General features: G+C 37.4%; 19 protein-coding genes, 1 long non-coding RNA gene and 2 pseudogenes across 25 annotated transcripts; 10 read left to right on the top strand and 12 right to left on the bottom strand.

The window, feature by feature from the left end:
* Positions 1-388: 388 nt before the first annotated feature.
* LOC103332759 (auxin transporter-like protein 2) lies at positions 389-4,400 on the top strand. Its single transcript, XM_008235511.2, has 9 exons — positions 389-963; positions 1,169-1,365; positions 1,484-1,669; positions 1,772-1,884; positions 1,997-2,180; positions 2,292-2,389; positions 2,915-3,122; positions 3,337-3,594; positions 4,038-4,400. Exons 2-9 carry the CDS (start codon positions 1,189-1,191, stop codon positions 4,251-4,253), a joined length of 1,440 nt encoding a protein of 479 aa, XP_008233733.1. The 5' UTR covers positions 389-963; positions 1,169-1,188; the 3' UTR covers positions 4,254-4,400.
* Positions 4,401-6,436: 2,036 nt separating this feature from the next.
* Positions 6,437-9,201, top strand: LOC103332760 (uncharacterized). Its single transcript, XM_089052441.1, has 5 exons — positions 6,437-6,640; positions 6,913-7,008; positions 7,080-7,193; positions 8,334-8,571; positions 8,695-9,201. Exons 1-5 carry the CDS (start codon positions 6,617-6,619, stop codon positions 8,916-8,918), a joined length of 696 nt encoding a protein of 231 aa, XP_088908567.1. The 5' UTR covers positions 6,437-6,616; the 3' UTR covers positions 8,919-9,201.
* Positions 9,202-9,588: 387 nt separating this feature from the next.
* On the top strand, positions 9,589-13,670 carry EGY2 (ethylene-dependent gravitropism-deficient and yellow-green-like 2). 2 transcript variants are annotated; one of them, XM_089053422.1, is made up of 12 exons: positions 9,589-9,958; positions 10,030-10,114; positions 10,191-10,310; positions 10,640-10,693; positions 10,789-10,896; positions 11,149-11,223; positions 11,304-11,409; positions 11,535-11,628; positions 12,075-12,228; positions 12,539-12,746; positions 12,986-13,146; positions 13,252-13,670. In XM_089053422.1, the coding sequence occupies exons 1-12, from the start codon at positions 9,801-9,803 to the stop codon at positions 13,498-13,500; spliced, it is 1,572 nt and encodes a 523-aa protein (XP_088909548.1). In that variant the 5' UTR covers positions 9,589-9,800; the 3' UTR covers positions 13,501-13,670. The 2 variants fall into 2 exon arrangements, with proteins under 2 accessions (XP_088909548.1, XP_088909549.1); XM_089053423.1 differs by having other exon boundaries at positions 9,592-9,958; positions 10,042-10,114.
* Positions 13,671-15,011: 1,341 nt separating this feature from the next.
* ASA1 (anthranilate synthase alpha subunit 1) lies at positions 15,012-19,768 on the top strand. Its single transcript, XM_089052719.1, has 11 exons — positions 15,012-15,317; positions 15,757-15,929; positions 16,030-16,219; positions 16,969-17,120; positions 17,472-17,587; positions 17,678-17,924; positions 18,023-18,079; positions 18,175-18,327; positions 18,545-18,625; positions 19,009-19,095; positions 19,192-19,768. The coding sequence occupies exons 1-11, from the start codon at positions 15,170-15,172 to the stop codon at positions 19,513-19,515; spliced, it is 1,728 nt and encodes a 575-aa protein (XP_088908845.1). The 5' UTR covers positions 15,012-15,169; the 3' UTR covers positions 19,516-19,768.
* A 1,639-nt stretch (positions 19,769-21,407) lies between these two features.
* On the bottom strand, positions 21,408-22,193 carry LOC103332764 (Pleckstrin homology (PH) domain superfamily protein). Its single transcript, XM_008235516.2, has one exon. The coding sequence runs from the start codon at positions 22,061-22,063 to the stop codon at positions 21,632-21,634; it is 432 nt and encodes a 143-aa protein (XP_008233738.1). The 5' UTR covers positions 22,064-22,193; the 3' UTR covers positions 21,408-21,631.
* Positions 22,194-22,622: 429 nt separating this feature from the next.
* Positions 22,623-25,841, bottom strand: LOC103333037 (LRR receptor-like serine/threonine-protein kinase EFR; annotated as a pseudogene). Its single transcript, XR_016127009.1, has 3 exons — positions 25,834-25,841; positions 23,345-25,512; positions 22,623-23,248 (listed from the first exon to the last, which is right to left on the bottom strand). The product of XR_016127009.1 is annotated as an LRR receptor-like serine/threonine-protein kinase EFR (transcript).
* Positions 25,842-25,973: 132 nt separating this feature from the next.
* LOC103333038 (putative receptor-like protein kinase At3g47110) lies at positions 25,974-28,515 on the bottom strand. Its single transcript, XM_008235836.3, has 2 exons — positions 26,742-28,515; positions 25,974-26,626 (listed from the first exon to the last, which is right to left on the bottom strand). The coding sequence occupies exons 1-2, from the start codon at positions 28,513-28,515 to the stop codon at positions 26,205-26,207; spliced, it is 2,196 nt and encodes a 731-aa protein (XP_008234058.2). The 3' UTR covers positions 25,974-26,204.
* A 2-nt stretch (positions 28,516-28,517) lies between these two features.
* LOC148917440 (uncharacterized) lies at positions 28,518-29,480 on the bottom strand. Its single transcript, XM_089052720.1, has one exon. The coding sequence runs from the start codon at positions 29,478-29,480 to the stop codon at positions 28,518-28,520; it is 963 nt and encodes a 320-aa protein (XP_088908846.1).
* A 3,391-nt stretch (positions 29,481-32,871) lies between these two features.
* Positions 32,872-36,423, top strand: CLC2 (Clathrin light chain protein). Its single transcript, XM_008235517.2, has 3 exons — positions 32,872-33,319; positions 34,558-34,711; positions 35,879-36,423. The coding sequence occupies exons 1-3, from the start codon at positions 32,946-32,948 to the stop codon at positions 36,230-36,232; spliced, it is 882 nt and encodes a 293-aa protein (XP_008233739.2). The 5' UTR covers positions 32,872-32,945; the 3' UTR covers positions 36,233-36,423.
* Positions 36,424-37,271: 848 nt separating this feature from the next.
* Positions 37,272-41,371, bottom strand: LOC103332766 (flocculation FLO11-like protein). The gene is given in 6 exon segments (XM_008235518.2): positions 37,272-37,797; positions 38,025-38,886; positions 38,888-39,057; positions 39,646-39,760; positions 40,312-40,429; positions 40,629-41,371. Coding segments are annotated over 6 exon segments (1,707 nt in total). The 5' UTR covers positions 40,816-41,371; the 3' UTR covers positions 37,272-37,542.
* Positions 41,372-43,069: 1,698 nt separating this feature from the next.
* On the top strand, positions 43,070-46,935 carry LOC103332767 (arginine-tRNA protein transferase 1). Of its 2 annotated transcripts, none has more exons than XM_008235519.2 (6): positions 43,070-43,601; positions 43,954-43,992; positions 44,155-44,305; positions 44,422-45,564; positions 46,147-46,453; positions 46,593-46,935. In XM_008235519.2, exons 1-6 carry the CDS (start codon positions 43,442-43,444, stop codon positions 46,707-46,709), a joined length of 1,917 nt encoding a protein of 638 aa, XP_008233741.2. In that variant the 5' UTR covers positions 43,070-43,441; the 3' UTR covers positions 46,710-46,935. The 2 variants fall into 2 exon arrangements, with proteins under 2 accessions (XP_008233741.2, XP_016650248.2); XM_016794762.2 differs by having other exon boundaries at positions 43,114-43,601; positions 46,602-46,935.
* Positions 46,936-48,322: 1,387 nt separating this feature from the next.
* Positions 48,323-51,337, bottom strand: LOC103332768 (Yippee family putative zinc-binding protein). 2 transcript variants are annotated; one of them, XM_089053210.1, is made up of 6 exons: positions 51,198-51,337; positions 50,864-50,987; positions 49,481-49,524; positions 48,821-48,929; positions 48,681-48,736; positions 48,323-48,588 (listed from the first exon to the last, which is right to left on the bottom strand). In XM_089053210.1, exons 2-6 carry the CDS (start codon positions 50,957-50,959, stop codon positions 48,504-48,506), a joined length of 390 nt encoding a protein of 129 aa, XP_088909336.1. In that variant the 5' UTR covers positions 50,960-50,987; positions 51,198-51,337; the 3' UTR covers positions 48,323-48,503. The 2 variants fall into 2 exon arrangements, with proteins under 2 accessions (XP_088909336.1, XP_008233742.1); XM_008235520.3 differs by lacking the exon at positions 51,198-51,337 and having other exon boundaries at positions 50,864-51,094.
* Positions 51,338-53,681: 2,344 nt separating this feature from the next.
* On the bottom strand, positions 53,682-54,027 carry LOC148917441 (uncharacterized). The gene is made up of 2 exons (XR_016127061.1): positions 53,930-54,027; positions 53,682-53,845 (listed from the first exon to the last, which is right to left on the bottom strand). It is a non-coding gene; the product is annotated as an uncharacterized LOC148917441 (long non-coding RNA).
* A 1,084-nt stretch (positions 54,028-55,111) lies between these two features.
* Positions 55,112-56,852, bottom strand: LHCB4.3 (light harvesting complex photosystem II). Its single transcript, XM_008235522.3, is given in 4 exon segments — positions 55,112-55,345; positions 55,348-55,473; positions 56,179-56,528; positions 56,531-56,852. Coding segments are annotated over 4 exon segments (684 nt in total). The 5' UTR covers positions 56,706-56,852; the 3' UTR covers positions 55,112-55,312.
* A 454-nt stretch (positions 56,853-57,306) lies between these two features.
* LOC103332772 (high mobility group B protein 3-like) lies at positions 57,307-60,339 on the top strand. Its single transcript, XM_008235523.2, has 8 exons — positions 57,307-57,446; positions 58,000-58,090; positions 58,204-58,332; positions 58,436-58,493; positions 58,609-58,653; positions 59,099-59,179; positions 59,261-59,344; positions 60,039-60,339. The coding sequence occupies exons 2-8, from the start codon at positions 58,017-58,019 to the stop codon at positions 60,078-60,080; spliced, it is 513 nt and encodes a 170-aa protein (XP_008233745.1). The 5' UTR covers positions 57,307-57,446; positions 58,000-58,016; the 3' UTR covers positions 60,081-60,339.
* Positions 60,340-61,845: 1,506 nt separating this feature from the next.
* LOC148917442 (U6 spliceosomal RNA) lies at positions 61,846-61,943 on the bottom strand (annotated as a pseudogene).
* A 7,354-nt stretch (positions 61,944-69,297) lies between these two features.
* CPD (Cytochrome P450 superfamily protein) lies at positions 69,298-73,216 on the top strand. Its single transcript, XM_008235525.2, has 8 exons — positions 69,298-69,899; positions 70,578-70,727; positions 70,819-71,064; positions 72,073-72,159; positions 72,365-72,443; positions 72,602-72,708; positions 72,808-72,941; positions 73,023-73,216. Exons 1-8 carry the CDS (start codon positions 69,459-69,461, stop codon positions 73,138-73,140), a joined length of 1,362 nt encoding a protein of 453 aa, XP_008233747.2. The 5' UTR covers positions 69,298-69,458; the 3' UTR covers positions 73,141-73,216.
* A 571-nt stretch (positions 73,217-73,787) lies between these two features.
* On the bottom strand, positions 73,788-81,471 carry MOS7 (nuclear pore complex protein-like protein). The gene is given in 10 exon segments (XM_089051612.1): positions 73,788-74,460; positions 74,713-74,962; positions 75,537-75,571; positions 75,574-76,459; positions 77,250-77,469; positions 78,063-78,124; positions 78,481-78,625; positions 79,685-79,807; positions 80,347-80,501; positions 80,904-81,471. Coding segments are annotated over 10 exon segments (2,430 nt in total). The 5' UTR covers positions 81,192-81,471; the 3' UTR covers positions 73,788-74,194.
* A 2,739-nt stretch (positions 81,472-84,210) lies between these two features.
* LOC103332775 (uncharacterized) lies at positions 84,211-86,458 on the bottom strand. The gene is made up of 4 exons (XM_008235527.3): positions 86,039-86,458; positions 85,612-85,886; positions 84,604-84,737; positions 84,211-84,504 (listed from the first exon to the last, which is right to left on the bottom strand). The coding sequence occupies exons 1-3, from the start codon at positions 86,316-86,318 to the stop codon at positions 84,672-84,674; spliced, it is 621 nt and encodes a 206-aa protein (XP_008233749.2). The 5' UTR covers positions 86,319-86,458; the 3' UTR covers positions 84,211-84,504; positions 84,604-84,671.
* Positions 86,459-91,140: 4,682 nt separating this feature from the next.
* ATH9 (ABC2 homolog 9) lies at positions 91,141-96,119 on the top strand. Of its 2 annotated transcripts, none has more exons than XR_016127036.1 (12): positions 91,141-91,390; positions 91,658-91,812; positions 92,022-92,147; positions 92,340-92,435; positions 92,580-92,680; positions 92,851-92,887; positions 93,163-93,381; positions 93,814-93,925; positions 94,509-94,600; positions 94,689-94,967; positions 95,080-95,193; positions 95,572-95,588. XR_016127036.1 is itself a non-coding variant. In XM_008235528.2 (12 exons), the coding sequence occupies exons 1-12, from the start codon at positions 91,207-91,209 to the stop codon at positions 95,776-95,778; spliced, it is 1,623 nt and encodes a 540-aa protein (XP_008233750.2). In that variant the 5' UTR covers positions 91,145-91,206; the 3' UTR covers positions 95,779-96,119. The 2 variants fall into 2 exon arrangements, 1 of the variants encoding a protein (XP_008233750.2); XM_008235528.2 differs by having other exon boundaries at positions 91,145-91,390; positions 94,689-94,868; positions 95,572-96,119.
* A 1,312-nt stretch (positions 96,120-97,431) lies between these two features.
* LOC103332777 (SGNH hydrolase-type esterase superfamily protein) lies at positions 97,432-100,174 on the top strand. Its single transcript, XM_008235529.2, has 6 exons — positions 97,432-97,690; positions 97,909-97,986; positions 98,471-98,611; positions 98,867-98,943; positions 99,039-99,188; positions 99,853-100,174. Exons 1-6 carry the CDS (start codon positions 97,580-97,582, stop codon positions 100,064-100,066), a joined length of 771 nt encoding a protein of 256 aa, XP_008233751.2. The 5' UTR covers positions 97,432-97,579; the 3' UTR covers positions 100,067-100,174.
* Positions 100,175-109,981: 9,807 nt separating this feature from the next.
* Positions 109,982-111,043, bottom strand: LOC103333040 (F-box/kelch-repeat protein At3g06240-like). The gene has a single exon (XM_089052442.1). The coding sequence runs from the start codon at positions 111,041-111,043 to the stop codon at positions 109,982-109,984; it is 1,062 nt and encodes a 353-aa protein (XP_088908568.1).
* Positions 111,044-122,191: the final 11,148 nt, after the last annotated feature.

Consider the following 122,191-nt stretch of genomic DNA (forward strand, 5'->3'; position numbering starts at 1 on the left):
AACTTGGGTTTTGTTTTCTCTTTTTATGGAAAAGTTTGGGAAAATGAGTCAATATTAAATAAACATTTTTCATGACCATTTTGTCATTTTTAACAATTTAGAATTACAATATATCATTAAATACATTCTTTTTAAAAAAAAGTTTAATATGGGTATAATTGAAAATTTATACAAACTTTATTTTCAATTCCTATTTAAAATAAATATGGGAAATGAAATGAAATAAAGTGATATCTTCCGGTTACTTTCTCATGAGAAATAATTTTCACTCAAATTCATTATGTAAACCAAACGAGACCTTAATATGTATACATTGAACACACTAAATATATTAAGTTGTGTGCGAGTAAAATACATGTGGTATAAAGTGAATGAGAAAAGTACTAAAGGAAAAATAAGAGGGTAGGTAAGTAGCATTGCTCCTTAAATAACATTAAGCAGTGCACTTTTCTGCCACTCTTCTTCCCCTAGCCTCAGGTGCTCCTTTTTGTCAGATCTCCTACTCTCAAAGCCCAGAAATCAATCCCCAAGAAACAACAGCAACTCAAAGTTTTCTTGTTCTTTTCTTTAAAAGAGGCAGACACCCCCTTTTACTTGTTGTGCTTCTCTTTGACTCTGCCACACAAACTGTGCCCATTGACAGAGGAGAGGCATTTACCTATCGAATTTGGCTGCGTCTGAGTTAAGTCTTCTTCAAGTTTCAGTATTTAAGGCAACTGCCAAACTGACAATCTTTGTGAAACGCTAATACAAGTGGCAGTGGCACTGCTTCTGCATGCTTCTCTGGTTTCTTTCGTTGAAAGGGAAAACGAGATAAAGCACTCTCTCTCCCGACTGAGGAGTTGAAGAAAGTAAACGATTTGCGAAGAGCCTGACATTTGTCCAATTTCCATAAAAAGCTTCTCAGCCTTTCCTCCTGCTTCCTCATTATAAATCTCAAACAAACTCTCTTTTCCCAACAAGGTAACTGAAACCTCTCAGACTTGGGTACCTTTCTCTCTACTTGGTTTACAGGAAAATGACTTTTCTTTTTGTTTGCTTTTCCTTTATTTCTTTTCACAAATTTTCATCCACATAAATTTTTATTTTGTTTTGAGTTGAGCCCTCTGTTTTTGCCTTTTTTGGTTTAACTTGTTGGAGTGATTAATCTGTCTGCTACATGTTGCAGATCTATTTCACCTGTCAACAATGCAACCTCAGAAACAAGCAGAGGAGGCCATAGTCTCAAGCTTCAACCAGACTGATCATCATGATGACAGAGAGGAAGAAGAAGGACCAGATCATCCGTCTGCTTTTAGCCTCACAAGCTTTCTCTGGCATGGTGGCTCCGTCTATGATGCCTGGTTCAGCTGTGCATCAAATCAGGTAAATTTAACAAAAACCCAAGTCACAATTCGAATATTGAAGTACTATCTTTGAGTTATCTCTCTGATAATTGAACATTCTTCTGTTCTGATGGGTTTTGATGAAAAACAAAAAACAGGTTGCTCAGGTTCTGCTCACTCTGCCATACTCTTTCTCTCAACTGGGCATGCTTTCAGGCATCATATTCCAAATTTTTTATGGTATTTTGGGAAGCTGGACTGCTTATCTGATCAGTATTCTCTACGTTGAGTACCGAAGTCGAAAAGAAAAAGAAAATGTCAGCTTCAAGAACCATGTCATCCAGGTAAAGTAAACTAATTAGCTTCCAACATTTTTCACAATGCAAAACCATTTCCACTTGAGAAAGTTAAAAATGTAACCTCTTTCTTTAAAAAAATTTGAGCAGTGGTTTGAAGTGTTAGATGGTTTACTGGGTCCATACTGGAAAGCCGTTGGATTGGCCTTCAACTGCACTTTCCTTCTCTTTGGATCTGTTATCCAACTCATAGGTTGTGCAAGGTCTGTCGTTTAAATACAACTTCTCTTTTCTATTTTATCTCAATCATGGGTTTTGTTCTGTTTAATGCATAATTAATCACTGATTTGGGTTTTTTAATGGGTGATTATGCAGCAACATATATTATATAAATGACAATCTGGACAAGAGGACATGGACGTACATATTCGGAGCTTGCTGTGCCACCACTGTGTTCATACCCTCTTTCCACAACTACAGAATCTGGTCTTTTCTTGGGCTTGGCATGACCACCTACACTGCTTGGTATATGACCATTGCAGCCATAGTTCATGGCCAGGTAATTAGTTTCATCAACGGTCCTGATTGTTCCAGAGTCATATCCTGTTCTTTATCCTCTGTTGGTTTCGACTCTGTTTCTTCTTCATAATATTTAAAACATGCTTTACAGGTTGAGGGTGTAATACACTCGGGACCAAAGAAAATGGTCTTGTATTTCACTGGCGCCACCAACATACTCTACACTTTCGGCGGCCACGCCGTCACTGTGTGAGTATTTAGTTTCATTCTATTTTTATTGTTTAATTTGAAATAAGATAATCATGATGTTCCCTCTTTTTTTCAATTTTTTTTTTCCAGAATGGTTTTCTTTTTTACACAGTGGCCGTATTCATTATGCAGCTTTTGCTTGCCATTAATGGGTTGGTGAGAGAAGAGAATATCATGACAAGAAAATGAAAATGACAGAATAAAACTCGAATAAGATGGTGATTGTGCACCTTGTGGTGTATATTAAAAAATATATTCTCATTTACGTTATAGATAATCTTGACTTTGTGTCACTGACAAATCTATTTAGTACACCTTACCATTGAATTAAGAAAAATAATCTTTCTGCTATATATTCTTAATCATAAAGTCTAATTTCTTTATTATAAAGCTTTTAGGTAGATAGGGAAAAACAAAAAACAAAAAACAGAACTCTCTGTTCTAAAAGCACTTTAGTGCAATTGTGGTGGGTAAGCTCTGTATCCAGATTAGATTTTTACTGCAGGATCATGTTATTGTTTGCAGTGAAATTATGCATGCAATGTGGAAGCCTCAGAAGTTTAAGTATGTCTATCTCTTTGCTACCCTCTATGTATTCACTCTCACCCTTCCATCTGCAACTGCTGTGTACTGGGCCTTTGGGGACCAACTCCTCACTCACTCAAACGCCTTCGCCCTCCTTCCCCGGAATAAATGGCGCGATGCCGGGGTCACCTTGATGCTCATTCACCAGGTGATGATCCTTCTCAAGACTCTAATTGTTTGTACATGTTGTTTCCTAGCCATTTTGCCACTTCGCTAATAGAACATGTAGAAAGTTGTTATTGCCTAAGCTTATAATGGTTTGCTGCTTTCAATTCATAGGCATAATTGTCAAGCAGGGGATTGATTGAGAACATTTTGAAGGTGCTGATGTAATTTTTTCTCATGTGGTTGGCATGTTACAGTTTATCACATTTGGGTTTGCTTGTACGCCTTTGTATTTTGTGTGGGAGAAAGTCATAGGAATGCATGACACCAAGAGCATATGCTTGAGGGCTCTTGCCAGGTTGCCTGTGGTGATACCAATTTGGTTCTTGGCCATCATATTCCCCTTCTTTGGTCCCATTAACTCAGCTGTTGGGTCTCTTTTGGTCAGCTTCACTGTCTACATCATCCCCGCCTTAGCCCATATGCTCACTTTCAGATCTGCAACTGCTCGTCAGGTAATGCTCCAATCTAGCCTCATTAGAGAACAGGGCACTCTGAGCCTTGTTTCATGGAATATACAGTTTTACTTCTATGGTAATCCTTGGAAGTTGAAAGTGACTTCCAATGCAACAGGCTGGTTTTTTCCCCCACAAGTTTTATTAATGGTTGGGATTTAAATGTTTGTGTGACCTGGATAAGGTTGGTGAAATTTCCTTTTCTTGCAGTGTGTGGTGCCTTTCACACTTATTCTGATCTTGTAATAAATTAGGCCATACTCACCTCTTTGATTAAGTTGGCCCTACGTACCCACATTATTGGTCATAGTCTTTAGTCCTAACTAGCTCACAATGAGGCATGTGATCTGATCCAACACATTATGTCTGCAACTCATTTAATCATACAGCTTTGCAGAAAATTACATTACTAAACTGCAATCGGGTAATTTTAATGTGTGCAGAATGCGGCAGAGAAGCTTCCATTCTTCCTCCCGAGCTGGACGGGGATGTATGTGGTGAACGCATTTATAGTGGTGTGGGTGTTCATAGTCGGCTTCGGATTTGGAGGGTGGGCTAGCATGACCAACTTCATCAAGCAAGTTGACACTTTTGGGTTGTTCGCCAAGTGCTACCAGTGCCCTCCCAAAGTCTCAGCCTCCCCACCAGTACATCACTAAGTTCTCTTTTGTATCACTCTCAGGGAGGCATCAGCATCTCTCCCCCACAATGGTTGTGCTGTATCAGCCTTGTCATTCTGTGTAGCCTCTATAAATATCAGTACATTATTGTGAATGGTGAATTCGAGTCGGAGATGTTTTCTTTTCTGTTTCCTTGTTTGTTTTTATATGTGTTTCTATCTAATCAACTATGCTAGTGCAATCAATTATCAAAGGCCATTGCTGATTTTAATATAAACATGGTGCCTACAAATTTTCAAAAGACTACCCCTTGATTATAAGAGAGAACCCAATCCGGGCATCTGATGATGTGACTCACATGGCTACCACATTCACTTCTGTTTATCATCAAACACCTTTCCATGCGAGCCCACATGAACCCAAAACGTATTATGTATTGTGATGATGAAGAATCTGAAATTAATCTCCTTTCACTTCCTCTATTTTTTTTTCTTTTTTTCCTCGATCACATGAACCCAATTCACGCTTGTCATTTTGCCGCCTAATTTTGTTGCGTATGATATAGGTTTGACTGGTCAAACTTCAATGGTGGGGGCTACTTTGATGATGTGGAATGGGAGTGCAACTCAGCAGTGACATGGACATGTTTGAGGGTCAACTCAAAATCTGTTACGCATGTCCAAAGTCTTGAGTAGGACTGTCTCATACAGCGTTTCATCACTCACAAAGAAGTGAGTTTGGATGTGAGACGCAGGGTTGCCGCATGAGTTAGCTCTACTTTACTCGAGATTTTCTCTATTCTCATCCTTACTCGAGATTTTCTCTCTTCTCATCCTCCAAAATGTCACATACTTGATGGGGTTGCGCATCTATAATTTAATTCTTGTTGAACCATTTTTGGGTAACAACAAAATCAAAGTTCATAATCCAACTATGAAACCAAAACCCAAATCTCCTCTAAGCTCGGACTCTAATCTTGAGATGAAGCCGACCTCCAACTTGATGGGTTGTTCATAAGGTGCAGAACATGTTTTAGAAAGACTATAGCTTAGATGAAGTTTGGTTTTGATGTGATTTTGTGATTGGAACCAGTTCCTAACTTGCCTGTCTTTTATGTTTCACTCATTTTTACTTTCTTCCCACAGCTGTATCGTTTCCACGCACCATTGGATTATAAAATCATCATTGCATTTTGTTGTTGGCAATTAGTAATTAGCACATCGCAGTCGATCTCTTGTTTATTATGAATTGGTGCAATTTGCAAATGCATTTAATTGTGACATTAATATTTGCATTGCCGATTGCGCAGAGTTGGAAAAAAGGAGACTTTGAAAAAACACAAAGGAGAGAGAAATTTTGTAAAATAAGCAAAAATAGACAAATTTACCCTTATTTATTTTTGGATTTCCTAAAGAATCATTTACATTTGCATGCCTTTGATTTGAAAGTTGAGAGATTTTTCTGTCTTTTTCTAATAAACTTTGGCTTTTTTTAAAAGTGAAAATTTTCTTTTGGCTAAAACCTAAATTTACTTCATTGAGTCAGTGTCTTCAAAACTGAGTTATTATATTTGACACTAATTGTTCATGCTTATTATTCCATTGGCGGGTCATGTCTTGTCAAGTATTGGTCAATCCTATCACACAATTTAAGACATAATCAGAAGGTGAAAAATGACATGACTAATTTCATAGAGTGGTCAAACGAGCACCAAAAACCCAAAATTACGTTTTCCTTTTTTATAAACAGTAAAGAGTAGAAAGTCACATATGGCATATAAGTTGGAATGAAATGAACAATCATTTTTTTTACTGTTGAAAGTTTATATAGCATTTTTAACATATCGGTCGGAAGATGTTCTGTTATGCAATTCATTATAAAACATTGAATGTGGTGAATTGTGGAATTGAAGCCAACTTAAAGAAGTAAAGAACCAAGGTGCAGAGTGTGTTAATAATGGGGACTTTGCTTTTTCTTTCTTTTTAGGTGAAGATTTAACTCTAGACATCTATGAAGTTTTATGTTAAGCAATTATTATATCCTCATTGCTAGATAACCGAGCTTAAAGCCCAAACATATAAGAAGTTGGGGCTAGCCCAGCATAGGAACAAACACAACCGGAAGCCCAATACAATTGAGCAGTTGAGCTTGGATTTAGCTTTAGTTTATATGTTTAAATATGCATTTTTGTTTTAGTACTCCCAAAATTTATTTCAAATGGGTTTCTAAAACACTTGATAAGCAATGATCAGATTCTCCCCTGGATTGAAGTGTATTTGGAGGAATTTTCAGGGTACTCAGTTCGCAGCTTACCTATCTCTCCAAGTTCCTTTGCTGGTTTCCATTTCGAGTAAAAGCAAATAGTAGCTGATTTGGGCCACTCTGTTCGACTGAGCGTGACAATGGCTAGAGGACGACCCAGAAAGGTTTGGCCTTTTTTAATTTTCTCACACTTTCTCGCTAGTCAAGCGGGCACCCTCTTCGTCCTACTACCCCATCATCCTTTTCTTTCCCAAGTTTATGTTTGTCTTTCCTAATTCCTTTTCGGATGGTTCAGTCCGACCATGCATTTGTTTGGCCATGCTTCTCACATTTTCTTTTATGTTTTTTATAACCTTTTTTAGAAAAGTCAAGTTTTTGTTCAGCTGATTTCTCACACGTTTTTTGTTTTATTTTATACTCCACTTCATATTTGCAGAGGGATTCCCGCATGGATGCAGCCATTGATGCTATGACCCGTGAAATGGGTTTTGACGAGAGACTAGTTCGTGCCACAGTAAAAGAGCTACTGAAGGTGGTTTCATTGTTTTCTGAGAGTTTTGGGTTCTGGGTTTTGTTTGACGTATCAAAAGGTTTTGCTTTCAGGTTTATGGAGTGCGAGGATCTCCAGAGCAAGGATGGCCCTTTATCGAAGAGTTTTCTTATAAACTCCTAATTGAGCAGCTTCTTGAAAAACAACAAGATGGTGCTGAAAATAGGGTAAGTTGATTGCTTGTTATTGTTGTGTGCTAAAGTTGCTTCGTTTGTTGTACAATGTGCTGGGGGAAAATTGGGGCTTCTTGCTGCTTTGAGATTTATTCTTCCTACTCTCTTCGATTTGGCGTTCTTATTGGGTTTGTGGCTTCAGACAAAGACGTTATCTTAATCACATTAATTTGGTTGCCTGGTGAATATAACAATTTTAAATCTCACATTCGAGCAAGACCTGTACCTCTTACTATTTCTGAGCTTCGTACTCTACTTCTTGCTGAAGGAAGTGATCTGAATAGAGCTGCATCTGTCATGAACACACCACTCCTTACTGCTATGATGGCAAAGACCTAAGTTAACCCCTGTTCATCAAACCCAAGGTTCTCCATATTCTCAGGATCAGAGTTATCAGCATCCGACTCCAGATCACAGTTAGTCTAATAGTACTTCAGGTTATAATGGTTCGTCTTCTAATAGACAATGGAATTCCAGAGGTGGTTCTCAGGAAACAGGTATTACAGAGGCTGGAATAACTTCAGAAACAGATATAATAAGAGTAGACATGGTAGCAGTTCATATGGTAATTCCACTTACGGTTCAGGCCAATTTTTCTATCAACCTGGTTACCTGGTGGTCATTATGGTAATTCATGTGGTTCTGGTTTTCAACACCCTGGTTCTTTTTTGGCCCATCACAGTGTACCTCATAGTCAATATTATGTCCCTCCACATTCTGGCCCTAGAATTCTTGGTTCATCTACTATATGCCCTACTGCATCACCATGGCAGTCTCCTACTCAGTCCTTTCAATCTACTATAAGATTCATTTCACAGAAAAATCAAAAGCCTGAGTTTTCTATCCTGTTTTCTCTCTTCGTTTCTACTTGATGTTTTAGTGAGATTGCACTATTTTTATGCCTTGAACAGCATTCCCGGTGTTATTTTGGTTTTCACCTTGACTTGTGTTGCTCTTAATTGTATAAAATTAGTCATAATACTGGTTTGAACTCTTTGAAGGATGCCTGCTCCACAAGCCGATGCAGCTCCACCAGACAATGCTGTTCCACCAGACGATGCTGCTCCACTAGATGATGCAGCTCCATGATGATGCTGCTCCGTATGATGATGCTGCTCAGCATGTTGATGCTGCTTCGATGTTGATGCTGCTTCGCATGTTGATGCTGCTCCGCATGATGATGCTGCTTCGCATGTTGATGCTGCTCCGCATGATGAGCATGATGATGCATCAGCAGCAGTAGGGCCCTCAAGCATTGTTATTCTACCTACCTTCTCAGGGGCTGTGGACAGCAAATTGCAGACTCAGGATGCTTGTGACTGTACATCACAGACTAATGGACTTATTCATGCATCACTGATTAAGATTACAGGTAAATGATTGTCTAATTATTCCTAAATATTTATGGATGTTACAGCTTCAGCCATGGGCAGTTTTCATTCATACTCTTATCATTTCAGTTCCACTCCTTTATGAATGTGCACTTGTTTTGCAGGTGCCAAGGAGTGTCTCCCAGTAGATACTCTTGCACTGCGGAGGTGTAAACCTTGCTATGGCTGGGCTTTTAGCAATGATGGGGAAGGTCCTGTGGAACTACAATCGGATCCATTGGCAGAGTCAGGTAAATTACTTATCAGGCCAGCTGAGAAGAGGAAGCGCAAGTCAGGGTGGGATGTGAGACCTGAAGATGTGCAAAGCTCTTTCGCTTTGATGTCGTAGTTATAATATGTATAAATAGGTGTCTCGTCTAGAAATCACATATTTTGGTGACACTGATACTAGATTATTCAAATATGGTGTTGTGGCAGTCATAGATATCATGCCGATATTCGATGCTAACCAGTGCAACTCTAGAGAAGAGAATGCACATTTTGGAAAGCCATTGGAACCCAAATTACATTCACAAGAAGATAGTGAAAGATTGTGGGTGCTTTTGTCAATCAGTGCTTATGTAAATGATCTGATTGGTGTTTTTATGTTCTATATTTTGTCGTTGCACTTATTTTTCCATCTTAAAATTCAGACTTTCGTTTAATTTTGATTTACAAGAAGATCAAGGAAAAGAAGAGAAAAATTGTCACACTGCTTAAGAAGACAACTATTGAAACACTTCTGTGCTATGTTTCCTTCAAGTTTGATTAAAAACCTCACGACACTTTGACAGTGTGTGTGAGCAAACCCCCTTCCCCAATGTCGAGTATTAAAAAAAAAAATCATATAATAAAGATAAAATTGATAAGGAGAAAAGGATTTTCCTTTGAAACTTCCTTTTTTGGCGAAATCAAATAATTTATTTAGGGACTTTATTTATTATGCTCGAATGATCCTGATTCGTAATCCGAGTTTCAAATTTCAATAAATAAACAAAAAGAAATAAAAGATATCATTACGCGCGTATTTATCCCAACGAAACGGAAAACAGATATTTCCTCTGCGTTTGTATGCTTCTGTGAGGATAAGACCCCTTCGCCTCATCGACACTCCGAAGCTTCAAAGTTTCAAACGAAAGATTCTCAGACTATAAACCCTCGTTATCTCAGTTTCAATGGCGCTAGGATTTCAACTGAATTAGAGCTTCTCGCTGACTATCTTTCAATTGAAATGAACTTGTCGACAACTTTTCGCGGGAATTTCGTCCCCTTATCGCAGTGCAGCTCTTGCTGCGATCTTCGTATTCAACCTTATTTGGCTGCTTCGACGGGTTCTTGGCGAAAACGGCACCGTCGTAGAAGCAGTTTGAAGCTCTACCAGGTTTCGAGGTAAGGTTCTTTGTATGAGCTCATCAAATAATTATTTTGTTTTCTTCTTCTTATTTGGAATCTGATTATAGTGCGAAATTTAGAAATTTGAGGAAGCAAGAGGTTGTTTGTAGATTGAGTGAGACGCAGACCGAACCAGATAGCAATAATGATGAGGTGCAATTTCAATTTTATTATTGTAAGTGTTGATTTCTCAGCATTAGTATGTTTCTCATTCATCTTGATATTGTAGGAAAAAGAAGTAAATGAAAATGAAGGTGGAGATTCTGAGGAACCCCATCTTGATTCTCAGCCAATAGTTGTAGACCAAATAAACAATGATGCTGAAACTAAGGCTGAATTTGGTGTGCAGGTACTGTCAGTCATTGAAAAACTCATCTTCCCTTTACATCTTGGAGTTTCTAGATTCACTTCTTAATCATAATTACTTATTGACTCCCATTCACTGGTAATACATGAAAATATTGACCTTTGGTGGTCCTGCATGAAATCCTGTCATAAAATTGTCCTTCAGATATCGGTCTCCCAACAGAAGAGGCCACCGGCCTGAGAGTTGTTCTCTCATAAATTATTCAATCTTTCTCTACTACAGACAGTGACGATAAATAATTTATTTTGATGAGCAGGGTATTCAAATTAGCTCTGTTGATACTTAATGCGCTATGGTTGTGTTTGAAACAGGATGTTGATAATAATGTAGAAGTTTCTAGTGGATCACCTCTGCCAGGTGTGAAGGTGATTATGAAGTTCTTTAATTTTCCTATATGAGAACATACATCTTCCTTTCATCTCTTCTTTTAACATCTTCTTTTTAATAATTTCTTAAACAGCCACAGCAGGGTGAATCAATCCGGATTCCAAAGGAAACACTTGATATTCTTAAGAACCAAGTTTTTGGCTTTGATACTTTTTTTGTGACAGCCCAGGATCCATATGAGGTAAGTTGACTGGTTAAATTTCATTTTACCTTTTTATGTCTATATCATTACTGGAAAGAAGTGAAAAAGAAAACTTGGATAATGACAATATGGATGGGTGGTAGGAACTTTTACATGCTTATCTGTGGACTTAAACTATCCTACAGAAAGGATTGAAAAAACGCTGATAATATAGCAAGCGTTTGAAATCTTATGATATGCTTTCTAGCCCGTGTGGTTGTACATCTCCGATTGTTGTGTTACTTCTGCCAGGCTGGAGTACTATTTAAAGGAAACCTGCGAGGAGTGGCTGCCAAAAGTTACGAAAAGATATCAAAGAGAATGCAGGTATATTTCTGTACTTCTTTAGTTTCACTGTTCAAATTTATGATCGATTCCTTGTTAACATCTGCACAATCTGTTTTCAGGATAAGTTTGGGGATGAATATAAGCTTTTCCTTCTAGTCAATCCTGAGGATGATCAACCAGTGGCAGTTGTAGTTCCACAAAGGACATTACAGCCAGAGTCAACTGGTGATTATTTAGCTACTGCCCTGTTACGGGATTTCCATACGGGATTTCCATGGAAATTGTAGGCAGAAATCATTTTCTAAAGCTCACAATTTGTTACAATGATGGATTTGGTGTCAATCTTGCAGCGGTCCCAGAATGGTTTGCAGCTGGTGCTTTTGGATTGGTCACATTGTTCACTCTACTTCTTCGAAATGTTCCTGAATTGCAATCCAATTTACTGTATGCAATTTTTTTTTCCTCGTATCCTCATTATGCTAAGTAAATATAAATTATTATTTTTCTATGATCTTTTATCCTCACATTGTTATCTTCTTATTTATCTATACCCTTAGATATATATACTTTTGAATATAGAGCACGCTCATGATCTGAAATACTTTAGGAGATTTTTCTCTCTGCTAATTTGTTTGAAACAGACGTCTGCATGATGTCATGCCCCCCTTTTCCCTTGTCCTCTTCCACAAGCCTCCTCCATCTCACTTTTGTCCTTGTTGATAAAGTTTACTTAAGAAAATTGCTAATTTAGTTTTCTTTCCCTAAATTTTAAGTTATGGTTTCTAATATGTTGGTTTTTTAAGCGTTTATTTTAAATTTTGAGAAGACTACCTGGGACAACATTAATTGTTTCTTTTTGCTATTTGACGTCGTTTTTTTTAATGTCCCAGGTCAGCTTATGATAATCTTGAACTGTTAAAGAATGGTCTACCGGGAGCCCTTGTAACTGCATCTGTTTTGGGGATACATGAGCTCGGCCATGTTTTAGTTGCAAAAAACACTGGAGTCGTGCTTGGAGTGCCATACTTTGTCCCTAGTTGGCAGGTGAATTTCATAAGAAGATGTGCCCCCCCACCCTTTTTATGAGACAAGTTGCATAGATGTAAATATCTGTTTGTATTGTATGTGTGCATGTAAGGCGGATTACATCTGGAATCATCTACCTGTTTTTGGAGAATGATGTTGCTTTTGGAATGCTAGTCTTGTCATAAGTTGAAAGAGCTGCTAGGAGAAGTATAGAAATGATAATTTAATGTACAAAATGTATGGTGTATCACGAGGCAGACATTCTTGCTTTTAGGTGTGCGTACTGATCCATTTCAATTTTCTTTTCTAATGAGCTTTTTGCTGGCAGATAGGCTCTTTTGGTACAATTACAAGAATTATAAATATTGTACCCAAGCGTGAAGATCTTCTGAAAGTTGCAGCAGCAGGACCATTGGCTGGATTTTCCTTGGGTTTTGTTCTTTTGCTTTTAGGGTTCTTCTTACCACCTAGCGATGGTATCGGTGTTGTTGTCGATGCTTCTGTTTTTCACGAGTGCTTTCTTGTGGGGGGTATTGGTAAGCACTTTATTTTAGAGATAAATGGCATGTAGATGCTTTATGTGATAAATAATGTGCTTGCATGTTCAAGTGTGGCTGAATCTTCCACAGCTCTTAGAATAGTGGATTATTTTAACTTTTCATTTCAATCACCAAATCTGATTATGTGGGGAGTTGACTTTATTTCAGCAATCAAAATCAGGGCTTTGTTTCCTTAAGAGAAGATATTGACTCTGACATTTTATTTTCTTTTATAGCAAAGCTTCTTCTTGGTGATGCGCTCAAGGAAGGCACTCCCATATCTCTTAACCCTCTGCTGCTATGGGCATGGGCCGGACTCGTTATCAATGCCATTAACAGCATTCCTGCAGGAGAGCTTGATGGGGGGAGAATTTCTTTTGCCATATGGGGCAGAAAGGTATGCAGCCATTTCAAGTTCATTCAATTTACAACTTAAACTGGAAGCTTGAAGTTGGAAATCTGATGTAAAATAATACTGATGATGGGTCTTTTCATATGACAGGCTGCAACTCGCATCACAGGTGCCTCAATTGCGCTGCTAGGATTATCATCACTAGTTAGTGATGTGGCATTTTATTGGGTAGCTCTGATATTCTTCTTACAGAGGGGTCCGATTGCTCCCCTCTATGAGGAGATCACAGATCCTGACGATAAGTATGTTGGCCTTGGCGTATTAGTTTTGTTATTGGGGTTGCTGGTATGCTTGCCTTACCCCTTTCCCTTCACAGAGGAAGTGATTACAAGTTTCTAAGGGAAAACTGACTCGTGCATACATTTGGCTCAGATTCTAGTTGACACATACAACATCCTTATATAGCATGTAGTTGTTCTTCAAATGATTCACTTGAATTATTATTATTTATTAATAAAAGTGATTTTAAATATATATATAAAAAAATATAAAAAAAACCTTGTGTAGCACATTTTGGTGTATACAATGAATCTATCATAAGAGAGTTGTATAGAGACCTACCTACGCCTAACAAAATTTCAGGTAAAATAATAGAAAATATGGACACCATTTTTTTTTCTTCTGCTTTTGTTTTTAGTTTTCGCCAAAAAAGAAAAAGAACATGCCTTCAAAAATTAAAAACGCTTTTCAGATGTTGGCAGTGGAACTGGCAAAGTGAATAAACTCTAAAGGGGATCCCAAGGGACAATTTGTCATTGGTTGTGCTCGATTCCCTCATTAGGGGACCACAGACAGACATATATGATATATATAGCAAAACCATGGCAACTCTGAAATTTGAGAGCGACATTGTTTTTAATGATTGCAACTCCAAAAAATAATAATTCGAAAATCATCAAACCCAGTTCGTCTGACTGCGTTATAACTAAAAACTGTTTCTCAAAATCAATACTAATTTATTTTTGCAAGCGACAATTACTCGATAATTACGAAAAATGATATATTCTAGCTAATGTTTAATTTATACCACCCTTAAAAATGTAGGATGCATTCTATAAGGGTAGGGTAGGGTAGGGGTAGGTAGGTGACTATTTGCTTTGATATTGGATAAGTATTTTCCTGTTTTGTTGGATAAGATTAGTCCCTCCTATACACTGTGCTTTGCCTTCTCCATGTACGTTCAATTGCCATAACAATATTTGGCATGTGACTCGTATATCCAAAAATATGATTCTTAATTGGCATTGAAATGTACCATTTATTTCTTCCCTCATTAAGGAAATATGTAACCATCTATTTGCCAAAAAAAATGTTGCCTATTCAGATTTCAGATTCAGAAACTTGGCACCATGCACTAGGAAGAGAGGAGATGCATGGCCCCAAGGCCTTGGCTCCACAAAGCTTCCAAAGGGTATACTTCAAAATTTCAACAATTTGATTTAATTCATTCACGTACATGAATTGACAACTTTAAAATTCTAAATTCATTTCCCAATATTATTGAAAAAGATTCCGAGTTTGAATTCCCTTTCTGAATAATGAAAGAAAACGACCAACTCATAGTGCAGGACCATGATGTAAATTGAAAATGCCAAATCTGGGCAACAAAATCTGGTGACATTGATTGACGGAATCCCAACGCTCTGAAGCCTGATCTCACCTGTTTGCAAATTTTGCATGAAGTGGTTGGTGACAAACCAAATGGAGTAACTCAGTATCAAAAGGGAAAAAAAAATTCCCAAAGAGAAAATTTTGAGCATTCCCAAATGTAAATGAAAATTAAGGGAAAAAAAATCATTTAAAAGGCAACGAAAAAGACAAGGATAAATAAGAACAAACAGACTGTTACATGCACACACTTTTCTTGGTACTTGTCCAGTTTCAATAGTTGGACCCCATTTTTCGGAGAGAGCACGCCCCAGAGCACCACCACAAACACCGAAGAGAGAGAGAGAGAGAGAGAGAGAGAGAGAGAGAGAGAGAGAGACCCCATTTTTCCCTTGTAAGAATGCAAGCCCCGTGCATCTCTTGGCGTTTGGTTCCGGCAAGCCATCGGCTGTCTCCGGTTCCGGTCATCGGCATTTCGAGCAGAAGCTCGACTTCGCTTGCATGTGTCCCTAGAACGAAATGCTGCTCTCTCTCGAACCAGTCCTTAGGTTATTTGACCTTTCTCTGCTTTATTTCCACTGTTTGGTTGCTTAGAAAATGCGGGAAGTAGAGAACAAAAGCAAAAACAGACTTCCTCTTTTTTGTTTGTTTTAATTTACTTACGTTTTTTTGGTGCAGAAGAGAAGGGAAAGAAACGAAATTTATACTACTTAAGTTAATGTTACCAATTTCAAATGTCTTTCTTTTATGTGTATATTTGATTTGAAACAAAAGAAGAAAAGAATTAACATCAAGAACAAATTATTTTCTAATTGCTCCACTGTTTTGAGGGAGGCTTGATGGAATTGCAAAGGAAGAGTTTAGAAAATGGAAAGAAAGCAACCTCTTGTTATATATGTTTTGAGTCTAATTACGTAGAGCTTTGGTTCTAAGGGAATTTAATTTTTGTTTTATTCTGGTTGTTTAATGTTGATTTTCATTTGTCAGCTAATGATGTAAAGAAGTTTGAGGAAGCTTCAAAGAATGGAAATTTGGTTCCCCTTTCCAAATGTATTTTTTCTGACCAGCTCACTCCAGTTCTGGCGTACCGATGCTTGGTTAAGGAAGACGATCGAGAGGCTCCAAGCTTTCTCTTTGAGTCAGTGGAGCAAAACAATCAGGTTTCAATTCTGCTAAACATGCTCTGATATACTTATTTTTTTGAATTCATAGGTCTATTTGATTGTAAATCATAATTCAGTGTGGCATTGGATATACCAGGGGCGTTACAGTGTTGTTGGAGCTCAACCAACAATGGAAATCGTGGCGAAAGAAAATAAGGTGACGATAATGGATCATGAAGAAAGATGTTTGACTGAGGAGGTTGTAGAGGATCCAATGGCTATTCCAAGAAGAATCTCAGAGACTTGGAGTCCCCAGCTTATTGATGACCTTCCAGATGCATTTTGTGGTAAGAGAATTTTATAGGTTTTTATGATAATACCTTGCTAGGTATCATAGTTGTGATTAAGAGATTTTCTGCTAGATTGTATGCTACTGGAATTTCCAAATTCGTTTGTCAGATTCACTATGCTCAACCTAATATGGTTGTCTACAAGTATATGGAAAGTATAAAGCATTAAATTGTTGTATTGTCCCGTGAACAACGTACGTATATTTGACATCAGATGCATAGGAGAAAGTACATTGGTTGTCAATTTGGACTGACACCTGAGCCTTTGAAGCTACTTCACAATTTCAACTCTTATGTTATGAATGCAAGGATAACCACTCTATTGTGTGTGCCTAGAGAAGCTTTGGCAGTTGGCACTTACGCTACAGAGTGAAGTTACTTTGTGACATTGAAAAGTAGAGATATATCTCTACCCATATATGTACATATTTTTGTCAAAACTCTCTACCGCCTTCAATGGCTCTGCGCTATTTCTGAGTAATTTTAAATTTTGAATCCAATTGTTTCTTGCTCTCTGAAAGAATCTTACTAATTGCAGGCTTTCAGTTGATGAAAGCCAGCATTAACTAGATGCTGGACTGATACACTTCTTTATTTCTCATCTTTATCTAGAATCTACTACTAGGATCCATTTGGTTGGTCATATTTTGCATGCTGTAATTGGTGTTTCCTTTGTTATTCTAACAATAGTAGTTTCTCTTTACAGTTCCTAGAACCACACTTAATGAGAAACTGTTTATGAATAGGTGGCTGGGTCGGTTACTTTTCGTATGATACAGTTCGGTATGCGGAAAGAAGAAGACTGCCATTCTCAAAGGCCCCCAAGGATGACAGAAATCTTCCAGACATGCATTTAGGGCTGTATGATGATGTAATAGTATTTGATCACGTGGAGAAGGTACTATTCCGATGACAGAAATCTTCTTACACGAAGTTTGATATGCATACCTTTTCCTTATCTTTTTGCCATACATGCATTCTCTTCAAATATGACCGTAGACAGGTTTCATACATTCTGTTCTTAACAAGAAGGAAAGCAATTGATTCCTATCTATTCTTCAGATTCTCTTACATTCTTCCCAAGAATTTGGCTCATTAAGAGCCACATTAAAAAGGAGGCCTATGCCAAAATTTTCATTGCCAATTACCTATGAATGGTTTTCTCAAAATTGAGTGGTAATCTAATTACTATGACTCGGTTGTGGGTTGTTGAGGTTCTTATGAGCTTTAGTAACTTTCTTCACTTCAGAGAGTTTATGCAATTCATTGGGTGAGGCTAGATCGGTACTCCTCAGTTGAGAAAGCTTATACAGATGGAGTAGGACGTTTGGAGAAATTAGTGGCTAGAGTACACGACATTGACGTGTGAGTAACTGTTATACTTATTTTATCTATGAGTACATTTTCCTTTTGTAGTTTCATTTAGACCATATTGATCCGATTTCCAATTGTTAGCCCAAGGCTATCTCCAGGTTCCATGAATCTACATACTCGCCAATTTGGTCCTCCCTTAAAGAACTCGAACATGACAAGCGAGGCGTACAAGAACATAGTAAATCATGCAAAAGAACATATAGCCGCGGGGGATATTTTCCAGATTGTATTAAGTCAACGATTTGAACGCCGAACATTTGCTGACCCATTTGAAGTTTATAGAGCCTTGAGGACTGTAAATCCCAGTCCATATTTGACTTACTTGCAGGTTTGTGTCTTTTTCCTTGCGAATTTCTTTTTGGTTTGGCCAATATTTGTAAGTTTAGGATTACAATTTTTGGTGACTTTTTATCTATATCCACGTAGGCTAGAGGGTGTATCCTGGTTGCTTCAAGTCCAGAAATTCTAATGAGTGCAAAAAAGGTAAATATAACAAACAATTTTTATGCATTTGTTTAGTTTTCTAGTGTTTTTCCTTGGTGAAATGGGAATGTTCATATTTATAATGTGATAAACAGAAAAAGATAATCAATCGGCCATTAGCTGGAACTTGCAGAAGAGGGAAGACAACTGCAGAAGATCAAATGTTTGAAGAGCAGCTACTTGATGATGAAAAGCAATGTGCAGAGCACATCATGCTGGTTGATCTGGGTCGGAATGACGTTGGAAAGGTTTCTCTTAAACAATTACCTAATCTTGTGAACATTATTGTGCAATTACTCAACTTTCAGCTCTTCCTTAACTTATATATAATGTCTTGGTTGGATAAAAGTAATTGCAAGTCATCTTTCATGTTATGCATACTCCATTGTTGCTTGTTCAAGTTGATTATTGGAAACTAAAATGTCAAACTTTTTAAACTTGTATTGGTAATGTGGCTTGATATAGGTCTGCAAATTCGGCTCCGTGAAGGTAGATAGATTGATGGAAATTGAACGGTATTCCCATGTAATGCACATAAGCTCCACGGTAAGACTTTATGCCTTTAGATGATGTTAAGGGAATGACTTGTCACTGCAGTTCTCTGTACTTGTTCAAATTATGTGCGACATTAGGTTGCCAATGGAAGGAAATTGATGTATTGTTTGTGAAACCTTTTTTTTTTATTTTCCTTTTTAATAAATAAATTTCCGGCAACTTCCTCTTTCTCCGATTTGGTTGAGTTTGGGGTCGGTTAGGGCTTTTGTATTCCGACCTCTTCTCCTTCCTTTGATCACAATGTGCACTCAGATCCAAATGTGGTGGTTTCTAAATGTTCCATAGTTAAGGAAAAAATTACTTTTACAATCTGTTTTTGGTATAGAATTACTTAGAATCTGTTTCCAGTGAAAATATCACAATCTCTGGTGCAGGTTACGGGAGAGCTGCAAGATGATCTCAGTTGTTGGGATGCCCTTCGAGCTGCATTGCCTGTCGGAACTGTTAGTGGTGCACCAAAGGTTACCAGTTAACTTTTACTTCTTCCCTTTGCAATACCTTCCTAAAGTTTTAGAAATCTTCTCCTCAATCTTATCATCGTTTGTGATCTAATGTAGGTGAAGGCCATGGAGTTGATTGATGAGCTGGAGGTAGCAAGGCGTGGCCCGTACAGCGGTGGATTTGGAGCGGTTTCCTTTTCTGGTGACATGGACATTGCGCTAGCTCTAAGGACCATGGTGTTTACAACAGGATCCCGTTTCGACACATTGTACTCTTACAAAGATGCCAGCCAGCGCCGGGAATGGGTCGCCCATCTTCAAGCTGGTGCTGGTATTGTGGCTGACAGTGATCCCGATGACGAAAACCAAGAGTGCCAGAACAAAGCTGCTGGTCTTGCTCGTGCCATTGACTTGGCTGAGGCAGCATTTGTTGATCAATGATGTCTGTTTTGATGGCTCAAGTAGATGGAGCTGTGACCTTCAACAACGTGTTTATGAAGTTCTCAGGCACCCACAGTTAATGTCAACTTGTCAAGAGAAAGATAGTATACATAGTTCGTAATATGCGTTCAGTAACCAAAGGCAGAACTCTTAAAAGAGTAGGAATAATACGCATGATAGTGTATAATATTTACCTTTCAATATAATAAAAGGGTTCGGATTTAGAACTCAATTTAATGGATTGCCCCAAAAATTTTGAAATATCTGAATCTCCTTTCTAAATTCACCTCAAATCACAATTGGCTAAAAATATTTTATATTAAAAATATAAACCTGCATCTGATTTTAGCTCAAGTGGCGTGGTTTGGGTTTGCTTATGTTCAGGTCTTCAGGAAGGGGTAAAAAAAGATGAAAAGAAAAGCACCCATGTTTTTTTTCAAACATCCCTTGGCATGCATAATTTTTTGGTGAAGTGATCACCAATGGCTGTAGAAGACTCGACAACCTCAAAATCATGACTTGCAATCTAATAAAATATTGTTACGACTAAGAACAAAGAAAAAATAGGTCATTTGAATTCGACCAAGAGATGGCCAGCATTTATTTAACACCAACGCAATTCTTTGATCAGATTACTTGACTAAGATTTTCAGTATGGAATTAAGAGCAAAGACGGCTTGGTAATTAGGGTGAACTCTGAAGTCTGATCTACTAAGGCAGCTGCCGCAGGCTTGTGCTTACTGAGATTGCCAAACCGGCTTTGATTGCCTTCAAGGATGCCTGATGTTCTACTAATGGAATAACTCACTTGGCTTTGATTCATGCCGCCTCAGTTGCCAGCCAACATTGTCAGAGAGCGTCCTCAATCTAGAATTCCAGAGATGGGGGAACTGTTGACCCCTTGTGTAGGAATATGCTCACCCATGTTGCAAGAAATACACCCTTTCAGAAATAGCAATCTCTGCTTGCCGGCTGGGTTTACCTTAAAAAAAATCAAGGGGAGCTGTGTCGGGTTGGGCTATTCTCCATCAATCATATCCTACAGACAGACATCAAATCTAAATCAGAGAGCAAACATGTCATCTCTGTTGCTCACCACTTCACAAAGAGACCTCCTCATTTCACCACCTAATGCTTACAGACACTAAGCTGGCTAACTTTTGTAAAGAAATTCCACAGGAGCAATGCCACACAGCTCCAGAGAGGCTGTAAACCTCTTCGTGATTGTACTGACAAACAAGGGGAAGCCAAACCAGGCATGAAATTAGATGCTTTCCATTATCTAAATGCAGCACAAATATGACATCGATGAACAAAACCGATAACTTTCTTAAGGATTTCAACTTCCAACTCCATCCCAAAGTTAGAGTAACTAGAAACAATCAAATTCTAACCACTAGAGCAGCAGGTTTCCTCCGAACCCTTATAAGTAGAAACAATCAAATTTTGGGGAAGATTTCATCTGATGACTGCTCAGCTAAAATTCAGAAAGTCCACTATCTCTTAGAAACCTAATAATACTGAACAATTAAAGCTTCCATGGGGTGCTGAACTACAATCCTTAAGCACTGCCATAATCACAACCCACCTTGGATCACCAAAAAAATAATTGTAACATATTCAATGAGATTATGGGTCATTTATACTTCAAGCATACGAACTATCATGAAGTTTTCGAAGCACGCAATCGACTGAGTAAAGCAATTGGATCTTACTTGAAATTAATCAATCCAAACTGGATCAAATTTATCCCCAACATTAAACAACTTGTAACACTCAGTTTAATTGAATCAGAAATTGCAATAAACCCTTACAGTAAAGCAGCTCAATTTAACACCTAAAAGAAAAATCAAAAGCCAGAAATGGAAGGTAATTCAATTGACATCTGATCGTTACCAAACAAAGAGTTTAATTGCTGCAAAGACGAAGCACCATACGATCTGAAAATTCATTTACAGAAGATGAAACACAAACACATAACGAGTCCACCGAATTTTATGCACGTACAAAATTACAAGGGGTATGAACACGAGCGTCGGAGCTCTCACTCACCTATGGGCTATAGCTCTTTGGCTCACATCAGAGTAGTAATCTGACCAAATTGCCCCTTCCCCCATCACTTGTTGCTATCGTAATCGACGACCTCGGAGTCGGTGACGGACCTCGAGTGCTGCACTATGGACCGTCCGATCGAGTTGATCCAGTCCTCCTTCTCCTTCTCCGAGTCGGCGATGAAGTACATGGTGTCGGAGCGCGTGGACAGCTCGAACGCGTACTGCTTGTTGAGGACGTCCTCGGCTCCCTTGACTGTGAGGCAGGAAGCCACTGGGATCACGCCACGTGGGCTGGAGCCGCGGGTGACGGTTGAGTCCTTGAACCAGAAGAGCTTGCCTCGCTTGAGCACGAACCACCGGCGACGCCACGTCTTTATGTACTCGCCTTGCTTGGTCAACCAGCCGGTGCGTTCAGGGTTTAACCAGAACTCCACTCCGTCGTAGTCGTTGGGCTTCTCCGTCCGGCCCGTCGCGGCTCGCCATAGGCTCGCCATCGGACTTTGGGTCAGGTTCGGGTTGGCTTTCAGAAGCGCTGAATTGAATCGCTTGCGGACGGAACGGAACCGTAAAGGTAGGAGAATTATAAACAAAAATCTGTCCGTACCTGACCAAGAGAATTAAGATTTTAATCTTATATTTTTACTTAATTTTACATATTTTGGGGAACAAATGTGAATGTGGTAATGAATGATTTAGCCCATGAAGATTGTAAAATTGAAAATGGATCCAGTTGACTTTTATTTATCCCCTTAAAAAGTTCAATTTCTAGTTTAGGTCCTTTTGTGATTTATAATATAACCCATGTGGATCAAGGGCACAAAATAACCTTCACACTAGTTATTTGATGGTATTGTCATTGGACTGTTAGGTATTAGGTGCAACATTAAATTATTAATTTATGATAATTAAGATTGGGCAGCTGTACATTTCTAATGATGTTGAACAGGTTGGCCATGCTTATGATGTTGAACAGCTGTACAATTCTGAGAGCATCATGTGCACCATATGACTTGGTTTCTCCTTTGGTAACTAGTAAAAGAAATAGAATATGACTTCCTTTTTGCTATTTCTTCTGTCCTTGTATCTAATTATTTTTCTTGCACCATAAGACAAGCAGAACACCATTAAATATTACACTGGCAAATGTACATGACGTGAACGTATTCTAGTATCATATAATAATTTCTAACTTCTTATTTAGTTTCTTCTTAGTCGCTCTCAATGGATATCAACGCCAATGAAAGCATTTTGTATATGGTGCAGGTCCCTGGTGACATCCTGCATATTCATTCTATGTTTTGGTGATTCTTCTGAGCATGCAAGTCCAATCTTAAGGATTGGAACTATGCACTTGCTCACATATGGGCTCATCTTGCCTAGCTTCTCAAAGTTGATGTTTTCTTCTTCTGCCTTAATTTCAATGTTGTAGCCACTGATGTAGTTTACTTCATTTTATGTTGCTACAGCAGGAGGTGCTTTCTCTTCTACCGTGGCGAGGAGAGCCGGGTAAAAAATTTGCATAACTATTTCTGGTATTGCCATCTTAACAAAGTTATGGAGACTGAAACCATCTTTGGACATTTCTTCTGTGGGTCTTCTTCCTGTGAACATTTCCAATACAAGAATCCCATAACTATATATATCCCCTTGTCTTGATGGCTCACCACCAATTGCATACTCTGCAACTCATAAAACAATCAAAGTTTGGCAGTTTAAGATTCAGTTGATAGAAATTTAAGAAATTTAAGAAGTTCTAAAGTAGTAGGAGAGTTTACCTGGAGCAACATAGGCAATGGTTCCCTTAATTCCAACTGTGCTGCTTTGATTTTCAGAGGAATGCGTGGCGGTTGATATGAGTCTTGCTAACCCGTCACCTACATGAGCAATCACGTCATTGTCAAGAAGAACGTTGCTTGGCTTCAAGTCACAGTGAATGATTGGTGGTTCACAATGGTCATGGAGATAATACAATGCAGAAGCCACATCAACTGCAATGTTTAATCTTTGATGAAGGTTCAGACTCCTTGATTGATTTTCTCAGTGCAACCACTCCTCTAAGCTTCCATTTGACATATATTCGAAAACTAGAGCTTTGAATTCGTTACCGTTGTAATCCACGCTGGAGCAACATGTTAAGATCTTAACAAGTGCATTGCATTCAGCCATGAAACTCTTGGAAGCTCCATTCTGTTGTGGTTCAGGACCTTTATAGCAACTAACCTTTTCTTCCTTATCAAGAACCCCTTTATATACACAGCCAAAACTACCTGATCCAATTAGAGTGCTTGGAATGAATCCGCTGGTAGCTTTATAAAGTGTCTCATATGAAACCTTCGAAAGGAAGTTGATTGATGAGACTGCAGATGGTGATTTCTTTTCGGGTTTCCTCCTCCAATACAGTACATGCAAGAATGAAAACAAAAGAGAACATCCAAGCACTAAAGCAATTATGAACTCTAGGTTGAAACTATGGATCTTTCTCTGTTCTGGTCCTTTGATGGGGCATGCTGGAAGCTGCAGTTCCAAGACACCACCACAAAGTTTGGTATTTCCAACCAATGATATTGTGCTTGTGTTTCGAAAGGCTCCTTCTTTTGGTACCTCACCCTCCAGATTATTGAAGGAAAGGTTCAAATACAGCAAGAAAGGAAGTCTCTGCAGATCTTTTGGAATTTGACCTGACAAGTTGTTTTATTGAAGATCTAAACGCCGAAGACCATTCAAAGAAGCCAAAGAAGAAGGTATGATTCCTTGAAAGAGATTCCCTTGAAGGTAAAGAAATTCAAGGCTCAGACAGTCTCCCATGTTTTCTGGAATGTCTCCAGTCAGATTATTTTCAGAGACGTCCGGTGCATTGATATTCTTTAGTTTGCCCACTCCCACAGACAGGCTGCCAGTTAGTGAGTTATGTGATAAATTGAGCAAGACAGATAAGGAGGAAAGACCAATGACCTGAGGTGGTATCTCTCCACTAAGGCTATTCTGTGAGATATCCATGTACTGCAAATATTGGCAGTCTCCAATACTTGGAGGAATGCTTCCTTCTAATTTATTTCCTGATAAGTAGAGTTGAAACAGTTGAGAGAGGCTTCGTATGGAAGATGGGATCTGTCCTGATAATCGGTTTTCATCTAAAGCCAATATTTGTAGCTGTTGGAACTTCCCAAAAGAAGTAGGAATGGAACTTGTGAACAGGTTAGCCTGCATGCCCAAGACTATCAAGTTATTGAGATTTTCTAATGTTGCAGAAATCGTTCCGGATATTTGATTGACTCCAAGGTAGAGTTTAGTGAGTTGGTTGACAAATTGGCTATAGAGTTGGGTAAAACACCTCCAAAATTGTTCAAACTCATATCAAGAATTTCCAGGTTGCTGCAATTAGTCAAGGATGTTATAAAACCCAAGTCATTATCTGAATAATTTCCTAGATTATTGTTGCTCAAACCAAGCCACTGGAGATCTGCAAGATTTCCAAAACTTTCTGGACTTGCCCCAAAAAATTATTTTCTGTAATATCAAATGTTCGAAGCTGAGAAGCATTCGAAAATGAAGCTGGGATCTTCCCAGAGAATTCATTTCCACCAATTCCGATCTGTTGGAGATTAGGCATGTTGAGGCCTATGTTAGGTAGAATGCTGCCCTTGAATTCATAATCTGTAAGTGAGAAGGTGTTCATAGATGATATATTAAAAAGGAGGAAGGGATAATACCAGAGAGATTATTGGGCCCAATTGCAAAAAAAGATAAGCTTTTCAGCAGGCATAATTCCTCTGGAACATTGCCCACCAAATTGTTGTATGCCAAGGAAAGTTGTGTGATTGATGAAAGATTTCCCAAGGAAGATGGAATGCCTCCTGTCAGATTGATTGTGCCAAGGTTGAGTGTCAAAAGCTTTGTCAACGAGCCAAGCTCCGATGGTATTTTGCCTGTGAGACGGCTTGATCTGAAACTTATGATGCTCGGTCAAAGCAGAAAAATCTGGCATGAGTTCGGTGTTTGGTAAACCCAAAAAACACGCTTATTTTAAAAACACCCATCATAAAAAGCAAAAACTCAAAGTCGCCAATATGGAGCTTAGAAGAATGAACAAAATGGTTTGTTAAAGTTTCTCTCCTCTTAACTTTAACTCACATCTTTTTATATGATGTTAAATTGACGATGAAAAGGTGTGACTTACTACTTAGGCCATGATAATATATGTTCTCTAGTCATCCTGGTTACAATTAGTACATCCCTTACTAGACATAATCCCGCTACAACAAACCGTATCATCTATACATCTATACATAATAGATGATACGATTTGTTACTGTCACCTAGGATTTCAAAGCTACTCTTCAACTGGTAGTCAAAGAAAAGAGAAGGGACAAACTGATTATGTATGCTCGAAAGAAAGAATCTGAATGGAACAAAAACTGACGTTAGATTTGGAAAACTCCACTTCTTCCTTGACTCTTGACCCCATAGCCAGTGAGGCTCAGTCTGAGTAGAAAACTCTCTGTTCCAAATTCTGATTGTATCGTTTTGATGCTACATTATTCATTTCTGCTAGCTGTAAAATGTAACTGAGAGTTTGATTAATTAAAAAACATAACATCAACAAATAGGCCTAAATTCCTGATGCAGTCGTGTTGCTTAGGCGGCGATCTTATGCTTTCTAGGAATCCAGTTTCCGGTTAGTACATCCCTTGCTAGGCATAATTCGTCTACAACATTGCCAATATCCATCCGCTCTCTCAGAAAATCTGCAGAGCAAGCAACTCCTATCCTCGCAAGGATAACCAAGCACTTCCTTACTCTTTGTCCTTGATCATCTTCGATATTGTTCCTATTGTTTGTGGCATTACTACGAGTGCTGCTTTCTTTTCTTTGAAGAAGCACCGGATCACATATTTCTTCTACACGTTCAGGCAAAGCCATTCTCACAAAGTTGTGCAGGTTCAGATCATCTTTAAACATTTCATCCGTAGGCCTCTTGCCTGTAAGCATCTCCAATAGCAGGATTCCGTAGCTATACACATCTCCATATATTGACACATTGTTTCCCACACCGTACTCTGTAATTTGTTGGCACAAAAACATATGGATCATACTGTTATAAGCTAAAAAGCAAAAGAAGTTATTACTTTCTTGTATATGTTAGAAGGAGGTTGAAGCAAGAATCCAACTTACCCGGGGCAATATAGCCTATGGAACCCTTTATGACATTGGAAGTGTTTTCATGTGAAGGAAGTGAACGTGAAGCATCCGGGAGGTACTTTGCTAAACCAAAATCAGCAACACAGGCAGTCATGTCACCTTCCAGGAGAACATTGCTGGGCTTTAAATCACAATGAACTATTGGCATGTGAGAGTGGTTGTGCAAATAATTCAGAGCATTGGCTACATCAATGGCAATGCTTACCCTCTGAATAAGATTCAAATGCCCCTGCACAATGGGTGCCCCAGCTACTCTGTCAGCTGAAATGTGCAGCCACTCTTCTAGACTACCATTCATCATGAATTCATAAACCAAAGCTTTAAAATCGTTTCCTTGAAAATCGATACTTGCACACGCGGTCAATAGTTTGACAATATTTCGGTGCCTAATGTTTTTCAAGGCTTCACATTCAGCTATAAACCTTTCTCTTGAACTCTGAACATTGAGTACTTTGACTGCAACAATTCTTTCTTCCTCATTGAGAATTCCCCTGTACACAGAACCAAAACTACCAGCACCAATCAAATTCCGAGTAGAAAAACCATTAGTTGCTTGGAGGAGATCTGCATATGACACTTTCAAGACTGAAACCCCCCATGATGATCCTGAAGTTGGCTTCACTCTTGCTTTTCTTGATATATAAAGAAGCACAAAGTGCAATGCTTTTTTTGATAAATTAAGAAGCACAAAGCACAAGAGTAAGCCAAGTCCAATAACTCCCCCAATAGCAATTGATGTAAGTACTCTCCGCCATGGAAATAATTCTGTCTTAGGTTCTTGCTTAGATTCATTGGAAATAATTCGGCGTCGGGGCAATCCTAGCAGACACATACCTCCACATAGCCTTTTGTTTCCCATGATAGAAAGCGCACTTGTATTTCGGAAAACTCCTCTCGTCGGTACTGCGCCTTCTAAATCATTAAATGATAGGTTCAAATTTCGTAAAAAGTTGAAACTCCCCAAATAGTTGGGAATTCTTCCAGACAAGTTGTTACGAGAAAGGTCAAAATCTTCAATTCCTCTCAGAGAACTCCAATCTTCAGGAATGGTCCCTCGCAAAAAATTTCCTTCCAAATGCAAACTTTTCAAACTCATGCAATTCCCTATAGCGTTTGGAAGCTCACCAGATAATTTGTTTTCGGAAAGATCCAAGGAAGTAAGACTCACCAAGTAACGCACGTCAATGGGAATGGAACCAGTAAAATGGTTACTGGATAGATCCAAAACTAGTGACAAGGATGACAAACGGATGACTTCTTGTGGAATGGGACCGCTAAGATTATTTTGAGAAAGAACCAAAGCTAGCAAATTCCTGCATTCACCAAGACTTGGCGGTATGCTTCCTTGTAAGTGGTTTGACATGAGATTTAATCTGCCTAACGAAGTTAGATTGCCTAGAGAAGATGGAAGAGCACCTGACAGCTCATTGTGATTCAACAACAGATCATACAGTTTATTTAGATTACATATTGAGCTTGGTATACCGCCCCTCAATAGGTTTACCTTAAAGTCTAGAACCCCCAAGTTGATGAGATTTCCAATCCCAACAGGAATGCTACCGCGTATCTGATTCATTCCCAGTTTCAGTACCGTGAGCTTTGTTGAGAGGTTGCTGATAGAGTCAGGTAGCAGTCCTCCAAAATTATTGCCACTAATATCTAAACGCTCTAAATTGGTGCAATTAACAAGAGAAGACAGAAAATCCAAGTCACCATCCTCATTATTTCCAAGACTGTTACTCTCCATTTCTACCCGAAACAGATTGGAGATCCTTGCCAGACTAGGCACTCTTCCGGTAAAAATATTTCTTGAGATTCCAAAAATTTAAGGTTGGATGCGTTGGAGATTGTAATTGGTATTGGTCCACTGAATCGGTTCATATGGAACGAAAAGGATTCAAGGTTTGGAAATATAGTGTGGCCCAAGCCAGGAGGAAGAGTTCCATGAAGTCGGTTTGCAAGCACAGAAATGAGTTTAATTGAAGAGAGGTTGTATATGGAGGGAGGGATTGTGCCATACAAATTATTTGTACCCAATGCAAGATATTTTAAACTTTTCAACTGGCCAAGGCTACTTGGAATACCTCCATGCAGATTATTTTGTTGCACATATAGCATCTCAAGAGAAGAAAGATTTGAAAAGGCAGATGGGATTTCCCCACTTAAATTGTTTGTGCCTAAATTAAGTACCTGAAGCTTGGACAATGAGACAATTTCAATTGGAATTTTGCCACTAAGAGTGTTTCCAGATAAACTAAGGTATTGGAGGTTAGAGCAACGCGATATGCTGGATGGAATAGCACCACTGAAGGAGTTGTTATCAAAACTCAGCATCTGTAGCCGGAACAAACGACCAATTTCTTGTGGGATGATGTGGTTGAATAGATTGTTTTCGAGGCGCAATGTCCTGAGAAAGCTCAAGTTTCCAATGTGGGGAGATAGGCGGCCCTGCAGCCGGCTTGATCGTAGGTCCAGCCCTGTGACTCTCTGGTGTCTGCGGCCACAAAAAATGCCTGGCCATTCACACAAGTGCAGGGATTCGTTCCAGGAGCTGAGGATGCCCATGCTATCACTCATGATTTCAGCTTTAAAGGCAAGCAAGGACAGCCCATCCACCTCAAGTCCTACTAAACGTGAGAAGGCTGAAGTTAGGAGGAAGAGTTGTATGAAAATTAACCAAACTCTTATAACCATACTTGGAGGGAACCCCATTTACGCCGCAAAGTAAAGCTCAAGTTATGAATCTGAGGCAAGACTTATGCATGAAAATTACAACTTGCAAGTGCAACGACTCTAGCTCTTGATATTTAGGTAACTAGAAACAAAGGTTTTCATAAACAATTTGGTAAGTGATGAAAGCCATTGTTCTTGTAGTGAGAAAGAGAAAAAGAAATAAAGAAACAGATTGAATAGGGAAGAGTTTGATGGTCTCTGCTTACTAAAGACTTAAAAAATTGAGTTGACGAGAGGAAAGACTTAAAAAGTTGACGTTGACGAGAGGAAAGACTGTCAATCCAGCAATCACAGCCGCTATTATTACTCTTCAAAATAATAACAGTAAGTTGACGTAAATTTAAAGACTTAAACGTTGATGTTGACAAGAGTAATCTGTAGTGAACTTCATAAGCAGAGACAAATGGTGGCAAATGGTTGACTACAAATTGGTTGGACTAGTTTGTATGAACGTAGTTGAAGGGTTTAGGCAAATGGTGGGACTCGAACAGGTTTAAAGTGGGGGTCAAATAGGAATAACGCGAATTTGCAACTCAGGAAATGATGTTTGGAACCACTTTTTAAAAGCACTTTTATTAGAAGCATGTTGAAATTTGAAAGTTTTATATTATTAATTATTTTTGTCAAACATAATTAGAAGCAATCCCAAATAGCCCTAACTGAGGGTATAAAGACAAGAATTAAATTTAACTCCCATCTTTTTATATGACGTTAAATTGATCATGAACAGAAAAGTGTGATTGAAGAGTGGTTGTAGATGAGGGATAGTTCCAGTCAAGTTGTACCGAGCGAAGGTATTGGAGGCTAGAGCAAAGTGATAAGTTGACAAGAATATCACCACTGAAGAAGCTGTTTCCAAGGTCTAGTTTTCGTAACTGGAACAAATGACCAAGTTCTTGAGGGATGTTGCTGCTGAAGCTGTTGTTTTGGAGGTTTAGTGTCCTGAGAAAGCTCAAGTTTCCAATGTGGGGAGATAAGTGACCCTTCAGCTGTCTTGATTTGAGGTCAAGCACTGTGACTCTTGTGTTGATGGCCACAAACGATGCCTGGCCAATCACAGACAGTAGTGTAGGGACTAATTCATTCCAGGAGCTAAGAATGCCCAGGCTATCATTCATTTCAGCTTTAAAGGCAAGCAAGGAGATTATATCCACCTCATTTCCTCTTGGACTTGTGGAGGCAGAGCTAAGTAGAAAAAGTTGCATGAAAATTGACCAAATGCTAATCAAGCTACCTAGGAACTCCATTTATTTAGTTCAGTTTCTTTAATATTTGTTCCCATTTCACCTTTTTGAAGTGTTGGGTTTTTCTTCTTTGGACTTCTGAGATGAAAAAGCAAACAGTTTCTGATTTTTTTTTTAAGTAAATATTACTAGTGTTTGCATCACTGCAATTTGAACAGTGACGCAAATTGCAGAGCCTACACCGGGAAAGTTACCAAGTTGCAGCCAGCCACCACTAGGATAGTGAACCAAAATTGATGATGGGGTTGCTGACTTGCGCAATACGCAGTGTACAAGTTGTGGAAACTCAAATCACAGAGATATCAAGATCAAAATAGCACAAGTAAGAGAAGAAACCCATTACTTCATTCACTTTGTACATCCAATTCGTTGTTTATCCTGGACCATCACGCTAGTTGAACTTAACCTTTGATTTTGTTTTTCGTCAAATTTAGAATTTATGAAGAATAGACGTGGTTTGAAACCTAAACCAAACCAAACAATATCGGGCTCTCCCCTACTGGGAAAAGTCCAAAATTAGGGGTGCAAGTTGGCAAGTCCAAATCAATTCCAACATTTGAAAGTTCTGAAATCTAAAAATTCCGATAAAAATTGGATTGGAATTGGAATGTATCTAGAGATTTCGAAAATTCCAAATTCTGAAATATATTGGGCTTTCAAGCTAGAGGCTGGTCAGCCTTGTCCCCCCATGTTAATCTCCTTTTAGCTAGAGGCTGACGTGCTCCTTTGGTTACGTCCTAGTTTGTGGCCCTCTAGTTTTTCTTACTTTCTTTTTTTTTTCTTTTTTTTTAATGAAGAAAAGGAGGGGAAACCCCCAAACAACAACACAACAACTAACTAGTACTAATCATGCGAGCCTTAATAGCTCCCAAAGAATCATTAAGTAATACACAATCAAGCCAGACAGGACTCTCCTCATAATAGTAACAACCCAGGTCCAGATTGTGACTCCAAGTAGCCAACCCATCAGCTACATCATTCCTCCTCAAAATACTTTATGTTTTCTTTTCTCTAGTATGTCTATGTTTTTTTCTGCTTGCTATGGGCGGGTTTGTCCCCTAGGTCTATCTTTTTCTTTCCTTGTTTCTGTTCCTCCTTTAATTTTCTTTCGACAAAAAAAAAAAAAAAAGGGGGTTTCAAGGTTGATTACACACAATTACTAATTTCATGAATTAAATATAATTTGGCGGGTTTGTCCCCTAGGTTGCTATCTTTTTCTTTGCTCAGTTTGGTGGTGCTATGATTATCTTATTTCCATTTTCATTTAAGTAAATGTCTTTGTCCTTTTACTTTAATTTATTTTTATATTACTCCATTTACTTAAGTTTACAATGTAAATAAGGAAGTAATTTGGATTCCTAGAAAATCAAATTCCCACCAAATCGATCGATTTTAGTACAAAATAATTTAGGCTAAAAATGAAAAGTCAATATATACTTTATATTAAAATCCCAAAAAAAATTTGAAAGGGGCCAAAAATTATCTTGAAAATGATTATTTTGTTAGATTACACACAATTGGGTTTAATGGGGAAAAAAGCTTTAAAGATATTTGCATCGCTGTTGTCTATTTCTTACAATTTTTCTTGCTTAAAATGTATTTGTCTATATAATTATGATTCAACCAATATAAAATAGATATAAATTTTTCGTATGTATTGTGAGTTACTTTGATTCATAAGTGATAACAACATATACATACTATCATTATAATAGTTTTCCAAGTTTTTCGTATAAGTTTTCAATTTGGAGTCAATTTTAATTCTTCAAATGGTTGGGCATGTTTAGATTTTTGAAGTAGTTTTTGTAATTTTCCAAAAATATTCCCAATGTATAAGTTCTAAAAATTTCCAAAAATTCTGAGTTTTTCAAATTGGAATGGATATTGAAATTCTAAAACTTTTTTGTAACAAAATTAGAATCGAATTTTCATTCCGAATTTGTTTGGATTGAAATTGAAATTCCGTGATTTCCATCCATCTGAAAATCAGCGCTATCCGAAATAAAAAGGCATGTGAAATGGATTTGGGCTCAACATGTATATTGAACCCATATCTCAAATTAAAGCCCAATATTTCGGCCCAGCACAACGCAACTTACTGATACTTCTCCAGTAATTAGCTGCCTCTGCGAGCATTTCGCTTGGTCGTTAAGAGCACAGAGAGAGAGAGAGGCCTTTCATACGTGTCAGTACATTGATCATGGCTTCGTTCACTCAACCCGAAGACGACTCAGTTCCGACCACCGGGTCAACTCGCCCATTCGACGACGATGGTTACCTAGGCTACGATCCCCGTCTCCCCTCCGTGCGATTCGACTCCTTCGTCGCCACTAACTTTGCCGACTCGGAGTCGGTCAAGGATTCGGCCACTGACTCGCCGCTCTTCCACGGCTCCGCCGTAGATGACGCGTACGCCGCTCAGCAGTCGACGGAGGGCCTTTCTCCTCCGTCGATCTACCCTGAATCGAACGGCCAGGGCTTCGATGGAGGGTTTGGCGAATCCAACGATCCGATTTTGCCGCCTCCGTCGGATATGCTGCCTGAGGAAGGCTTTGCTCTCAGAGAGTGGAGGAGGTAGGGTTTCGAATTTCGCTTCTTTGCAATTGAACCAATAGTTCTGTTGAGCAATCTATCTGCCAAACTATGTATTGAATTACTAATTTATCCTAATCTAAAATGGGCCATCAAGAACCAGCTGCGGAAAAAGATTTTTCTTCTTCTTTTAATGGTTTATTGGATCTACTGGTTCCATTAGAACCCAGGTGGGGAAAAGATTTTTTTTCTTCCTTTAATCGTTTATTGGAGATTAGAAGACCTCTATTTAGTTCTTCTTAGAAGAGCAAACTATATTGATAGAAGGTTTGAAGCTTAAAAGATAGAAATAACATAATTTGCTACCATACTGGTGTGGGAGTTGCATCTTGCTGAATAAGCAGCACATAAATCAGCAAGTTTGTTAGGCACAAATTTTTATGTAAATCTGGAGATAATGGTCTTTACAAAACTCAGAAATCTACTTTTGATGGTTTTATTATCTCTTTCTTAGATCTCTCTCTCTCTCTCTCTCTCTCTCTAGTTTTTAAACACTATTCAGTAGGGGAAAAAGCCCTTTTTTCTTCATAATGAAACAAATTATGGACATCGGAGCAGTGCTTAAAATCAGAATCTGCTGTTTCTACAGACATTGGACATTGTGGCAGCGCAGATAAATTCAGAATTGTAGCGCTAGCAGCTGATTCACAAGGGTCCTGTGGACCACCAGGAATGGGAACAAAGTTTCTTATTTTTTCTTTGGTGTTGTGTGATAGGGTGTATTAGGGTGGACCAGGGTATTTTTGGTAGTTAAATAAGGTGTACTTAGTTAATTTTACCTTTTGATTTAAATATTAGGGTGTACTTAGATAATAGGGTGTACTCAGTTAATTTTAGGGTTTGTTTAACAACACCCTTAAATTATGACTCTTTGTGCAATTCAGTTAAAATTGCTTTTTAAAAGATTATTGTTGATGAGAGAAAGTTGTTCTTTTAGTAGTTCAGTAGTTTCGAAGAATTGCATGCGTAGTGGGCATTGGTTAAATTACTGAAGTGAATTTGTTAAATTCTTTATGAATTACTGTATATTTTCTAATAAATTAAACGGGACCTATCATGCCATTTGTTTGTATAAAATTTTGGAGCTCAATCCGAAGCAAAAAACAATTCGTTGCTGTCTGGTTTTTAAGTTTGCATAGAATATGGTGGAAAATATTAAATGGTTGAATCATGTGAGGTTGTAAAGGAGTTCTCATAAACCAAACTTTTGTGGCATGCAGACAGAATGCAATTGAGCTGGAGGAGAAGGAGAAGAGGGAAAAGGAGTTGTTAATCCAAATAATTGAGGAAGCAGATGAATTCAAGATTGACTTCTACCAGAAGAGGAAGATCACTTGTGAGAATAACAAAGCTGCTAACAGGGAAAGGGAGAAGGTTAGATCAAATGAACTTTCAGAAAGAGTTGATTAGCACTATTCTCTGTTTTAAATGAGCTCTTTTGAGTACTAATGTTAACTTCATACTTCACTGTCTCAAGTTTAAGTTTTTGTTGGCATGCATAATAAGATCATTTGAGCTGATGCCGGTAGTGTATTTATTTCATGTAGCATTAGTTCTTGAATTGCTGATTCTTTCAATAATTGAATATGGGTCCAAATAGGCGTTGAAGAAGAGACAGATCTTGTTGATGCATAGAAGATTATAACTTTTATTCTCTTTACTAGGACTGAAAACTTAGTTAAACTAAGTGATAATCACAATTATCAAGGATTCACTACATGAACCTCAGGTGGACTGTTTCCTTGTTATCCCTCATTGTAAACTAAGTACTAATAGTATTGTAGAAATCATCTGAAATGTGTCCTCTTTCTCATTGTAAGATTTTGATTTTGATTTTGATTTTGATTTTTTTGTTAAGATATTGGTAACAGATTTCTCAGTTTATTCAGCGTTAGCATTTAAGTGCATGTGTATTGTGAGTTTTCCACTACCAGAATGAACTGTCGATGTTTCAAGTGTCATTACCTTGTTAATTGGGGATCTAGTTTGGACTTTGTTGGGATTTAAAAATGACATTACTTTACAGTTTCTTTCTCCTTTAAATATCCTTATTGATTGATTTCTCTTCTAACTTCTAAGATTAGAAGAAGTAAAGAGTTATATATACCTTCCTGATGCGGGAGCAGGCTTTCCTAATCTAAGTGGGCATCAGCCAATAAGGCTAATTTTAGTTATTTTAAATTAATAGGTTATTTTATTACTTGTTTTCCTATTTTACTAGGATTTGGTTTAATTTCCTGTTTAGGTTTTTAATTCCTATGTCAATTAGGTTTTCTATATTCTAGTCTAAATAGGCTATTAAGAAACTCTTGTATTTAGTTTTTTTTTATGAATATAATTTCAGACTTTAGTCTATAGAGTTTCTATTGCAATTTTGCCCTAGAACTCAGTTATCTTCGTTCCAACTTCGATTCTACTGCTTTATCCTTCTATCCTCTGTATTTTGGGTATGTTTGGGTCGCTGGACAGCAGCTTATAGCCGCTGCCCTGCATCACTTCCCAACATATATTGTTTTGAACTTGTATTTTTGCGTTTCTCAGCTGTTCCTGGCCAGTCAAGAGAAGTTCCATGCTGAGGTAGACAAGAACTACTGGAAGGCAGTTGCAGATCTCATTCCCAATGAGGTGCCAGCTATAGAGAAGAAGAGAGGGAAGAAGGATCAGGAAAAGAAACCTTCCATTATCGTGGTACAAGGTCCAAAGCCTGGAAAGCCAACTGAACTTTCAAGGATGAGGCAGATACTTATAAAATTGAAGCATAATACGCCTCCCCACCTTAAGCCTACACCCCCAGCACCAGCCCCTGCTAATGATGCTAAACCCAGTAGTTCTTCTGCTCCACCCAAGGCTGCTGCTGTGGTAGCTGCCTCTGAGGCTGTAGTTACTGCTGCATAATTTTACTGGCCATCTTTGTCAGGATTATTTCGTAGTAACCAAGTACTTTCATTGCAGCATTGTGGAGTTTTTCTTGCTGAACATATTTCTGATGGATATATTCAGTTCTAAAATTTTGTGTTTTATATGTACAAAAGTGAATTGGAATCCAAATTTTATGATAATATTTCATTTTCAGTAGGTTTAGTAAATCCACCTCTCATTGCAGCTCTTGAAGAATGCTCATATACATAATAAATAATAATATTTTTAGTTAAATTTTCATCTACTGGTTGAAAGAATGACTTCATTCATATAAGTAAATGGGATGCTCGTGTTGAATGTGTAATTGAAGGCCCTGGTTCGCGAGGGTATTGATTAATCAGACTGCTAGTTGCGTCTACAATGGCAACGGCGTCCGACTTGTGGAAAGAGGAACCTTAAGAAGCAACTGTTGCAATCTTGAGAGTTTGGTGAGACAGCACTGGAATGAAATGATTAAAAAACTCTCATGCGGGATAACACTTTTTGCTATCCCGACTAATAACACAATGACGTGTGATAATTTTTCCATGTGTGTCATTGTGTTAATAGTTTGGGATAGTAAATTTTTTTTTCTCATTGATGGGCTGGGTGTCGTGATCCTGAAGATGCATGATGGAACTCAATATTAAAGTGGTCCAGCTCTGAAATTTGGGTGAGAAATTCTTCTGTCGCATATCTGGCTTTTTACTGAAATGCCAAACACCAGTGGTCCTGAAAGTTTGAGGACGCAGACGCTGTAGATGAAACTAGGACTTCAAACAAACAAAAACAGCCAATGGTTTTGATTCCTAAATTCCAGAAAGAAAGGAAAAAAATGATTGTTTTACATTGTCTCGTACAAAGCAATTTTAATTTTCAAATGAGCATAGTAAGCTTTTATAACTACTTCCGCTACACTATCAATTTCTCCATGATGCCGTTCAGAGAAAACAGGAAACATTTTTCCTTGTAAAAGTAACGCCATCAGCAAATACCAACTTTCCTTTTAATGGTAACATTCAACTCGACAAAGATCGGGATAAGAACTTTTCGATACAAGTATCCATAGAAAATGAGCCAAGAAAGGCTGTTCAGCACATTACTAGATTTCCTAATATTACAAATATCATGAATTACATCACCGCCAGCATTTGCAATAAACTTTACATTAAGCATAGAGGCACAATTCTAGTCAGGTGTCTCGGGAAAATGGTTTTCTTTTGACTATCAAGATGATTGGAACCCAAACTAAAAATACAAGGTAGATTAGAGATGCAGTTTATGTGGGATGATAGGACCCCGAACCATTACCTACCCCGCACACTAGCAGGAGATCGACCACCTCTCTCACTGCCATTATCTTCTACTTCACTCCCATCTAAACAAATGCCATTGTTGTTTACACTGACTTCGGAGCTAGCATTACTGCTAGTGGCAAGAGGAGAATCTGAAACACTAACCGTTCTGCTTCGTGCAGGCCCTGATCTCACACTGTACATAGAGGATGCAGGAATATTTGTCATTAAAGGTCGTAAATTACCTGGAATGCTTCGCCTTATGTCCTGCAGCAAACAGTTGAATCAGGAAAATGTAAAGGATACCAAACTTGTATCAAACAATTCCTTTAAAATCAAGTAAATTCTGACTGCTCAGCAACTTTGAGGGAATGAGGGAACACTATCTTCGGCCACAGAGAATATGAAATACTTCCACAGAATAACAAGCACAATTTTGTACTAAGACACCAGGGATTCTAGTCTCAACTCATAAAATGCAAAGACATGCTTACCATGTGACGTATAGCCATATCAAGGGATTTCTTTGAGAGTGTTCTACCAAAGCCTGAGCTGTCTGGGGATGAAGATGACTTCCCAGAGTGGTTACCATGAGGAGAATGTTTGTCCTCTTGCTTTGGTGGTGCCAGTTTCCTCATATTTATTACCCTCTCGACCATTTTTGTTCCAATTAAAACAGGGCTCACATTGTCATTAACTTTAGAATGCCCCCGACTGAATGCAGGAACAGAGCTCCCACTTGTATGACTAATGCCATTGGGAGCCCGTCCTCTTGAAGGAGAGCATGATTGCCGTCTTGGTCTTCCATTAGAACCAGGCTCAACAGAAGACGATCGAGAACTGGGTGCTCCAGGCCTACCTCTAGAGGCTGAAAGTGGTCTATCAGGAAGCGTTGTCCTTAAATTTGGTGGAGCATCAAGTGAGAAACCTGGCATTTCTGAGGGCTTCCATGGTCTAGATTTCACTGTAGGGGACGCACCACGTGATGGCACTGGATTTCTTGCTGTTGCAGGAACTGGCTTGGAAACTGAAGGAGAGGACCTTGATGGAGGAGCTGATATACTAGGTGTAGTGGATGGCATGGACGGTCGACGAGTTGGTGTTGATGCTCTTGAACTTGATGCAGACTTGGGTGGGGGTACAGTGGGTCTGGAAGTTGGTGTTGAAGATCTTGCCATAGACCTTGACGGTGTGGAGGATCTTGAGGGAATAGTAGATTTAGTTGCAGAAATGGTAGATTTAGGTGCAGGAATTGTGGATTTTGTTGTGGGAACTGTAGGCTTAGCTGCAGAATTTGTGGACTTGTTTAATGGCAAACTTGCTCGAGAAGTAGGTGTTGACGATCTTGAAGGTCTAGGCAGAAGTCAATGTGGGGCGTCCAGTTGGTGTTGCAGGTCTCGATCCTGGACCTCCTGATGATGAGGGCCTCCGGGTCCCTGAACTTGAAGAACTCAACCCAGGGGAAGAAGTTGGTTGTTTAGACATTAAGTTGCTCCTAGCAGCAGGTTCTGGCTGGGGGTTTGCTAACTATGACCAAAATGAAGAAATAACTTAGAAACACTACGTGCAACGCAAGCACAATTAGTACTCAAAATTCATGAACTTAAAATTACCATGAAATCCACCCTTATTTCAAAAGACTGATAAATGAGAGAAACATCATCGTTATTTCTATTATTAGAACATTCTAAGCTCAATAGTAGTCGAATCTCCTCTAACTTGCATATTACAGATAAGTAATTTTCTTTTAAATGCAGTTTCTAAGTTAAGCAACGTAAAGTTTGACAGATGTAGAATTAATTCCAAAGTTCAGATACTCATGTAACTGCCAATTAAGCTTCATATCCTAAGGATATCTTTTGCAACTTCTCTGATTCCTAATGAAACCCTTGTTCTTCGAAAGATTAACAACAGTCCAGCATAACTATTAATTGTCAGAGAAAAGAAGAAAGTCCTAAAAAATCAAATTCCATATGAACTGATGGCTTCTGCTTTTAAAAGATTAAAGATGGATGCTAATGTTCAAGTCTGTCGACTACCATGCATATAATGATAAATCCCACCCACTTATGCTTAGAATTGCAACCCAGTTGATACACTTAAGGAAATGCTTACTCTAGATTTGAGCGCAGTAGGACGAGCTTTTGGGGTTCCAAGCTGACTCATCATGGTCCTATGTGATTCCATCTCCAATGAAGGAAAAAGAGGAGTCCCAGGTGGAGTTAAAAGCCTGAAAGGAGAATAAAAAGGTTTTTTGTTAAAGCAGAATAAATTAACTAATGCCAACTTAGACAACACTAGTCATTTAGGATGCTTTTTAAGAACGAACACACGTCTGTACAGACTTCTTATTTATTAAAACACCTCCATGGTCATGCATTTCCTTCCTCAGAAGTTCCTACATTGCATAGTTATGCAAAATTTCTAATGAAGATCTATTAGAAGTAAAACAAAGGGAAGGCAACAGGGTTTGGCCACCTTGATAATCACCAACTCACCCCACATTAGGCATGTAATCAGCAGGCCACAGACTATATCGCATACTGTTGGACTTCGTTCCAAAACTTTATAATCCAAAACATTTCATATGATATAATTGGAACAAAACTCAAACTCTTCAACCATCCTAAGTTTAAAGGATATGATTAACCTAATTTAGAAGTTCCATAATATACAGAAATTTTCAGAATCATAGCCTACGATCATTATAAATGAAAAAAAAATATATGGCCTATACATAACATTTACTTTAAGAAAATGTAAAACACATTATGGCATTACCAATCATAATCATTCTTATCATTGTCTGAGTTGAGAAAATCATCTGCACCAGTTTTGCGTGGAGGTGCTGGCGTTGATGAGGAAATATTGAAAATGGGAGAAGTTCCGGGTTTCGACCCTGCAATGTCGGGGTTACCAAATTGGAAACACATCAATAATCAAGACCAAAGCCTAAATAAACAACATTCCCAACAATTCAAGCGAAGTACAGATTATCATAGCATCAGTTCAAGTAAAAACACATTAACGATCAATAACACGAAACTTGAAATCCTACATTGCAGTCCAAAACTTAAATATTTGGGCATAAAGAGTACCTAATGGTGCATCGAACTCTTCAGAGCTGTTAAGAAGAAGATCATTTCGTTCCTTTTCGCGCTTCTTCATCTCTAGGAACAAAGCGAGCTCTTCTTCCTTCTCCTTCCTCACTGAGGCTCTCAGCTGCTGCCTCTGTTTCATCATCGCTTGCATTTGCGATTCCTGAGCCCTAAAACTACGATTCATCTCGACAACGCAAAGTCCAGGCAACCCAAGACTAGGCCCAATAATCACAGATCAAAATAATAATAAACAAACTAAAACCTACTTCCAACCACCGCTCAAACAACTATTGTCGCAGAAAACGTGTTGCCGTCGTCACCAAACGAAGTTCAGCAACTGTTAGATCTGAAACCGAGGGTTAATTGATGCACAAATTCGAAGGCTACGAATTGGCATTTTGTTTCACTTTCTTCCAATCGTAAAAGCTGAATAGGAGTGTAAGAAGGGTGAGAAAGATGAAATCTTGAACTGTCCTCATCTGTAAGGAACCGCCATTGTTGAGGAACGGAGCTCAAGTGTGTGGAAGCTTAGAGGAGAAGAGAGATTGAGCTTCAAGGAACCGCCATTTTGCAAAGCTCAGCTCGAAACGCAGGTGAGTCGAGTAGAAGTTGTAGAGGGAATCCTTGGAAGATCGGAGATTTCACAGTGGAGAGAGAGTGAGGGGGAAGAGGAGTGGTATCGAATGGTAATTTAGGAAAGAGTTGGAGTCTGAAATGGGGAAAATGAACGGAAATGCACCGTGCAGCTCTCGTTGTTTCTCTCACTTAAAGCCTACGTTTTCAGGTTGTGGCTTTTGGTGGGTAAATAATCACGATAATGCCCTCTTTTCTAATTTATTTCATTTTTGTTTTGAAATTTGAAGTGGTTGTATTTGCAGTTAAGCCCATGTACTTTTATGTAATTCTGATAGATGCCGTCGAGAATTGTCTTGGTTCTGTCAAGATGAATATTGTTTTTGTTTGGATGTCCCGTAGATCATACTCCAGAGTTACATTGTCAGATTATCTAGGGGTGGGCACAGTTCATATTGGATCAATTTCACTTTAAAATTGTTACTGGATCAATTACAATACAACGATTTAATTTAGTTCGGTTTTGAAAAAAATTATAGAAGAAATCAATACTCACCTTGGATGATAAAGAGGTTTTCCTATTCTTTTTCTTTTTCCTAATGTTTTCTGAAAAAGGCAAAAGTGAAAATGATTTCCCCACTCCTATTTTATCCACTTACACTCTTTTTTTAGTTATAAAAAAGGAGTGTAAGTAGATAAAATAGGAGAAAAAGGAGTGGGGAAATCACCACTCTTCTAAAATAAGTCTTTTTTGTTGATTTTTATGAGATGTATTATAATATTTGATGGATTTTAAATTTTAGATCTCTTAATTAAACAAAATATATAAATGACTATTAACTATATTATCTCTCGATTATTTTCGAAAAAGTCTGCCTTTTTTCTTTTGATATATCTCTAATAATAGCTACTTATGGTTTTCCAAATCAATCAAATTTAAATTCGGCTTGTATTAGAGGATTAGTTCGTTCAACAATCAACTCTTGATTTAGTGATATTTTTCTTTTCAAATTGAGAGATACCTAAAGTTCAACTCTCCTTCTCTTACACTCAATGTTCACACAATTTGAAGTATTGCTAGTTGAACTTTCATGATAAGAAAACTGTTGTTATGTCTTGCCTTTTGTTTATTAGACAATAGGAAAGGGTGTTTAGAACTATTGGCATCATAATATATTACCTTCAAACAAAAAATACTGCATTGTATATTTTTAATTTGTATGAATGACATGGTTTGATTTCATATTAAATTTACTGGTGAATTAAATATTATATACTAAATTAATTTCTAAAACCACGTTTGGACCGAACCAATATGGTTTGATTCACTTCCGAAAACTTATCCACTGCAAATTTACTTACAAGTAATGGAAATCATAAGAAAGAGAAATGATTTTTATTATCGAACTTCTACTGCATTTAATATGTAGACCCCAACTTAAAATCTTTAATTAAATACTGAAAAAATGAAAGATCGAATCCACTGCAAATTTACTTACAAGTAATGGAAATCATAAGAAAGATAAATGATTTTTATTATCGAACTTCTACTGCATTTAATATGTAGACCCCAACTTAAAATCTTTAATTAAATACTGAAAAAATGAAAGATCGAATCCACTGCAAATTTACTTACAAGAATGGAAATCATAAGAAAGAGAGATGATTTTTATTATCGAACTTCTACTGCATTTAATATGTAGACCCCAACTTAAAATCTTTAATTAAATACTGAAAAAATGAAAGAACGAATCAATTAAGAGGGGTAGTTGATGCGATACCTATTTCTTGTTTATTATATTTCATTTCTTTGTATTCCCATTACATTACATGTAAGTAAATATCAAATCACGCATTACGGTTTGGATGGTTTCCCTTTTGTGTTTTGGTCGCCCGTGGATTTCTTTTTGGGAGAGGAAAGAAAATGAAAAAAAAATAAAGAGAATAACGTGCTGAAAGAAGATGAGTAATTGTACTTAAATTCACCAGCAAGTTCCCGAGTCTCTGCACCTCCATTTGTCCGCAGAAAATAAAATATTTTAAATACTATATAAAAATCAAGTCAGATATACAAATGAATTAACAATTAAGTTGAATTGAAAATCGGCCGCCGAGATCAGAAGGAGAGGGTCGCACGGTTGGTACGCGCACCACGACGTCGTTCGGAAGGCAAGACGCGGTCCAGAGTTTCCGATGCAAAAGCAGAACTGAGCTGGGCTGAGAGGATCAAATCGGAAATGGCGGGGAAGACGAAGAAAAGCGAGGCAAGCAGTAGCAGCAGCAGAAACAGCAGCCGTAGCAGTAACCACAGAGAGGAAAGCGTGGTGGTCGATTATGGTAAAAACAAAAGCTCTTGCGGCTATTGCAAATCGTCTGCTCGCTCCAGTATCTCTCATGGTCCGTCTTTCTGATTCTAATCAACCCTTTCTCTCTCTTCCGTTATGTGTTTATCTGTGCTTGATCAAGTTTTCGCTTATAACTTCATAATTTGGTTGTTCTTTCTAAAATTTGAACAGGTTTAGGAATTTAATTGTATGGTTTAATTTGAAATTTGAAATCGTCGTGCTTGTTCCTATCTGCTAACAAGTTATGAGATTTCTAAAAGCAATGCGAATTTGGCGGACTTTTTAGCACAAACATTCATATGTCTTTTATGTGATTAGTCATCGCCTGTGTTTAAGTTATTTTGCTCCTTTTTACGTGCATTTGATATTTCTGATACATTTTTAATGCGTCTTTGGTTAAACAGGATTGGGGACACAAAGCATTACGATCAATGACTACCAAGGTTGGTTTTCTCTTGGATTCTCGTTATATTTTGTGAACAATATTATTGTTATTGTATTGGTAACCATGATAAAGAACCTCTCTTGATCAAAATGTTATCATTTTAGTGACTACAGTCGTACCTTGAATTTTTTTTGTTTATATTTTATGTGTCTCTTGCTAGACCTTCTTGACCGGGGTTGGAGAAGATCTGGTTGTTTCCTTTACAAACCTGAGATGGAAAAAACATGCTGCCCTGCTTATACTATTCGTCTGAAGGCTGGTGATTTTGTTCCTTCTAAAGAGCAACTTCGGGTGTCTAGGCGAATGCAAAGGTATTGTTATGTTGCCTTTTATTACACTCCACCTTGTCATTAAACTTCTAGAAAAACGTATGTTTATTCTGGTTTATATATTTTATCCTGATTCACTGCAAATGATATATGCCTAGGTTTTTAGAAGGTACCTTGGATTGTAAAAGACCAGTGGAGTCTGTAGAGGATCCAAATGCTTCTACGGACACATGCAGCCGTACCCATCTTGGAGTTTCAAGCTTAGCTGTGAAGGAATCCTCTTCCAATAACAATGAAGAGAAGGATGGGGAAGAAAACATTATGCGATTCTTATCAGATCAAGTTGGTAACGTAGTTCATGCTTGCTCTGAAAGTGGGGAATTTCCTGACATTCAATTTCCAAAGGCTTCCGTTAAAAAGGTTTCACAAGCCAAAAGAAAGATTTTGGGCAAAGGATCAGAAGATCTCTTATACTCGACCAATATTGCTTTCCAAATAGCGGCTACTATAAAGCGGTCTTTACCAGATCAGAAGGACGGCAACCAGGGAAGATTGTTGAGGAATATTACAGATGAAAATGGGCCATCTCCAAAGCTTATTGCTGAAAAGCTAGAAAGTTTCTTGAATCAGTTGGCAAAAACTTCTGGTCTGTCAGTCAGGGCTTGCAATGGACACTTAAATTTTTATTCTGCCGCAAAACATGCTTCCGCATATGAAAGTTCTCAAACTGTTAGTGTCTCTAAAGTATCTGCTGCCAGTTCTGAAAGTAAAGGGTGCAGTTTGAAAAATAGCTCTGAAAATACTCAGGTAAAGAGGCGGAGGCTCGAGATTCATTTGAAAAGGTCCAGTTTTGATTCAGAAGAGTATGCCTTGTATAGACGGTATCAAATGATGGTTCATAATGATACCCCTGATCATGTTACGGAAAGCTCATATAAGAGGTTCTTGGTTGATACTCCCTTAATATTTGTTCCTCCAACTGGTGATGGTACAGTTCCACCTTGTGGCTTTGGCTCTTTCCATCAGCAATATGTGATTGATGGAAAGCTTGTTGCAGTTGGTGTTATAGATATCCTCCCTAGATGTTTGTCAAGTAAATATTTATTCTGGGACCCAGATTTTGCCTTCCTATCACCTGGGAAGTATTCAGCACTGCAAGAAATAAATTGGGTGAAAGAGAATCAAGCCCATTGCTCCACTCTTCAGTATTATTATCTCGGTTATTACATTCACTCTTGCAGTAAGATGAGATACAAAGCAGCATATTCCCCATCTGAGCTACTCTGCCCTCTACGTTACCAGTAAGTTCCCCTTTGCATATACCAGCTGACCATGGAAAGCTGTTAAGAGTTTCACTTTACTAATTAGGTTGAAAACAAGTAAGGTTGAAAATTTTCATTTGTACATTTGTGGTTGATATGCCTGCTTTGAACTGTACATTTTGTCTACCATGGTTAATCATTTTTGTGGAGGGCATCCAGGTTGAGATTACAAATAATCTAGTTGAGGTGGTTACACAAGCACACTGGGAAATGGGAGAATTAGGTTAAAGTAAATGGCCAGTAATCTAATCTGTTTCTGAGTGGTGATTAGGTTGACTACACCCCAGTCACTTGGGAACATGCAATATGGGAAACTTAAGAAAACAGAACCGTGAGTTACTCCTAACATGCTCTGGACTCTCAAGCTCCTGGATCTTCAGCATGTGTGGGATGCTCTCTTGATAATTAGAAACATGCAAGCTGTAGTTTTCATATGAGATCATTATCTACTTCATCTACATGTCCAATTGAAGCTATACTTTTCATATGAATCAAGAAAATTTGCTATTGGCCTGACATTCCAAGTTTTTGGTGGCTAACAAACTGAAAGTTTGACTTCAGGTGGGTTCCTTTTGCCATTGCTAAGCCTTTGCTTGATAGAAAGCCGTATGTTGTTCTATCGGATTTTTCCACGTTACAAGATAGAGAGTCCTTGCCGCCGCATGTTTCTGAAGATGTCATGGAAGTGCAACATGATGACATTGGGAAAGAAGACACTAATGATTTCCTTATGTATGACGATGAGGGGATGATGGAGCCTGAATATGGAAGCTCAGACAACGAACAACATCTGGCATCTGTTGATGTAGAAGATGGAGATGTCAGTAACATTTTAATCGGGTTGACGGGATCTCGTGTGAAATTCAAGGTATGTGTACTCAATTTTTTTATTGTGTTCATTGAGCATGTCTGAAATTTTCAGATACCTGATTTAAAACTACTTAAGCTTCCCACCCAAATCCAACCCCTTTCTTGTCTTCATGGTTATGCCACTGTGTTTCTTGAAGGATCTAAAGTTTGCTTTTCGCCCGTCGGAAAGGAGTTACTTGGAGTTCCAGCTGCGTAGATATATGAGAGTTGTAGGTGAAGGCCTGGCTGAGCGAATGGTTTATTCACTTGAGTGATTTGGCTGTTCTTACGAGCCTTCATTAGATTTCATCACATATGAAACATTATATATTGTAGTTGGAGCCGACTCTTCTGCTCGACTCAATGTCTGGTCATTTTAGCCGGGGCTAGAAGCGAGAGCCAATCTCGAGTTTCCCCATATTTTGAGTTGGACACTTGTTTGCTGTTCCGTGGCTTATGTTCTATGGTCAATACAGACTCCTGCCCCAGATTCATCTTGCAGTTTGTATGTTTTTCTTGATGTCAAGTCAATCTGTTTGCATCATTTCTCTATTGAAACGAATGGGGTTTTCAGATTCAAAATCTAGACACAGCATCACACGTGTTTTCCTGGTACATGATAGCTTTCCTCTATTAAAGACATCCATTATGCTTTGTAAATTTGTCTGAGTTGCGTAAAATACAAAGCTTGCTTGCTTTGCCTTTCAGAGCAGTCGTCGCATATTGTGATTCGTTTGTGTGATTAGTTTACCCATTTTTTACTTTCACCACATTGTATAAAACAAAAGGGGCAGTAAAAGGACAAAAAGCTTTTCACAGGCTTGCCCACTTGAATGAGATGCACGGGCAACCATAAGAGAGTCGATACAAAAAAATTTGAGAAAAATGTTGAAGTCATAAAATGATAAAGAATGACGCCCATAAAGATGGTTTTGTAGCTTTAGGCTTCGTAGACCTAATTTGGTCAGCATCTGTTACGCAGGAAGGAAAAAAAAATTGTAAGAGCATCTCCATCGCAGGGACTTTAGCCAGGGCAAGAGGCCCATTTCCTCGGTTTTGGACCTTCAGCGCAGCACCTGCAGCCCGGGCAGATCTTGCTTGGGCTTCAATCCAAGGGTGCTAACGTCAGCGAGTAAAAAAAAATTGAACAAAATCGAACAAAATCAAAATCAAAATTTTTTTAAAATAAAAAACCAAAAAATTATGAATGTTTTCCTTATAAATACATAAAAAATTTATTCACTTTCTCTATAAATACATAACAAGTTTATATTTTGTTGCATTTTTTTTTTTCTTGCCCTTACCCTAGGCTTTTGGGGTGGAACCAACCCCAAAAGGCAAGGCTGCCACTATTCATGTGAATAGTAGCAACCCTTGTCTTGCCTTTGCCTTAGCCTTGACATGCTCTAACAAGGATATCATTGTTTTGTCATCTCCGTTCAATAACATAATGACACGTGGAAAAATTATCCCACATGTCATTGTGTTATTGGCTAGGGATGGTAAAAAATGTTATTCCTGTTGCATGAGTTTCTCTCGTTACATAGGCTACCGAATTATTGGTTTGGTAGTTGCCTTCCACAAATTTTCAATATGCAAATGGAAAAATACTAAAAAGAAAAAAGAAGAAAAAGGTGGATGGTTTATAATTATTTAAGCAGCAGGAGGATTTTCAAAGCGACATCAGCCAACTTTTTTTCTTTTTTTTTCCCGCCATATTCTTGGGAATAGTTTCGAACGATGGCAATATTGCAATTTGCAACACCAGTGCTTCCATCACACAACTGTTAACCAAATATTTAATAAAAAAGAGTTCTTTTTACAACACAGACCTTTTAAGAGCAAACATAATTTGGAATCAGATGTATTATTTTGAAAAGAGGGTACATTAAGAGCAAACTGAATCGAATTTGAACACAATCAAATGTTTACATTTAGATGTTATTGAAGGTAAGTTCAGATAGTTGCCGAAATGAGGAATTAAGAGCTTAATAATTCACATGAGTAGAAGAAGAAGAAGAAGGATGAGATTCAAAGAATGTACAATTGAATGTGAAAAAGGGTAAGCATCAAACATCATCTGCATCACTGCTTCCAACTTGTGCTTCATGACTGACCCAATAATTGCTTCCGTCAGGCCCCGACATCTTAACCCTGCTCAAGAATGAAACTCACAACCTTATTTTTACCGAACTGAATTAGATTGGAATTCAAATTTTGTTTCTCCATATGACTCTACTACTGACCGCTCAAGTACGGATTTTCCTTCCTTGTACCTCTGGCTCTTTTCGTGGGCAGTCTCCTGAAAGAAAACATCAAAACCAATAACAGCAGAAAACAAGTATACGTAAATAATGACAATTCTATTCATGCCTCATAATCTTACATATTTCCACCCCACTATTGATCCACATCCAACACAAAAAATGTCAGCAACAGTGTGCAACCCTGTCATCATCATTCTCTCTTCTTTCTCTCCGGAAGTTACGTTCACTCTGTAAATGATTGGAGATGCGAATCACATATCTAAAAGCAACTCATTGCAATCATATACTGCTTAATGACAAATCTTGTTGAGTGAGCTTGCAAATGAGAACGCCCATGATGATTATCAAAGATTATCCTATTTCAGACTGCAATATCCACATCATTTCATTCGACTTTCTGCTGTGTTCAGGCATAATTTGACAGACTACAAATGAAAATTAAGAGTAAGAGACCCAGTGTTTGAAGCTATTGATGGCAGCTCTCTTGTAAAATTTAGTGAAACCAAAACTGACCAGTGCTGTGTAAGCAATAAAGCACACATGCAATCAATTAATGTTTCTAATAAATCAAATTATAGGATGAGCTTGAGACATGCTTTGTGTCTTGATCATGTGTAAAAACATAAACAGAATATTCTTTTACTATTCCAGCATCTGTAACTTCCATGTGGTATCGGCTAACTTCGGTACGGGTTGCTGGTTTACATAAAGTATTCTCCAGTGGATCTAGTCTCAGCATCAGACAAGGAAAAGATGTCCAAATATCAAGAAAAACTTACACCTTACTGAAGAGATAAGCCTTCCCATGCCTGCAGTGGAAAGACTGAATGAAACACAGGCAAAACATGTAGTCAGACAATGTGCTTCCATTCCAATAAAACTACCAATCAACATTTGTTGGACACTCCAAATGAAAAGGGAAAAAGAAGTGGCAACTACATCAAAGAAGAAAAAGAACAAGCCTTAATAATACTGAATGATTATCAAAATAAATCCTAACCGTCATCTTCTTCTACCTCCTTATCTAAAAATTAAAGATAGCACAGACTAGTACCATCTGTCATTTCACTCTACTTAGAGCCCTACCTTATTTTAAATTATATTACTTTGAGACAATACAGGTACACTCATTCATGGACAAATCTTCTAAAACTAGTTTTGTCAGCTGGACACAAAGAGTCCAAAGCTATGTGTCACGAGTCGATCAAAGCTAAAAGAAAACGTGCCAAAACTGAAGGCCGTGATCTATTTGTGCTTGGTAAGTTTGAGAAGCACCCGTGGAATTAAAGATGCACTTGAAAGCAATGAACAAGAATTTTTTTGCAGATTTCATACTACTTGAGAATTCGAGTAAGCATAGCAGCCAACCATAAACACTATCTCACATGTGCCATGACCAAACTGGGCATACTGGATAATCTCTTTCCAGTAGCATGGCCCTCAGAGAGGGCTGGGAAATACCCCAAATTCTAACCGCTATATCATAAGCCACCATGTCCTCTCTCAGTTGAAAAGAGGATAAGGCTTCAATTTAGTTCTAGCTGTCTTCTTTATTAAAAACTAGTATCAAGTCCTTTTTGCATTCCCGCAAGAGAAATAATTAATGCAGCATTATTTTTGTCCTGGATACAAATTCTACCTTACGATATAGGATCCAAATGCCTTAAAACATCCCTTTCCTCATTAATCAATAAATTTCAACTAACAGATACGCTACTGTGAATGTGGTAATTAAATATTCAACACAAATCTAACTATCAAGCTCACCCAAAAAAAATATATATATACAATTACCATTTAAGAACTATGAGAAACAATAAGGGAATCAACTGCATACTTAATGAGATCTTGTGCTAATGATTATCAAACACCAAATTAACCCTCTTTTCATCACATTAATGTTGCCTTACAGTTCAAGTTAGACAAAACCAAATTCCAAGAGTAATTAAAGGAACATAAATTCATAATCACAAAAGCAGACTAACTAATACATTTGAGTCTTCGACCCAGGATACCATCAAACAGCATACATATTATCTTCCAAGGGAAAAAAACAGAAACAGGCAACAATTCATCAATACCCCTATGAAAATTTAAGCAGAATATCACAGAAAAGAATAAACTTTGACTGATCAAAGCTGGAGAGATATCAAATTAACAACCTTGGAAACTATATCCTCACAGAGAGCTAGATGTGTTCGGCAGTGCTTGCAGCTATAGATCTTCCCCTCAAGACTCTGCACAAACAACCTTCCCATGCCTCCACTATGCACCCAAAATTTTCTTAACCAGCAAAAATTCGAAGACAAAATGAAGATTCAGATAAAGGGTCGTCGTTAAAATCAAAGAAAACCCAAAAGAAGATTGATATGGAAGAGATGAATCTACTGCGCGAGAAGAAATGGAAAACAAAGCCAACGGAGAAAGAAAAGGCAGATGCAAGAAAGGGAAAAGAGAAAGACAGGGAAAGAATTGCTTTAATATTTATTTACCTTCTGCCTGTTATTGTTTCTGGTGCAGTCTGTAGTTGCAAGAAATGTGGACCTGAGCTACCACATTTTCACAAATAATATCACTTTTATGTTAAAGTGGCAACCTGACAAGACGTGTATACTACGGTTTTTTTTTTTTTTATTTTATGGCCCTTTATGCAATAAAATAGCCTCTCTTCTGTTTTTTTTGCTTTGTTGGAAAAATAAATTCGTATTCATAGTTTTGTTGGTTTTGCAATTGTCACCTCTGTTTTCTGCATATTTAGAATTACACCAACACATTTTTTAAATTTCATGTATGTTTTGGTTATATAGGAAACTGAAATCATCTGCATTATTGTTTTGGTTAGGTAATGCTTATGCTTCACAGACAAATGAATGATACTGCTTAGAAAATGAGGTCTCCAAGAAAGCGTCAATCACGTGGACACTTGCAATTAGAAGCTGTTCTTTCCTTGTCACGATCGCCAGCACTAATTATTATAGTTTTTTTTTCTTTTCACAGAGCGAGCAACTTGTTTAAACAAGTCTGTTAACTTGTTTAATCCTCGTCTCGTCTGTGAAGAAACTTTTGACATTAATTTCTTGCAAGAAAGAGTGGTAAACAAGCTTTTCCATTTTTTCTGTTTTAGAAATGGCACATCAAGCTTTTGGAAAAGAGAAACGTGTTGCCATCTCCCAAAGGCCCTTCATAACTTGACAAAGACAAATTCAAATTGGTACCTAGCCAAGATTTGAGTCATATTTTTCAAGCTATACCTAGTTAGTTTAGTTTTATTTAAGCTTCTCCAAATAAAAATAAGTTAAAAGGAATTAGATGCGAATATGTTGAGTGAGGCTTGCAAAACTCCAAGGGTAGTGGAAACCAAATTTGGACCCCCTTTATCAAGTTATTTATATGCTATTATTGGAGAGGAGATGAGAGGGTGGGTGGGAGTGTGACACGCATTAACAAGCCGACCCCATTGGGCATTTTTATACTCTATGCTGATGAGATACTTTTAGGCATCTAGCACCCACTAAAATTGCAAAGAAATGGTTATACATAGATTGTCAAATCTTAACCAACTGCTTTATTATATTATGAACAATAAATCAATTCACTGTACATATGACTGGAGTTTAGGTGACAGCTTCATAGAAGGGAAGCTTCCTATTCTCTAGGGATGTGCAAGATTCAATTTAATTCAATTTAATTTTAATCTGTTTCGATAATTTGGTGAATTGGATTAGATCTGTAATTTTCAAAACCAACATGATTGGATCGAATGACGGATTTGTTCATGAGAATCCAATCAAATCCAATTCAATCTAAGTTAGTTTTATGCTTATTTTGCTCTTGTAGGTGTTTTGTAATTTAAAAGTTATGACTATTTTAAGTAATTTAATATATTATATAATCAAAAGAATTTTATCTATTATTTTATTCGTATTTTACGCTTACGTCTATTAATATGTTTGGTTAGATTAAACCTAAGGATAAATGTTTAATATTTCATTAGTCTTTTTCCATTATCAAAACCAATCATCCAATCCAATAACAATTAGATAATATCAAATTGGATTTAAACATCTCATATGATGAATCAGATTGAAAAAATCACAATCCAATCTATATTGAATCAAATGCGAATTGGCTACATTGTATTGGTTTCAAATTGACGTACACCCCTACTCTTCTCTGTCATTGTACAAGTCCTTGAACCTAAAATAAGCACAGAGGCCACAATGAGGGGTTAATAGTTAGGGGAAATAATGAGGGGGTCGTTAATAGTCGCCCGATTAAGTGCATACTTATTATTGGACTGCTAGATTTTACCCCCTCATTATAAGAGCACTTTCAGTGGCAAAACACATCCCACCAAGCAAATCCAGTCTGAGCAAGAGGTGGGCTCCACCAAGACTGAGCAGGTTCGCAGGCAAGATCAGCCCGAGCTACTGCATGAGGGCAATGACATCACATCAACAAAGAAAAAAATTGATCTCATTCGTATAAATAAAATTAATCCCATGTAAATAGTAATTGCCCTTGCGTTGTCATGACAATGGGTGAAAAGCAAAAAAATAAAAATAAAAATTGCTATAATAGATACTATTTACATTAGGGGTGGTTGCGGTTCGGTAACCGCGAATTTTTACTCAAACCGCAAACCGACCGACTATTTGCGGTTTGGTGATTTTTGAAACCGCAAACTGACCGTGTTTTGAGGTTTACCGCATTGAGGTAAACCGCAAAATGACGTCGGTTACCGCGAATTAGCGGTTTAAAACCGCTAAATATAAATTCACAACCTAAATAAATAAATACACATTCTCAATTTCTCAAACATATGTAAATTCACAATCTCCTCAATTTCTCAAGCATTCACAACCTAAGAAAATTAAAGTTACAATTCCAAGCATTCCAATTAAAGTTAAACTTCTCAAGCATTCCAATTCCAAATCCTTTAAAGTTATAAACCAAAAGGAAAATGCAAAGCAAAATGAATTAAAGTTACAACAAAAAAGAAAAATCCAATTCAAAGTTAATTAAAGTTACAAACTAAAAGGAAAATGCAATGCACCAATGTTACAAACTAAAGTTACAAACTCAAGTGTTGGTGGTGAGTGGATTTGAAGAACCCCGTTGTGTTGTTTGAGCACCAATGTTATCTACAAATAAAACAACATAATTTAGTACATTTTATTATAAGAAGAAGTATAAATAACATTAACATAAATAAACTAATTACTTACAAGTTGTCATATGTTCCATTTCCTTGTAAAATTCAACTTCATCATCCGTGTGACTATACTTGGCGGTTTGCGGTAACCGCAAGTTTTGAAAATCAAATACCGCAACCGCAATCGCAAATGCGGTTTGGTTCTTAATACCGCAAATGCGGTTCGGTTTATCGCGATTGCGGTTTCATTGCGGTAAATTGTCGGTTGATTTTTGCGATTTTTCGGTTTTTCGGTTTAAAATGCCACCTATAATTTACATGAACAATAACCACCTTACTTACCTTTTTTTATAAAAAAAAGGACAAATAAGCGAAATTGCGCTAACCCCTCAACATATAAAAGCCCCCCATTATAGTGCTAAAAATCGTCCTTGAACCCACTGCCCAATGATTCTGCGAGTTGTAACTGGAGGTTTTACACTTTCCTTGCTGAATTCCGGCGTTTGGAGGCGTTATTCAGAGTTTGTGATTGGAATTGGATTCGTCGTCAAGCTAACGGTGCTGCTGATGCTGCCGCCAAGCTAGCCAAGAGGAGGTTACGCTCTTGCAATTGGGTTAATATTCCCCCACCCTCCCTAGTTTCTGTACTGTTGAGTGATGGCTTGCCAGCTCCCCCTTGGTTTTTGTTGTAATTTGGATCTGGTGTTTACTGTTCTTAGTAGGCAGTATTTTGTGTTGTTTCTTATTTTCTTTTGCTTTCTTGCCTTTCTCCCTGGTGGATGGGGCTCTCTCTTCTTTCGTTTCGTTTTTTGCCTGTTTTGGCTTTTTTTGGAGGTATCTTTCGATCAAAAAAAAAAAAAACCACTGCCCAATAAATGCTCATCAACTTGTTGGGCCGTCTTTTAAATATAAGATGTAGCCTTATTTTGGACTCTGGTGTAAAGAGTGCAGTCCCGTTCATAGGCTGATAGCTTCACACATGTTACCAATTTTTATTCCTTGTTTTTTTGTTTTTTTTCTTAAATGAATTGTGAGTTACTAATAATAATGTTACAATCTGATTTTCCCTTCTTCTTTTTTTTCTCCATTATACATTTATAAACACCTTATTTAAGACATGAAAGCAACAACAAGAGTATATAGGTGCAGCAGAAACAGCACATACACATAGTACAGCAATTAATTAAACATTATATGAATATACAAAAGATAAGTGAGGAGGGCACTCCTAGTCTTTGGGTAGACAGGAAGAGAATGAATGAAAAGATTGTGATTTTTGTGGACGATTTTGAAAGTTTATTTGTTAAAGGTTGCCAGAAAACTGACAGGGCCCTTCCCTGTCACAGCAGCTTGGATGCCAAAAATGAGGAAGACCACCATGGCAAGACGGGCATGCTTGATCTCGGCCAACTGTAGCCTCTCCTTCTCTTCCGGGTCAGAGGCCAGGCCCAGTGGGTCAAAGAACTTGCCACCCGGGTACAGCCTTTTCTCTGGGTCCAGCTCAGCATTCCTCTGGAACTCAATGTACCCAATCACCAACACTTCGATCCAAATCAAAGTGGTTATGGAAAACGGAAGGGGAAGCCCAAGGTATGATGATCCTTCAATCAATTCAACCTGTTTTTAAAAAGGATAATCAAATTATAACATTTTTAACTAGTTAGCCGAGGCAGCGAGCGTGTTCCATTGCATTCAAATTCGAATCTCTATCTTTTTCATAGATATATTAATTTGTGTAATCTTCGGATCCAATGGGCAAGTAAGTAAATAAATTAAAGTGAGGTAGAGGACAAAAATGAATTTTGGCGTGATCTCCTTGGCCATCATTTTCATCATTGCTATCACCAAATTCATCGTCAATAAGGACCTTACCTTAGGAGTTAGGGCCACCATGTTTTTTCGCATGGATAATAAGAAGACACGATCACCAAACAACTGTGCCTGCTTATATTTACGTGCCTCCTTACATACATACAAAATACAAGATACGGTCTATGTGTCCTTCAAATTTAAATAAATAAATAAATATACAACTTCAACGGGTATGGATAGTGAGGCATATATTACTTCTACTTGTACGCACATCTTTATCTCTATCCACTCCATTCTCAAAGAATTTGGATACAAATCTAAGGTATATATGCCTAAATACTCTCAAGCTACAAGCACATTGCATTGCGCCCGATCTTACTAATACTAAACAACCATTAGATTAATCAAAATTTAATTTGAGGAACAAGTGCTTGAGAAAATTAAGCATAAACACATATAATGTAATTCATATTAATAATTAATCAATAATTAAAGAATTATTATTATTACCTTGCCAGCGTCCTGCCATGCAACCCCAGTGAGGCCCTCGACAGCAAGAGCGCCAAGCGCACCCAACATCGCCCACCTCCCATGAATCAGCTCGCACTCCCGGAACCTCTGCAGCCCAAACACCTCCGAGTACGGCTGAAACGGCGTCGGATTCACCTCTGCAGTCTCGATCCGGGTCCCGATCACATCACCCGCCACATTCTTCGCCAAGTTCTGGTCCAGCCCGTCGTAATCGAACTGCAAGTACTCTGCGGGCTTCCCGAGCCCGAACGGATCGAACCCCCGGTCCCCGACCAGCGACCCGTCGAGCCACTCGGGCGGTTCGGCACCCGGGAACCATACGGGTCGTTCCCGTCGTCAAATTTCTGCTTTTGTTTTGGTGGTGGAGGTGGCGGTGACTTCTTGGTGCCTAAGCTGAAGCCGCCGAAGTTTCCAAATCGGGCTTGGAATCTTCCGAAACTGGGTCCGGGGTTTGGGAGGCGGGCTCCGAAGAAGTAGGTAGTGACAGCGGCTGTGGTGGTGGCCATGCCTTAGTTGGGTGTGAAATTGGAGCAGAGTGGTGGTGGGACTGGTGAGTGGAGTTGTGTTTATATAAATGTGAAAAATAAATAATAGTGTGGGATTTGCATTTTGTGAAGGATTTGAAAGTGTGAATGATTAATTTAGGCCTTACCTTTGCCAAAGCCTTATCTCTTGGATATCATGTAGCTGTGGGATATGTTTGCTTCACCTCTCTTTTTTCTTCAATTTATTTATTTATTTTGGGTGGGGTCCTCTACTTTCTACTTTTACTGCCATGCAATGTATATTTTACCACAAAAAAAAATACTATTTTTATGATCTAAGGATGAGCTTCTACGTTCGTGACAATAGCAGTGTCTCAACACTTCTCACTGTGCATTTTTGTTTACTCTGACTTTGTCTTTGGTAGATAAAACTTTGACTCTGCTTTTGCTGCGAACCAATCCAAAACCCATCCAGTCAGCTTGCTGTATGTATGTGTATGACCGCGTCCTCTACATGTAGCGTAAATTTTTTCATATATATTCTTAAATGGTCAACTACAAATAGTTCCAAAAAGGTTTCCACGTGTCATCTACTTGACCTTCAATAAATATCTTCTTGGCATCTCTCTCTCTAATGGACATGATGACCTCCCACAATTATCTCTTTACTTTTTTTGTCTTGGGTTGCTTAACTTGCTTTACTCTGTAGTCTCTTCTGCTCTGCTTTTCCCCTGTTGCGTTTCCTTCTCTGCAAAACAGGAGGTATGTGATTCTTCCCCCTTTGTTTTTTCAGATGTTTTTATTCTTTCTCTTCATTTTTGAGTTTGTAGTCTGCATGTTTATATAATTCACTTCCTTGTTGACAATTTAACATCTGGGTGGGTATTCAATCTAGTTTTCCAGTTGTCTTATTGCTTTGATCTGGTAAGAATTCTGCTTGGCTGCTGAGAAAGTAAAGTAGAAAACTTTATCTCATGTCAATAGCATAACTTGATTAAAGTTTTGGAAGCTGAATTGTTTGACCTAACCATCACCAGTTGTTACAATATGGGGTTTATGGGTTAAGAAACCTGGATTTGGATTTTCTCAGCAACCAAACATAGCAATATGCTTGTATTAGAGGGCTATAATTTGACTTATTTCAGGATGGTTGCATGACTTTGATCACTCCTAAAAGATTCTCAAAGGGAAAAGGAAAATATCAATAATTTCATTAAAATCAATAATTTGTTTTTTTTTAACTGTGATTACATTTTTCATTCTACTTTTCTGGTTGGAGTTGGCGGTTATGTTTATTTGAATTGCGTTGTGCCAGAAATCAGTCTATTGAGAATGAAGGTTTCCAAGGGCAAAGGTCCTGTGAGGAAGGAGAAGAAAGAAGTCTTAAAGCCTGTAGTAGAGGACAGGTAATTTTCATAAATGGAATTCATGGATGACTTTCTTAAAGCCTGTAGTCGGGTTTGAGACATAAATAGCTTTATTTGAAAGGTAATGTCATGTTTATGTTTCTTCAATTCAGAAAGGTTGGAAAGCGAAAGGCAGCGATTGAGGCTGACAAGAGCCGCCGAAAACTTGCTAAGAATGCAAAATTGGGCAAGAAGGACCCTAACAAACCAAAGAGGCCTGCTAGTGCTTTCTTTGTTTTTCTGTAAGTATCTCTCCAAATAAGATGCGCAAGGGAATCATTTTAGACTATTTCAATGAATCTTTAGATGAGATATACTGACGTACTGTTTAACTAATTATCACAGAGAAGAGTTCAGAACGATTTACAAGCAAGAGCATCCGAATGTAAAAGCTGTGTCGGCTGTAAGCAGCTTTCATAGTTTATGTTCCATTTAGTAGAAAGTGTTGACATTTGGTTTGGTTAGCCATTTCATCTATAGTCGGATATTGATGTGAATCGTGGGTGCTTTAAATGAAGGTGGGGAAAGCTGGAGGAGAAAAGTGGAAATCTATGTCTCATGCGGTAAGTAGTATAGTATCCTCTGAAAGTAATCTGAAAATATTGTGATGTATTAAGGACAGTATAATGTGCTCTCAGTGGACCTGGCTATGCAGAAATTTTTTATGACTTTGGAAGTTTGATCCATGCCAAGTCATTGCCATTCGGGTGATGAGCCCTTCATAGTTGTTATTACATGGGGCCGAAAATTTTCATATTTGAATCATATAGATGATTCTGTTCATTTCATTTAAAAGGAATGAACCGTCAAATGTGAATTTTTGCATCTTGGATTGTGTGCTAAGTTGGAAATTTAGAACAATATTAATTAGTCATTGTGCAAAGGATGTATAAGTTCTTACCTTCTATAAGCTCAATTCTGTTTCTGTGGATTCAGTCCTGGCTCACAATAGATTGATCCCTTGCATTTCTTGTCTAATTGATCTTCTTATTGGGTTGGCATTGGTAGGAGAAAGCTCCATATGAAGCTAAAGCAGCGAAAAGGAAATCAGAGTATGAAAAGCTTATGAAAGCTTACAACAACAAAGAGGTACATAGACTCTACTTTAACAGAAACAAACCCTTCACCTTTCTTCATCTTTGCTTTCCTGACTCTTATGTCTTCTGTCAGGAGGACACGGATGATGAAGAAGAAGAAGTAGCTGAAAGGTCAAAACCCATTGTGAAGGATGATGAAGAAGAGGAGAGTGGAGAGGTAATCTTTGAAGCTATGAATCCTTGTGTTGTTCTACTGCCTGCTACATTGAGTCTTTATTTAATACTTTTCACATCTTGCATGCATTCTGATCTTTCATCCGATAATTAAAAAAGGCCCTTGTTATCATTATAATTTGCCTTGAAGTTGCTGTAAGTTCAACCTCCTGGTTTTGAAATAATGCATGAGCTCATTTTATTATCAAGAAAACCTGTATAATCCACTCCGTTTTATGTAGCTGTGAACGCATAATTGAAGATATTCAGCCCCAACTTTATGCTGCTGTGACATTCACAGTTTTTATCTGAAAAAAAAATTAGTTCATCCTACTAGAAACTATAAATTCATTCAGTGTATCATATGCTTTCACTAGATTCATTCTTTTCTGGCATCACAGTCTAATCACTAACAAGTCAAGAACTTGGAAAGAATTTGTGCCCTATTACCATTTCTGGTTGTTGATACCTGGCTAAAGAAGATATTTTAGGATTTCTATTGGATAATTAGCAGCCTAGCTACTGCCCCTTGGATTGCCTGAATTTTCAGCTTGCAATACTCAAATGATTAGGTGCACACAAAAATCAAAGAAATGCTCTTTTTCTGTGGAATAGGAGTGTACAAACGTCTTCTCTATACTTTACGTCTCGAAGGTTTCTCTGAGCATCCTAACATAATTGGAATTTTCAAATTGCAGGAAGACGATGAAGAAGAAGACGATGATGATGATGAAGACTGAAACTCGGTACTATTTTGGTCCATAATCTCAAGCCCGTGGAATGGGACTTTGTGTTTACACGGCCTTCACTTATGTTAAATATGGTTGTTTATTTGAGGGGGAATGCAGAGCCCTTGCAGTACGTCTATATATGTATGTACCCAATCCCTACCGTTGTTGTATATATATCCTGTTTTAAGCATGCGCATTGGCCGTGCATGAGATCTTACAATATTTTCTTCTATTTTGCTAACAATCATTGTGCAAGTTATCTATCAAATGTTTTTGCTTATAAAATCCACTGGTACGCCAAGGGGCCATTTGCCGGCACATCAGTGGTTTAGATGATGGGGAGGACCTAGGCTCCAAAAACAACCCTCACAAAGGAAAAGTTGCCATTACCACATAAGAAGTGGGCTTACCAAATTGGGCAAGTTCGAAGAAGGCAAGACTTGCTTGGGATGTTGCCTGAGCAAGTTGATGTCAGCATGATGTTAGTGTGACGTCAGTGGCCAATTTGAATACCTGAAAAATTAATAAAAGTACTAAAAAATTCAGATTTTTTTTAAAAAAAATAAATACATAATCATGTTCTTTACTTTTCACATAAAAAATCATTCAAATTCATCTCCTCATATCTCATGTAAATAATGGTTGTCCTTGGGATGCCATGGCAATAGATGGAAATGCATCAAAAAAATTACTAGGGAAATCACGATCCACCCTTACTCTTTGCCATGGCACAATGAGGTAGAAGTGCTCTTAAGTTCGAACACCCAATGGCACCAACCCCTCTTCCCAAACTGTGACCAAATAAAAATCAACCGGCATCAGATCTCTCTTCTCCAAATTGAGAGGGCCACTCTTATTCACAAATTTCAGAATGTGCTTGGCTTGGGCCAACAAATGATGAAATTTACTATAGCAACAAAGGCCCAAATTTCAGGATCTTATGAGGAGTATTTTGGGTCCAAACATAAAATAAAAATAAAAATATTATTGTTAGGAACATGGGTTTATAGAAAAGGTAATGCTTTTTTTTTTTCAGTACAAATGAAAGGGCAACCACTTTCCAAGCCATTATTATGAAAAAATATACTTGATCTTTTACATTAGTCTGATCAAACAGATAGGATATGCTAAAGAAACCAGATTAGATTAGTTACAGAAAAAGGGTTTAGGGTTTTTCTTGTGTATGAAAATGGTGATGGAGAATTTGAGAAGTCATGATTTCACACACCTGTCGATGTGGGAACATGTCGCCAGAAAGTGAGAATGTGATGGTCACATGGTCGCAAGTAACGATATGCAACATGCCCCGAGTGGACTACAAGTGCCATCATCATCAACCAAAAAGCAAAGAGGGCTAAAGAGAAGAGCCAAAAAAAGATTAAAAGAAAAGCTTCCCACAATCCCTACAAAAACCAATTTGCTTTTCCTTTTCTGTTTCTAATGTCAATCATGATATGTGTTATAATTCAATCTCTATGATTATATTCCATGCATAATCCTCAACACTAATCATTTCCAATGTCAGTTCCCACCAAAGTCTATACCCCGTGTTTACTGTGCTTTATTACTATTTACTAGGATCTAGTGCTGTCAACTATCTTTTTTATCCACTCCTCATGTCGGAATTTGTTTGTCGCAGTGATTCACGGCTGGCCGCACGTGTGCTCACCTAATAATTTTTTGCTTCAATTCTAGCAAAAGTTGTAGGATGAGACTGGCCATTTATTACACGCATCTTTATTCACTTAATAAGATGGTTGTCAAAGGAAAATGCATACATATACTTTACTAAGTTAATTTTGTGTGTTATCCTTGGGCATATGCTAATCTTCTCTGTATCGTTCCAATTTCATCGGATGTCCTTATAAAGATTGTTACATGTGTCATTCATCCTAATTTATTGTATTAAAAAGCAACTGTAACTAAATGCACAATAATTCAAAGGGTCAGTATGTAACGTCTTTCTAGTTAAGGAGTCAAGAAATGAGGTCAAGAAATGATTTCAATTTCAAATGGAGAAGGGGTTTCAAATCCGAGTTCTAGCAGGTACTATTGAATGGATGTGATTGGCATAATTTTTTTTAGAAAATTAGAGAAAAAGAAAAGCAAATGCCGACAATATATTCATCTAATGAACCCAGCTATTCCTAGACTCCTAGCAAACAAGAAAATAGTAGGCAAGCTTTGTTTTGGTCCCCATTTTTCATGCAAAAAACAAGAAGGGAAGCATCTCTAATTCAAAAGATGAACCTTAACCGTGCTTCACTTTTGCTGTTTCAACCTCTTTTTGTGCAAAGTGAAAAAAAAAGATGATGGGGTGGATTATTTATTGGAATTTAAGCTCAAGAGATTAACTTAGTCGATTATAAAATGATTGGTGGAGGTGAAGAAAGTCCTCAATGCTGCAGTAGTTAAGCACAAATGACAAAGGCATTAAAGGACAGGAAGGAAGAATTATAAGTGGGGTTTTGGATTTAATACCACTTGATTAGAGACAAAGCAACCAAACCCTAAAGATTCAAAGGGAATTTGGCAGACAATGTCAATCAAGTTTATCAATAACCACTACTTTAGAGAGAGAAAAAAAGTCACAAAAAATCATTAATATTTTAATGGGGCTTTGGGGTAGGAGTTTCTAAACATCCATCTCCAATGAGAATTGACTCCAATGCTTTTGGTACCATGAATGTGGAATATTATTTTATAAAGATTGTGCAATTGTGTAATGGTCCAATGGGTTACAAATTACAATGTATATCTATCTAAATGGTACTAATTAAGCAAATCCCCCGCCCCTCCACTTCCAAGTGTGTTTCCAGTCCCAAGATGTCTGAGAGATTGTTCTCTGGTTTGATCTTCTTGAAGTACTGGTTGTTGCAGGTTATGAGTCATCCTCATCTGTAACTTCAAGTAAATTGAGATTCAAATTGTATATTTTATTTTTCACTGTTCTGTAATGTTTGTACCTATTTGTTTATGCTTTTTTTGAATTTTTGTATTGCAAGAATCTCCATTTGAGACTATGTCCTTACTGTTTTGGAGGAAAAAAAAAAAAAAAAGAAAAAAAAGTAACCCATAAATTGTGTGGCTATCAACTTTGATTGATGCAACCCAACTTTTCTGCTTGACTTTCTCCAATCCCCTCTTTGGAAAGAATATAGAGTCACACTAGGGTACCCCACTACCCCTCAAGTTGGCCTTTTTTTTCTTTCTTTCGTTTTGTAATTTCTTCAACAAAATCCATTGTAATTCTCTTTCATTCTTAATAGGCAAATATAAAAAATACAAAGAAAAAAACATCAAAAGATTCCTAGTGTCCTCTTTGCATAATCGCATGGCCTTTTTCCACTCCCAGCTAGATAAGACATAGTAGCTAAAATACGAACACGTTCCATTGATTATATATTACATGTGCTTCTACATGTGGGAGATAGGGACACCAACCAATCACTCAAATAGGAGAGATTTGAACGGCAAATTTTTAGGATCGTTTAGACTTTTATCATCTAGTTTAATCCAAAGGTATAAACAGAGGATCAATCACTTGATTGGTTTCTATCTAAATTAGACAATTACCGAACTATTGGAAAGTTTGGCATGTGGAATATACATAAATGAATGAGCACGTGTGTTGAATGGCTCTATATATGCACACAATGGTTTTAATCGGTGATTGTCCATGCACAATTTTCCACAACACTACAGGCATGACAAGTAGATGACTTGCATGTCACGGAGATATATAGTAAATGATTCATTCAAACTAACATAAGGTATGTTTGAAATTGGAATCAACTTAACTCTAATTTTTAAACAATTAGTTGTATGAATGAAATCGAAAAGATCTCGAGTTTAAAATTTTAATACACGGAAATGAAAAATGTCTTCTTCAAAATCTATATAAATTAACTTAGACAAGGGTTGTCAAATTTGCTGATATAATTTATAAGTATTCGAGTTTTATTCCTAAACCTTATCCCGACCAGGAACCAGGTGATGCATATCTTTTCTCTTGTGTATTGTAGGAAAACAAAATGATCGGATGGAAATCCAAGGGGCCAAAGGTTGAATTAATGTGACCAAGTTTTAAGAAAAAGCAAGCCATAGGCACAAATTGGTTGTGTTGTCGCGAATGGATTGGAGGCAAAAATAACCAGTAGGAAGTAGAGAGAAGAGAAGCAAGGCACTTGGGCGGCAGACAGACAAAAGCCATAGGGAGTGCATGTGAACTTGCCCCAGAAGTACATGATGATCAAATTCAATCTCATCCATCAAATCCCAATCTATTCTTCTCTCTCTCTCTCTCTCTCTCTCACTCTCCATCTGAGTCACTGAGAGAGTCAGTGTTCCAATTTTCCAAATGCTATAAAGACTGGCACACGTGCACTTCTGACAGACAGACACACCCATTCGTGTCTGAGATTGGGCAGACGTTGAAAAGTGCACTCACAACACTCCAAACACACCAGATTGAGGAGGGAGGGTATCTTGTAATTTTATCACACCCACACGTGTATGCCTCAGACCTCGTGTCCAGTACCTTGACCACCCTATAACCCTATACCCGACCCTAGTTTGACTCTGACGTCTCTCTCTCTCTCTCTCTCTCTCTCTTCCATACTTGAGGGGGTAGCTTTGGAACCGGACTCTTCATTGTATAAATATTTACGTATGAATTGTTCTGAATTCGTCAATTTGTAGATAGATATCCTCACGTCACTTAATATGTGTTGATAAATCATACAGATAATAAACATAGACGTTTTCATCGTTTATATAAACCTAACACGAGGGCTTTCAAAGTTGTTCACTATTTCCATTTGATCTTAAATACAAAAATGGGAAAGTTAAGCACACATCTATGTAGCAAATTAATTAACATGAACAATGAAATTGAGAAATTGACGAGTGAAGAACTTCTTTTGAATATTCCTACTGATTTGTCACAATAGGACAATTATTGATGTGCTCATCGATCTTGCATTATTGGTATGCAACAAAAATTCCAATTCATCTATGTCCTTGGCTTGGCTATCTGACAGACTCAGAAATTAATGGATGAGAATTGGCCAATGATTGCATTGCACGCATGGGGATTCCACAAATACCTCTCCTCCGCATATATACAAATCCAAAATGACCATGGAAATACTAGTCCACCTTCACTGATTGATCCACATTCATCATGGAATCCTAAATATTATACATACGAATCTCACTTTCAGCATGAAAAAGATGTCTTAGGAACAGAAAACCTTTTTTTTCTTTCTTCTCAATTAGAAGAACACTTAAAATAATAATATTAATTTAATCATAATTAATAAGAGGATTTTAAATTCAAGTGTTGATCAAAGGAAAAAAAAAAGATAAAAAAAAGATATTTTATTTAAACCCCGCACTTCTTTTTTTTCACCCCTAATACTTAAATTATTAAGGTATAAGTTTTATTATTGTGTAAAAAGACAAAAAATGTTATCCAACTTAATAATTAATCATAGTACATCTATACACACACCCCATCACTCTTCATATTAAGTTTTAGAAACCTCCTTCCAACTTCCTGTTTACAAACTCTCTCTCTCTCTCTCTCTCTCTCAACAATACTAAAGTGTTAGAATTAGTTACAGTTCTTGAAAAGAGGCAAAACAGTTCTCGTTTTCTAGAAAGTATTAAATTTCGGATTTGGGTTTCATTTGTTTGTATTTTTTTGCTGGGAACAAAGAAAATTGTAGGGTTTAAATAGAAAATCTCTTTTAGTTCTTATTTTTTCAATTTGTGGTGTATTTAAAGGTATTTTGGGAAGATAGAGGGTTTTCTTAGAAATTGTAAAAATTTAAATTAAAAGTTGTGAACTTAGAACATGGGGTGGACTAAAAGAAGTGTGGGATTTAAATAGAAAATCTCGAAAAAATAAAAATACACTCATTTGAATTATGGTGTTCCTCTAATTTGAGTTAAGTGATGGAAATTAATGAATTATATGGTCCCCTTTACAGTTGAATAAATGAATCCAAGATTTGATAAGATTTCGTGGTCCTTTGTAGCTTTATAGCTGGTGCAGTACAATTACATCTATATGATCTTGATGCTTGGCCTTGCGGTGTCCCAAAGTTGATAGAAAAAGAAAACAAAAGTCGGGACCTCAAATTGAAAACTCATACTTCATCATCATGCATGTTATGCAGCAACTAAACCGGTTGGTACAATGGAATGGAAATACTTGGCCTCTTAGCCATTTATAGTTATATGAATATCTATAGTGTCGGCAAAGCAACCTAATATAAATAATATTTTCATGTTCAATAACTTCCACTCTCCCTACTAGCTTGTGTTTTTCTTTCAATATTCAAATGTTCCTATCGTTTGTCGTTTATGTTAGAAAATTCCATAATTTAATAATGATTTGTTGTTAAATTGCATCTGAGATTTTGTGTTCGAAACTCAACTTTCGAGTATCGCTTGTATAATTGATTGATGTACTTAATTATATAAGAGTGGCCAGTGGGAAGAGCACGGACCCGTACCAAGTTGGGATATTGGATCCAAAAGATTGGTTTTGATGGAGGAGCAGAGCACCATATTTGAGATCATTGATGTGGCTGAGCTTCACTCTAGTGAGTGCAAATTTGGATATTACAGCGACCAGTCGAGCCAAGTAGCTAGCACATATGTAGAGTTGATGGAGTTGCCCTCATGGGTCCTTGAAAAAGGACGCAATATGCTGCATATGTACATGGTCGCTTATTTACTAGCTTACCCTAAAATATTAAATATATATACTACTGTCACCTCACACGTGAGATGAGATGTTGTGGGGGTAACTTTCATCTACTAGAAGGCCACCCCTTGATGATGACTTGCATGAGCAATGTCTCACGATTAGGGTTGTAACTTTTCTTTTAAGGGGTGGGGTTGACTTCAAATTTTTTAATGCTTTCTTGTTCTAACCTAATCACTCAGATTTCATTCAAGAATAATTTCCACAGCATTTTGGACATTAATTTACCAATTACAACATCAAATTAATTAGCATAGTTTAGTTTAGCATTATCTCATTCAGATGATATATATTTCAAAAGAACAATGATTAACTTACTATAAATTTCTTGATTAATGGGTTTTTCTAATTCTTGATAAGTAAATGTGCTATTAGTTTAAATAGAAGTGATATTAGAGAAAGGGGGTAATCGAACTTAATACCTCGAATGCAGGGATAAATACTCTTCACTACTTGAATTACAACCTCAATACAAGAGAATCACATACTCTAAACAAAAGCAGAGAGAGAACTACAAAGAAATATTTAAGAAGTCAGAGATTGATTTAACATCAAATTAATGAATGGGGATTGAAGAAGAATGTGTGTTTTATTATAGGTTTCGTACAGTTGAAGTGAACCAAAGAAAAAAGTAGAAGGGCACAACACAAACACATGCATGATGGGGTTCTGTCATGAAAAGCTTGATATACCAATATATATATATGTATATATGAAAGGGGGGGTTGGGTTGTGAGTGGGAGATTCTTTCTCATAGGGATCATTATTTTATGGGGTTGTGACTTGTCGAGTGGGTGAAAGAAAGAGAGCCTAATGTTGTGTTATGGGGACCATGTGGATTGAGAGCAATGTGGCTATCATCACCTCATATTTAAAGTCCAAACCCTATAATTGCATCATACTTCTCATTATTTGTATACACGTGGCCGGCCGGTTGCTACTATTTTTAAATTATCTTCCTCTTTTTAGAAGCTTCATTTGTGGGGCTCACGACCCACCTCTTGGCTTCACCCTCAGCCCTGCCCTGCAGGGAGAGGGAGGCAGAATTCGGATGGACTTATAGTTTTCTATCTTTGCTAATCATAATTCGGTTTGATAACGACAATGAAAAGGAACAGGTTTTGTGATTGATTTTCAGCGTATAATAGTCCTCCTCCTGGAAAGAAAGAAAGAAAGAAAAACAATTATGAAGGGAAAGCTAGCTTTACATTAATGCATATGTATCAAACATTTGGAATTGGTTGGGACAATTAGCATTTGAGCAGAGCAGGCATGAATCATGATCATGACATTCTCTTTGCTAACATTAAACCTCAATTTAAGCAAGATATGAAATGCTTGTACGTAATTAATGATTCTTTTTATAAGTAAAGATGAAAATACATAACTTTCAATTTAGCGATTTACTATTAACACTCGTTCAAAAGTAAACTTGAACTTGTATTTGAATCGAGTATGAATAGAAATTCTGTTATCTAAAATATTTATAGAATCTGATCTTATTTGCTATATATACTTTGATCTCATTCCTTTCTTTACATACTTTCTATATAGAAATTATGTATGGAGACGAGATGCAATATGAATCGGGGTTGATGTACCGTGTACTTACAAGTTGCATTATATAATTTGTAATTTTATACTCCAACCCAACCACTAAATAAGATATCTGAACATTTGTGTGCACCACATGGACAAATTAATGACTAATTAAAAAATCATATGATGAACTCAATTAATTATATACATTCCTCGTGGTTAGGATGGTCTACCGATTCCATATCTAAAAATATATTATTAATTATTGTAGGAAGAGGAATGTCTTGCCCTTACTAATTCCAATTTGTCTATATATGTAAACTAAGAAATTATTAGAGAAGAAAAACTATATGCATGTATTGCCGTATTTAGAAATTGCGTATGTGACTAAACTCCATCTTTTTCATCCTAACCCACCATCTTTTTCACTAAACTCCATCGTGTCTCCCAATCCAACGGCCCAAAGAGGCACACTTCAACTCACTCATACGAGCCATAGCATACCACATGAAGCAAACCAAACCAGCTGCTCTCTCTCTCTCTCTCTCTCCATATTTCCCCCAACAAAGTCTCATGACGCTTATCTTAGAGAGAGACGGAAAGAGAAAAAAAGCGTCCTATGAGAAAGAAAGAAAGAAGGGTAAGAAAAAAAAAAAGAGTTGTCCGATACGAAAATATCCGACATTAATTTTCTTTCCCCGCAAACCCCTCCTCTCTCTTCCCTTCCTCCTTCCTTAGATTCTTATTTATTAGCAGCAGATCCATCCATCCATATTCGATTATCGTACCCCCCGTGTGCTTCCCCACCATCCCCCTCCATTAATATCACTATCACACTCTCTCTCTCTCTCTCTCCATAACCCCCTCCTTCCCATTTCTATATATACCCACCACACCACCAATATATATACACTCAAATACATAGATATACATATAAACAAATATTTATATAGATACTTAGATATCACTCTATCTAGCAAGTTAAAATTCACCATGGAGTTCCTTTTCTCATTTCTAGTGGGTATTTCTGTCCTTTCTAGCTTCATTTTTGTTTTCCTTAGGAACTCTCGATGCCGGAGGTTAAGGCTGCCTCCGGGAAATCTCGGCTGCCACTTATAGGGGAGACTCTGCAGCTGATCTCAGCCTACAAGACTGAGAATCCCGAGCCGTTCATCGACGAGAGGGTGAACCGGTTCGGGCCCATATTCACCACCCACGTGTTCGGCGAGCCGACGGTGTTCTCGTCCGACCCAGAGACGAACCGGTTCATCTTGCAGAACGAAGGGAAGCTGTTCGAGTGTAGCTACCCGAGCTCCATATCCAACCTTTTGGGGAAGCACTCGTTGCTGCTCATGAAGGGCAGCCTCCATAAGCGAATGCACTCTCTCACTATGAGCTTCGCCAACTCTTCGATTATAAGAGACCATCTGTTGGACGATATAGACCGGTTGATCCGGCTCAATATGGATTCCTGGACCGACCGGGTCTTTCTCATGGAGGAGGCCAAGAAGGTAGGGTACACCTTAAAACCTCTTTTCTTTTTTTTTTCTTTTTTTTGATTAAGTGGGGGGCAAAGCCCCAAGAAACAGATTACACAGACTGGTCTAAACAGACCAATCTAGAATGAACAAAACCTCTTTAGTAAAGTACCAATAGATAGTTGGTTAACCATTTTACTTTTCTTGTTTGAAATTAAAAGAAAAGAGATTTGACAAAGTCTTTTTCCCATTTTTGTTTTTAAGAATATCTTCGCTGCTTTTTTTATTAATTAGTTGGCGGAAAAGGATCTCGACTTGCTGACAGTGTGCGTGAGAAAACCTGTTTTAAATTCTAATGTTGGCAAAAAGAAAAGAAAAATATGCGGTGATATCTATCTTATAGGGTAAGTTTGTGTGTTGACGTCAAAATAGAAATGGAGGTGACTTGGATCCCATGGGCAGGGCTTAGTTAGGCTTTAGTGGGTGACATACATGCAGGGGCACGTTACCACATTTAAAAGTATATACGGGTAGAGAAACAAAATCATTCTCTTTGAATCATCATATTCATTCTAGCTGCTGCACATGTACATCTCTTCATCTATATTTATTATATAAAATATCTTATGATTCTGTCACTTTCGCCTCCTATATTCTTTTAGAAATTGGGATTAAATTTAATGAATTTTTTTATTAATAAATTATGTGCAGATAACTTTTGAGCTAGCAGTGAAGCAGCTAATGAGCTTTGATCCAGGTGAATGGACCGAGGGTTTAAGGAAAGAGTACGTCCTACTAATTGAAGGCTTCTTCAGCGTTCCTTTGCCTCTCTTTTCCACCACCTACGGCAGGGCCATTAAAGTATTTTTCCTTCTCTTTTTTTTCTTCATAATTATACTTACCCTTAATTAATCATGTAATTAATTAATTATTAATTATTATGATTTTGAAGGCTAGGACGAAGGTGGCAGAGGCGTTGAGGTTGGTAGTGAGGCAGAGGAGGGGAGAGAGTGAGGCAGGGGAGAGAAAAGAGGACATGTTGGGTGCTCTTTTGGGTGGAGACAACGCCTTCTCCGACGAGGAGATTGTGGATTTCTTGCTTGCTTTGCTGGTCGCCGGCTACGAAACCACCTCAACAATCATGACACTTGCCGTCAAGTTCTTAACTGAGACACCTCTGGCCCAGGCTCAACTCAAGGTGCCACTCTCCTCCCCACACTCCCCACCCTTTTCTTTCTCTCTCTTACCTTTTTTTTTTTTTTTTTGCCTTGGTGGGCCTATTAGTCTTACAAGCTTATCTTGGATTTCTAATGTGCGGAGAGGGAAATTCGAATTTAGGTATAAGATGGGCAGGGTCACTGTTCTCTGACGCTAACTCACATATACACCTCGTTTTTCGTTATCTAATTCTTGATGCGTTTCATAAATTTTGGATCCATGATGATTTTGATAAATTATGAAATCTCATTTTATCAACGGCTGATAATTACTTACTTACGTTACGCCTGAATATTTATCAGAAATATCTGTTTTTGTACATGTTGGTTGATTAAAAAAATGTCATTTTTATTATCATAAAATATAGCTGAACATAGTAACCCACATAATTTTCTATTAGAAAGACGAAATTGCCCCTACGGAAATCAGGAAAGGTGGTCAAAAATAGGAGAGAGGAAAGTACAGAAGATAAAGTCAGAGTAGAGAGTAGAGAGAGAGAGAGAGAGAGAGAGAGAGAGAGAGAACAACATTCGTATAAGACCAACGGACAAAATGATGGCCTGCCCTCCCTCCAAACTGCACGCTTCAACCTGTGGCGTCCTGTAAAAAATGTCAGGCTTTCATCAGATTTGGTCTTTTTGACCACATCGCCTCTCTCTCTCTCTCTCTCTGTGTTTTTATCCTTGCTTCACGTGCAAAGGGTGGGGGTATTTCGGTCATTCGAACATGCTTCCTACTTTATGGCTTTTGGACCCGAAGGTCCCAAAGCTGGGTCCTTGGGAATCGTGTGGTTCTGATTTCTAGGACCTTGAAAAAATCCGACGGTGCAAAGAGGGGTAGGTGATGTCAATGTATTCAGCACCCTCTTCGATTCCTAGGATTGTTGTTGTTGTTTGTGCTGCACACACGTGATGCTTCAAGCGTCACCGTTGGATTGTCTTTGACTCTGAATCAAACGGTAATGGTTTTTTTTAACTGTTCATTGCAGGAGGAGCATGACCAAATTAGGGCAAAAAAGAAGTCGTCAGAGACTCTGGAGTGGAGTGATTATAAGTCAATGCCATTCACTCAATGCGTAAGTGTTGTTAATTTACAAGATAGTTACGTGTGTGTGTGAATGATTGTCAACAGTTGATGCACAACTATGAAACTTACTTGAATTTATAGTTACCAATCATCTATATACACGTAGACACAGATGAATCGAATCTCATTCAATTAAGTTAAATAAATACAAATCTTATAAAGCTGATTCATTTTTATGTTTTGTTTGTGTTTAGGTTGTCAACGAGACATTGCGAGTTGCAAACATAATTAGCGGGGTGTTTAGGCGGGCAATGACAGACGTCCACATCAAAGGTAACAACAACTTCCACACCACACAGCATCAATGAATTATCGTACTAGTTTGATGAATTTGTCAAGCTAATGTTTACCAACAACCACAAAACATGTACCCTACGACAATTAAATTCAACTCACAAAGTATTAATAATTGATCGAAAATATCGAAACAGGCTATACAATTCCAAAAGGGTGGAAGGTTTTTGCATCATTTCGTGCTGTACATCTAGACCAAGATCATTTCAAGGACGCTCGCACTTTTAATCCGTGGAGGTGGCAGGTACTAGTTAATTTAATTCCCGTGTCTTCGTAATTATTATTATGTTTTCTTTAATTATTATAATTATTTTCTAATTGGTGATTAAAAATGAAAATACAGAACAATTCAGGAGCAAGCACAAGCCCAGCAAATGTGTTCACACCATTTGGAGGAGGGCCTAGGCTTTGCCCTGGTTATGAGCTTGCTAGAGTAGAACTCTCAGTTTTCCTTCACCACTTAATCACCCGTTTCAGGTTTGTATTAATCCTAATTAATATGATCTTTATGCATAAATAAATAGAGCTTATGCTAATTGTTGATGTTAATTATGGCAGTTGGGTTCCTGCCGAGGACGATAAGTTGGTGTTCTTTCCAACCACAAGGACGCAGAAGAGGTACCCTATCAATGTGCAGCGCAGGAATTATGGGTCTGGGCCACCATGTAAACAGTAACTCAGACAGTAAATCTAGTGCAAGTGCTGTAATAACCTTTGATCTCCAAAGCAATAAGATGAAATTAATTAATTAATTAATTGGTAGATTAGTTTCATTAATAAATAAATCAATTAATTTTGTTGGAAAAAGTTGAGCCGATTTTTGCAGATTTTGTAGGGTGTGCTTTTGACTATTGAAGGGGCTACTATCACTGTTTCCAAACACAGCATTTATTTATGCATGAAACTTGGCAAAAGCATTTTTGATGAATAATAAAATATCCAATTTCCAACTCCGTTTAGCCGCATTGCACGTCGGCCTTGGTACTGAAATTAGTCCTCCACCGTTCTTTTCATCCTCGAGCCCCTCAATATCCTCCACCACCAAGACAGAAAAAAGCTCCATCCTCTTCCATGTTCCTTTTGCTTGCTTCATCAGGAAGGCCCAGCTTTTGGCATTCATATTCATCCCCAAACCCCCAAGTCATAAACGGCGGGACTTACCTACCAATGCAGCGAATTTTCAGCGCAGATCAATGCATGTTGCTGCTGTCTAAAAAATTTGATCACTGCAAAACCCAAATGCCATGCCATTGAAATAAACAAGTTTGATGTTCCAAACAGATATGAAGCCATGATTATTAAAATAGAAAGAAAAAAAAAAGATACTGATAAAGCAGGTTATGAACATATTCAATAATGTTTGAAGATTGTTATCGTTTGGTATATTTAACATATACCATCAGAAAGAAGTTCAAGGAATCAGAATTCAGTAAGAAACCATTGAGCAATAAGAAAATACAGTAAAGCACATCCTAGAGCACTATAGGGCTTTTGTACACTACAATCAGAGCATCTGCCACCACTAGCATACCAGCAAACTACAGTGGTGGGTGGCCCTGGTTGAATTTCTAGAAACTTCTACTCAACCAAAACATTTGACTGGCAATACCGTTCAAAATGCCACACCCTCTAATAGAGAGGCAGATAGAATGTGCCCTGCCACAGGTTCAAAACTTGCATCCATCCGAGTTACCATAAGTTCAATAACAGATTCAAAAACAAGGTAGGTCTCAGGATCTGCTGCTTTCCCGACTTCTTAATGCAGATTCAACAAGCTTAACCTTTTTTGAATTCACACTATTGACCAGTGAAAGTTTCTCAAGTGAGGATTTCAGCTGGGAGACTTGAGATTCTTCCACAGGATCTTTCCTCCTTGATATCAACCTTTGTTGGTTTGATGTATTGCCCTTTGGCGACTCTGCGTGCCTTCTCAACCTTGCAGTTAAAGCGTTCACGGAAGAATGTAATGCGTCCAACTCAACTCCGGAAAAGAGGTCTGCTTAGCAATAAAAATGTATGTCAAAAGTGAACAGGCAGTTCTGGCCATGCGAGATATGAAACCGCCATAACAAAAAAATTAAAATAAACGTACAGACTTGTAACCTAAGCAGAAATTATTATGATGATTTCGGGGACCACTAAAATAGGAAAAAATAATTACTGCCTATGAATTAGGGCATAACTACCAAGCTCATTCATATTGAAAAAGTTTTTATTAGTGCACTTTTTGTTGAAAAGAAATCATTACCAAGCTCAGACTTGAACTCTCGCTCAGCTCTGGACAATGGTTTTTTATGAGGCCCAGGCAATTTCCGCAAACGTTTCAACCGCTCCTCCAGAACATTGTGCAGCTGGATTGCACTATCAATCCTGTTCTCCAATTTTGATTGTTTCTCCTCTACTTGCAAGAGCTTCTGTTGTGCATCACCTAAGCGAGCATGCTGGTCATTAATTATCTTCTTCAAGAGAGGTTCATGATGCTTCAGTTCAAAGTGAACCTAGAAAGAGGAAAAAGTCATAAATTCAGTAAAATATCAACTACTAAATCCAGGAAACATAAGAATATTGCCCAATCAACTTCTTTCTAAATCATTTACAAGGTAAAATAAATTTAACCTCTCAAAAAGCTTATAGATTATCTGGCCTGGTTGATAAACAATTCGTTGACATTGGTGGTGCTGGATGACCTCTTAGACACTTTAGATATGGTACCTCACATGCATCAACAACAATTAGCAATGCAGTAGCAGCTATTGTGCTCGCTTAAATTGTCACTAATTCGCTATATGTGGGTTTTAATGTAGTTTTTTTCTTCTTTGTAGAGAACTTGTGTATCATAAGTTATTTGGCAATTACAACCAGCAAATGTTTTGCATGTGAGCAAGCTATGGCTGAAAGCTTCCCTTTCCTAAAGGCAGAAAACTGTCCACGGCTCCATACACTTGTAAACAACTTGTGATGCAGAAAAACTATCTAAAAACAAAAATAGCAAAAAAACCATTTTCACAAGAAGAAAGTAGGTTTGACACAAGTAAACAAGGTTTGTATGTGAATCACTTGGCATATTCTTACCTTATGTGCATACTCCACATAATTTTCATGAAAAACTTGAAGTAATCATGAAGCATTGATCGACCTTCAATAGAATCAGCAGAAACAGAACGCACATTTGGTGAGGTCTGAGGAACAAGAACCACCTTAGGTCCAACAAGGAGCTCTTTGCTTATCATATCTGGCATATCTTTCTCTTTTGGTTCTTCCAGGTGAAGAGATTTGCCCTCCATATCAACTTGAAGAGGAAGCAACAGGTTCCAAGTCTTCATCTCCAGCATGACACATTCTCGAGAACCAGTGACTCCCACAATCCATGAGCACCCGAATGAATCTGATAGTGACACAAAACCAGAAAGTGGAGCTTGCGAGGAGATTTCTCCCTGGCATGTGCTTAGAACAGGATGAACCGAAGGAGTTCTCATGGTCTCAGTCTTGCCACTGATCTGATTTGTAAACGGGAGATAATGCAACACTATTGAATCTATCCCTCCATCATGAAGGGTGAATATTCTTTCCGGCATGAGGGGATCAATAAACATCATAATAAGAGAACCGCCTTTTGTTTTCCTAGGCAGAGCCAGATCCACAATAGCCAGTCTCAACAGAGGGGGAGGGTGCCCCAACCAAAGAGTGCTATCAAGAGGTTGATTAAGCTTCACAGGTGAAACCTTACCTGGGGTTGGCTCACAAATCATTGCCAGACCCCGTATATGATCGTTGGAATCAACACGAAGGCGAGGTGGGCTGCCGACATTCCACACCGGTTGGATTTCATCAGCCAGAGCATCTATTTGCAATTGCCCACCACTCCAGGCAGTCACCATAATTGAGTCTTTGACGACTAAATTATAAAGAAAACTGACTGCTCCACCTTCACATTCTGCACCCCGAAAGGCTGAACCTTCTTCATCCTCATCACGACACACTTTCCTCAGGGGTCCCTAGGAAATTATAATTTAGGTCATATTGTGGACTTCTACAGATTGAAATAAACACAACACAATCTTTGAGAAACAAATTGCCAACATAAAACACCCTACACTGCGATAGAATTGGCCAACAATCATTATTTCACATATACTTGAAGAGGTTTAAACAGATAAAGGGTCACAACTTGTAACGCTTGGCCGACTGAAATCTAACAAATTAATGATACTCCTCAAATTAGGAAAAATATCAAGTAAAATAAAATTCTCAAAGAATTGTAGCTAGTGCTGCCACAGAGCTATTTCAAGCTTAAACCACTAATAAACAATCCAAATAATTTTTCTACTTATCATTAAGCTTAAACCTAGGTAGTAAATGATTAAAGTTCATTTTGAATCTATATATTATGCTAAGTGGGCAAATTGATTATACTTATTTTGTAGCCAAATAGATTTATTATTCAATACAACCAAACATATATGCAGGAAAATCTTCTAACAAGAGGAAGAACATGTAAATTAGTAGCCACATTTCACTTCATTGTCTATTAAAAAAACCTTTCAAAACTATAATATGATCAAACAATAAACAATCACAGTACCTCATTTTGTAGGAGTATGAGTATAATGAAAAGTTTTACATCACTTTCCAATATTTAGATCGTGCACAATTAGTAGATGTCCAACGCATAATGCTAATTATAATGTCATGCCTTGTTTGACATTGTTGATTTAGGCACTACTCAGGAGCATCCATATAGCACAAGCAACTACCACATGCCTATAGGTAAGAGAATAAAGGTACCTGCAGTGAGAGTGATGCATCAAATAAAGCATAAGGATGAGCTCTTAACACATATAGATCTGATCCTTCTGTTTCTTGGTCTGCAATTGCTGGAAATGTTGCTTCCAACCAAGAAATAGCTAGATTTGAATTACTAACAGCCACTGAGTTGGATGACTTCAGGCCAAATGTCTGAGCATCATTATAGATCTCTACTATGGATTCCCACTTGTAAGCACTGCTACAAAATAAGAAAAACTAATTACACTCAACACCCAATACAAGGATCAGTTAGGATATAACAGGCAACCTGGTATGAAAATTTCCAAGAAAACATCAAGATGCTTATCAATGGTAAAAACAAAGGGGCAGATATGCAAGGGGAAGAGACTATCAGTCTAATGGTTTCAATCAATCTATAATACTAGACCATCTTCAATTTTAATCTGTCACAGATGTCTAATACCGGACAAAGAAATGACCAGAACTTCACAGCCTTATACGTGACAAAGAAACACATATTTAGATCGAGGAAAATTACATCACATAATTCCAAAGAAAATACAATATTAGGACAACTTAAGTCTTCGCTATAAACTAATTTTTCTAAAAATGCTCCTAACGGGACTACAATTGAGGCATATAGCTTTATAGTACATAATGGCATGTCTCCCACCAAATGATACTTGAAACCATACTGCCCTCATGGTTCTTGTGCTTTTAAACACATAATATACCTTGGTCCCTACCTGCAGTTCCCCTTATGAAGAAAACTATAAGCCTTAAACATTTCAAAATGTAATACAAAAGGGCAGGACATGAAGAATAAATTACCTTCCAAATGGTATAATAGGACACAGGATGTAAACTGAACCATCATTGAACAAAATGAAAACCTGTACAATAGCATATGAATGTGAATCAAGTAATTTACATGATTAGAGGGTGAAAATGAAAAACTCAATTTGCCTAATAAGAATGAGCATAGCAATATAATAGATGAACAGTTAAAAACAAGTGTTATTATAAAACAAAGATAAGCCAAGGGCAATCCTAATATATATGTCAAGCAAGTTATTACCATAGAGCCAGAACAATCTATCTCAAGGAAAAATCAGATTACAGATGGATGCATAAAATGACGCTTACAAGAAACACATGATCAATAGCATTGCAATCTATTGCATCAGTGATTGAACAAAACCCACATGCATACAAGATCTTATCAAGGTCATATTTTCTATGAACTTACACTAAACAAGTCCCACAGGTGATCACTCCCAAATGAGAAGTCCACCGGGCAAATTGATGTTGCATTCCTGGATCTACCTGGTTGCACAGGCTGTAGATAATATTCTTGCTCTGGTTGAATAAGATCTGAAGACAAATCAAATATTCTACAAAAAAGTGAAGGTAAATAAAAATAAACAGAAGGACACCAGTTGTTTAAAACAGAATAATTAAATTAAATTCAGAGTTACATTTGCTGAACTCGGACATGGGTTTTTTATTTGGTCTGACATGATTAAGAAGCCATATTTACAAGCTAATAGAACTTTAGGAAGTAAATATGATCAAACCATGTTTCCTACATGTATTACAAAATCACATGCTATGTAGGATGTCTCTATACGATAAACCTAACCAATTGAAACTTAATAAATTTGCCTAGAAAGAATAAAAAGAAACAAATCAGGCCTATTCTTTTCCAACCAAACCATGCCAAGCTTTTCCTGTGATCACTGCATTATATTGAAACCGGGTATACTGGTGATTTGCCCCCTGAACTTATACCTAACTTTCGATTGACCCCATATCCTTTTTTATAAAGAAAATTAAGGATCCGAACTATTTTTTTTCACCAATGTGCCCCCGACGTCAAAATCTGGCACTTCTCATCCATTCTGCCGTCAAGTTGGAGGTTACTTCTGTCATTTCGCGTCTCCACTCAACTCAACCCATGCTTCAGCTATCACTTCCTTCTTTTTGGCTCGTTGTTTTCCCAAATCAATTTCCCTCCATTTTTGTACCCTAATAAAAGGGGATCTAGGGTTTAGGAAAAATCCCAATATTATGAGATGAGGAGGTCCTTAACGGGTAGATGTCATGGAGGTCATAGGTCACAGAGGTTGAATTCACACAAAATGACAAAAGTAACCTCCATCTTGACGGCAGAATGGATGTGAAGTGCCAAATTTTGACGTCGGGGGCACATTGGGGAAAAAAAAAGTTCAGGTCCAATTTTCAAAAAAAATAGGATAAGGGGTCAATTGAAACCTAGGTACAAGTTTAGGGGGAAATCACCAGTATACCCTATGATCTACAATGTTTGAACCCATTGATCAATTTAAGAAGTTTTTATCCTTTGCTTGTATCATAATTTTCCATGTCTACTCGTTTCTATGGTTATAACACAAACTATCCTGACAATGTATGAATGGAAAAGGATTTCATACCTGAAAACTGAATCAGAGGAAAGAATTCCCAGATGGGTGTCACTGTTAGGGTGCCATGAAACTTGCAGAATACGTATGATATTGCTTCCACTTAAGTAGATTTGTGAACCAACAGTCACAGTCCTGTAAGGTTTTATTTATTTTTTTAAAAGATGCATTAAGAACTCTTATTTTGGAACATTAAATCTTTTAATTTGCGACACAACCTCCAATAAATAAATAAAGTATATTACATCCATATGTGCATTTCCAACAAGGGAATACAAGCTTACTACATGAATTTCCAGGGCAAGTATTTGAATAATAAGCACAAACTTATCATCGAAAACTAAAATAAAAAATCAGATTGAGAAGTTTGCGAGGGGAAGAACAAAATAAATCTTAGTGTTGCGAGAGAAAGTACAGAAGAGGGACCCCATACATTGCGCCTTACTATAAACCTTTTTTTTTCAAATAACATATGTCTTATGCCAGACTTTAAATGTAGGAATTACAAAAGGAGTTAATACATAAAAATAAGCCAGACGAACATGTCATAATAAGATCCAAACCACCATCATTAGGAGTCATTCCTCACTCAAGTTGCTTTCTAAGACACCCTAACACAACATGTTTAAAATGAAAGTGAAAAATCATAAGGTATTGCCATTTTCCCATCATACCTGCAAATCGTTGCATTGTCTTTGTTGGAAGTACGCCCATAATAAAGATACATAACGCATAGACCACCTGAACCAGAAAGAAGCAATGCTGATCCATTCCTATTGATCGAGATTTTTTGAACCGCAAAGTCAGGATTTACATCTGCTTGCAGCACCTATCGAATTACCGGCATTATCAACCATGCACTTAAAAACTAAATGGCACGCACGTTAATTTTAGTACCCGTTACTTCTGATATCCCAGAATCTTCAAACGAACAATGTGTAATCTTGCAAGTTACAATCCTCTTTAAACAATTATCTTTTCAACTAGATAAGTATAACTGAAAATTTTGGTCCACTTCTGAGATTTTCATATCAATTTTACACTGACTAATTTTCAACTAAAATACTAATTTCAACTTCAACAATCATTTTCCATTATCATCTATGCCAAGCCAGGTAACTAACTGTTCTAAGCTCAGTTAAGTGCAATTACTTTCGTATCCTTCAATTTCTCAGCAACCAGACTTAAACAAACAAATTTTACAAAAAGAAATGAGGAAAAGTGTGGAAACCTTAGAAGGCGAAGCAGCGAGGACGGAAGTCGGGTCGGGCTCGCCAAGGCGAATGGAGATCCGGTGAAGGCAGAGCTTATCGGAGTCCCAGAAGTAAAGCCGAGACGCTCCGTCCCAGGCCAAGAGGTTTCTGAGCGGTCGAGCTGCGGTCGGGTCGCGGACCGGGCCGGTGGCGGGAAAGAAGACCGGATGGTTCTGCAACGGGACCCACTCCACTTCGTCTCTCTTGGGCGTCGGGGACCGGCCCGGGTCCGCTTCCGCTTTCTGGAGGTCGACGCTGAACCTCATTTTATCAGTCTTTTCTCTTTCGAGCTCTGGAGTTGTGGAGGCTCTTCTTCTTTTACGCCCCTTCCCTTTGCAAGAGTGGAGGACGACGTCGTTTCGTTGCTTTTGAGCTTTATGTTTTTCTTTAATTGGCTTTTGGTTTTTGTTTGTCCCGGAGGTCTTGTTTTCCAAATCGGACCATGCGATTGATTTTGCGCGTGGAGGGAAATATAGAAGTGCTTTGCGTTTTAACAACGACCCGCCACATGAGCTGCGGGCGACACAAACGTGGTATTTAGAAATGTTTTCTATGCAGAATAAGCGACACGAACATAATACACGGCCGATTCAGCATTCGTTTTTGCTTTCTATTATTGCAAAAAACGGTTTTGGTTGATGTCATGGGCTTATCACAGACATGATGAACGGTGGTCGCTATTTTATTTATACCCGCCTATAAAATAGATATTTTGAGGTTTGTAGTTTAAATAATTAAGAGCGTTTATTTATGCATTCAAATTCTTATGTTTGATTCTTTCTCCTAATATCATTTGTATATAAATAAATATACATATTTAATGACAACTTCCTGCATTAAAGATGACTTTCCATAACAAAGTTGAAATTTCAAAGTTCAATTATGGAATCGAAATATAATCGGAATCAAAGTAAGGAGTTGGATTCCGATTATAAATTACTCATGTGTTTACTTTACATAACCCTCCGTTTGGATGAAAGAATTGAAAATTACATAGAATTATAAAATGACGAATTTAGATTAATTTCCGGCAATTGAATATCTCAGTATGTTGATTTATGTATGTCAAATTTTGTAAATGACATAATTTTGTAAATGACACTATGTATATCCCAAGCATCTAAGAGGAGGTGGCCTCCCTCCTCCTCCCCTCCCCTCCTCCTCCCTCCCCTCCTTTTCCTCCTTCCTCCTTGAATCTCACTTCTTTCCTTCTCCTCATTTTTCCAATCTGGTGGGATGAAGACCTTGGGCATGATTTCCCCTTTCACCACCATATCTACCCTGCATGTCCTGCTCCATACTGAACCAAAATCCATGGCTCACCTGGGTTCCTTCACCTACCTTTCGATCTGGCCTTATCCTTGGGTTGTAGCTGCAAATTTCAAACTCGTTTTGACGCGTATTTATTGGAAGGTGTGTAGAGCTCTAGCTCGGGTGCTTGCACCACCTACTTCCAGGTTCTTGGTTCTTTTCCTCTGGCTATGGAATGGGTTTTCTTGTTCTTTTTTTTGTTGGCTGCTATCTTGTGGATGTATGGATTGGGTTGATTCTGGATCTGTTTGTGAATCTCGGGTGGCCTATGTTCTGTGTGATTTTTGGCTTGGTTTATTGACCTACGGGTGTTTAGGTCTTCATGGTGGTGACTGGCGGTGTGTCCAACTACAATTGGGGAGTTTCTTTTTGCTGGTGGTGGCGGCTAGGTTTTATGTGTTTTATTTTATAGAAAATTCGGTATAAGTCTAATTCTTATTACATAATTTGGGTGCAATCCACACATTTGTTGTTAGTAATTCAAGTCCTCTGGCTTTTCTGCCATGTAGGATTACTTACCTTTTTTAATTTCTAAGGTTTATATTTTATTTTCTTAATTTTTTTAATTTATGTTGTGCTTCCAATTTTGCCCCTAAGATAGAAATCAAGTAACCTAAAAGACAGCAAAATATCAAAAATCGTGTTAAACAATCCTTAGACACCAAGAATAGAAAGAATCGCAAAAATCATATCTTCCACAATCAATTATGGAGAATGTTTTTGTTGGATATTTATTGGAGAATTTTTGCTCATATATAAACAGACTTAATATGTTCATTTGCACGCTGTCCAACAGTTATACTCTCACTCTTGTTCTAGGTTTACAACCTATTGTATAGGTAAGCTCCTGTCGTATAGGTAATCGCCGACACAGTACCTAGGTCACAGGTATATGCCAAACTTTGAAGAAGATTATCCCAAGCAATGTGTCAAATACCTATGTCATAGGTACACTTTCGCAAGTTACCTGTAGGCTAGGTTCTTTGTGAAGCGCCATATCAAGCCACTGTGTAAAGTACTTGCGCCATAGGTACACTGTTAGAGGTTACTTGTGCCTATAACATAGTTACAGTTTCAACTAATTACCTATACAACATGTTCTATATGATGATTAAACCCATTTATGATATTTCTCTATTACAAAATTGGGAACATCAGTCATTTTGTAACTATAACAATTGGCATACTGCAAAACATTTGAAATGACAGATCAAGGAAGCTTCGGTCAAAGAAAGAGATCATCACTGCAAGCCGACTTAAACTAGCATGGTAGTGCCTAATCAACCGACGATGGTCTTACAAGAATCTCTCTGACTTTATCTCCTCTTTATTTTATGTATTCTATGCTTAATGTGGGCTTTTTGCTAAATGTTGGTATAATACCTCTTTGTGGGCTATATGCATTTATGTGGGCTAAATGCCTTTTTGTTAGCTTTTGACGTTTTAGGTTTGGCTCAGAAACATAATCTTTATGCTATACTGTACTGGTTTTAGCTAGATTTGTTCTTATTTGTTTTCTAGTTTTCTAGCCGGTGCTTTTGCTTGGCTTTGTTTGTACTGTTCTCTACCCTTGAGGGTTTGCAATGAATTGCAATTTCGACCAAAAATAAATATAAAAAACTGCCATAAGTGTCAACTTTCAGTAATCACGTAAACTTTAATACTCATATTTGATTTACACACTTTCCTTTGTATGTTTCTTTAATACTTATATATGATAATAGGATTATAGGAATATTGAAATCTTTAGACCATCCTCCCTGTAATTTTATTTCTTGTTTACAAAAATTGAGTGTCAACCTCAACCAAGCATGAAACACATTGAAAAAAGAAAAGTAAATATGTGTCAAATTTACGGAGGTCCAACTTTGTTAGGGGAATTGAATTCGATGATTGCGAAATTCATGTGTGTGGATCCCCCGCAATTCCACCCCACATGTAATGACCCAACATGCTAATTTGATGCAATGTACAGGAGTTAACGCATCCGATTTCATTGATTTCGAGCACAAGTTCACAAAAGCTTAGGCTTCGGCTAGTTGCATAAGTATTACACCTTTTCCATACAAATTTCAACTGTACAATTGATGAACACAAAGAAGAAGAAAAAAAAGACCGTATTTGCCGCAATGGTAGCCTCTATCTATACTCTCTATAATGAATGATATACACACAACCACCAGTTTACAACATGTAGTATGTGGCATACGGCATGTCGTTTTAAGGGGCTGAAGCAATGCCTTGCACTACTGATTCGTCTTAATAAATCTGCACCCAAAAAATAAAAAACAAACCAAATTGATGAGCAATGAGCACAAATTACAGAAATGGAAAGTAATCTGTTTTAGGAGCCTTAATGAAAATTACCTGTAAGTAAATGATCCTTAAGACTGTGGCAGGCCAAAATTTGCTTCATGTCGTTTAAGTATGATTGTTCACTTCACTCTTTCTTCTTGAAGGAGCTTCTGATATCCAGGGAACCCATTTTTGCAAGCTGAAACCTGCACGCACATGACATTGTTGACATTAGCATTTGACAAATCGTCAACTGTTTGCAGTTTGATTTTGTATAAATATGGGGCTTGTCCAAAAAGCAAGGTTTGAATGCACATGAATGTGGGAAGATTCTCAATCTCATGGCAGAAAGCTGTTTATTCTGATATGACAAAATATGTGGCAGAGTTGCTGCAAATGAATGGCATGTGGTCAACAAACTCAAATATAAAAAGCAAGCTGCCCATCTCTGAAACCGGCCACCCATCACGGATTCCTCGAATATAGAACGTAGTGACATATTTTGACAAAGAGAAGTAAACAAAAAAAAAAAAGGAAAAATTGTGTTTTCACAAAAATCCATGGGGTTTCAGTTTTGATGAAGCGAAAAACATACCAACTCTAAATGTAGAGTCTCGGAATCCATATATATATAATAATAAAATCAAACATGGAAAATGCAAGGATTATAGACAAAAAGCAGCATTCTGGTAACAAAGAAGCATCCTAAACGTTTTCAATGTTACCTTAAGAAGAAGAAGAAAAAAAAAAAAAAAAAGGTTGACCTTCCAGAAGATTTTAAATTTATAATTCGTAGTCAGCAATTAAAGAATGAAACTTCTTAGTAAAATTTCTGCGGTGGTAGTGGTTGAACCTCAAACATCTTTAATTTACTAAAAAGGTATGATTTGTGATGTAATATAATTTTGCGAGTGATTCTACTAATTTATTTTTTTTCCTTCGTTGCAAGATTAAAAACAATTAGGTGGGAGCATAAATTTGCCCTTTGAGTTAAGTATTTCGATATCTTCCAATTAAAGTGAAAAAACCAAATCCCAAACTGATACGATTTCACATGAGAAAAGGAGAGCGAAGACTTACAGCTTCAATGTCAATTTTGTAGACCCAAAGCTTCCTTCTTTCTCTGCAACTTGTTCTATATGCCACAACAATATGCCCAACAGCCAAAACCAGTGAGCAGATGAACAAAGCTACTTCGGTTGCTCTTACATACTCTGCTCTTTCCACACCCGAAGCACCAAACACATAAGAAGCCTTCAATGAAACAAACACCAGAGATAGCAGAGAACACATGGTTGTGATCCCCAAATATGGTCCATGTGAAAGCCTTGGCCCGTCACAGAAGCTGTAAACGCCTGCAGACCCAATTCAATTCATTCCATTAGAATCAGATTAGTTGAACTAATTAAGACTTAGTTGGTCCAAAGACATAAACTTTACAATTAAAACAGGTTTTGTGCACAGAAATAGGAAGGAAAACAAGTGCTGCCAAGCTATGAACACTTACAGAATATGACAGCTGATCTTATAATGGAGATGAGCGGAATATCAACAAGAGAGTACCGAAAGTCGTAGTTAGTGAAATGGGAAGAGAGAGCTTCCAAAGAGATCAAAGAAGAAGAAGAAGAGGCGGATAGAATAGCGGAAGGGAGAAGAGTATCGGCAATAACAAGAAGAAGCGGAGCCGAAAACAGAAGCAGAGAAATCAACATGGTGATTAAGAAAAACAGAGTCTTTACACCCCTCAACACCCTTTTCGATTTCTCTTCTTTTGATGAAAACCCCATGTCTTGATTTTCAATTTCGCTTTCTGGGTATGACGAATTTGGAGGCTATTGGCCCTCTGTGTGCATATACAAGGTTAAAGAAGAAGGGGAAACAGGGAAGCTAATTAAAAGGGGTAGGAAGGAGAAGAAGAAAATTAAGCAATAAGAGCTTTGGATTTGGACGTTGGAAGGTGCAGGCCTGAGGTGTAAAGTTTTGACTGGACTTGGCTTCTTGAAGAAGTGATGACGAAGAGACTCTTGGAAGTTTATACGCGCAAGTTTCCGGTCAAATAGAGGAGTCGCCCCCTCTCTCCTTTTTTCATCACAAAGTTAACGGCAATACCTAAATGCTTTATAACGACAATGAACGACATATTTTTAATCCTTGTTTAGTAAGGAATGATCATATGTGCTTACGTGTGCATGTGTGCACAATAACTTTTGCCACGGTTAGTATTCCACATATGGATGAGCAAATCCTGATCGTGGATACATTGAAGATGTTCGATCTATGTTTGCGTGTGTGCACATACACAATAATTTTATCGTAATTAATCTTTGATATATTGTGAGCTTCACATATATATATCAACGATCAAGAATCGTCGATCTCGTATGGACAACTAATCCTAGCATCACTATATACTTAAATGTGTTGACAAATGTTTGTTGCTGGGTCATTGTCCATAAGGATTTAGGGTGTGGCCACTAACCCACATTGTATATTACTTTTTTTATTTTGCAAACAATTGGGTTCACTACGCTATGACCTTAAAATTTTAAAGAACTCCAAATCAATGAACCGGGTATGGTGGAACCGACCGATTCAAAGGCATGTGACCACATGCAAAAGTTTGTCTTTGCGAATCAATTTCGGGGGGAAGGGGGGTGTTTAAAATCATATTTGGTTTGTGTGTATTTGGGGGCTAAATTCTTTACAATTGTATATTTATTTTCTAACGTTGTGTTTAGAATATTTGGTAGTTGATTTGATAAACCGTTATGGGTCATGCTGATAATAAACCAATCCCATCTTTAACCCCCCAATATATATATATAAATCAATCTAATTAATCTCTCCTACAAAAGTTAGGCAAATTGAGCAATAAAATATGCAATGTCACGTTGGCATTAGGAACTTTGGTAAATAAATTCAAAAAACCCCTAATATCCATTGCCAACAATCATGCACCTAATCTAGCTATATGCAGATGCAGTCAGAACTATTTGAGTGCCTCTGCGGTGGCGTGGTTGGTGATGAGTTATGAGATTCCTCAGCCAACGGCTAGTAAAGTATATTCTGTAAATAATAACATGGCCTGCAATTTGGAGAAGCCACCGAGATGAACCGCATTTTTGTCCTCCAGCTGTTTGTAAATAAGGCCAACTTGCTTCAGCTGCCCAGCAGCTTTGCGTTATGAATGAAACACATGCCAGCTTTGAGCTTTGTTTGCTTTTTTTTTTTTAAGATTATAAAGATTTGTTTATCAACGGTGTCTTACCTAACATTTGAGAGCAACCCAACACCAATAGCAACGTGTGCTTTTTTTGAATTTGATTTTATATTGGGACTCGGGTGGTAGTGAGATGAGTGGCTATATTTAGGCAGGTCCTTTTGTTGACTGGTATTTTTACCACATGCAGAAATAGTGTTCTTTGTTCTCTGAATCTTGACATTTGTTTCGGAAATTGAAGTTGAAATTTGAAATTTCAGTCAGTTTAATCAGCATATGCCACAACAGTGTTTTGCAACTAACTATATTCTGCACCAAAAATGTAATGAAAAGCACTAAAACTAAAACAAATCTTAATTTGTAATGTAGCACAAAACACAAACAAGAACCTAGCCTTAAACTAATTCAGAGTACGAGTTCAGACATTGTTAAAATTCGCGAAAGTAAAACTTATTATATTGTCATACTGTGAATATAATCCTTAAAATAAATAAATAATATATATATATATATATATGAACGGTCACAACTGTTTAGTGTGTGTGTATATATATATATATATACTGCATAAAGGTGTCCAGTTTAAAAGTACCAGATTAAACACCTTCATCTTGGCATCATCGCACCTCTCCCTCCCTGATAGACCAAATCTTAAGTGACCTTTTGATTGCGTGGGATCGCGTTAAAATCGACTCTCATGCCGCAGTCTGCTCCTCCAACTAGTCAAAAGAAAATTAAATTAAACTACGTCACTGCTTTTCACATGGATTAGATGTGGTGGTCAAATATATATATGTATATATATATATATATATATATGAATACTGGATAAGGACCAAACCCCTTTTACGTAAGAGCAAAATTTAAAGGAAACAAATCTGGCTTTTGCTTGGTGGAAGCAGCCTTAATTTAGTTTTTTTGTCAAAAGCGTGAACTGCTGGTTCATATTTATGAATCATCCAAGTGTGTTGGTTTGGTTTGGTTGGGGTTGTCGAAGGGGAAGTGGTCAAGTATGACTAGAATATATATATATATGGGCATTTGGTATTTGGAGCCGCCTTTGGTTGGAGATATTGAGTCAAATGGCAGAAAATCAATGGCTAGATTCTAGAACGACATCATGTGAGGCCCGTGAAAACAACTTGGTAATGCGACATTTGGTACTTAATCATAAGTTTTGTAGCGTTGTGAAAATGCCATTGTTTGGCATGGCCATTTAAATAGTACATTAAAGAAAATATCATTATCATTTGTTTTTTAATCTAACTACCATTCCTTAATTCCATCAACCACTATTCTTTCACTTGTCAACCATCATTTTTAGATTTTTTTTCTTAATCCTATACTGGCTTTTAAAAAAATATTAATCTTCATCACTAATTCAATTGTACTATATATAAATTTCACATTCACCTATATTATAACACGTTACCGCATAGTTAGAGTTTCCTTCGGGCTTGAGTTATTATTTGTCGGTTGGTTGCATAACTAGTTTGTAGGTTTCTAGATGACATTTTCATGAAAATGCATGGGAAAAGACAACGTTTGGAATCCGATTCCACGAAAATCCGCGTATGTGCACTATGAAACAAAAGGGGGACCTTCCCACCCTATGAGATTGGAAATTGAATTGTACTGCCACAATTACAATGACCGAGAGAGAGAGAGACAGATCACATCAAACATTGTTCCAGAAGGAATCACAAGGCGGGCAATAATCATAGGTAGCTTACATACAAATGATACCACAAACAACACCGGTAAGATTGACTTTGCAGACATCTGAAAGATTCTCAGCCAAAAGCACAAACCAATACTTCTTTTAAGTTTTTCACATTGTGATTGTCCAATGAGGTATTTTCGTGATATGGGTTTTGTTAGCGTCCATCACTTACGTGAAATTTAACAATTATGTTTTGCGAGCGTAACGAACATAAATTTGCCCCTATACATTGTTCCAGAACATTGAGATTGACTTTTGTAGATATCTTATTCACATTGGTAATTAATTGGTGACATTGGCCAAACACGTACCAGCCTCGGAGTTGTCTACAAACACGCAAAAAAGAATGAAAAGCATGTCCCCTCTAGACAAGAATGGGTTTATATTTATGCACGTACGCGTACAGCACGCGGAACATTTTGATTTGGATGGGATGTTAAGTTAAATTAGTTTATAATAATAATAATAAATATTATAGAAATTTTCTAGAAAAAGCAAAGGTGGGATGTGGCATGTCGCGCAATTTACCATTTTCTTGATTATTTGCTGTTAATTTAGCGTGGAAAGGTGTACGCATGGAGTGATGGACACGAATTTTGAGTGTGGATATGAACATGTTGCATAAAATATTATAATGGACACATAGAGTAGGGGAGGGATTAGGTCACGCATGAGTCATGAAATATGTGGCCCGTTATTATTATTTTTTTTTGGGGTTATATAATCCTTCCTTTTGTTTTAAAGATTTTAAAATACGATGACAAAGATAAGATAAGAATGGAAAAAAGACAAACCTGGCTGGCTCTGTCATGCCCTTTTGTCATTCATAAAGGGGTATGCAATAATTTTGGAGGGAAGGTGTTTTCAAATTATTTAGCAAATAATGGGGTATGCAATGTTTTTTTTAAGATGCCTAAGCACTATTCATCAAACTGACGGAGATTGAGAGTTGATAAATTTGGACAAACAAGTTGGGGGTGGATATCCAAAAAACACTTGGATGGAAATATAATCCTTTTTATTTTCCCAACTTATTAATCAATGGAAAATACTGGCTCATTCTTCCATATCAATTTGTTAAGAGCCCATGAGTAGAACTTTCCTATAAAAATTAACTTATAAAGGAAGGTGCTCAAGAGCTCTTAAATCGCTATAGGATATGTTATTTTTCCATGTAGGATATTGAATCCTAACATTCAACCATACTTTCGTACCCAACATCCTCTTTGGCCCACTCTATCGATACTGGTCCGATGGTAGCCAGTTCCTTCATTTGACATGAACTTATCTACTAGTGACATTATGCCAATTCAGAATACCAATCATCTTAATCTAGCCTATAGGTCGCCATTTTCTATGGAGTCGGGCCCAATTGCGTGGTGAAACCTAACTCATATCCAATTATTAAGAGCCTATGAGTAGAATTCATCCATAAAAACTGGCTTGTAAGAGAAGGGTACCCCAAAAGCTCTCAAACTGCTGTAGGATACATCATTTTTCCTTCCTTAAGGAGCCAATTAATACTATATGACATGCCCTTCTAAATTCAGAATTGCACTTGGGCTGTCTACAAACCAAGATCAGCCCAAATTCAATTTTAAATCTTGTACGCAACCCAAAACTAACTAAACCCAACCCGTTTATAACAAACGTCACCGTTGCGAACCTTCTATATTCCATTCATTTCCCTCGTGGCCTTCGCCTCTTTTTGCAACGCGACGTGCCCAACGACATGGCCACGCGATCCTTATGGGGCGCTCGAACGAAGCTCGCTCTGTCGGCGACCGCGCTCATTGGCGGCGGAGCGGCGGCGAACGTCGCCACCTCCGACGACCCCTCCATGACTTTGAAGCTCTACACAACCGTTCCCCCTCGCCTTATTCGCGACGCCATGACAGCCACTGCCATCGCCTTCGGTATTCTCACTTCACCCCATAAACTCTCCATTTCCTCCAAGCAGTGCTCAATATTAGCGTTTAGGGTTCACAATACGTCGTCGTTCTAGCATTACAGTCAGTCGAGAATTATGTGCGTTAGCTTTAACTTTTTTTTGGTGGAAAGCCTTAGCCTTAGCTTTAGCTTAATTGTGAATTTTTGTGCTGTTTTAAAGTTAGTTGCATCAGATTCATTAAATTTAAGTGAAAATTAGATTCTAATGGAGTTTCAGATTTCTTTGTGGTTAGATTATGAGTATTCACTGTGGGGACTGCCTGAAGGAAGCAGTGAGAGGGAAAAAATTAAGCATGAAGTTCACCTGAGGTCTGCACGTAAACTTCAAGAATTATGTTTCAGCAATGGAGGCATATATATCAAGCTCGGTCAACACCTTGGACAGCTGGTATGCTTTCAAATTCTTGAAGAAATATGCTCTGTTAGTTATATATACAGAAAATGGAAATGTAACTACTGTAATTATGTGTTTTATGTTGAATTTGAAATGAGCTAGGGTAGAGCTAGCTTAATTCTCAATCAGAACAGTATGTCTTGATTGAAAGCAATTGAAGCTGATTGGTTATTCCGTTATTGTGTTGATTCAATTTTATACAGGAATACTTGGTACCCCAAGAGTATGTACAGACAATGAGGGATTCCATGTTGAACAAATGTCCAGTTTCTTCATACGAACAAGTGTGTGAGGTCGTCAAGAAAGAGCTTGGAGATACGCCTGATACAGTATGTAACCTTGGTTGTACGTGTTTATCTTAGTATCCCATACGTGCAAACATGCTGTTTAAGCTCTCTTAAATGCTCAATTCTCTATCAGCTACTTGATAATTTTTTGCTTTGATGAATTTCAATAGTTTCGCTTTGATGAATTTTCACGAAGGTTTTGTTCGTGTTCTGAGATAAGCCTTTTGAATGCAGATTTTTGCTGAATTTGATCCTGTTCCAATAGCAAGTGCTTCCCTTGCACAAGTCCATGTTGCTCGCAATCATGATGGCAAAAAAGTGGCTGTGAAGGTCCCAGTTGTCAATTTTAACTCAAATAAGGGTTTTTACTGCTAGGTGCAACCAAGTAGTCATTCAGATTTATTCAAAATTTTAAAACATGCATCTTTCTTATTAGAGTTTCCTTTCTCTGTCCAAATAATTTTCAACTTTTAGGTTCAGCACACTCACATGACAGATACTGCAGCCGCAGACTGTGCTACTGTGGATTTTATTGTGAACACCCTACACTGGATTTTCCCTTCTTTTGATTACAGGTAGTTCTGCCAAAGCTCTCATACCTGTTAATTGTCCTGACTAGTTTCTTATTAATGAAAATGTTACCATGTTCGACTTGCTGACAAAGCATAGATCTTGTTTACATGCTTAGAAATGAAAGATTTTGTGGTAATTGTTGCTGTTTTTTAATTCCTACTTTCATGAACAGGTGGTTGATTGATGAGATGCGTGAAAGTTTACCAAAGGCAAGTTGCTTAAATATCTCTCACCCTTGATTGGACTCTTTGTAAACTTGTAGAAATCTGTCCACATTATGAGTCTATTAGTCTAAAATGTTTATATGTTCATAAGTTTCTATTGGCACAAAACGTATTTTCTTAATATGCCGGTGATCGAGAAAACATGTGGACTTTGAACCTCATCTTAACCATGAAGTAGTTCTCTGTCACTACAAATATGTGTTACCTAGTATTTTCAGTTGCTTTCTTGACATTTGATCATATGTGATTGTGGCAATCAGGAACTAGATTTCATAAACGAGGCCCAGAACAGTGAGAAATGCTTGGAAAACTTTCAGAAGCTTTCTCCTCATATTGCAGCTTATGTATATGCACCCAAGGTGTATTGGAATCTAAGTACCTCAAAGTTGTTAACCATGGAATTTATGGATGGCGCAGAAGTAAATGATGTGAAGACCATTAAAAGACTTGGAATTCGACCTGATGAAGTTGCAAGATTAGTAAGTCCATGAGCTTCATGTCAAATTCTGACAATCTATATTTAGACAATCATGTTTTCTAAAAAATTTTTGGTTTCATTCAGATTTACATTTGCTCCTTAAAGATCCCTTTCATCATCAGTTGACTACGACAGTAGATTATATAATAGTGCAAATTGATTTGACTGTGCAAAATGAATTAAGGTTTTAGGACATTGGAACCACAACGTTGGGTCTACGAGTTTCTTTTCTTTTTTCTATTGTCCTTTTGCTCGAATCCTCGGGTCTACTGTTGAAGGTTGAAGCTAAATAGATAGACCCTCAGTAAAGGCTGGTTTTGGACTCCTGTGCCCCCTTTATGTTTTCATTGTATGTGCTTCACTTTCCTTGTGAGGATCTTTTCTGACCAAGTTGTGCAAGAAAAGAAACTAAGAATTGATGCACTTCATGCAGGTTAGTGAAACTTTTGCAGAAATGATGTTCAAACACGGGTTTGTGCATTGTGACCCACATGCTGCCAATTTGTTAGTCCGTCCTCTGCCTTATAGTGGAAAGAGCATTCTAGGTGAGACCCTCCTGCATTGTTGAGGTTCTCATTTGAGAATTTTTATAGTAATGTTATTTTAGTTTTACTTTTTAGTGACCACAACCGAAAGTAAACCATAGCCTGGCTTTTATGCAATTATAATACCCACTGTGCTTTTCTGATAGCAAGTTGGCATATCATCTTTCATGATATCTTTATCGTGCTAAGCAACTGAATCACGAGGATGACTACAATACTGCTGAAAAAACTTGTTTGGTGGTATTTGTGTGTTTTCAATCATATTTGGGTTTTGAAAACTTACTGTGATAGTGATAGTTTGTCATAAGTAGATGCACTTTGTGGTCATAAGTATGAAGCATAATATAGCCAGGTCATCAGTAGTTGAAAATTCAAGTCTCTATGTTCTCTAAACCCTGAGAAATATTATTTCAGAACTCCATGTAGAATCTGATGTTGTTGACTTGACTGTGAAGTGTATTACATCTCTGTTGTACTCATACAGTTGGTGGATATTGTGCCCATTGAGCTTTCTTTTATTATTTGAAACATTGTGTAGACCATGCCCAACTCAAATAGTTTTTCCCCACCTTCTCATGGACAGGCAAGAAAAAACCACAGTTGATACTTCTAGACCACGGTCTGTATAAAGAGCTTGACTTTGAGACCAGAATTAACTATGCTAAACTATGGAAGGTACACCATTGCTTTTCTTGGAATAGTTTTCTTCCATATTGTAGCAACTTACATTGCTGTGTTCTCTATGTTGCTATGATTGTTGCAGGCTTTGATTTTTGCTGATGCCAATGCAATAAAAGAAAATAGTGCAAAATTAGGTGCTGGAGAGGATTTGTATGCATTATTTGCAGGGATTCTTACCATGAGGCCTTGGAATAGGGTCATTGACCCAGCTGTTGATCATTTGGTTATACAGGGCAGCGAAAGTGACCGTTCAGAACTGCAGGTGAGCTCTTGCAATGGGTTCAGTGTTTTCACGATGTTTGTAATTTTTGAGACCTGAGTTATATGCTGTTACAATGTTGCTGATTCAGTTCTAGCCTCAGTGAGTAGCCTTGTACTCCTCGCAATTAAAACTCTTGTTGATGTGGATGGTATCTAAATGATAGTTTATCACTTTCACCTGTTTAAACGTACCTTAATGTTTTGTCTGCCAGATGTATGCTTCTCAGTATTTCTCTCAAATCTCAGAGCTTTTGAGGAGGCTGCCACGCGTGATTCTTTTAATGCTGAAGACAAATGATTGTTTACGATCAGTTAGCAATGCTCTGGTATTACTTTGCTATTACCTTTTTAGTGCTGTTACCATTGAAAACCTGATTATAGTAAGATAAGCTTGTTTTTCAACTTGCTGTTGTGAGTACTTGTAGCCTTTTTTGCTGTCTACCTAAGATGTATGTCAAATGTCCTGACAATGCGTGAGTGGTTGGAATAGAGCACGTATCTGGCTCGATACCCCAATCATTTATGTGCCCCATTTTGTAGCTGCAGAGTTTAATTATATGGCTTTCTAAAGTTGTATCAAATTTTGTCACATCCTGTGAGTTGGATTTCTGTCGATAAGGGTTTTTATTGTCTCCATAGTTTGAGCTGTCTTCTACTTTTAATTTTTGACTTTTGACCTTGAACCTGAAATGCTTCTCAAACAGTTGCAGGTACCTTCTCTTGAGACATTCATGATCATTGGAAGGGTTTCTTCTGAAGCAGTCATTGAGGCAAAGCTATCACAAAAGAAATCCTTCCTGCGTTGGTTGAGTGCTTGGTTAGACAAAATTCTGTTGGAAGCTCGACTTTTTACAATGCAAGTAGCCTTGTGGCTTCTACAAGGCAGGAAATCTTTGTCTTGGAGAAACTGAAAAAGTACTGCACAAACTCAATTTCTATAACTCACAAACTAAGGAAACTATAATTATTTCTTCGTCCGTCACCCAAAAAAGGGCACACACATTCTTTGTCTCCATAGATCAAGCCTCTCCATTACACACAGGGTCTCCGATCATGGATTGATAGACGATTTTTTCAAGGCATTGGAAGGAATAAATTAAATGTATTGTATCATTTTTCTTTCATGCATCATAACTCTCAATGTTTTCTGGATCTGATCAATTTTATAGAACCCCCATCAAGGGAGAAATGTATGGACACTGGGCATCAGAGATATTAGTTATGTGCTTATACGCACAGAGAACTTTTAGACTTTTGAGCTGATATGAATTATATCATAACCTCTTCCTCCGGTCATCGAAAATCACACATGCATCTGGTATGCCATGCGCCATGTGCCCCCATAGCAAAAGGGTTTGTTTGGTTGCAGACTCAGGTAAACCTTTCCTTATTCAGAGCAATAATATAATAGCTGGGAACAAGATGGAATCAATGTCTCTTCCGGTGGTGGTTGGCTTATTAATTCCGGTAGTCCTTATTGTCCCCTTCCGATGGTTGTCCAATCGACCAAACTATTGTCTACTTCTACTTTTGTTTGCTGATAAATTCTTGGTTGGGTGTGTATTATTATGGTATATTTTGGATAGTGAACTTTAACGACAAAAGCTGCAAACTTTGCTTCACCCTTCAATGGAATTATATCACCCTCCAAAGAAAACAGGAGAAAGGGACACCTTCATGGGTTCATGTTATACTTGTCCAATTCGAACACCGATTGCATTCCATCAAACTTTTACCTAGCAGAAAAAAGAAAAAGAAAAAAAAGAAGGGCTTTATCTGACGGTGGGTATTGAAAGCCAAGTTGGTACGTGAATATAAACAAGTTCCCATCAGAAACAGAAATTTTTTATTTAAAAAAAAGGTAAAAAGAAAAAAAACAAGTCATAAGGTACATTTAATGTGAATGGGTAGTTGGTCAGCGAAGTTTGGTGACCTATTTAGTATTTACCAGCTTTCACCATACCTACGCCCTTACTATCTCCAACTTTATTTTATTATTTTATTTTCATTCCAAGGGACAAGATATTTGATTTAGAATAGTGCTTGTTTCCTTCTCTATAAAGAGATATTACTCTTTATTGTAAATAATAATTTGATATATATGTTATGCAAAAATAATTCATAAAAAAATACTCAAAAAAAACTTATGTACACATGTCATACTACGATTAGCAGGAATGTAAAAACTTCTATGCGATGAGGGAAGTATTTTCAATTGGTTTAAGTTGATTGGCAAGAAGCCACATCTCAAGTGTTGGCTTTATAAAATAATAAAATAATAATGCTTTTCGTGGATTTCCATTGGCTGATTGCTTACGGGGTGATTTCATGTAGTCCTATGGATGATTCTTCGACGGTTAAATTAGTGAAAGCTTGAAAAGTTGCCTACCTTTTGCATTGTGAGGTAAGAATATTAACTCTTTACTCCCATTGTGAATTAAATATTATTTTATTTTGTCATGTTTAATTTGTTTCTGGTCCATGTCCAACCATAACACCAAAACTGTACGTCATATTATCATGGCAATGTGCCAATGCCACTCCTTTTATATATAACTACAAGCAAAAAGAAAAGAAAAGAAAAGAATATTAGGAGCTCCCACCCAGGTGCAGGTGGTAGTGGTACTGTTCATCCTAACATTCTTCTCCACCCAGTCCGGTGATTCAACCGCTTAGCTTACACGGCTCGTCCTTTTAGAGAGACTGAGAGAGATGGTGGGACCGGTGAGGCCTCTGTTTGTTCTGTTCGGATCCTCCATAGTCCAGATGAGCTACGACCACGGCGGTTGGGGTGCCATTCTCTCTGACATCTACTCTCGTCGAGTTCTGTCTCTCACTCTCTGTCTCTACCCCTGTTTTTTCTCACTTGGGTCGTTAATGTTGCTTTCAAGTTTCGATTTTTCCCTGTCAAACTTCAAACCTAGATATCAAATTTCTCGTCTTTAAAGGCTCTTTCTTAGAAATGGTTCACTTGGTTTTCAAAATCTCATTCTAAATTTTAATTGTTTCATCCCATCTTGTTGGGTTTTCATTTGTTTCAGGCAGACATATTGTTGCGTGGTTACTTTGGTTGGAATTCACGGCGAGCTGTAGAGGTCCTAGATCAAGTTTTCCCCAAGGTATTATCCTTTCATCAGCTGCAAATAATATTCTTTTCACTATGTGCTTGATCAAGTTTCTTTATAATATAATTATTGGAAGTATTAGAATATCACACACAATAATTGTAATGTTAGCATCTTTGGAGAACAATGGTAAACAAATAAAATCTTTGTCAAAAAGAAACACGAGATGGGTTGTGTTGTGTTGGATCGAAAGATAAATTTACCAACATTAAGTATTATGCATCTATGGTGTCTGGTGATGTTTCTTCTGATTGTAACGTTTTATAACAACTTAACATGTGCAAACTAGATTGTTTGTCTGGTGACATTTTTGCTTTGTTTTTGGGTCAACAGTAAGTCGCATCCTTTTGTGTATTATAAGATTGCAAACTTAGATTTTTCTTTGTTTAGGCTATTTCTTTTCTAGTCAATTATTTAGGCTTTAATAATGTACACAGCGTGCTCTGACTCGACTGATGCATTTGTGTTCTTATTCTAGGATGCTGCTGTGCAACCTTCTTTGGTGATTGTATATTTTGGCGGTAATGATTCTATGGGGCCTCATTCATCTGGCCTAGGCCCTCATGTACCACTTCCTGAATACATTGACAACATGAGAAAGATTGCAAGTCATGTCAAGGTACTTTTTCTCACAATCAAAATAATTCAGTGTTTCCGTTAATTAGAGCTATAGATTCCTGAAAGGGATGACTCTTGAACTTCTGAAGATGAAATTGATTCATTATCAAGAATAATGAAAAACACATGTTTTCATATGTAGTTGCAATAATTCGATTCTGGTTTTGTTAGGGCCATCCTGAAATGAGAGTATCCTGCTCGCATATCTAACTGAGAATAATTTAATGCATTCTAACACATATATATTTGAAAGCAGAGCCTTTCAGCCTCAACACGCACCATTTTTCTTAGTTGTCCTCCTGTGAATGAGGAGATAATTCGTGGAAGTACAAGGTGCTCAGATGCCACTCTTGTAATTACAGTTTATCTTTGCATATGTCTATGACACAATTCCGATTGTAATTCTTGTTTTTCCTCTTTGAAAACAGCGGGATTTTCAGCGAGATAGTAAGAACAAACGAGTTATGCCAACAGTATTCGGAAGCTTGTATAAAGCTGTGCCAGGAAATGGATATCAAGGTTGTTGATCTTTTTACTGCATTTCAGAAAACAGATGACTGGTTGAACGCTTGTTTTACGTAAGTTAACTTGGCCATATTGCTCTCTCATTTTTGCTAATACGCTCAACTTTGACATTTGCATTATATAGCTTTTAAATCATCAATTGCCCTGCCTAAAACTTTAGTTTTTTCATATACCTTATATCTTTGTTTCCTCACACACCTTGTGTTGCTAGTGGGGTTTTACTAAAGCGGTAATTTATTCCTGGAGTGATGATTATACTGATAATTAGCCATAATCTATATGGTTGATTGCCATTACACCTGCAGACCGCAGGCGTCTGGCTACAGGTGTGCCTATCTGGCACATAATCAAACCCTTTTAAGCAGACTTGTGACCCTTCTTTGATTCAGTTGTGAAGAATGTTTGTTTTTCAGTCAATAGCTCATACAATATTATTTGATCCATCTATTTGAGGGAAAAAATGTTTAATGTCCTCTCTCCAGAGAGAAGGCTTCATTCCTCCATCCGTTGTGGGTAACTTTCAGATGATCTTAGGCATAGGATTTGAAGCAATGTGAAGTAGGGATGAAATCTATTGACTGCTGTTAAGATATCTATTTGAAGGTGTCATTATGGACGTTTATACTGAACTAAATCCATCAGTTAATGTTTCATGTAGTTTCAATTTGTATCTTATTTCCCGGCATAAAGAAACTCGATCTTGCTTATCTTTTCCAGAGATGGGATTCATTTATCTGCTGAAGGGAGCAAAATAGTGGTGGAAGAGATACTGAAGGTACTGAGGGAAGCTGACTGGAAGCCAAGCTTACACTGGAAATCCGTGCCATTAGAATTTGCAGAGGATTCACCATATGATCTTGTTGCTGCTGATGGAAAGACAACATTAAATCCCTCCGGCTGGACTTTTTATAGGGAGATTCAGTGGGACTAGTTCGCATATATTTAAATACAGCTGTACTTTTAAATACGTTCGAATATTTAAACAGTATTGCCGTTCGGCTGTGCTATTTAAAATTCAAAAGTGCATTATTTTTCGGAATTTTTGCTTTGTGCTATAAATTTTAACGTGACAATTTTGTCAGATTCTGTAGGCTGTAGCACTAAAATACCACTTTAGCCCATTAGGCTAGAGTTATTTCTTCAATTATTTTATTGATACAAGTGATATTGAGGAATATCCGATACGACCCATTCTAATTTCCGACTATTAGCCCATTGGGCTAGAGTTATTTCTTCAACTTTTAAAATATATTCAGCTATTTTGTTTAAATATATTCAAATTCATGACAATCAAAATTTCTGAAGCATTAAAATCGTGAAAAATATATGTACTTCCTTCTTTATGTATTTGAGTGTGATTGAGTAGTAGTTGTGAGTTGTCTCTTTCCCTCTCCCATATATATTTCTCAAACTCTAAACCTAGAAGAAACTAGGGAGGAGAGTTATGTTTTTGTTGGGGGTTAAAAAGAGTAAATACCAGCAAGACATTTTTTTAGGACATGGAAAATTAGATTCAAAACGCATTCATGGAGTGGCCTACCACTTTGGAACACCAAAGTCAGAAACCAGCAAAAACTGGAAAAAAGGAAAAAGAAAAAATCGAATTATGGAAATTACTATTCTCCATTATCAATGTGTTAAACGATGGAGATAGCCCAAAACTTGAAGTCGTTTACTAAATTATAGCTAACATTGAGGCTACTAGAAACAATTGCGAAATAAAAATAATAAATAAAATTCATGGACCTTTCACAAAATCCACACTCTTTTTCTTCCTTTTTGTTTTGGCTCTTTCATTAGTTTTAGTGTTCCATGCAACAATAGATACTTCTATCTTCTATTCAAGCACAGGTGGAACATTGACTCTCGTTGTCAATCCTCCTCTTAGATAACTCCATTCGTGTCTGATAATGCAGAACGTCCAAAGACATTAATGTGAGAATGATAGAATGAAGACTTATTGGTAGAGATTTTCATTTTCTGCCAATTATGTAGAAGCACAAGTTCTATACCCGCCATAGAGCTTACGCATTTGGCCCGGACCCATTACGAAAGACAGACCGACTAGCAGCGCAGCCATTGCTGTCCAACAGGCAGTGGAGGTAATGATATTTTTCCTTTCATTTGGGACAACCCTCCATCGAGACTTCGGATTGATCAACAACATCCATCATGACATTGGAACCCATGTCATACATCACCTGTTCCCTTCAATCCCACACTATAACTTAGTAGAAGCAGTGAGTACCACTTTTGCCTAGACACCATTTAGCTGGAACATTTTGATATGGTTCTTGTTCATATTAATCTTTTCGGATGGGGGCGGCTAAGCCTGTGCTTGGGAAGTACTACAGAGAGCCAAAGAAATCTGGGCCTCTCGCACTTCACTTATTGGGAGTTCTTAACTTATAACAAGCATGATTAATTTAAATCTTAAATGCCCAAGTGCCCCAATGCCCGAGGCTATCTTTTTTATAATTAAATATTATGTATTATATACTTAATACCAAAGTTGAATTTGAAACTCAATTGGCCTACTTGGCCCAACTCAATTACCTTGTGTGGGCCAATTCCAATTACTAAGCATAGCCCAACTCCCAAGTGCCCAATGTATTTTAATAGATCTGCCAAGCGGCTATACCATTTTTCAAAGAAATTTAAAAATACCCGGTATAGCCGGCCGGCCATGCCTTGAAATTTATTATCTTTAAAGAGTATAGCCGTGCTGTTTCGTAAAACCAAGACAAAAGGTCAAAAATATAGTATAGCCGTAGTTTTGAAAAATATAATATTCACAGTATAGCCGGGCGGCTATACTATTTATTGAAATTTTTTTTACAAAAACAACTGCAAGAGTGGGTATGAATCAATTTCTTCTTTTTTCTTAGGCTAACTTACCTTACTACCAAGCATATGAATGATCATAAAGTTCGGCCACTATATAATATTTCAATATATATTATTTTTATTCAATAATATGTAAAATTGTGTGAATTTTGTGTGTATTGTTGACAATTGTGTAAAAACACGTGCATTAAACATGAAAAATCCGCACGTGCGTGTATTGTATGTTTTCCTTGTGTACGGAAAGGGGAAGTATTGGTAAAATACGTATGTGTGTGTAACACGATTATTAAACGGAATATATTATACTATTTATTATTATGAATAAAAATAAAAACAAAATGGGCCCACACTGAAATTATTATGCTAATATGAATTAATTAATTACATAAAATAAAAAAATAATTTCTAAACTAAATAATTAATTTAAATCTTAAATGCCCAAGTGTAAGACCCAAGGCCACGATTATTAAACATGTGAATTGGCTTTATTGGATAACTCAATTACTATGGGCCAATTTCCAATTACCTAGCATGGCCCAACTCCAATGTATTATACTATACTATTTTCAAAGAAATTTTAAAAATTATTATTATGAATTACTAAAAGCCGTGCTATACTCTTGAAATATATTATATTAAATAGTATAGCCACAAAGTGGGTATGGGCCCACACATATGAATGATCATAAAGTTCGGAAATCAATAATATGTAATGTGTGAATTTTGTGTATTGTTGACAATTGTATAAAACAATTATGCTTGTGTATGGAAGAAGTATTGTTGTGGAAAGAACGTATGTATGTAACACGATGTATGTGTATAATATTAAAGGCAATATATTATCCTATTTATTATAGAAATAAAAATTACATAAAATAAAAAAACAGAAATTTTTTTTTTGAATTTTTTTTTTCTAAACTAAATAATTAATTTAAATCTTAAATGCCCAAGTGCCCCAAGACCTAAGACCATCTTTTTGATAATTAAATTTTATGTATTATATACTCAATGCCCAAGTTGAATTTGAAACCCAATTGGCTTCTACTTGGCCCACGACCTCTCGAATCGGGAGGACGACTAAATCGACATCGACCATCATGTCGGGCCCACTTACTAAAGGCCGAGACTTTCTACCAAAAATTTGGTGAGTCTCCTCTGTGAAATAGAACATTCCAAACTTCAACGTACTCATAATTACGCTTATAAACACCAACTGGCAACATGCTTTACAACAATATAACGATTTACAACAAAGGCCTCCGGCCTCGCTTAATACCCTCGAGCGATCTGAGCATATCTAAGAAATTCAAAAACAATGTAAGCTGATCGAAGGAAAAGGTGAAGGAGTCCTCGAAGACTCAAGTTTTGAGAGCACCGGTTGCTCGATTGTGGAGCTCGGGAGGCGCAAAACAGAAAATGTGAGTGGACGAAAATTAAGTCAGTTCAATTAAATCAAAATAATATAACCCCCACCTTATAAAACACATGCAACGAATCCAGATGCATAATAAAGCACTGTCATAAGTGATATAAATATATACTAAAATCATACCGGATACCAAATCCGAAATCCGTGAATCACACTTCACAAAACCCACCACTCAAAACTTAGAAGTCCCGAGAGCTTAAACTCTCGAAAACGTACCCAATGGTACAACCGGCGAGGAAGTATCCTTACCGAGAAATAAGAACGACCGAATACTCATATATATATAATAGTAATATAACATATAATAATAAGAATATATAAATATAACCACAATTTAGTTGTACCGGGGAAACAATCCAACCGGGGGATTGTTTGACTAGTCCACATGGCAGAGCCATTCCTCAATGCACCATGTGTCTAGGAAACGAGCCGTCCAAGCTGGGGAACAAACTCAGCCAAGCACGCATACAGCCGACACGGTCAAAGCTTGCGCTGAAATCTGTCCTACTGCGCGCAGACTACCCCAAATCCAGGGTCCACAACAACATCCTCTCAAGAATGTCCTGAACTCAAATAATTCCAAGTGTATCCAGTATCAGTAATCACGTTTCAGATCCGGGGAGGTACATAGGATAGTGCTTAAAGCACTCCAAACAATCATATCAAATAATCACACCTTTACATAAACTCATAACAACCTCCCAAGTACCCCACATAAAACCATATGTGTATATATTCTCAAAACTCAAACATATTATCAAAACTTTATGAAAACCACGAATTTCATATTCAAATATATACCAGAGTCAATAAACCAAATAAAGTAATATGCCATATTTTCCATAAATAAAGTCATGCTGAAGTTTGAAAGAAAAGTCCACTCACAAGTAGTCCAACACAGGTTGACCTGAGAGAGTCCTGCTTGCTACGTATATCTGGTCGGAGTACATGATTCAGAATACAAAAATGCGATTAACAACAAGCGTTTCGAAACGGAATGTTAAAATAAAACCCTAGCTTCCCGGGTTTTCAGTGAATACGAGGAAAGAGGTATTCTAGGGTAACATACTGCAAATTTGAAAACGATCCAACGGTCGGTACATTTCGAACCGGATGACGCACAATATGCGATAATCCGTTCAATAGTCAAACGACCTCAGAATCGAGATCCGTGAAATCCTATGCACTCGTGACAACCTAAGGATCACACTGGAACAATTTGTAGCTCCACCACACATGCCCACGGGCCGCCACACGCGCTGGTAGCAAGCGGGTGTGCAGAGAAATTCGGCACGGAAATCTCCAAATCACAAGTCACCCTCCCACTACAGGTCCTACTCAACTAGGAAGCATTTCATTCAACTACTGAAAGGTCAATTCTGCGCGGCCGAATTTCAATTGAAAATCGGCCAAGCCTAGGTTTCAAATTTACTTCCCAAACTTATAATCGATCAAATCCTACTCAAAGGCCACTAGAACAGATAAAAAAGGAAGAAACCTCACCTCAATCACCGGAAATGGATGGTGGCGTGGCGGCGCAACGATCGGAGAAATCCGGATTCAACGATCGCGACCGCCGTCAATTCTTGAGTTTTCCGGCGGGAAATTGATGGGTCAGTCCGAGACTTCACTACGAGTCGAACGGACCGATCTCGGCTGGGGTGGCTTGATGTGGCGGCGGGGCGGTGATCTCCGCCTCGGTGAATAGTACCGTCATGCGAACGGAGAGAGAGAGAGAGAGAGAGAGAGAGAGAGAGAGAGAGAGAGAGAGAGAGAGAGATAGATAGATAGATAGATAAAACGGAAAAAAAAATCTGATTTTTAACCCCATCCCTTCTCAAATTAATTACGGTTTTGCCACCGAAGGAAACTTGATCGCCGAAACCTCGTTACCATTCCGAATTGAGTCCGCCACATGTCCACGGACTCACCTCAAAGCGATCAATCCAAAATAAATATCAAACACTGCCCCAAGCTTCCTCTTTGGATTAAGAAAATGACCGAACTACCCTGCCCCAAGGGTAATTCCGTAAATTCACATTTAATTAGATTAAATACTTTAAATTGAAAATTCATTTGGAGTCGGGGTGTTACACAACTCTCAACTACCATTTGTAGGGCTACCACACTTAAAGCACTTCCACCCATAAGGGTTAAGTCTAAGGGAAGGGCTGCCACTATTCACATGAATAGTGTCAGTCTTTGCATTTGTGGTTCCACCCATGAGGGCAAAGTCTAGGACAAGTCTAAGGCAATTACTATTTATTGTACTTTATTTCCTATTTTTTTATACTTCAAACCATTAATTTTAATAATCCTTTGTAATTAACTTTTCGGATAAGATTTTCACTCTCTAAAATTGTGCCATGTGTACCATGTCAGATACAATTTTCAGATATTTAAAAAAAATTATAATATCAGATTTCGGATAAGATTTTCACCCTATAAAATTGTGCCACGTGTCCCATGTCAAATATGATTTGCATATATTAAAAAAAAAATTATAATCTCAGATTTCAGATAAGATTTTTACCCTCTAAAATTGTGCCACGTGTCCTATGTCGATAAGATTTTGATATTTTTTTAAAATTATAATCTCAGATTTCAGATAAGATTTTCATCTTCTAAAATTGTGCCACGTGTCATCTCTATCTTCTAAATCCCTCTATAAAATTACACCATCAACTCATACCTCTCACACAATCTTTTATCTATTCCTTTATTTCTCAGATTTTATAAAACACATTTTACTCTCAATGTCAAACTTGTCGAGGGTTTGGAGAGGTAACTGAAACAAAGGGAAGAAATCCGGCGTAGACGTGCTCAAGAAGATCGGGATGCCGATGAAGAAGAGGAACAAATGCTTGCAGCAGCGGTGCGTATGATGAATCAATCAAGGCAACACCGTCGTCGTCGTGCCGAATGTGGACAGACGTAGGGAGTCTCGGGGTAAGAATCTCATGGAGGATTATTTTATCCTAAATTCATTATATCCTGCTTCTAAGTTTCAAGAAATATATAGAATGCAGCCACATTTGTTCCAAAAAATCATGCATGATATTTGTAATTACGACACATACTTCATTCAAAAGCATGATGCTATTGGAGCTTTGGGTCTTATCCCGGAGCAAAAACTTACAGCTGCTTTGTGGATGCTTGCTTATGGGGCATATGCAGAGCAGGTGGATGAGATTGCAAGGATGGAAAAATCTACTATCCTAGAGTGCTTGGTGAGATTCTGTGATGCAGTGGAAAATTTGTACACGAGGGAGTACCTTCGCAAACCCACGCCGAGGGACCTGCAACGGCTTCTACAAAAAGCGAGGCTAGAAGATTCCCAGGAATGCTTGGAAGCATCGATTGCATGCACTGGTAGTGGAAGAATTATCCTACTACTTGGCAAGGAGAGTACGGGAATCGGAAGGGCCAAAAAAGTATAATTTTGAGGCCGTAGCTTCATTCGACTGTTGGATTTGGCATGCCTTCTTGGGTTACCGGATCTCAGAATGACTTCAATGTCCTTGGTCAATCCCGGTCTTCGACGAGGTATTGCGAGGTCATTCCCCAGTCACGTACCAAATCAACAATACCGTGTACTCTGGTGCGTACTACCTTGCCGACGGAATTTATCCTAGGTGGATGACATTCGTGAAAACAATTCCAATCCCAATCCGAGAAGGAAAGAAGCTTTGCTTCCTTTCAAGAAGGTTACAGGAAAGACGTGGAGAGGTGTTTCGGTATCTTGCAAGCTCGTTGGGCAATTATTAAGGGTGCTGCTCGGATGCTAGATGAGGAGGTGCTGCGGAGTATTATGATGACTTGCATCATCCTCCACAACATGATTGTGGAGGACGAGTATGACTACGATGCTCCAGAGGTGTTTGAACCCGATCCAATGAACACGACGTTGACAAGAATATATGAAAGGCCGATTGGACCAAATGGACTACCAATGGAGCCCGAACCGTTACTTCGGGATGGTCGATTCAACAACCCCATGATTGATCGGTATCAAGAAATGCAATCTTCATATGTTCACGAGATACTTCAAGGTGACTTGGTCGAGCACTTGTGGGAGAAGAAAGGCAATCACAATGGATGAAGTCAAGATTAGTGCTTTGTTTGGAATTATGCTTTATTTTGTGTGTGGTGTTTTTTGGAATTATGCTTTTTATTATTATTATGCTTTTATGTATGGTTTGTTTTGTGTGTTGTTTGCAATAAATGAAGGTTTGTTTTTAATTAATATTTGTTTTGATGCTCAAATGCTTTTAATAAATAGTCATATTATTTAATGCTTTTTTTATTGAATAAAAAGGAAACAATACAACAAATTAAAAGATAATACAACAATACAACAAATTAAAGGATAATACAACAATACAACAAATTAAAGGATAATACAACTATACAACAAATTAAAGGATAATACAACTATACAACAAATTAAAGGATAATACAACAATATAACAAATTAAAGGATAATACAACAATACAACAATACAACATATGGCAAAGGTGTTTCAATACAACCTAATGGTTTTCATCATTTAACCAATCCGTATTGCTAGGTCCGTCGTCATGGAAAATTTTTCTTCTCATCACATCTCTTCGTCTTAGCTTCCAATAGACCTTTGTTTTCGGGAGACATATGGCTCGTATCCATGGCCATGATTTTCATCTCTCTATCTTCTGTGTCTTTTTCTTGTGCCTTCTGCTGTTAAATAACAAATGCTTCCTCTTGTGTCACGTCCATTTCATCTCTTTTCAAGTCTCTCTTCATTCTTAGTGAGATGCTCTTTGCTATTTGCTCCAATAATTGTACACAGTCATTGGTCAAAGTGCCCCCTCTCTTGGCCTTTGCCGCATTTCTCCCAATAGGTCTCGGCGGACGTGGCACAAATGGTGACTCCGTTTCCATTGGGGAGTCCAATGGCGAATCGGTTGATGGCGAATTGTGGAGCGGCGTCTCATTCATCACAACCGCTGGATCGGTGGGAATAATTTTGAATCTCGAACAATCCTTCACAACTTCCCAACAATGGAAATGAACGAAACTTTTTTTGCCTTGCCCCATGGCACCGAACCACATTTGTGCTTGTATGATCTATTAAAAATAAATAATTGGAAGTGCAAGAAACAAAACTTATTATGCAAGAAAATATAAACTATTTTGAAATACAAAAATAAAATTGATTATGCAAGAAAATATAGACAAATTAAAGGAGCACCAAGAAAAAAAAATTATGCAAGAAAAAGAAATAGAATATGCAATTAAAAAAAAAGTGACATTGAATTGATTAAAATGGCAATTATAAATATTTTACCTCATCGGTCAAATTTTGACCGCTTCGAATGTTCGCTTTTGCTTTTGTCAAGGCATTTCTCAATTTCCCAAACTCTTTATTCAGAAGTTTCCATCTATTAGATAAGGCCATTTCGGTCCGAATAGAACCCGATCTTTGACAAAATTCTCCATGAATTTTGCTCCACATATGATGGAACTTCATCTCATTGCCCGTGATAGGGTCATGACTAACATTCACCCAAGATTGACACAACGCAATATCTTCCTGAGTTGACCACGAGCCTCCAACTTCAACAGAAGATGCCATTTTTTTATATACAAATGGAAAGTAGTAGAAAAATGTGAGTGGAGAGTAAAAAATATTGGAAGGAGAAGAGTTTATATGGAGAATTGGTGTGGAAGTGAAAAATGTGAGTGGAGAGTAAAAAATATTGGAAGGAGAAGAGTTTGTATTGAGAATTGGTGTGGAAAGTGAATAATGTGAGTGGAGAGTAAAAAATATTGGATTGGAGAAGAAATTGTATGAAGATTTGGTGTGTAAAGTAAATAAAATGGTTAGGTATTTATAGGGAAAAAAATACATAATTTTTTGGTATTTAAAAAATTCAGAATTTTTCAGAATTTTTTCGATTTTTTTTGCAATTTTTAGCCAAAAAAAAGAGGACCGTCGGATTTCTAGAAAAAAAGCATCCGAGAGTCCGTGTTGCGCCATGTGGCAACTGCCCGTTCGAGACTACGGATTGATCAACAACATCCATCATGACATTGGAACCCATGTCATACATCACCTGTTCCCTTCAATCCCACACTATAACTTAGTAGAAGCAGTGAGTACCACTTATGCCTAAACACCATTTAGCCGGAACATTTTGATATGGTTCTTGTTCATATTAATCTTTTCAGATGGAGGCAGCTAAGCCTGTGCTTGGGAAGTACTACAGGGAGCCAAAGAAATTTGGGCCTCTCCCACTTCACTTATTGGGAGTTCTTAACTTATAACAAGCATGAAACGTGATCATTACGTCTGGGGATGTTGGATATTATCAAACTGATAAGAAACTCGCTGGGTCAGTGTTTTGATTACATGAAAAAACACCATATTCTAATTTTATTATTACTTGACACACCAGTAACTAATTGGCCATGACATTAAAATTGTATGAATGTTACAAGAGTTCAGAAGTTCAAAATTTTCCCGATATATTAAAAAAAAAAAATATAAAATAGAAATATAGGATCACAAACTTCCTCTAGTCTCACTCTCATAGAATAACCTTTGAGTGCCATTCTTCTTCTTCTTCAACCAAATCCCCATAATTCTTTAGAGAAATCATATTGTCGGTACAACTATGGATCGTCATACGAGTTTGTCTATCTTTGAGTAGTACACTCTTCATGGACCTATGTGTTAGATCCACAAATAATATAATTCTCCTACAGCGATTGTTCTGCTCGTGGAAATATATACCGTGCTCCCACTCGCCAAAGTCGAAAACCCCAGACACAAAAGTCCCAAGACGAAGAGGATATTTGTGCATATATATTTTGTAATTTAGCACCCACTCATGTTTCTTCTTGTCATCATAATTTTTCAATACCAATACCCATATCTCTATATTTGACGAAGAAACATCCACTAGGGCCAAAGATCCCCTGAAATTAAGCAAGTGAACAGAATCCAAAAGATTCGGCTTTTTCTTTAAGGCAAGGGGATGAGGAGTCCAATAGAATTCCTCGTTCTTGAAGTCAAAAGAAAGTATATGTACCGACGACGACGTGTGATCTCGACTAACCAACCAATGCACGGCTCCATGTGTAGATGTTGCCACAGCGCAAGATGGATAGCAAGGGGGAGCTGAGGGTAACTCCTGCCATGAGCTTGTCCCCAATACAAGAACTTCAGCCGCCACCATTGTTTGGTGGTCCTCCTTTAGATGGCGGGAGACACGTACAATCTTGTAGGTGTTGGTCATATTATCAAATCCCATGCCGTAAGTATCATTGCAGTAGCTACTATTAGGTGGAACTTGGAGGTCACTCGTTGTTGGGAGCATTAGAACTTCTCCCTTCAAAGGATTCACCAAGACGTATGATCTTCCATTACTCACATCACCCCTCCTAAAGCCAAACAAGTTGCAGAAAACAAAATCGTGCTTGTAATAAGAACCTATGGACTTGAACTGAGAAACAATTGCATGTTTGCTCTTTGTCAATAAGCCGTTGCCATCGTATTTTAATGGGTACATCCTATGTTCACCATAGGTAGAGGGAGAAAGAAGAAAAAGTCGAGGTACTTGACGAATTTCTGTGGGTAAGGCGTCCATCCGCAAGGAAGTTTCACTAGATCAAGACTAATGTACGGATTTTGGAGATGAAAATATTTGTTATGTGTCTTCAATTGCTCATCCAGCTCCTCTATTTATATACAAATAGATATCTTCCAACGTCCTAAACCCTTCACGTTGGAAATCAAATTAAATTAGGAAATAAATTAATGCATATTTCTATTTATCCTAATTACACTAGGATAATTATTCCCTAATGCATTAAATTAGGTTGGAAACTCAAGCACTATTTTAGAAACACACCCAAAATTCAACTTTTTGGGTGTGTTTATAAATGGGTTTTGAGTGTGTATAATGATGGGTTTTGGGTATGTTTATAAATGCATATTTCTATTTGAAACTCCCATAAATTAATGCATAATTGATCCTAATTACGCTAGGATAATTATTCAATTATCCAATTAAATTAGAAAATAAATATTTGTTCCTACTTATAACTTTCAATACGATATTAGGAAATAAAATAATGCATGTTGGAAATCCAATCAAATTAGAAAATAAATTAATGTATATTCATAGTGATCCTTATAACTTTCGTGATATTTAGAAAATAAATTATAGCGTATTCTAATTATCCTATTTACACAGAGAAAGAAGTAACCTTGCCTATGCCCCTGTCTTATATATTTTAAAAGGTATAGCCGCACGGCTACACTCAGTGTTTCCCTAATTGTCTTTAAAAACAGCATAGCGGCGGCTATACTCCTTTTTTCAAAATTTTAAAACAAAAATAGTATAGCCGCAGGGCTGTTCCTGTTTGACACGTGGCGCATATGCGCTGACATCCTATAGCCGCCCGGCTATACTAGATTCTTTTATTTTGGAAAGAAATTATAGCCGTCCGGCTATACTCGGTTTTCCTTTTTTTTTGGGAAAAAAATTGTATATCCGCCCGGCTTTATTGTTTTGACACGTGGTACCTATGCGTTGGGTGCATCCTTTTTTTTAATATTATAAATAGTATAGCTGCCCGACTATACTCTTTTAAAAGAAAATTTAATCAGTGAAATTTCGCCAAGATAGACTTATGCCGCCGAACTTTCGTTGGGACAGTTTTTTTTCTTTTTAAAATTTAAAAAACATAGAATTAATTTCTTTACTTTTGTTTTTTGGCCTACTTCTTTAATTTAATATATGTAATTAAGTAATATCTTAGCATTTTTGAATTACTTTAATTAGTAATTATATTTTAATTTTTAATTAGTATAAAAAAAATTATAGAAAAAGTCAACAAAATAATTAATTTCTTCATAGCCCAAGTCTTTGATTAATATAATTATTTATTAATGAAAGCCAAATTCAAAGCCAAAATTGTTGGCTCAACTCTCCAATGTTAACCACACTTACCTAACCATTATTGTGCTTTGTTTATAAACACCTTCATAGGAGTGTAGATTTACGATGTGAGATTTTTACAAAGGCCCCCTCAAAAGATAGGCCTATTTTTGCATCTATCGACCCTGATATTATTTGTCTTCTTATAGCTGATGTTTACTATTTTCTAAAGAAAAATGACATGCCTTCACCCCCCAACATCAGACATACCTGAAATCTTACAAATTCCGCCCCATCCTCATCTCCAAAAGAGTACATTTATTTGCAGTATGGAGGGCAGAGTTATGGTTTTTAGGTTGAGTTCCATTCTTTGTAAATATAGGAACCAAATGAAAAAGATACCGCACAAAAGTGTGTGTTTGAGTCTGTTACCCCATTTGGTCAATAATAAATCAATGAACCAGTAATATGCTGTATTGATTGGGATGCAATTAGTGTGTTGTTTGGGGTGGTGTTTTAAGGATGTAATTGAAGAAGTGCGCCACTCTTAGCCAAGTAACTGAATCAAAGACTTTTTGAATAAGAGTAAATACACATATCAGTATTGTGTAACATGAACAGATACATATGTTATGTCGAATAACTTTTCAAAGAAAGAAGAATCCGCTTATCATTTGTATGAAAGAACTTACATAATATTCATAGCTCTCAAAGAAGAATGAAACAATGAACAAAATTTGATTGCATTGAATTGAAGAACCGTTGATTTCATCCTTCTTTGGTAACTTTTGGAGAATCATACTGAATAATAATTAGATATTCCATTATTAAATAATGATAATATTATTAAAATACATTTCATCATATTTATTTAAGTGTCAATTTAGAAAGACTATCCTAGTCGTCTTCATAGGAGGTGATTGCTTCATTCTCAAAAATAAATGTTGAGTACCTTTGTTCTTCTACTTCAACCAAATCTCCATAATTCTTTAGAGAAATCATGCTGTCGGTACAACTATAGACCGTAGAATCTTGTCTATATTTGATTAGTACACTCTTAATGGACATACATGTTGGATCTATAAAGAATATACTCCTCCTACCAAGATAGTTCTCCTCGTGGAAAAATATACCTTGCTCCCACTCGCCAAACTTGAAATGCCAAGGCTCATGACTCCCAAAACAAAGAGGATGTTGTTGCATATCTATTTTGTACTTTAGCACCCACTCCCGTTTCTTCTTATCATCATAATTTTTCAATCCCAATACCCATATCTCTATATCTAACGAAGAAACATCCACTAGGGCCAAGATCCTGAGATTAAGCAAGTGAAAAAAAAACGAAAGATTCGTCTTTTTCTTTAAGGCAAGGGGATGAGGAGTCCAATAGAACTCCTCGTTCTTGAAGTCAAAAGAAAGTATATGTACCGATTTGTCATCTTCACGAACCAGCCAATGCATTTCTCCATGCGTAGATGTTGCCACGTAGTTGCAGGATGGATAGCAAGAGACCTCTAATGCATGTCTACAAGCTCCCACATTGCAGGATGGATAGCAAGGGGAGCTGAGGTAACTCCGCCATGAGCTTGTCCCCTACAAGAACTTCAGCCGCCACCACTTTTTGATAGCGAGAGCAATGGCGAGAAACACGAACAATCTTGTAGGTGTTGGTCATAATATCAAATCCCATGCCGTAAGTATCATGGCAGAAACTATAAACTTGGAGGTCACTCGTTGTTGGGAGCATTAGAAATGTTTGAAAGGATTCACCAACAAGCATGACCTTCCATTTTCCGTATTAAGACTAGTAAAGCCAAACAAGTTGCAGAAAACAAAACCATGCGTATAAGAACACTGTGGGGACTCCAATTCAGAAACAATTTTGCTCCTTGTCAATAAGTCGTTGCCGTCGTATTTCAATGGGTGCATCCTTTGATAAAAGGAACAAGAGCGAGAAAGAAGAACAAGTCGAGGCACTTGAGGAACATTATCAAATAAACGACGCCGCATGTGCAACGTGGGAAAAGAGACGTCGTCAACCGTCTTTAACAAAGCCTTCGATACAGATCTGATGCAACAAACTGAATTTACCGGCAGCCTCGACAGGATGTCGGTAAGAATTTCCGTGGGTAAGGCGTCCATCATCTTGCTGTTCAACTGGGACTGCAGGCAGTTGTTCACTCGGGCTAGCGGAATGTACGGTTATATGTTTTCTTTTTTCCTTTTTTGGTCAAAACGGTTATATGTTTTCAATTGCTCATCCAGCGCCCCCCCATCCACCCTATTTATATAAAACCAGATATCGTCCAATATTTTAATTCAACATCCTAAACCCTAATGCATGTTGGAAATCAAATTAAATTAGGAAATAAATTAATGCATATTTCTATTTATCCTAGTTACACTAGGATAATTATTTAATTATCCAATTAAATTAGAAAATAAGTATTTGTTCCACTTATAACTTTCATTACGATATTAGGAAATAAATTAATGCATGTTGGAAATCCAATCAAATTAGGAAATAAATTAATGCATATTCCTAGTGATCCTAATTACGCTAGGATAATTATTTAATTATCCAATTAAATTATAAAATAAATATTTGTTCCCACTTATAACTTTCATTACGATAGGAAGCCAAAATAAATAATGCATATTTCTAATTATCCTATTTACACTAGGTTTTATATCGTCAAGAATTTCTTATCAACAACTGTAAAGTTATACTTGCCCCTCTCTCGATTAAATGTATATATTTTTTTCTGGGTAAACATTTTTCTTTTCTTTCACCACGATATATATTTAACATAATTTCTCTTTTTTCTCATATATTAAGAAACTTACATAATATTCATAGCTCTCAAAGAAGGAAAATAATGAACAAAATTTGATTGCATTGAATTGAGAAGACCGTTGATTTCATCCTTCTTTGGTAACTTTTGGTGAATCGTACCGAATAATAATTAGATATTCCATTATTAAATAATGATAATATTATTAAAATACATTTCATCATATTTATTTAAGTGACAATTTAGATAGACCTGTCATATCATGTGTATAAAATATCATTTGGGAATAGATGATATTCTATATATATCAAAATATACAGTCCCATATAAATGTTCAAAGATTACCAATATCAATTAATTATAAGAATAAAGCATATGCCAAAGATACAATGATTTCTACGATGTAAAGGTAAATCCCCGGTCTTAAAGAATAAAAAAATTAACTATCATATCTTACAAGAGGATTCCAAGTCTCTATGTTTAGCATCGGGATTTTTATAGAAATGTTACCTAAACTTATACATCAGTTTCAATTTGTCACCTTAAAGAAAAATTTATAAGAAATGTCACCTGAATTTTTCAAAATCTATAGGGATATTCATTGAAATGTCACATGAACTTATACCTTAGTTTCAATTTGTCACCTGAAAAAAAAAATTCAAAATCCATGATTTGTCATCTAAGTTTAACATCATCCAATTTTCCAACTATTTTCAAATTATTTTAGTCTTTTTATTTTCAAAGTATTTTAAAATGGAAAAATCATTATAAAAAAATTATGAAAAGACCCTTGGAAATTATAAAAATTATATATCTTTTCACATTTAACCCCCAACCATTTTTACATTTAAGCTTTATTTTTTTAATAATAATTTTTTCCATTTAAAAATATTCTTGAAAATGAAAAGACTAAAATACCCTTGAAAATATATAGAAAATTGGATGATGTTAAACTCAGCTGACAAATCATGGATTTTGAAAAATTCAAGTGACATTTCACTTAAATTTTCTTTTCAAGTGACAAATTGAAAATAAGGTATAAGTTCAAGTGACATTTCAACAAATATCCCAAATCTATATTTTGTCATCTGAATTAACACTACGCAATTTTTCATCCATTATTAAGGATATTTTAGTCTTTCTATTTTCAAGGAAAAGGAAAAAAAGGAAAAGCCTTTCTCTTCCTCTCCTCCCCCAACCCTTCCCCCATCCCCTGTTTTTTTCTCACCCACGACCTGACCACCCCATCCTCACATGTATTGTGCATTTTCCTTGTGTACGAAAAATGGAAGTATTGTTGTAAAATACGTATGTATGTGTATAACACGATTATTAAACGGCAATATATTATACTATTTATTTTAAAATAAAAATAAAAAACAAAATAGGCCCCCACTGAAATTAATTTAAATCTTAAATTCCCAAGTGCCACATGGCCATCTTTTTTATAATTAAATATTATATATTATATACTCAATGTCCAAAATGAATTTGAAGCCCAATTGGCTTCTACTTGGCTCAACTTCCAATAACAGTTGTAGGGCTACCACACTTATAAAGACCTCACTTTTTCTTCTTTATACCAATGTGGGACAAAAGTCATTACATTTCATTCAAACTTCCAACAACAACTGAGAATTAAGTCCTCAAGATGAGATATAAATTAAGCAAGTCGTAGGAGGTCCAACATTTATGTGATATAAATATATATATATATATATATTTTTCGTCCTCCGAGTTAATTTTTGCATGTATTATGAGTTCAAAATTTTTATATAGATATTTTGTGAGAGGTCTCCACACACATAAAATCCTACTCAAAACCATGGACATGTAACCTTAAGGAACCCATTAATTCTTCTTTTTTTTCGTAATGAAATCGTACGAAGAAAAAAGACGACAAAGTATTCGGCAAATTTATTATTCTTGGCTCCTATCGTAGAGTGAAACATTGTATATAAACGCGACATCTTTCACTTCTATTTGTGTTGGCGACAGCAGGTCTAGCCAAGTCCCTAGAACTCGAAGCCTTATCACAATTGATCACCACCACATTCAACATGTTATTTGCTAGATGAAGGCAAAACAAAAGAAGTTATTTGCCCGATGAAAGCCAAAAAAAAAATTGTTATTTGCTAGATATCTTCATGTAGTGACAAGTAACAAAATCTAGAGAAGCAGATAGAAAAAGTCCACAAAATAATTAATTTCTCAATAGCCCAAGAGCCATTCAGTCATTGAATTAGTACTATCCATCATCTGATATGCTGTTAATTGAGAAAGTTTAGAAGACTTTGGATAAGGCTACTCAGACATTGATGTTCACCTTGCCATTCCCTATGCTTGCTTACCCTTTCTATCTGGTGAGACCTCTGTCTTGCTTCTTAGTTATTTACATAATTAAAGAGCTTGGGGATTTCTTTCTCTGATTGGGTATATGATTCTTTTTAGAGTTCTTAGTTTGTATATGTATTTTCCGATTTGGGAAGAGATGTATTTTCAATTTGACGAAAGAAGATAGAAATGAGGAAGGCCTTGTTCTATTAATTCTTACAAAGCGCACACATAGTGTGGTAGTGAGAAAGTGTGATTCTCTTACAGAAATTACAATTGTCACCTCATTATTGCTTACACGTGTCATACCAAATCTAAGCTAGAATCCACCTAGACTATGATCTAATGGTTCTCATTACATCATTTAAAATAACGGAGAACAAAAAATAAGAAAATACTTCGCTCTAACAAATCAGTGGCAGCGGTCAATCGACCGAGAACAGGCAGTAATTTCATGGAATGGACATGAGAATCGAAAATCGGCGTAACGAGTTATATTTCAACACTCTTTCTAATCCTTTTAGGCTGATTTCACCCAAGCAAGCTTCTCAACCCTCACAAACCGATCCTTAGGCAGAGCCTTAGTCAAAATGTCTGCTGTCTGCTCGCCTTGTCTTGCTGTACCATTTCTTTGCTTGACAAGCACTATAAATGAAATTTCCTGCTGATGTCTTGTCTTTTGGTGATGAACTAGATTCACTTGCCATTGCAATTGCAGTGTTGTCACATAGAATGGAGTCCTTCTGTTCTTCACCAAAATCTTCAAGCACAAATCTGAGCCACTTAGCTTGTGAAGTTGCTTGCAGCGCTCACATACCGCTGTAGATAAAGCAACTATGTTTTGCTTGATGGAAGCCCAGAACATACTGAGCCTATTGTGAGGCATATCACTGAGTGCTCTCATATCATCCTCACTCCCACAAATGACGTCCTTTGTCACAATACCAATTATCATTTATTTCCCCTTTCAAAAACTCAATTCCAAAATCTAATATTGCCTTATGTATCTTGGCTCCTTTTAGCGTTCCATGTGTTTCTTTGAGTTGTATAAACCTATGCCAAGCCGTAGATGCAAACATGACATAAGTCCTGTAGCGATCAGTCAATGAACTCCAGACTCTGTCTCATTGCAATTCATTTCCATCCACTCATGCTTCGCCCCATCTCTCTACACAATTTCGCATTCACCACTAATGGAATTGCGTTTATATGGCTTTACAGTCTCTCATTCAAACTTCTGAAATTTTCATGGCATATTTCTTTTGATGACAAAATATGCTTTATCGTTGTTCCACTCCATTCAAGAAAATGGTGCAACATACCGTCATTCATCTCGGTGTTGCATCATATCTTTTAAACTCTTCACATTTTAGGAGTTACTTCGGTATATATAATGTCATCTACATAGAGTGAGACAAGATAATACACAGGTGTCACTTGTTTTGATATAGAGGTAAGCCCTTCAGGACTTAAGCTCTTCTATAAAACTCGAGATGTTGAAATGGCATCTATTTCATCATACCAGTCTGGGGTTTGTTTGTCCATATAGAGCCTTGTTCAACCTGTACACCTTGGTTTTGCCTCTTGTACATATCCTTGAGGTTGTTCAACATAAACTTCCTCCTTTAGAATGCCATTGAGAAAGGCGACTTCACATCCAATTAAAATAGGTTCCATTCCTTTGTGCCGCAAGAGCAATCAAAGTCCTAATGGTGTCTAGCCTTGCCACAGGGCCAAAAGTCTCATTGTAATCAATACCGGGCTTTTATGAGTAGACGAGCCTTGTTTTTCTGCACAGTACCATCTAGGTTCAGTTTAGTCTTGTAGACCCACTTAACACCAATCACCGGTTTAGCAAATGGTCTCTCGACAAGTTTCCAAGTGTCATTTTTTTCTATCATTTCCAATTCAGCTTCCATTGCCTTTCTCCATGACTCATCTGAGCTGCATCTTCATTTTCTGGGTTCCACAATACACACATTACACTTAGCCATGATTTCACTTACACTTCTCCATTTCTTTGTGTGTGATCAAAGAAATGAGAACTTTCACCTATGCCTTCATCTTGCAGTAGTGGTATCTTCAACTATTTGAGTTTGTGTATCCAAGCTTTGACTTGTTCACTGTAATGTGACTTCTTCATTCATTTGCATGATGTATCCAAGCTTTGACTTGTCTTACACTTGATTCTCGTGAGGCAAGGACTACCATCTCTTCTTCATTTGTATTTTCCCACTTCCATAAGCCATTTTCATCAAATTGCACATCTCTGGACAGAATTATCTTCCTAGTACTTGGATCAAACAGCCTATATCCCTTTTCACAGAGACCATAACCTACAAAAATACACTTGTGACTGTTTTCTTCAAACTTATGCCTCAATGCTGAAGGAATAAGCACATGACAAGGTGATCCAAATATTTTTAAATGGGTAATTCCTGGTTTTCTGCTAGTATAAGCTTCAAGTGGTGTTATCTTGTTAAGAGCCTTGGTAGGACATCTATTTAGCAAATAGACTGCTGTATTTACAGCTTCTGCCCAAAACTCATAGGGAACACCTTTCTCATGCAACATGGACTTGGCTTTTCCACTCAGTCTGCTCTTCCTCTCAGCCACTCCATTTTGCTGTGGAGAATATGCCATAGTTAGCTGCCTTTGAATACCAGATTCCTCACAAAACTTGTTGAATTCTCCGCATAAAACTCCACCCCTCACTTCTCAAGCCTTTTATCTTATACCCACTTTGCAGCTCAGTCATAGCTTTGAATTTTCTACAACATTCCAATGCACTTGACTTATTTCTGATGAAGTACACCCATGACATTCTAGTAAAATCATCTGTAAACAGTAGAAAGTACATGTTTCCAGATAATGATTCTGTTTTCATTGGTCCACAGATGTCTGTGTGAACCAATTCCAAAGGGTTTGAAGCTCTCCAAGTGGATTCCAAAGGGAAAGAATCCTTGCTCGCTTTCTAAGCATACAACCATCACATAAACTCGACTTACCTCCAAGGAGGTAAGCTATGAACCATCCCTTGATTCTCAAGCAATTTTATACTTCTTTCATTTAAATGCCCTAGCCTTTTATGCCATGTCTGCAAGCAATGGGTGACACTTGCTTTTAGAACCAACTCACTCGCAGGCATCATTGTCAATGGAAAGCATCCTATTTGTCATCCTGCACTCCTCACAATCAGATTTTCTAGTGACTGATTGTCATAAACACTCACCTCATTTCCTCCAAACACAAGGTGATAGCCATGTTCCATCATTTGCCCAACACTAAGCTGTTTTCTTCAAGGCTGTGCAAGCATTACTTCATGAATGTGTTTCAATAACTTAGTTTTTATCACCAAACTCCTTTTCCAGCAACTGGGACCACTTCTCCAGTTCCCATCTTCACCTTAGAGCTCAAATTCCTTTGAATATTGACCAAAAGTCCCTCATCTCCTGTCATGTGGTTATTACAACCACTGTCAATATACCAAGAGTGATTTACCTTCACATCAGTTGCAGCATTACACACATAAAACAAAGTGCCACAATCTTCCTCATGATTTGCATAATTCACTTTCTGCACATTCTTGTGTCCATAGCAATCTCTGATCATATGTCCAGGCTTCCCACAACCATGGCATTTAGGTTTTCCTTCATACCAACATTTTCCATAATGAAATCTGTCACAATGTTTGCAGGCCATTTTGTTTCCATCGTTCGATTTCCAATTTTTCTGAGATTTTTGATCTGCAGAAGCAATTCCATTTTCAAGGTTTTTTCTACCAACATTCAGACTAGGGTCAAGGTTTTTTCTACCAACATTCAGACTAGTGAAGGCCTTTTCTGTAGAATTCTCAGTGTGTCTATCCAATCTGAGCTCAAAGCTCTTCAGTGAAGCAACAACCTCTTGAACCTCAAGTGTTTCAAGGTCCTTAGAGTGTTCAATTACAGAGCAGATAGAATCATAAGATTTAGGTAAACTAAACAATAGTTTCTGGACAATTCTCTCTCTAGATAGTTCCTCACCATAACTCTTCATATGATTTACTATATCAAACAACCTAACCAGATATACAGATAAAGATTCACTATCCTTCATGCGGGTATATTCAAATTCCCTACGTAGCCCTTGCAATTTGACATTTCGTACCTGCTTATCTCCTCCGACCAATTCTGTAATATCCTGTGCACCCTTTCGAGGTCTCCTCATTCACAATCCTGGGAACAATCGATCCGAATCGCACTTTGATCAATCCATGCACGAGCATCCTTCATCGTAACCATCATAGACTTCTCTGTCTACAAACTTTCCTTTCTCCTTCTTGATCTAGGTCACTTAACCCATTCTCAACCGATCCCATAAACCATGAGATTCGGAATAGCTTTCTATTCATCGATACGGAACTCATAATTTTCCATTGAAATTGGAGTTCGTGACTCTCGTGAGGTACTGATCCCGCCATATTAGACATTGGATTTGAGAAATCGCGATCTTCGTGATGAGCTCAAGTTTAGCCTCAAACAAAACCCAATTTCTCCGATTCAAACACGATTCACGCCACTCAAGCAATCGAACCAGCTCGATACCATGTTGGGAGTTCTTAGTTTGTATATGTATTTTCGATTTAGAAGAGATGTATTTTCCGAGATTTCAATAGAGAGAATGAATAGAATGAGGAAGGCACTGTTTCTATTGAATTTTACAAAATCGCCGCTATATAGTG

This window comes from Prunus mume, linkage group LG5, assembly GCF_029339155.1.
Source record: "Prunus mume cultivar Tortuosa linkage group LG5, ASM2933915v1, whole genome shotgun sequence".
NCBI classification, from domain to species: Eukaryota; Viridiplantae; Streptophyta; class Magnoliopsida; order Rosales; family Rosaceae; genus Prunus; species Prunus mume.

Bases quoted from the DNA above. Each gene is read 5' to 3' on its own strand.
- LOC103332759 (XM_008235511.2), top strand. From the start codon at position 1,189: ATGCAACCTCAGAAACAAGCAGAGGAGGCCATAGTCTCAAGCTTCAAC. The intron at 1,670-1,771 runs GTAAAGTAAACT...AAATTTGAGCAG, and splicing joins TCAAGAACCATGTCATCCAG to TGGTTTGAAGTGTTAGATGG. The intron at 2,390-2,914 runs GTGAGTATTTAG...TATTGTTTGCAG, and splicing joins GGCGGCCACGCCGTCACTGT to TGAAATTATGCATGCAATGT.
- LOC103332760 (XM_089052441.1), top strand. From the start codon at position 6,617: ATGGCTAGAGGACGACCCAGAAAG. The intron at 7,194-8,333 runs GTAAGTTGATTG...TGTTGATGCTGC, and splicing joins AAGATGGTGCTGAAAATAGG to TTCGATGTTGATGCTGCTTC. The intron at 8,572-8,694 runs GTAAATGATTGT...CTTGTTTTGCAG, and splicing joins ATCACTGATTAAGATTACAG to GTGCCAAGGAGTGTCTCCCA.
- EGY2 (XM_089053422.1), top strand. From the start codon at position 9,801: ATGAACTTGTCGACAACTTTTCGCGGGAATTTCGTCCCCTTATCGCAG. The intron at 10,115-10,190 runs GTGCAATTTCAA...TTGATATTGTAG, and splicing joins CAGATAGCAATAATGATGAG to GAAAAAGAAGTAAATGAAAA. The intron at 12,229-12,538 runs GTGAATTTCATA...TTTTGCTGGCAG, and splicing joins ACTTTGTCCCTAGTTGGCAG to ATAGGCTCTTTTGGTACAAT.
- ASA1 (XM_089052719.1), top strand. From the start codon at position 15,170: ATGCAAGCCCCGTGCATCTCTTGGCGTTTGGTTCCGGCAAGCCATCGG. The intron at 17,121-17,471 runs GTACTATTCCGA...TCTTCACTTCAG, and splicing joins TATTTGATCACGTGGAGAAG to AGAGTTTATGCAATTCATTG. The intron at 18,626-19,008 runs GTAAGACTTTAT...TCTCTGGTGCAG, and splicing joins TAATGCACATAAGCTCCACG to GTTACGGGAGAGCTGCAAGA.
- LOC103332764 (XM_008235516.2), bottom strand. From the start codon at position 22,063: ATGGCGAGCCTATGGCGAGCCGCGACGGGCCGGACGGAGAAGCCCAAC.
- LOC103333038 (XM_008235836.3), bottom strand. From the start codon at position 28,515: ATGGAGAGTAACAGTCTTGGAAATAATGAGGATGGTGACTTGGATTTT. The intron at 26,627-26,741 runs GTAAGTTGGATT...AACAAATTACAG, and splicing joins CATAGGCTATATTGCCCCGG to AGTACGGTGTGGGAAACAAT.
- LOC148917440 (XM_089052720.1), bottom strand. From the start codon at position 29,480: ATGGGGTTCCCTCCAAGTATGGTTATAAGAGTTTGGTTAATTTTCATA.
- CLC2 (XM_008235517.2), top strand. From the start codon at position 32,946: ATGGCTTCGTTCACTCAACCCGAAGACGACTCAGTTCCGACCACCGGG. The intron at 33,320-34,557 runs GTAGGGTTTCGA...TGTGGCATGCAG, and splicing joins GCTCTCAGAGAGTGGAGGAG to ACAGAATGCAATTGAGCTGG. The intron at 34,712-35,878 runs GTTAGATCAAAT...TGCGTTTCTCAG, and splicing joins CTAACAGGGAAAGGGAGAAG to CTGTTCCTGGCCAGTCAAGA.
- LOC103332767 (XM_008235519.2), top strand. From the start codon at position 43,442: ATGGCGGGGAAGACGAAGAAAAGCGAGGCAAGCAGTAGCAGCAGCAGA. The intron at 44,306-44,421 runs GTATTGTTATGT...ATATATGCCTAG, and splicing joins GTGTCTAGGCGAATGCAAAG to GTTTTTAGAAGGTACCTTGG. The intron at 45,565-46,146 runs GTAAGTTCCCCT...GTTTGACTTCAG, and splicing joins CTCTGCCCTCTACGTTACCA to GTGGGTTCCTTTTGCCATTG.
- LOC103332768 (XM_089053210.1), bottom strand. From the start codon at position 50,959: ATGGGAAGGTTGTTTGTGCAGAGTCTTGAGGGGAAGATCTATAGCTGC. The intron at 49,525-50,863 runs GTTGTTAATTTG...TGTTTCATTCAG, and splicing joins GTGAGGATATAGTTTCCAAG to TCTTTCCACTGCAGGCATGG. The intron at 48,737-48,820 runs GTAAGATTATGA...GTTTTCTTTCAG, and splicing joins CAATAGTGGGGTGGAAATAT to GAGACTGCCCACGAAAAGAG.
- LOC103332772 (XM_008235523.2), top strand. From the start codon at position 58,017: ATGAAGGTTTCCAAGGGCAAAGGTCCTGTGAGGAAGGAGAAGAAAGAA. The intron at 58,333-58,435 runs GTAAGTATCTCT...TAATTATCACAG, and splicing joins AGTGCTTTCTTTGTTTTTCT to AGAAGAGTTCAGAACGATTT. The intron at 58,654-59,098 runs GTAAGTAGTATA...TGGCATTGGTAG, and splicing joins GGAAATCTATGTCTCATGCG to GAGAAAGCTCCATATGAAGC.
- CPD (XM_008235525.2), top strand. From the start codon at position 69,459: ATGCCGGAGGTTAAGGCTGCCTCCGGGAAATCTCGGCTGCCACTTATA. The intron at 72,444-72,601 runs GTAACAACAACT...ATATCGAAACAG, and splicing joins GACAGACGTCCACATCAAAG to GCTATACAATTCCAAAAGGG. The intron at 72,709-72,807 runs GTACTAGTTAAT...ATGAAAATACAG, and splicing joins TTAATCCGTGGAGGTGGCAG to AACAATTCAGGAGCAAGCAC.
- LOC103332775 (XM_008235527.3), bottom strand. From the start codon at position 86,318: ATGGGGTTTTCATCAAAAGAAGAGAAATCGAAAAGGGTGTTGAGGGGT. The intron at 85,887-86,038 runs GTAAGTGTTCAT...TTGGGTCTGCAG, and splicing joins AAGATCAGCTGTCATATTCT to GCGTTTACAGCTTCTGTGAC. The intron at 84,738-85,611 runs GTAAGTCTTCGC...ATGTGCGTGCAG, and splicing joins ACAAAATTGACATTGAAGCT to GTTTCAGCTTGCAAAAATGG.
- ATH9 (XM_008235528.2), top strand. From the start codon at position 91,207: ATGGCCACGCGATCCTTATGGGGCGCTCGAACGAAGCTCGCTCTGTCG. The intron at 93,926-94,508 runs GTGAGACCCTCC...TCTCATGGACAG, and splicing joins TAGTGGAAAGAGCATTCTAG to GCAAGAAAAAACCACAGTTG. The intron at 95,194-95,571 runs GTATTACTTTGC...CTTCTCAAACAG, and splicing joins GATCAGTTAGCAATGCTCTG to TTGCAGGTACCTTCTCTTGA.
- LOC103332777 (XM_008235529.2), top strand. From the start codon at position 97,580: ATGGTGGGACCGGTGAGGCCTCTGTTTGTTCTGTTCGGATCCTCCATA. The intron at 98,944-99,038 runs GTGCTCAGATGC...CTTTGAAAACAG, and splicing joins ATAATTCGTGGAAGTACAAG to CGGGATTTTCAGCGAGATAG. The intron at 99,189-99,852 runs GTAAGTTAACTT...TATCTTTTCCAG, and splicing joins TGGTTGAACGCTTGTTTTAC to AGATGGGATTCATTTATCTG.
- LOC103333040 (XM_089052442.1), bottom strand. From the start codon at position 111,043: ATGGACGCCTTACCCACAGAAATTCGTCAAGTACCTCGACTTTTTCTT.